The sequence below is a fragment of the Xyrauchen texanus genome, chromosome 2 (genome assembly GCF_025860055.1).
Source record: "Xyrauchen texanus isolate HMW12.3.18 chromosome 2, RBS_HiC_50CHRs, whole genome shotgun sequence".
Taxonomy (NCBI): Eukaryota; Metazoa; Chordata; class Actinopteri; order Cypriniformes; family Catostomidae; genus Xyrauchen; species Xyrauchen texanus.
In genome coordinates, this window is record NC_068277.1 from 32,159,921 (window position 1) to 32,283,093 (window position 123,173).

Genomic DNA, 123,173 nt, shown 5'->3' on the forward strand with positions numbered 1-123,173 from the left:
GGGTGTCACTAAATTTACACTTGTTGTGGTTATTTTCTTCTTTGCCTCAATATAATCGATTTTCTTTAGACATAGACTATTGGTAACACTTTACAAGAAGGTTCCATTTGTTAACATTAGTTGACGTGAACTAACAATGAACAATACTTTTACATTATTTGTTATTATTTGTTCATGTTCATTTCAACATTATTATATTTTTTAAATCAAAAGTTGTAAGTTAACATTCTAAGAACTAACATTAACTAATAATGAACAAATGTATTTGTATTAACTAACTTTAACAAAGATCAATAAATAATGTAAAAATATATTGATCATTGTTTGTTCATGATACCTAATGCATAAACTAATGTTAACGAATGGAACCTTATCGTATAAAGTGTTACCGACGTATAATTATGTGAAAATAGTGCACCACAAGAACGACACTATGAATACAGAGGCACAAAGACATGAATTATGTTATTTCACCCAGTTAAGATGTGTTGAATACCGCTGAATTACCGCATTTGACGGTACATTTCAAGAAAAGGAAACAGTCTCTGAGGCGCGCGGAATACGCGGGAAAAAGGGGCTCTCAGACTCGAAGAAACAGTTCCTTTAGTTTTTTCCTGAACTCTTTTCGCATTAGACAGTAAATAAGCGGGTTTAAACAGCTATTTGCGTGCGCAAGGCACACAGTCACTGGAAACACGTAGGTATGAACGATATAGTAAGACTTATCCCAGTACACTGCGTTGAATTTAACCAGTACGCCCCAAAATGTTATGGCGTGATTAGGCATCCAGCAGAGGAAAAACGATAAAACCACGATTGTGACAGACTTGGTGATTTGCATTCTTCGTTTTGAATTGCTCTTCATGCTGCGCAGTCGGATGAGTCTCAACAGCAATATGTAACTAATGGAGACTATTGTCATGGGTAGAATAAAGGCAATCAATATTTTCTGGAGATGATAGACGGCCAACCAATACTGTCCGTCAGGGAATCTCAATAAACAAAGTTTCTCGCCGGCCACATTGGTGACTGTTGAGAAGATGGATGTTGGCGCCGTGGCGACAGTGGCCAGAGACCAGAGGATGACACTGACCCATCTGATGGAGCAGCTGGTCTGTCTGGTGCGGTCCTTGAGCGCTGAGGCCACTGACCAGTACCGTGTGATGCTCATTGCGGTCAGGAAGAAGACGCTGGCGTACATGTTCATCACAGTCACCGACAGGATGATCTTGCACATGGCGTCGCCAAACGGCCAGCTGAAGTCTAGTGCGGTGTCCACTGCCCAAAAGGGTAATGTCAACACAAACTGAAAATCCGTTACGGCCAAATTGAGGATGAAGAAGTTGATTTTGGATGTCCGTCTCTCTTGTCTCACGCGAATAAAGAAAAAAACCAACAGGTTCCCAATCAGACCTACTGCGCAAACTACGGAGTACGTTATGGAAATCATGCACCTCAACACCGGACTCCCATCAGCGGTGACATCGATGTCTTCCAAGCTCTTGAAGCGCTCCTGATATCCGATTGATCTGTTGATGGCACCACTCTGATTGCTGTTTTCCATTATATCCACCGATTTCACCACTTCAGCGTTGACCATGGCGAAAAAGAAAATAATGTAGGAATACGCATTTATATAGGCTACATATATATACTTGTATAGATATGTGCTTATATATTTTACTTTAGTTTAGGCTTTTTAAATTGATCATTAACAAAATATAGTCTATCTACCAAAATCACGACCTTTGAGAAAGCAGCACAAGTTGCTGAGACTGCACACATTGCGACGCGCTCTACGAATTTACGTCGAGCGCTTTTTAAATGTCCCGCCCCTCGAACGCATCGATTCGTCCTTCGGTTTGATTGACAGATCGACTAGTTAAGGGACGAGTTCACCCAAAATAAATAGCTTTCTCACCCTCATGCAATCCCAGTCATGAGTATGACTTTCTTTCTTCTGCTGAACACAAACGATGATTTTTATAGGAATATCTCAGCTCTGTAGCTCCATACAATGCAAGTGAAAACTTTGAAGGTCCAAAAGCACATAAAAGTAATCCATGAGACTCCAGTGGTTTAATCCGTCTTCTGAAGCGATCCGATCAATTTTGGGTGAGAACAGAACTAAATGTAACTCGTTTCCCCCTATAAATCCTGACAATCTGCAGTCTTTGATCATTATTTCAAGCTTGATTACACTTCCTAGCGCCATCTAGTTTTCTGTGCATGTGTCAAGCACTAGGACGTGTAATCAAGCTTGAAATCATGTCTAGAAACTGCAATGACAAGATGAACAGTGAAAAAGGAGGTACATTTTAGTCTGTTGTCACCAAAAGCCAATTTGATCGCTTCAGAAGACATTGACTAAACCACTTATGGATTATTTTATGCAACATTTAAGTGCTTCAAAGTTCTGCCACCATTCACTTGCATTATATGGACCTACCGTGCTGAGATTTTCTTCGAAAAAAATCTTCATTTGTGATCTGCAGAAGAAAGTCATGTCCATCTCAATACCAAATTTCACAATTTATAATTTTCACCTAATCTAATCTTGATTGAAGTTTTAAACTATCCATTATACATGTAGTAATACTACTTCATATTAAGATTTTAGAACATTTGAACAATATCTTGAACAAATATATAGTCTTCAAAAGTGTTGAGGCTAAGTTTCAAGAAAGCGGGTGGACCTTGGCAACTTGGTAAGCTTTCACTGCCATCTGGTGTTTACTAAGTGGCACATGTAAAAGGAATCAAAAGACCACCAGTAAAAAATGTACTATGGTAATCATAGTTTATGCCAAAATGTCAATGTGGTTACTAGGTCACCAGTTATACCGCTGTAATATAAAATGTAATGCTAGATTAACTCTTTCATACCCAAATTATTTTTCAGTGGCAGAGACACACAAATATGGCCATGCTTTATTTAAAATCTAAATGCAGCTATATAATCAGTACAACATGAATGATAATTAAAAAAATATATATTTTAACGGACATTGGTTCTGAACAGGGGTAACATCTAGATAATTAGCCTATATAGATTGGTTGTTTGTTATTCCAGGACACATTATGTTTATGCAAATGTTTTATAGATTCTTTTTTTTTTTTTTTAAATCAAGTGGTTTTCTATAGGAATATGAATTATTTGTAGACTAATTGCTGGAATTCATGTAAGCAGCAGATACAATTAAAAGAAGCCAACTGTAATAGGTAATAACACTATAAGATCATTAGAACGTAACAGCAAACAAAGAAACAAATAATAAATGGGGCAAAGCATGTGCACTTACTAAATCACCATCACTATCAGTGAGGTTCAAACCTGCAATCTTTCAGTGACTACCTCAGGTTACTGACAGCTTTTCATTGTGCCACACCACACATAAAGTCATGTTTCCAAAGAGACACTACGTTGAAGGTCAATGTATAATGTATTTGTATATGATGCTACTCTGTTGCTGTTACTGGCAAACGTTTTTAAATACAAAATATCCATTTGCTTGCTGTTATCAGGCTTGGTCTGAAGATAATCAGTCTACTTTTTAGCAAAGATTGGATAAATCTGTCAGTTTTGCACTACTACAGTATACTGTACCTTTTTTGCTAACATTGAGACACACTGCCCATTACAATGGATCTCAGATATTAAAGGGTAGTTCACCCCAAAATTAAAATCATCTCATCATTTACTTATTCTCATGCCATCCCAGATGAGCATGACTTTCTTTCTTCTGCTGAACACAAAGATTTTTAGAAGAATATCTCAGCTTTTCAGGTGAATGGTGGTCATGCCTTTGAAGCTCCAAAAAGGCGATAAAGTCAGCATAAAAGTAATCCAGAGCCCTAAATGTCGTTATTGAGCTTGAATTCATGATTGTGTCTAGAGACTGCAATGGCATTTTTGTCCGTTCTCTCCCAAAACCTACTGGATCACTTAAGAAGACATTTATTAAACCACATGTTAATGCTGCCTATGTGTTTATTGGAACTTCAAAGTTCTGGCCACCACTCACTTGCATTGTATGGACCTAAAGAACATTCTTATTCTAAAAATCTGTGCTTGTGTTCAGCAGAAGAAAAAAAAGTCATACACATCTTAGATGGCATGAGGATGAGTAAATGATGAGAGAATTTGTATTTTTGGGTGAACTATCCCTTTAAGAAGCTCTCAGTGTACATAAGTGGCTTATATTGTATCTGTGTCCCAGCATGAGTTGTAAATATATGAAACTAATGAATATACATATAGCATCCCTCAAAACAATGTATAACCATCCAAAACATTTCAATCTAAGTGACACAACACTATCAATAAAAAAAGAAGACATGGTTGACAATGTATTTTATTACATCTAAATGTCTCTACATAAACATGTAACATTTAACAGGTAAACCATTTCTTTCAATGCATGTAATAAATATTTTCAATTAGTACTTTATACAAACTGACATTGGTCTACTGTACAATATGTCTTCCACATTTAAAAAAAATCTTTTTTTTTCATAAAACATGCCACAGACACAGACTGGATGAATTTTAAGGCAGTGAGCATAGATGTCAGCTTAATTAAATGGAAAATAAAATAAACTTGGACTTCAACACCAAGCCCACCCAGAGCACAGTGCAGCATCTAAAATATATAAATTAGTTTGTTCAGATGTTGCGGATCCCACTTGAACACATAACATCACTGGAACATCCAAGTTTGCACAATGTTGGCCTTACATCAAAAACATGCACACATACTTTCATACACACATTCATACACACACAACTTTTCCAAAAAAGTTATTAATAAACTTTTACAAAGTTTGACAAATTAATAAAAACGTCCAGCTTGTACGTCTTTAGTAACAAACTTTGTCAATAACATAGTATCATATCAAACAGACACATTGAACTAAATTTTAATATTTACTTTTTATAATATAAAACCATTAACACTGGTAGAGATCTAACAAATAGTCAATTTGGTAAAAAGCATTTTGCAATATCAGCATCCATATGTATGCCTCCATAACTTTTGTATTAATAAACCAATTACATTGCAAACCAATTTCACAGCCAAAGACAATCAACTGATAAACACACTGAGAATATTTAATAATTTGAAAAGAAATGTGGATTAAAAGGCGTTTTAGAGGGTAATGCAAACAGAGAGAGTCTCATCTGTCTATCAAACTATGTAAAGCTTGATAGCTAGATTCTGTCACATGCAATTACCCCAGTCACAAACCTAGTTAGGCTTTGAGAGGAGATCTGGTCAGCACACAGACTCAAAGAGCTTGATAGGGCCACAGCAGTAAAGGCTTAGTGCTAAACACACGCACATACGCATGCGTGTGCATACACACACACAAACACGTGCGTACACACACACGCACGCATACACAAACACGTGCATACACACACACACACACACACAAAATAAGATAGGCTTACTCGAACATAACTGATCTTTCTCAGCCCCAAGCAGCATCTGAATTATTTGTTTACAAACAGTCTTCCTCCACAACTCATGGCTAAGTACAAGAAAATACAGGTTGAGTCTTACAAACATAAAACATCCTTAAACTTACAAACAAGGCACACTTGACAAAACGGCAGAAGAAATGAAGAGTGGCTTTAGGATTTCTCAGTCTGAGATTAAACACAGTATCAAAAACAGATTACTCAATTGACAACATTTGAATAGGAAATTAATTGGGGCTGGAGAATACTGTGAACTCCTATGACAGTAAAGACACTAAGACAGACCTGTCCCTCTATGAGGTCAAACAAACATCTATGAACAAACATATGATACACGCCAACACCAAAGATACCACTGTCTACTCATCATCTAAGCCACTGTCAAACTCCAAATAATTCATTCTTCCTGAAAAATGGGAGGAGTGAAGGAGTGAAGGAAGGAAAGAACAATCAAGCATGGGAGCCACAAAGAAAGAGAAAATTCGACATATGGTGTATATTTAAGTTCACTGAACTCACAAGCTCTCACTCTAGAAACTTCAACACTAAACAGTGTTCTTTTGGCATCGAGCAAGAAAAATAGGAACAAAGTGGATGCGTTTAAAAAAAAAAAAGTAATATTACATTTCACGTAAGAATAATGAGGTCACATAATGGCGTAACAATGCTTCTACTTCCAGTTGGTAGCCTGAAGGTGAAGGAATGCTTCTTAACGGCCCATCTACCTCACATAACTTAAAGCAATTGTATACTGTAAGATAATCCTACATGTTTGAAGAAACAATGAAGGAAGGAACATGCAGCCATCAGTTATGGATGGTCAATGTGGTATGGATTGGCAAGTTTTACTGGGAAGAGAAAAGAACAGGAGTTAGGCAGACAGTCCAATCATAGCCATCGTGCCATGTGGAAACAGACGTAATATAGAAGAATACAGAATATGGCGGGGAAGGGATATAAAAGGTGTTCATATTTTGTTAAAGGGTTTGAAACAGAGCTATTAGGGAAAAATATCTTCATTTTCAAGGAGATAAACCCAAAACTAACTTAGCAAGCCTGGAAAACAACTCTTTCAAGTTTACATATACATTAGCTAGATAGACAAGTATACACAAAAGTCAAACAAAAAATATATTTGTTCTCTGTACACGTCAACGATTATCATCGTTTACAAAAACACCCTTCAGTCATCCTGTAGCCCCCCTTTTTTACCCCAATGTTTGAAAGTCTCTTCAGTCTATTTCCTATGTGAGGGTCTGGTCCTGGGTCAGTCTAATGATATGACGTCTGGGATGGGGCCATAGGTGTCAGACGTTGGGGTTGTTTCAGATGTGGACATTGGGGTGGGCGGGTGTCCGATGTTTTCCCGTAGGCTGCTGGAGGAGACCAGGCTGCTGCCAGTGCTCCCGTTAACGTTAATGGGAGGGAGAGTGCTGTTGACGGTGGTGGAAGGAGGGTCCAGGTACAGCTGAGACGAGCCATATGGGAGAAAACGACTCAGGAGGAGCTCGTGATCTTCAGATGCTGATGCAGCCGCTGCCATCACCATGTTGTAGTGCTGAGAGATGCAGACCAAGAGAGAAAGAGAGTCAGGCAAGGAGAGGGAGAATGAGAGGGTGAAAAAAATACTATTATCAAAGTACATCATGCAAAGAGTTTAAAGGTGCACTTAGTGAATTATGGCTAATAGATAGAATTTTAAACTGAAAAAAAATAAATAAATATGTGTATTTGTGAAACATGTTTACAATCTGTACATTTACATGAGATGAAGATTCAAGTCATATCAATCTTTAAAAATAATAATAATTGATTCTACATATGAGAGCCGCCATTTTGAGATCACATGACTTGCCGAATTTAATTGATAATTTGTGACTTTGAAATGCGCATTTCTACAATGGCATCTGAATCTACGCCACTAGGTGTCAACGTAACAAAATTATTATGGAGTGCATCTTTAAATAGTTAGACATAGCACCTTGAAAACATGTGTTACCTGATGATTCTCCCCTTGTAAAAAAGGGAAAAAGTTGATATCTGTAAAAAGAAACAGAGACAAATTAGCACAATCATTTTAGCTAAAATGTGGAATTTTTTACCTCTGATCATCTTTGTGTGTGCTGTACCTGACAGGTCGGTGGGTGTACTGTAGTAGTGGCGGTAGTCCTGAATTAGGGGTGGGGGTGGGGGAATGTAATTGGTGTCCACTTGAGGCATGCTTGGAGTTCGACTTAGAGGTGATGCTTGTCTATGCAGATTTAGCACTCTACAACACACACACACGCACACACACACACACACGCCAAGCGCGCACACACACACACGCCAAGCACGCAGACGCCAAGCACGCACACACACGCCAAGCACGCACACACACGCCAAGCACGCACACACACGCCAAGCACGCGCACACACGCCAAGCACGCGCGCACACACACCAATCACATATACACACACACACCAAGCACACACACGCAACAAGCACACACAAAAAAGAGAAGACAAAGCAAATATTTTAGAAGACAAACTTAAAAGAAAGATGAGGTTACTTCTGCATATGGACAGCAGGCGGATCTAAATTAATAATATAAATATGTTATCTAGCTTCATTTAAACATATTGCAAAAAGGAATCTATGGGGGCCATTCAGACCAAATGCATTCTTGAGTGAAAAAAAGATGCAGCACAACAAATGAAACAGAATGCAGGAATGCTTGAGACACTCTTGTTCTTAAAAGTTTAAGTAACATCAGCTTAACCCCACTGTCATAAAAACATGGTGCTCCTGTGCAAGATCTTGAGAAAACAGCAAGTCGTGGCACAAAGGTCAAAGATGTCCATCTAGCGCAGGGGTCAACAACCTTTTTGACATGAAGTGCAATTTTTTATTTTCCTTGTTAATCGCTGCGCTGATGACCCCCTCCAACAACAATGACTTTTCACACTACATGATCACATAAAACATGGTGCATGATTATAAAGAAAGATTACATCGAGGTAGAATGGCATTGTAGGTGCGAAGGACTTCATATAAATATAAATACTAGTTCCTATCTTTCGCTGTTGCTTGCGTGCCAACGATTACTCCTCGTGCCATAGGTTGCCAACCCCTGGTCTAGCACATGTTTAAATAGAAAAAACTATTAAAAAGAGTGCAGACTGATGCAAAAACATTTTGGGTCTAAATGAGGAAAAAGTGCAACTCATGCAGTTGAAAAATAATTGACAAATCTGGGCCTAAAGGTTTAACTCTAATCATCATTTACCCTTTATCGATCATAGGAGAAATGCTGGACAGCGAGTGGCAACTTAGTTTCTGAGGAGGCTCTTCATCCTCCTCATCTTCAGACGAGCTGTCAAGAGTCAAATCGATCACCTCCACTTTTTTGCTCCTGCCTCCACTGCTGCCATTTGTTTGAGAGTTCTGCTCCTGCAACGCTGTGCGACACCCACCTGATTATACACACAAAAGACACAGAAGAACACACTGGTGAACAAAGACACAAGTTCATTACAAAAAAGCAAAGGAATTACCGCTGGTCTTGTGATTTACAAATCAATAATATTGGAATTTATTAAGGTAACCAAAATGTTTAAATGATTCACAACAAAGGGCAGCAAAAATGGTAGGTAGTTTTGAAATACGTGACTGAGTGCATAATAAAGCGAAAAAATCGTTTTGGAGTGTATATGTGGTTTAAATAAAATGGCAAGTAAAAGTATGTGCACCCTTTGGAATTAGCTGGTTTTCTGCATTAATTGGTCATACCATGTGATCTCATCTTCATCCAAGCCACAAATACAGACAAACACAATGTACTTAAGCTAACAACACACAAACAATTATAATCTTTCATGTCTTTATTGAACATCCCATTAAACTTTCACAGGGTTGAGGAAAAAGTGAATGCTTGGATTTAATAATCGTTCCTCCTTTGGCAGCAATAACCTCAACCAAGCTTTTCCAGTATCTGCGGAGTAGACCTGCACAACTTTCAGAAGGAACTTTGGACCATTTTTGCTAACAGAACTGCTTCACCTCAGCCATATTCTTAGGATGTCTGGTGTGAACGGCTCTCTTGAGGTCATTCCACGGCATCTCTATTGGGCAAAGGTCTGGTCTCTGACTGGGCCACTCCAAAAGGTGGATTTTCTTTTTTTTTTAAGCCATTCTGTAGTGGATTTACTTCTATATTTAGGGTAAATCTCCTGCTGCATCACCCAAATTCAACTGAGCTTCAGCTGGCACACACACAACCTGACCTGTAGGATATCTTGATAAACTTAGGAATTCATTTTTCCCTCGATTATGGCAAGTGGTCAAAGCCCTCAAGTAGCAAAGCAGCCACAAATCATGATGCACCCTCCACCACACTTCACCATTAGGATGATAATTCATGTTGGAATGTGATCCCCTTTTTAGGAAATACGTAGTGCTGTGTTCTTCCCAAACAAATAAATCTTAGATTCATCAGTCCACAGTTTCCCAGTAGCATTGTGGAGTGTCAAGATGGCCTTTGTCAAACTTGTGCAATGTATTTGTTGGAAAGCAGCGGCATCCTTCATGGTGTCCTGCCATGGACACCATGTCTTTTAAATGTTTTCCGCATATTAGACTCATGAACAAAGATGCTAACCAGCTCTAATGATTCCTTCAAGTCTTTAGCTGTCACTCTAGGATTCTTTTTTACCTCATTGAGCATTCTGCATTATGCCCTTTGAGTCATCTTGGCTGGACGGCCACTTCTAGGGAGAGTAGCCACAGTACTAAATCATCTCCATTTATAGACAATTTGTCTAACTGTGGACAGAAGACTATCTAAGCTCTTCGAGATAACTTTGTAACTCTTTCCAGCTTTATGCAAAGCAACTATTCTTGATTGTAGGTCTTCGGAGCAAACTCAAATTGTTTGAGTGCTTTATATAAGTCAAAGTAGCTTTAACCCACACCTACAATCTTGTTTCATTAATTGGATGCTAGGTTTGTCAACTTCTGACTCTAATTAGCTTTTGTTGACGTCATTAGCATATGGGGTTCACAAACTTTTTACAATCTACACTGAGAATGTTTAAATTATGAATTCAGTATGTACAATAACAACACAAAAATGTGTGTGTTATAAGTTAAAACAGATTGTGTTTGTTCATTATTGTAACCAGATTTTAAGACAAATTTATACATAAATGGATTCACACATTTTTTTCTTGCTACTTAAGCGTAAATTTGTATCAGCGTGTGCGAATGCAATTTCTCAGCAGGAGATATGGGTGAGTGCTGTCACACACATTGATTTTTCTTTCTGGATTTATTGTTTAACTGCTGTTTGTAATTATGACTGGGATTAATAAACATCACATGTCCTTGAACTACATATGCTTACTATACCACCAAACAGATAAAGAAAAAAGAAAAGTGGATTAAGAGAGTGGATTCAATAGAGTGGAAATCTATTACAAATAGGGATGCACCGAAATTAAAATTCTGGGCCGAAACCGAAAATCCAGGATGCACTTGGCCGAAAACCGAAACGTACTCGTACTCTGAATTGAAAAACTACAAACCAATAAATTAAATCACACTTTTATTGAAAGTAACACACCAAAATTGGACAAACAATATGTTACAGCTATATTAAATATTATTCTTCATTCAGTTCTGTAAAAATCTAATTTTACAGATTTTATTAACAATTATCCAAATAATGTAAAGTTTTAGAAAACTATTATATGTAAAACAACATAATGAACTTAGCTAGCATCTTTCAAAAAGTTTAAATATGCAACAGTAATTTTAATTAAAACAAAAGGCAGAACACAGAATGGCAGAGGGCCTCTATTCCACTGATCTATATATAACTATAATATATAATTATATATATAGATCAGTGCTCTATTCTGTTTATGTAAACGTGTGTACACTTTAAGTGAAAATTATTGTGCAAAACAACAGTGCAAAACAGCAGTAATTGAACTAAATCCAACCTCAACTGTAAACGACAGATGTATCCTCGAGTGAAGAACAAGTGTAATGTAATTGCTATACACATCATATTGGACCGCTTTCTATTTAAGTACAAGTGACAGGTTTCTCTTCAAGAACAAAAGCTGCTAAACTTTCTGACAGTCTCTCCTGTCAGAAAGCTCATCAAGAACATGAGATGCTGCACTGAACAGTGTCTCACTCTCTGTGCTGGTGCTTGGGCAGATAAATACCTGTGCGCAATCCGCGCAAGCAAAGGAAAGCGGTCTTTGTTTATGCGACCGTAGTCAAGGGGATTAGTTCAGCTAGATACGCCTCAAGTTGTGGTGTAGCTGCGCTAGTTGTGGCACTGCTGTGGATCGGGGCGCTTTCCTGAAGAATCTCTTGCTGTACTCTGTATATATATCTCTTGAAAGTTCTGCTGAACAAACACTGCAGATCGCAAATGTGATGTCCTTATCAGAAACTTTGAAGAATTTGCACACCGCTGACATGATCGGCCTTTGTTTGGTAGCGCCGTGATAAGGGCTAGATCGATCCAGAGTGAAATCTGAGCACTGAGGGGTGGGGCGAGGAGGTATATATTTTCGGCCTTTTTTCTCTTTCGGCCAAAAACCGAAAGTGCCATTTTCGGCCGAAAATTTTCGGCAGCCGAAATTTCGGTGCATCCCTAATTACAAACCAAACCTATTAGGGGATTTATGATGCCTTTGACTGATACTGAGATACCAAGATAGGAAAAACCTGAATGCAACCAAAAATTCTCCTGCAGCAGTTCCTCTACAATATGAGGAGATGATCATCTGTAAATGACACTTACCATCTATGCCATTGTATGAAGCAGGCACTTCCTGCACTTCCTTTTTTGACCTCATGGGGGCCCAGCTGCCATCCTCTTTGAATTGGATTTCATCACAATCTAAACAGCTGTTCAGAATCTCCATAAACAACCTAAGGAAGGATATGAAAGGGATTGAGAAATGTATGGAAATAGGGAGAAAGGGAAATATAAAGAAAGGAAGGGAGGGATATTTGAAAGAAGTGAGTTCAGGGATCATCTACTCAATGCATAGTTGGATGCAATTTCATGAAAATGTCAAACTTATATGGATAAAGTGTGTGCTTATATTTTGTTCAGGTCTAAATATTACTGCATTTAACATCCATGGTCAAATGTTTTAGTTAATGAAATGGTTTAATTATTTATGAGGAATGAACTCCGAAAAAACTAAATGTTGTTTGAGAGTAATCAAGGGACACAGATTTCTTATTATAATATCATCGAATATTATCAATAAACCTTTCTCTGGAAGGCAAAAGGACAACTGACAAAAACGTAAAATCGCTTAATTTGTCATAACAAACTGCCAAGTGCTTAATTTATAAATAATGAGGACCCATAATAAAGACTGGTGATGGATCCGGAACAAAAAATAAATTTAAAAAAGGGTATTTAACACCGCATCGGTAAAAATTTATAAAAAAAACTGCATCAATTATTAATATTGGTTATATTTATTAGTCATCACATTACATAATAAATACATTAAGTCAGGCTCACATTTATACCATATGAGATAACTTTACAATATATTATTTATACAAATGGAGCATCATCTTGTTCTGTTCTGTAATTATATACATGTACTGTATTTTGTTATGCATACCCGTCAATGATGAGGTGTTCATAGGGTGCTTTCTTGTCACAGACAGGACACACCCATGTGGGCTTCTTTTCGTTCATTTGGATGTACAGCGTTGCATCGAAACACTGCAGGTGCGAACACGTCAACGCCCGGCACGGAATCATCAGCCGCATCTTTCCCAGCTGCGTAATACACGCAACAGTACAGACAATCATGGAAAAATTCACGCATATGTAAACATGAGATGTGCATGCAAAGACATACACACGGACAACAATAAAGGGATTCACAAGCAGACAGAGATGCAGGCGTAACACATCCCGCATGTAAAAAAATTAAGTGGGTTTGGAAACCGACCAGGGAATGAAAAGGAACAGGAGAAACTTGAGCAACACATATAAAATTATGGCAATATTCGACTGACATTAAACAGCAGGACTTCTGTAGACAGATAGATTTATGATGTGTAAGCAACATTGCAATATATTAAACTCCCTGAATCTGTTTCAAATAAAAAAATAACATCTGTGTTTGTTCTGTGAGATCTGTAAAATAACCGTTCGGAAACATAAGAAATCAAAATAATGTATTTTAAATCTTTAGTTCTTGCAAGGTTTTTTTTAAGGTCCCAGGCTTAAACTAACAATGTCTATAAATACAAAAACATATACGTTTATGTTTGACTGAGTGATCTGAAAAACAAGGTGCTTACCGGACATAATAATGAAACTCTAAGACTGGTGGTTGCGATTTCACTGTCAGGGTCTGCTGTTAACTTTTCCTTTACTGCAGGAAAAAGCACACATGTAACACACAGCACAAAGACATTCAGAGATATTTACAACTACACTGCTATTCAAAAAAGATTGTGAGTTATTCATAAAACTGTAGGCATGTATGTAGAATCTGGTCAACAATATATTCACATACTGTATATTCATGGCATGTGTTATCAACAGACAAACACAATATTCACAACAACAAAAAAAAGAAAAGAAAAGAAAAGAAAAAAAATAGTACCGACCATGCACTGACATGACACTACAAAATAAAAATCAACCATAAGAGAACATCAGCATTTTCCTAAAAAAAAGTGCCGCTATGCCGAATAATTTGTTTAAGAAGAATTCAGCTGCCTCAGGCTGGTGTACTGTTAGCCTTTTAACAACAGGGGTGATGGGGCATTCTTTCAGCATTAGCAAGCCTCTTTAGACAGTTTACAGGTTGTTGGATAAAGTCTGAAAGTATCATGGAAAATTTGAGGGGCATACTGGAACAATATGTACAAAGTAATCCTGTTGAATCTCTGTCAGTGATTAGCAAGATCAAACCTAGAAAAAGTCTGTTCTATCACATTATGTACTGAAATACAAGCTACAAAAACCTTACTAATTTTGTTAAGAAAAGGACAGACTATATCTATTTAAGCACTATTTGGTCTTAATAGGTTTAAGAAAATTGTATTGATTGAAGTTCATTAGGCATGGTTTTTAGTGGATTCTTTTTGTTTTTATAAAGCCACAATATTGTTTTTCTTTGCCTTGAGGAAGGGAGAAAAGACAGTCCTAGTTCTGTTTGAATTGATAATACAAAAGGTCTCCATAAAAATACACATTAATGAGGAAAGCCAACTTTAGATTAGACATAAGAAAAAACTATTAAACAGTTCTATGGATAGCTTGTATGCTTACTGAGTGCTCGAGAGTGATCTGGGTTTCTGATGCCTTTGGCCCGTAGTCTCTGCAGCAGCACTGTAGATGAAAGCTGTTTGACCAGGTACACAGCCATAGAGTAACTCTGAGAACACAAACACTAGACATTACTAAAGAAGACACATTCCAAGCAACATTGAAATAATATACTCAAAAACAGTATGCAATGTACACATTTTGCAATTCAATATTTGGTGCATTCAAGAAAATTCAAAAGACATTTCTGTGAACCGTTGACTCACAAATCTTTTTTCCTTTCACAATTGTTTCATTGTCTTTCTACTCTGTTCCAGGCGGCACATTCCAGAGCAATCTTGAAACTAATGTTACTTTCTCTCTAGGACGAATTTCTTATATGGTTGTATTCTTCATTTGTTAGTCACTTTGAATAAAAGTAATGGACTACTTGAACAACTGCTTCCACATTGTATAGTGCGGCTTAAGATGCAGTCACACTACACTTTGCACTCCATTTACTCCCATTCAAACGCATCTAAACGTGGGAGACCGGAAACGTAACCTCATGCAAAGAAATTTTAAGCTTGGTGAACTCAGAACCACAAATTTGCATAATGAAAGCATGCACTAGCAGTAGAAGATCAAAACATCACACACTGACCTCTTGGCTCAATTCAAATAATAAATATTTTAAAGTTGTGCATTTTATTTTTGTAGGAAAGTGAGTATCATTATTTATTATGTATAATTTACTGACATCAGATGCCCTGCCGCATGACATGTCCTGGTCTGTTGCGTTGTATGAAAATAAATTAAATGCTCAAAACCAAGTGTGACCGCCACTTTAGGCGTATCCAGTTACAGCGTTCAGAGCACCTACATGAAGATATTTATTCATGGGAAGGCAGATTATTTGTACATTTTATGGCTTTCAGTTGATTGAAACAATAAACCATGTTTTTGACATTAATGCGAGTGATCTCAAATTTGCTATTAACTGAAAATTGCCTCTAAATATATATATTTTTCCTTTCCAAATGTAGATAAATTTAGCTACTGAATAATACATGAATCATATACTGCAGCAGTCTGGCTGTCTCATTAACACGTTTCATTCATTGATGATATTTAATACCTGTTGAGCTTCAACGATAAATTCCACCATTGCAACATTACAAATGACTTTACAGTAAGGTTAGATTTCCTAGATTGAATGATTTATAAAAACATTAGTCATTCTCTTACTCTGAGCAGGCTTTAAAAACCACAGAATGTGTTTAAATGTCAAATTGAATAAATACACCAACTGTGCTAAAATATATAAATGGCACTACACATATTTAAATCAACATTTAGCAATAAACTTATCAATGAAACAATGACAAAAAATAAAGATTAAAAAATAAATTATATAAAAACAGGGTGATGTATGGATTCATGAGGTCTCTCTTTCCTCCCTCACACATGGAGCATCGCTGTGTTTGAAGCGTGTAGTTGTTTCATTCAAAGAGCGCTGGTGCCTTTACCTGTCTCCTTCAACCTGCAAACCTGTCATTTGCAGTTCAAGCCTATCTGTGGTTATATGTCTGCTACAGACCACCATGTGAGGAGAAATGGTGAAATGCGCTTGGGAGTGTTTACCAGCAATTGCTTTCTCAGATCGGCCTGGGCTAAATTAAAACGTTACAAACTGTTCTTTCTCTGAATTTTTAATATGCTTTACACTGAAATTTTATTCATTAATTCTTCTCTCTCTGAAAATGTCTGAACCTTAAAATCTTCACCCGAACACTCATTTTAAGTGGAGTTTCGTGAACTAGGCAACTACAGCACATTGTAAACACACATACACACCTGGAAACTAACGAGCCAGACTATTTCAAAGCACAAGTACATCATAAGGCTCAGTTCAAGTAGTCCATTATTTTGGTTCTGTAGAGTTGTACTTCAAGGCATTTTTATATATATTTTCAGGTCAGTTGTTTCACCATGGTTTCATCAGGCCCATATGAACAGGTTCTAAAATAAAAAGCCCAGGAGCTTCAGCGAGGAGGTTTAATTCTCTCACGTTTCATGGGCTAGAGTGAAAAATGTAAGGAATCTACCACAGAGAGTGCCAAGGATTGCTTTTTGCTTGCTGAGTCATATAACTTGAAATTACATCATTCTTGTGGGTGAATTTTATATGGAGGTGCAGTGATGTTTTATGAGTAAGAAGATAAGTTAGTTCATAAGACATAGGGGAATTGTAGAATAAGTAATGAACTCCTGTCTGCCTATTTAATATGGATTCAACGCTAATGGACAAACCATTCATCCATCACAAATGCATTACTGCACATATCGAAGGTAAATTAGTTTTTCATAAAGATATTTGACTCTTTTTCACTATAAAGAATGAATCTGCAGGAAAACGTACGTAGTGCAAAACAGAGCAGACATAAAAGATTTCAACTACTGAATTGCCAGTTCTTACTGAAATATATGCAAGATCTTTTTATTGAACGGTTATCAAAATGGTTCCTCATTCTGAACTACGGCTATACCTTAAATCTTTAGTTTCAGCTGAAGATACGCTAGGGGTTGTACAGACTAGTCGACTACAAATAACGTAGTCAACACCGTCAGCCTGAAGTCGACTAGTCGCTCACAATGTGATCATTTAAGGCACAGTGGCACAAATGTAGACGGTGATGTTCTTTCAGACTTACAATAAAATACACACACAATATACACTCAGAACTAGCTTTTGTTTACTATGTCACTGCTCAATAACACAATGCATCAACTTATCAATGAAAAACTTTCTCTGTACCTGTATTGCACATGTACATTGCATTGTATCAATACTGATAATGTTTAGAATATTCCAATTGCAACTCTAATAAAGATGACACAAATGCCACGGTAACCTGCAAAGTATGCCAATTGGCTGCAAACTGGCCTTCAAATATAACCCATATACTAGTGTTATGCTGACCTGGATGTTTTTTGCTCCTTCAAGAACATGATTTGCAGATAGTTAGAAAAGGGCTTCAAGTTGGAGTCCACCGATATGGCGGAATGCATCCCCTTGTCGCTTGAACACTAGATCCCATGGCCAACCGAATCTAAGCAATTGGATGCAAAAAGACTGGGAACTGCCTTCAGCTACAGGTAGTCCAGGCTAAGCTAAATATTCTAAGACACTTATGTTAACTTTTAGCTATGTTACAGCTTGAAGTATGTCTACCTATTGTGGCACACATAATTACAAGATTATTATTTGGAGATAACGTTATGGTTGATGTTTATTTCATCCAATCCATTCACATAAAAAACAATGCTCAGACAGTCACTCAGAAATCTCCCATCAGGTGTCAAACTACATCGTGCATTTCTAGAGTGCGGAGGTTTGGGGGTATAACGACGTCACGACTAGTTGAATTTACTAATGGGTGTGATTAGTAGACTATTAAAAATCAGTAGTCATGCAACTCCTAAGATACGCTATCCCTCACCTTGTTGTTTATAGAATCTAAATGTTGAACTTTCACATAATTTCCATAAGAAATAAATAAAAATTCTATACAAACTAAAATCCTTCATGATAACCTCGCATTTCACACCTGAATTCTCAAACATCATCAATGCATTGAAATGAAATATTATCCTACCCGTCCAATTTCCGAGGTCCAGGACACTACAATGGTGTTGGGGACTGTTGTGGACAGTCTGATCAGTGAGGTAATGTTGATAGGTCTGCTGGGCCTCTTTGGTTCCACGCCATTTTTTGTAGGAGGGAGATATCCCTGATAAGAAACAAAAACATGTCAGGGAGGGACATTTGGACCAAAAAATGACTACCAAGTTTAAAATATTTAACAAACATATGGGAATTTTTTTTTTTTAAAGGTCGTATCATAAAATATCAATAAATATATTTAACTAAGAAGACAACAGTTTGAAGGATTGCATCATTATAAAAAAAAAAAGAGAGAACCTTTTCCACCATTAGGTAGAACAGCTAAAGTTGCTGAATTCTTTTCATTCTGTACCAATCTGGGCTCATTGACACGGTTACAGTTTCTGTTTTAACTGTGCTACTGGAAAATCAGGATTAGAATGGAATGATAGGTCAAGTGACCAATCGTTAGTTGCCACTTCTCTAAAGGCGTTCCACCAGCTTGGTTCTCTGCCCTGAGTGCAGTTAGTTAACCATGCTGAGAAATCTGGGCCAGGAACACTTTGTGATCATACTGCACTGAATTGTGTTTAAATGGAAATACAACTGGAGCCGTTACTCACCTGGCTCAGAACCATTCGGCCCATGGTGGACAAGTAGCTAAAGTCAAATGGATCAATACTGTATGTCTCAGTTAAGAGTGATAGTTAGATGAAAAATTTACTGTTTACTTACTGGGAGATTACATGGTTTCCCGTTGACTTTAACACAGAGATTAGGGGGAAAGTGGTCCTCCTGAGGGCAGCTCGTCTCTGATAGACAAAACCTGGAAAAGTGCATATTTACAATATAAAAATAGCAGATTAGTGCTCTGGAGCCCTTCAGCTGTCTATGATACTTACAACAATGTTTCACTTTATAAGAATATAAATATCTTACCGTAACTGTACTTGCACTGTAAAGTCACATGTGGTCCCTGATATGTCCCTGTAAAGACAGAAAGTCACAATAAGCTCTATTATTTATTATTTAAGACAATAAATGAGCTTGACTCCCAAGCATACAAGCAATGCTTTATGGGAACCTCTCTTCTTATTTTGTGCATTTGCTTTGCTCATCTTTCCTGGTGAATATATTATGAATAAACTGACTTACATTGAGCTGCTGACTTGTTGGACCTGCTGTGGCGTCAATGCAAATGCAAAACACGTTTCCTGAAACCTCTGGCTGTTATCTGAAGCTGCGGTGACACAAATAAAAAGATTGAGAAAAAAATAACTACACTGAAATAAGCTTAATGAAAATGTACAAAACAGAACTTGTTATTGCCCATAAATATCACTATCAAAATATAAGAAAAATAGAGATTACAATAAAAGCTCAGAGAGTAATGTTATACTCCCCCCATCCATGTCCATCTTAAATAACATTAATATTCCTTAAAAAAACCCCACACTTTTCTGGGAACTGTATCTCAAGTGCTCAATTCATTTCTATTGTCACTGAAAGGAGAGGCTCATGCTGTTATGTTGTATAAAGTTCTTAGAGTTCAATGACAAGATAAACAAATATCTGCCATAAACTGTTAGAGTCTGCAATCTGCATTATGTGAGCATTGTTATTGACTGAAACATTTTGTTGTTGAGCTACCAAATTAAGCCTGCATCCAGTCACGCAAGTAATATCAAACTGCGCTTTAAATTACTCTCAGCTATAATATCTGACTGCAAATCACAATGACAGGCCAGCGTCTTTTGATCTTTGAAATGCTATTGGCTAACTGGGTCTGAGTTACATCCAACAGCATTACATAATGAATGCAAGAGAGAGAACCTTATTGCCTTTACTGAGCACTAACGTCTTGTGACACTTTCTAATTAATTCCCCTTTCCAGGGAAAAGTTAAATCATAAACTTTGCATACTTATCCCTGCTTAATACAGTTCCTGTGAAAATGATTCTTCTATTAATCTGATTTGCAGTGTATTTAGTTCCTCCCTACTGAATAATTTACACATATCTGTGTGACCTTCCCAAGTGGACAGTGGATGACAGAAAAAAAATCCAGTTTGTCAAAAGTAATGTGGTGATCATAAATGATTATTGCTTATCATCTTACGTATTATCAGACTAGGAGGTTCCTGAGAGAACTGATAGCCTTCCCTGAGTCTCCAGGACAAGCTAATCATATTACGTGGCATATGCACATTCAAGCAAAGGAGAAAAAACACACACAACATGGATCCACTCTCACTTGCTACTCATCGCCAAAGCTCTCATCTAGAGAAATCTTTCCATTAATGGGACCTAAACGAATCTGTCACACACACAGACACACACAACAGAGCCATATATCTTGACAACACTCATTTAAATGTCTCAGAGGTTCAGCTTTACATGCCGTGTTAAATGAACACAAACCACTAACAAACACTCTCACACCCCATTTGCCTTCTGCTCAGTAGGACTTTGTGTACTTTAATCATACCAAATGGTATTATCATCAGTTATAACTCTGACTTTAAAAAACAAACAATACAGGGACTGGCATTAAGCTTTTCCAGATACTTGTCATTTGAACTGATGGTTAACTTGTCCAAAGCTTAAGTCACATATTTTTCTCAATACAGCTTCAATACTTTAAATTCATTAGCAAAATGGAATGAGGCATCATACAGTGATTCCGAAATCATGCATGATTCATACTCCATGACTTCTAAGATTACTACTGAATTTGATAGTGTTTTTACACTTGGGTTATCTTATAGTTTAATAAAATACACAAAACACAAAGAAAAACAACCAATCTATCAGCATGATAATGGTAATTAATTGTATATTAAATATTAGAATCTTATTTTACAAAATAATATATACAGTGAGGAAAATAAGTATTTGAACACCCTGCTATTTTGCAAGTTCTCCCACTTGGAAATCATGGAGGGGTCTGAAATTGTCATCGTAGGTGCATGTCCACTGTGAGAGACATAATCTAAAAAAAAAAATCCAGAAATCACAATGTATGATTTTTTAACTATTTATTTGTATGATACAGCTGCAAATAAGTATTTGAACACCTGTCTATCAGCTAGAATTCTGACCCTCAAAGACCTGTTAGTCTGCCTTTAAAATGTCCACCTCCACTCCATTTATTATCCTAAATTAGATGCACCTGTTTGAGGTCGTTAGCTGCATAAAGACACCTGTCCACCCCATACAATCAGTAAGAATCCAACTACTAACATGGCCAAGACCAAAGCGCTGTCCAAAGACACTAGAGACAAAATTGTACACCTCCACAAGGCTGGAAAGGGCTACGGGGAAATTGCCAAGCAGCTTGGTGAAAAAAGGTCCTCTGTTGGAGCAATCATTAGAAAATGGAAGAAGCTAAACATGACCGTCAATCTCCCTCGGACTGGGGCTCCATGCAAGATCTCACCTCGTGGGGTCTCAATGATCCTAAGAAAGGTGAGAAATCAGCCCAGAACTACACGGGAGGAGCTGGTCAATGAACTGAAAAGAGCTCGGACCACCGTTTCCAAGGTTACTGTTGGTAATACACTAAGACGTCATGGTTTTAAATCATGCATGGCACGGAAGGTTCCCCTGCTTAAACCAGCACATGTCAAGGCCCGTCTTAAATTTGCCAATGACCATTTGGATGATCCAGAGGAGTCATGGGAGAAAGTCATGTGGTCAGATGAGACCAAAATAGAACTTTTTGGTCATAATTCCACTAAGCATGTTTGGAGGAAGAAGAAAGATGAGTACCATCCCAAGAACACCATCCCTACTGTGAAGTATGGGGGTGGTAGCATCATGCTTTGGGGGTGTTTTTCTGCACATGGGACAGGGCTGACTGCACTGTATTAAGGAGAGGATGACCGGGGCCATGTATTGCGAGATTTTGGGGAACAACCTCCTTCCCTCAGTTAGAGCATTGAAGATGGGTCGAGGCTGGGTCTTCCAACATGACAATGACCCGAAGCACACAGCCAGGATAACCAAGGAGTGGCTCTGTAAGAAGCATATCAAGGTTCTGGCGTGGCCTAGCCAGTCTCCAGACCTAAACCCAATAGAGAATCTTTGGAGGGAGCTCAAACTCCGTGTTTCTCAGCGACAGCCCAGAAACCTGACTGATCTAGAGAAGATCTGTGTGGAGGAGTGGGCCAAAATCCCTCCTGCAGTGTGTGCAAACCTGGTGAAAAACTACAGGAAACGTTTAATTGCAAACAAAGGCTACTGTACCAAATATTAACATTGATTTTCTCAGGTGTTCAAATACTTATTTGCAGCTGTATCATACAAATAAATAGTTAAAAAATCATACATTGTGATTTCTGGATTTTTTTTTTTAGATTATGTCTCTCACAGTGGACATGCACCTACGATGACAATTTCAGACCCCTCCATGATTTCTAAGTGGGAGAACTTGCAAAATAGCAGGGTGTTCAAATACTTATTTTCCTCACTGTATCTCTCCTCATTTCATCACTTTATTTACGTGGCATTGCAAGCTTGTTAAACCCCTTGAGTCTAAATTAATTTGATAGAATGAAGAGCTTGTAGATGTGCAGTCATCTTGCATACATTCACTTTACAGGTGAAACTCGAAAAATTAGAATATCTTGCAAAAGTTCATTAATTTCAGTAACTCAACTTAAAAGGTGAAACTAATATATTATATAGACTCATTACAAGCAAAGTAAGATATTTCAAGCCTTTATTTGATATAATTTTTATGATTATGGCTTACAGCTTATGAAAACCCCAAATTCAGAATCTCAGAAAATTAGAATATTACATGAAATCAATAAAAAAAGGATTTTAAATACAGAAATGTCGGCCCTCTGAAAAGTATAATCATGCATATGTACTCAGTTCTTGGTTTGGGCCCCTTTTGCATTAATTACTGCCTCAATGCGGCGTGGCATGGATGCTATCAGCCTGTGGCACTGCTGAGGTGTTATGGAAGACCAAGATGCTTCAATAGCGGCCTTCAGCTCTTCTGCATTGTTTGGTCTCATGTCTCTCATCTTTCTCTTAGCAATGCCCCATAGATTCTCTATGGGGTTCAGGTCAGGCGAGTTTGCTGGCCAATCAAGCACAGTAATACCATGGTCATTGAACCAGGTTTTGGTACTTTTGGCAGTGTGGGCAGGTGCCAAGTCCTGCTGGAAAATGAAGTCAGCATCTTCATAAAGCTTGTCTGCTGAAGGAAGCATGAAGTGCTCTAAAATGTCCCGGTAGACGGCTGCGTTGACTCTGGACTTAATAAAGCACAGTGGACCAACACCAGCCGATGACATGGCTCCCCAAACCAACACAGACTGTGGAAACTTCACACTGGACTTCAAGCATCTTGGATTGTGGGCCTCTCCATTCTTCCTCCAGTCTCTGGGACCTTGGTTTCCAAATGAGATGCAAAATTTGCTCTCATCAGAAAAGAGGACTTTGGACCACTGAGCAACAGACCAGTTCTTTTTTTCTTTAGCCCAGGTAAGACGTTTGACATTTGAAGCCCATGTCCAGGACCCGTCTGTGTGTGGTGGCTCTTGATGCAGTAACTCCAGCCTCAGTCCACTCCTTGTGAAGCTCCCCACACATTTGAATGGCCTTTTCCTGACAATCCTCTCCAGGCTACGGTCATCCCTGCTGCTTGTGCACCTTTTTCTTCCACACTTTTCCCTTCCACTTAACTTTCTATTAATGTGCTTTGATACAGCACTTTGAGAACATCCAACTTCTTTTGCAATTACCTTTTGAGGCTTTCCCTCCTTGTGGAGGGTGTCAATGATGGTTTTCTGCACAACTGTCAGGTCAGCAGTCTTCCCCATGATTGTGAATTCAACTGAACCAGACTGAGAGACCATTTAAAGGCTCAGGAACCCTTTGCAGGTGTTTTGGATTAATTAGCTGATTAGAGTGTGACACTTTGAGCCTACAATACTGAACCTTTTCACAATATTCTAATTTTCTGAGATTCTGAATTTGGGGTTTTCATAAGCTGTAAGCCATAATCATCAAAATTATATCAAATAAAGGCTTGAAATATCTTACTTTGCTTGTAATGATTCTATATAATATATTAGTTTCACCTTTTAAGTTGAATTACTGAAATTAATGAACTTTTGCACGATATTCAAATTTTTCGAGTTTCACCTGTATATTTGGAATTATAATAATATGAAAATAAAGTGAACTTGAAGTGAGCAGTGCGAGCTAAAAGACCACAAACTAAAAGGAAAACTAATCACAGCCGCCCTTTTATTCTTTATGATTAACGCAATTGCTCTGGCATGAACCACTGCAAAAAGTGTGCTCACCTCATCTAACGTTTGCCGCTGTCAAGCAATCAGGGCACGACTTCTTCCGACTATGAATGAAATCATCTGCCACTATCAGCAATCAACATTTGAGCATGTGTTACACTGTTTCCAGCGATTGTGATTCCTTTATAAATACATTAACACTCTGGGGTTGACGGACGCGCCGGCGTGTCCTGCTGGATATCTATTGGGGGTACTCTGTAATATGTAAAAGAAACACAAATTTCTAACTATACATTATTTCAATATAAATGTATAGCTTGTTAAAAAAACTTTATTGTTAACTACTACTGGAAAGTGTAGCAGCAAAATGAACAGAAATTCCAGTCTTTCAAGTCCAAGTGTTCAATAGAAAAGCCACCAGTTTTTTGATGTCGGGAGAGGAAGAACGGTAAGAATTGACACCTGTGGGAACTTATTTCTAACAGCTGTTCTATGTTGCAGTGAGAGCTGGAGAGGGATAAAAGAGGCGATCAAGACCACCGGAGGAGAGAGAGAGTTGCACGCAGCAGTGTGGATGTGTGCATTATTTATGTGTATTACGCTGAAAAGCCATCCTGTGTTAAAAATAAAAATAATCTACATTGACCGTTCACCTGGACCTTGCTACCTCCTAAAAAGAGAGTTTGTGACTTGTCACATTGGTGCCGAAACCTGGGATTAGGAGGAAGAAATGCCATCATGGAGTCCTCACCATAAGCCAAAGTCATCAAGACTCTTGCCGGCATCCACCAGATCCAACATCAAGCCCTCCTAGACTTGCGTGTGGAGGATCGACAGGTATTGCAGAGCTTGATGGCACAGGGGTGTACTCCAGTCGTGACATGGCCGCAGCCATATCCCAGTGCCACATCGCGCTCGTGAAATGATCCAGTTCTTTGAGCGGGTGGCTGAAGCGTAGGGCTGGCCCAACACCCAGTGGGCTGCTTGATTGCTGTCTGGGGAAGCCCAGCTCACAGCCCCACAACTTCCGTTCACGAACATTGGAGTGCATGGACCTTAAAGCGGGCCATCTTGCAAAATATGTTGGCCATAACCCCAAACAACACATCCAGTACTTCCGTACAGCAAATGCGGTTGCCCGTTTGTCTTCGTCCAATAGCTCTGCGAAGCCTGTCTGAGGTGGCTGTTGGCAGAGAATCGTGATGCCGAAGCTGTCATCGATCTCGTGGTACTGGAGCAATTTGCGGCTAGTTACCGAAAGGAACGGCTAAGTGGGTCAGTGCCACCTCCCAGTGTCGATGACGGAGGCAATCTAGCTGGCTGAGGACCATCTGGTGGCGTATTTGGGGAGCCAGAGAGCCCTCTTATTCTCTCTCTCCTCCCTCCCCCTCTCATCCCAGTCCTGTTCCTATTCCCGGGAAACTGGAGAATTCTGACCACAACCCGCCAGGTTTTTATAACCTTCTCCACTCTATCCCACAAGTTGTTCAATCTGCTGCTGTGGGTGTTCAATACAGGAATTTACACCTGGAGATAAAAGTTCTTGTATTGCTCCCCCACATCAAGCTCTAAATTCTATAAGTGGCAAGGACCATTTGAGGTCTCACTACGGGTTGGGGAAATCGGTTATGAGGTTAAATGAATTAATAGAGGCAGAGCACATCAGATTTACCACCTCAACCCCTAAAACTGGTGGTTCCAGAGAGGGAGGAGCTTGGACTGGAGGTGAACTTACGTCACCAATCGAGTCAACCTGGTAACTTGTGGAGACCACCTCTCACCATCCCAAATCACGGAGGTTGCCGTGAAAATGTCTTAATTCCTTTCTTATTGGTGAACCTCTTGTTTTTGCACTCTGAGTTGTTGCAATTTTACTTTCACTCTCGCAACTGCTTTCATTTTCATTCAGCTTTCTTTTACATGTGCAATACAGGTCTATAGACTTTCCTCCATTTCATCTCTAAGTATATGTGTATGCTTGGTGTCTCTGAGGCATCGTTATGAAGCTGACTACTTTCCATTTAACTATGAACATTACTTTCCATTTTACTATGAACATTGACCAGGGCTGGGATGATGAAAGGCCAAACAGGTACCCCAATGCATCCATCTACCCGCTTTTACTTGCTGTACATTTCTCAGACTGAATATAAGCAAAACAGGAAAGAAAGGGACTGTCTCTTGTTATCTCTTTGCCTTCATCAAATCTCCCCTTTTCCTTAACACAAAACAGCAAGGGTGCAATTAGACCTGGAGAATCGACTTGACGACACATAATTAGCCTGATCACTACTCTCACAAACAACACAAGGGATGTAAGAGACATGAAAGAGAGAGAGAGAGAGAGAGAGAGAGAGAGAGAGAGAGAGAGAGAAGAATGATTTTGAAATGGACAAAGGGAGACTTGCAGGGAGAGGTGGACAGGGTATAACAGAGAGATAGAGACAGACAAGGAGAGAGAGAGAGAGAGAGAGAGAGAGAGAGAGAGAGAGAGAGAGAGAGGGAGAGATAGAGACAGACAAGGAGAGAGACAGGGAAAGGGAGAGAGAGAGAGAGAGAGAGAGAGAGAGAGAGGAAAGGGAGAGACATGGAAATGGAGAGAGAGAGAGAGAGAGAGAGAGAGAGAGAGAGAGAGAGAGAGAGAAAGCACAAGCTCCCTCCCCTGTGTCCATTCTAAAAATAGCACTACAGTCTTTATCATCTGATTTGCTTCAACACTTGGATGCAAAGGGGACATGAAGGCCTGAGAGTTTCGGTTTATTTCTGACTAGCTACAAATCTCCCTTTTAATCTCAATGCACATAATTATCAACAGAGACACAAATTCTGCTCTGTAATCGGGTATAGAGGTTTCTATCAGATTATAAAAACATGCGATTATCTAAAGGTTATAATAGTTTAAAAATTTAAATTTTTAACTCCAATTTAGTTTAGTTTTGTTTGTTCTTTGTTAGTTTTAGTTTAAATTTAGTTCTGTTTATTAGATAATTGGTAGTTTTAGTTTCTTTTTCAGCAAATTTAGTTTTTATTTTAAGTTTTTATATTAAGGGATATTGGAGAATGGAGAAAACAGGTATTTGTGTAATGTGGGTAGTATACTGAGGCTGGACTCACCAATGTCCAATTTATAAATAATATTATTGCAGGGCGCCTCCAAGTAGGATTTAGCTTAGGACCCCCACATGCTTAGAATTGGCCCAGCTGAAAGTACACTTATCCAATCAACTCGATTCTCCGGGACAGAAATGTAAACTTTGCTGGGTAGGGGAGGAGGCTTTTGTCATAATGCATGGTAGTTATATAATTTTACGTATGGCAGTCAAAGAAAAGCCTCCATCTCCATCATTTACAGCAAGGGTGCTCAAACTTCCATGGAATGAGATCTACTTTTTCATGTTATGGAAGCAAGGTCTACCTTGCACAATGTATATACGCTGTCTGTTGTTGTTAGTAAAATTGTAAATTCTTGATACCAAGATGGGCATTTAGGCGGAATTTTGGAATACATTTAATCATTCAGGTGCATATCTGCATTATGAGCGTTCTCGGAGCACGCACGCAAGCGTACAAAAAGGCGCCTGTCAATCAAAGCGCACAGCTATTCTTAGATCGATAGAATTATAAAAATACGTGTTCTGTATTATTATCAACAGCAGAATAAGAATAAGAAATTTGTAATCAGGCCTTCATGGTTTCATGTTCTTTTTGTTATTGACATTCAGGATACTTTTCTCTTATACTTGCCCCTTCAAAAACTTTTCCAGGATAAGCGTTAATGCCGAGCCATGCTGAACTTCAAATCAAACTCTTTACCAGTTCCAAATTAAATGTTAAACAAATCACAGATTGACAGGGTAACACAGAATGTGGATTTGATCCTTCATTGTGTTAACTTTTGAGATAAGTTTTTTCAATTCGAAAGGTCATGATTATGGATAGTTAAATTATAGTTATCCTGACTGTGACTACAGATCTAAAAGTGCAGACTCTTTGTGCAGAATTTTCTGGGGAAAGCAACATCTGTAAACATCTTTTGATATGACAGAAAGTTAACGCACGTCAATCAGGGCTGGATTGGTAATCTGGCATACTGGGCATTTTCCCAGTGTGCCGACGCACATTGGGGACGGTCAGGGGTGGCCTGGCCATCGGGAGCCACAGTGTTATGCAGAACGGGCCACAAAATGTAGCAGTGATATGTCGATGTGGCCGCTCATAAAATTTTGGGCCAGTTTCTAAGTAAAATCCCAGGCCAATTTCTCTTTCCAGTCCACCCATGCACGTCATCCATGTTGATTTTTGAGTTGAGTCAAAGAAATTTATATTTTACATTAGTGAATCTCCAGACCAAGCAATGCATTATTATCACTACTGAAATATATCAAGTTGGCTAGAAAGGGATGTATGAGAAAGAGAGAGATTATTCATACTGTTGAGCTGATGCAGTCCCAACAAGGTAAGTAACTTCATTCGGCAGCCATATTTGTATTGCCCTCAATTTTTTATTTTATTTTTCAGGAAAATGTATCTAATTAGCATGCACATTCTTGGGAAAACAAATCCTGGCTACTGTAGTTACTTATTCATTTCCATGCGGAAAATTTAAAGAAATGTCAAAAAGATTTGGCCATTTTTATAGATGGTTTGTTTAGGTGTGTACTACATATTGAATGTTAATTATTCCAAAGAAAATTTTAACGTAATCTTTGTCTCAGCTTATATCTTCAGAATGGCTGATAAGTGTTAAGCCATTCCTATTGACGTGAAGCTCTGCGTAGAGCATCAATTTGACCAACACCGGCCGAAATCCGCATAGAGATATTATGTCTCCTCTTCCAACCAGTGGTCATTTAAACGGCACTCCAGCATGCAAGTAGGAGATGCAGGTATAATTTTTTTTTGCCTGTCTTCAATCTACCATAGTGGAGACGTGCCGAACTTCAGTGTGTGCGCGACATCAAAGCAAGATGCGGAGCGACTAACGTGTGCTCCCGTGCTCACGGAACACCACAAACATAACTGTTTAATATCTATTTCAAATTCGAAATTATTTTAAATCTTTTAGAATGTTCAACAACATAAGGAAAAATAAAGCATTTTCAAGGAATATATTCCAAAATCAAACATTTTTCAAACTTTCAAGACTCTCTACGAACCCTGTCAATGGCAATTGGCCCATTTAGGAAATTCTTCTGGTGGACTTCCCAACATGAATTTCATGTGGAGTTCAAGTTTGGTAAACTTGATATGTCAATTTGCAGGTTGACCAATAGGAATTTGCTTGGTTTGGCAGTAACCTCTGTGTGGGCAGTGCTTCATAAATGAATACACTGAATATTCACAATGAATGAGGAAATCGTTTTAGCTGTGAATTCTTTGGAACTTCGCTATAAAATGCAGAATAAAAAAAAGAGCTGTTTGATAAGTAGTTTTTGTGGGATTTATGATCGCTTAACATCCACCTGTAGAATTTCGCCTTGCAGAGTTGAATGTGCCCGAGTCTTAAACGGGACCTATTATGCAAAAATCACTTTAACATGGTGTTTGAACATAAATGTGTGTTGGCAGTGTGTGTACACAACCACCCTATAGTGATAACAATCCACCCAGTTCTTTTTTTTTAATCCCCATTAATCTTAAGCACTGTCTCAGAACAAGCCGTTCGCAGATTCTGTACAAAGTGACATCAGTTTGAACAGGCCCTGCCCATGACTGTTGACGGACATGTTTGTTTATGTGTGTTGTATCGTTATAGCACTTCGCAAACGTTGTAACAGTATTTGTGTGTGTGTGTTGCTCATCCATAGTTGCAAAACTGCTGAAAAAACTCTACAACAAATGAATGAATAAGCATTCGGAAACTTCCTGGTTCATTCTCAAAGTTGTTATTTCACCACTATTTTCGCTGTCAGTCATATTGCTTATGATGTCTAGTTATCAGAAGCAGAGATGTCAAAACTCTGCACTATTCTGGATAGGGTGCGAGGAGAACCAGCTCATTTGTATTTAAAGACACGCACACAAAACCAGCTTGTTTTTATTCCCACCCAAAAATGTGCATTTCCAGCTGAAACTTCAGACACATTCTGGGGACACCAAATATTTAAATTATATCTTGTGAAAAGGGGTATAATAAGTGCCCTTTAAGGCAGAAATAGCATTTCTACAGTCGCTATATTGAACGCTTCAATGCCTCGATCAAAAAGGTGATTGGCTCTTTACCTAAATGGCAGGACTGCAGCTGCCACATTTAGCATCACGGTTTCTCCCATTTAAACATATGCCCCATCTCCTCTTCTTATAATGTATTTAAATGATGTGCCTCCTTAGACTTGAAATTGTAGGTCTCCCTTTGTTGGTCATAACACACATTACCAAGTCACTTCCTTTGCATATAGCTCTAACATTTTCAATACTATTTAACCCATTAAAACATTCTGCCCACTTATGAAACAGAACATGCATGTTGCAGTCTTAATTCACGGAGTGGGAAATTGTTTGGCTCGTAACTAAGGGATACACACAGCACTGATGATTTTGTGTGGGAGTACATTCATTCTGGCTCTGAGTGAGCAGCAGCAAGACATCTAATCAATAAAAGGCATCCTTTATTTAAAAAATGCCTCTAAATGCCCCTATATGCCAGCATACAAGAGAGTGATTGAGATAATGACTAATGTATGAATAGTGCATGGATTGCTCCAATGAGAGCAGAATAATGATGAACATGACTATAATGTGATTATGACAAATTAAATAACTTATTTCTGTGCTGTAAGAGGAGGGAAATGCTCTGTCACAACATTCAGGGGTAAATGTGCATTAAATCCTGTACACAAGATAACAACTGGACCATGGAAGGCCTTAGAATAAAATTTTTGAGGTTTGCTTTAAGATCAAACCAGCATATTGTCAATGGTGTGTTACACTCTTATCAAATCAATATGGTAATGTGGATGTGGGTATGGTGAGAAAACAGATGGAGAGATAAAAGGTAGAGGAAAAAGAAGAGAATTCGTTTTTAATATGTCATCTTGGACTTAAACTGGCACCTATACAGTGAGGAAAATAAGTATTTGAACACCCTGCTATTTTGCAAGTTCTCCCACTTAGAAAACATGGAGGGGTCTAAAATTGTCATCGTAGGTGCATGTCCACTGTGAGAGACATAATCTAAAAAAAAAAAATCCAGAAATCACAATGTATGATTTTTTAACTATTTATTTGTATGATACAGCTGCAAATAAGTATTTGAACACCTGTCTATCAGCTAGAATTCTGACCCTCAAAGACCTGTTAGTCTGCCTTTAAAATGTCCACCTCCACTCCATTTATTATCCTAAATTAGATGCACCTGTTTGAGGTCGTTAGCTGCATAAAGACACCTGTCCACCCCATATAATCAGTAAGAATCTAACTACTAACATGGCCAAGACCAAAGAGCTGTCCAAAGACACTAGAGACAAAATTGTACACCTCCACAAGGCTGGAAAGGGCTACGGGGAAATTGCCAAGCAGCTTGGTGAAAAAAGGTCCACTGTTGGAGCAATCATTAGAAAATGGAAGAAGCTAAACATGACTGTCAATCTCCCTCAGACTGGGGCTCCATGCAAGATCTCACCTCGTGGGGTCTCAATGATCCTAAGAAAGGTGAGAAATCAGCCCAGAACTACACGGGAGGAGCTGGTCAATGACCTGAAAAGAGCTGTGACCACCGTTTCCAAGGTTACTGTTGGTAATACACTAAGACGTCATGGTTTGAAATCATGCATGGCACGGAAGGTTCCCCTGCTTAAACCAGCACATGTCAAGGCCCGTCTTAAGTTTGCCAATGACCATTTGGATGATCCAGAGGAGTCATGGGAGAAAGTCATGTGGTCAGATGAGACCAAAATAGAACTTTTTGGTCATAATTCCACTAACCGTGTTTGGAGGAAGAAGAATGATGAGTACCATTCCAAGAACACCATCCCTACTGTGAAGCATGGGGGTGGTAGCATCATGCTTTGGGGGTGTTTTTCTGCATATGGGACAGGGCTGACTGCACTGTATTAAGGAGAGGATGACCGGGGCCATGTATTGCGAGATTTTGGGGAACAACCTCCTTCCCTCAGTTAGAGCATTGAAGATGGGTCGAGGCTGGGTCTTCCAACATGACAATGACCCGAAGCACACAGCCAGGATAACCAAGGAGTGGCTCTGTAAGAAGCATATCAAGGTTCTGGCGTGGCCTAGCCAGTCTCCAGACCTATACCCAATAGAGAATCTTTGGAGGGAGCTCAAACTCCATGTTTCTCAGCGACAGCCCAGAAACCTGACTGATCTAGAGAAGATCTGTGTGGAAGAGTGGGCCAAAATCCCTCCTGCAGTGTGTGCAAACCTGGTGAAAAACTACAGGAAACGTTTGACCTCTGTAATTGCAAACAAAGGCTACTGTACCAAATATTAACATTGATTTTCTCAGGTGTTCAAATACTTATTTGCAGCTGTATCATACAAATAAATAGTTAAAAAAATCATACATTGTGATTTCTGGATTTTTTTTTTAGATTATGTCTCTCACAGTGGACATGCACCTACGATGACAATTTCAGACCCCTCCATGATTTCTAAGTGTGAGAACTTGCAAAATAGCAGGGTGTTCAAATACTTATTTTCCTCACTGTATGTGTGGATGCAGCATCTAGATTAAAAATCTAGATGCTGCATAAAAATCTAGATTAAATTGTTTTGACATATTGCCCAGCCCTATCTCCATGAAGAATAAAAATGCTTTTATAAGGTTACTGATATGACTGAGGTCTTCATTATATCTGAGAGGTTATGATTTTATGCATATGTTTTAAAATTTTTTATATTTTTTTAGAACTTTTTAAATGAGGAAAAACTTACTGAGTGCACATTTAATAATAACCATTAGGGTCTGCTATGACCCTACAACTTTGTCGGGGTGTGTTTAAGCACCATTAATAAACCAAACAAAAGCATGTTCCATGTAAAAAAAAACACAAAAAAAACAACTAGATGAAAGAAAACACTGTACAGTCGTACACATACTAAACCATTTAATTCATCACCCTACAGGCCAAATGTAATCAGACCGTAATCTATAATTCAATAAAGATGACACTGATGTTACTAAATTATAACTTAATATGTACACAGCTGATCAAATACTACGCTGAAGGTGTAGTTTAGTTAGCGCTTACTGACGAACCACATATCAGACTCGTCTGAATATCAATTCAAAATAGCTAAATTACACTTTAAAACTACATCATAAAGCACTGCTGGTGGATTGCTCTTTTTAAAAGCTCATATGCTTTGGCATAACTGTCATGTGACCACTTGCAATCCATTTGTCAATCCAAAATGTCCCCCACCCACACTCAGCAATCAAAACATATCCCCCGCAGCACTCTGTTGTGCCGGCTCCTGCTCTAGTCCCGCAGGAGTGCAGGTCTCTAATGTAAATAATAAACATGTAACAAAAAAATATAATATATGTAATGATGGAATACACTGAATTTGAAAATTTTGCTGAAGCTAAAATGTGTGACCAATATGATGAAATACTATAATTTGTAAAATGCATATTTTTGAATTATGGCTAAAAGGTTTACCTAAAATGATAGAAGTTCCCTTCTAATAAACAGTATTATAGAGGGAATTTCTATCATTTGTAATCAAAATGGTCATTGTAACAGAAAATTGGCCATATAAATCAACACTGAATCAAATCAAGAGCTTGAGATTTGGAACTAAATTGAATTGTGAAATCTGTACTCAGACCTAGTACTGTGTATATCACCTTTCACATGTGCAATGCAAAACCTATGACTGTGAAACAAACTGTGAAATGTTTCAGTTGGCATGTGTGATCCAAGATTTATATATGTGAGCAAAATGCCACTGAGAGCAGTAAAACAATCTCAAGACATTGACAAGTAATTGTCTAAAATATAAATTAATATGTTCTTGATGCAAAACATTCATGGCCCTTAAAACGAGTAAACAGAGGGAATGTAAATGATTTTATTTTATTTTTAGAATACATAATTGATTATGGTCTAATTCAAGCAGGTATAAGCAGAATATACCATGCAGCATTACATTTAGGAATTGTGACATTTTACACTATATACCATTAGCTTAGATATTTGCCATAGTTTAAAATACACAACAACACAAAAGCACATACTTTTTGTCACCTTAAAGAAATCTCAAGATCAGTCTTCTTGGCCTGACTTTAGACATATTAGCACAATAAACACTGAACAGCCTCTATCTGCAGGCTGTTTTTTTGCAAGTGTTTGGGGAGGATGTATTTATGAAGCTTTGCAGTTTTGTGAGGTAAATAATTTGACCGTATTTGTTTGTGCAACAGAACTGTGACTATACTCATATATTTAGCTTGCTAGTATAACTGAGTTCTAGCAGAGACTATTTAGCAGAGACGGACCACTTCTATTAAAATGAATGGGAGATATTGGAACATCCAACGGTCAACGGATGTAGAAAAGTAAGTCCTGCATTACAGGTAAAAGAACCTTATAGATACATACAGTTGAAGTCAGAAGATTACATACACTTAGGCTGAAGTCATTAAAATTCATTTTTAACCACTCCACAGATTTCATATTAGCAAACTAGTAGAAGTCATTTAGGACAACTACTTTGTGCATGACAAGTAATTTTTCCAACAATTGTTTACAGACACATTGTTTCACTTTTAATTGACTATCACACAATTCCAGTGTGTCAGATGTTTACATACACTAAGTTAACTGTGTCTTTAAGCAGCTTGGAAAATTCCAGAAAATGATTTCAAGACTCTAGCCAATTAGCTTCTGATAGGCTAATTAAAGTCAATTGGAGGTGTACCTGTGGATGTATTATAAGGCCTACCTTCAAACTCAGGGCCTCTTTGCTTGACATCATGGGAAAATCATAAGAAATCAGCCAAGACCCCACAAATGTTTTTTGGGAGCATGCTGTTAACCTATGTTACGTTGGAGTGTACAGCCACACATATTTTCACACATGTTCAGTTTATCAGATTGAGGGTGGCATCAAGCCAAGTGCTGTGAACAGTACCATGTGCATCTGTACAAATAATAGTACGCAAGTACAAACACCAGGAGACCACGCAGGCATCATACTTCTCAGAAAGGAGACACATTCCATCTCCTAGAGATGAATATAGTTTGGTGCGAGAAGTGCAAATCAATCCCAGAACAACAGAAAAGGACCTTGTGAAGATGCTGGAGGAAACAGGTAGACAAGTATCTATTTCCACAAAATGTGTCCTATATCGACATAACCTGAAAGGCAGCTCAGCAAGGAAGAAGCCACTACTCCAAAACCACCATAAAAAAGCCAGACTACAGTTTGCAAGTGCCGATGGGGACAAAGATCTTAGGACAAATGTCCTCTTGTCTGATGAAATAAAAATTGTTTGGCCATAATGACCATTGTTATGTTTGGAGGAGGAAAAAGGGTGAGGCTTGCAAGCCGAAGAACACCATCCCAACAGGGAAGCATGGGAGTGGCAGCATCATGTTGTGGGGGTGCTTTGCTGCAGGAGGGACTGGTGCACTGCACAAAATAAAAGACATCATGAGGAAGAAAAATTATGTGGATATATTGAATCAACATCTCAAGACATCAGCCAGGAAGTTAAAGCTTGGTTGCAAATGGGTCTTCCAAATGGACTATGACCCCAAGCATACCTCCAATGTTGTGGCAAAATGGCTTAAGGACAACAAAGTCAGGGTATTTGAGTGGCAATCACAAAGCCCTGACCTCAATCCAATAGAAAATTTGTGGGCAGAACTGAAAATGTGTTTGCGAGCAAGGAGGCCTACAAACCTAACTCACTGTGAGAAGCTTGTGGAAGGCTACCAAAATGTTTGATCCAAGATAAACAATTTAAAGGCAATGCTACCAAATACTAACAAAGTGCATGTACACTTCTGACGCACTGGGAATGTGATAAATTTGAAAAGCTGAAATAAATTCTTCTCTCTACTATTATCCAGACCTTTCATATTTTGTAAACAAATTAGTGATCCTAACTGACCTAAGACAGGGAATGTTTTCTACAATTAAATGTCAGGAATTGTGTAAAACTTTAAACGTATTTGACTAAGGTATATGTAAATTTATGACTTCAACTTTACATCGCCTTTTAGTAAACTCAAGAATGCGCATGCGCATAAGCTGAACCAGCCTGAAAAATAGTGTTTTAGTGTGATCAGAGCTAAAGAAGAACAATTTATGGTACCATTGTTGTCAGATTTTACTGCTGATTTTAAACATGTTCTTTGAACGCAATTCTTGTCCAACCATTTTGGAGATTTCGGTCTTTTCCCATTCAAGTAGATGGGACCGGTACTTTTATGGCAGTTGTTGAAATAGAAATTAGACTAGCTACCCGGGAGTGTTCCAAAAATGGCCGCCGAGTGGACTGACTTGCCTTGAAAGGGACTTTGGTTCAAGAACATACTAGAACTCATTCATGTGCAAATATGCCACTGTTCAGCAAAGACTATTATAGTACAGTCTGAAACTCATTCTTCAACTTTTTAGGATACATGGTTTAAAACACAATATTAGAATGATATTAAGACCCTTGCTGATGTAACAATGTTATCAATTCAAATTAAAGAAACACAAAAGCTGGCAAAAAGAAAATGAGGAATGAAACCATGGTGGGTCTCAGTGGTTATGTGCCAGTTTGCATTTCACTGAGATACTGTATATGATGCTGCAAGTGACACAGTTTGCCCCAAAAATATTCAAAAGGAAAAACATTTAGATGAAAAAAAACAACAACATTGCAGTGAAGGCAAAATGTTACCTTTGGACCTTGCCTGTTGATCAGCAGTGTATGCTTTATTTAAAGCTCATGTGTGTAATGTTTTTCCATCTGTTTGTAAAACCTTCAGAAAATTTGTGGAATCTGTTTAAATATCATTATTTTTGCAATTCCATTTAGTGATGCTAGTGGTGCAGACATGACATTTGAATGAATCAATACATAGGCTTAATTTTTCCCAATTGTTTCCCATTATTGCAATTATCACAAAGACATAATTGCATTTAAAAAACTGTTTCTACATATTCAAAATATTAAGGACAAAATCTTAAATAAAAAACAAACAAACAAAAAATCAACAACATTAATTTTAATAAGAAAATATATTAAGTCCCAGACTTCAGAAATTCTAAAAGACATAGTTCAAGACATGTAAACTTAGGCTGCTAAGGGTGCTGTAGAGTGATATACACTGTAGCTAATTAAACAGGGCTATAATTAATTTAACAGGGCTAGAACTCTGCACTAGGGTTGCAGCGGTATACTGGTAGCGAGCCGAGGGGGACTGACTCGTGTGTGTGAGAGTTAAAGCAGTGTTTCTCAACTGGTTTATTCGGACTGCAGGGAAAGAGCAATGCCATGGTTCTCCAATTGAAGATATTTTGGTGACCGCCAGATTGATAGACTATTTAAGACTGCTGAGGCAGATTTAATGATAATCTCGCAAACAGCTAAAGCAGACATGGGCAATTTACAGCCTCATTTATCGTAAAAGCGTTTTTATTTTTCATTGGATATTTCAGTTAACTTGCATTGTGACCTAACGCGTCTCCACAAGCATTTAACATGCTCATGGTTGCCAGATAAGAGACGAAACACCCCCAGTTTGAGATTTATACTTGCGCAAATTGGAAGTTTGCCCTCCCCTTTGATCAAACTTAGCAATCTGTAGTGCAATATTCTGCTCAAGGAAAAGTGTTATATGGCTACTCCGTGTTCATTCTTGTGCTTGTGATGTTTGGTGCTACTTATTTTGCAGGGAAACCTTCTCAGTGATAAAAGTAGATCTCGGCATCATTGACATGCGAGCAAAAGCAAGCCAGAGACGAATATGTATTTATTATTTGTGCAATTTAGAAATGTTGAAGTCCATTTGCACCTGTATGTTAATCTAACTCTTGCAGTATTCATTTATCATAGTCATGCAGTCCGTGTTATTCAGTTGTGAGATGAAAGTCAAAATTTGACATCAACAACAAATATAATGTCACTTGATGCATGTCCTTGTACTGGAAAACCATGAACAAAACTATGCAACATAAAAGGAAATGCGACCCAGGATACATTAAATACAGGTTATGTTTAATCTATGGCAGGTCGACACTTGATTTCCAATGTAAAATCTGTCCTGAAGCAAAACTAGTTGAGAACCACTGAGTTAAAGGTACAGACAGGAGCAGTCTGGCCTCACGGTTGCGCACCTACAGTATATATTAACTGTTAATAATCATAGGACATTACTTTAAAAGCTCACACAGCTGATGTTATTTTTAATTTAGTAGTTAATTTCACATATAAACTAACATGCTTTAGTTATATAACATGTTATAGTTACATGCTATTTTTTATCATGTTTATAATTCTGTTTATTATATTTCGGTTAGCTTTCTTATTTTTTCTATTTATTTTATTTTCAAAGGGAGACTTTTTTTACACATACTTCAATAAAATAGATGGTTTCAAGTTTCAATAATAATAAAGTGTTTGCTCAAAAAAAAAAAAAAAAAATAACCCTTCTGTTTTCACTGATAATAGTAATTGTGTAATACAGTGATATTTTCTGAGACAGTTATCGTACCGTGAAAATCTCATACCGTTGCAACCCTACTCTGCACTGACCAATTCAGCATCCATCCAGCATTCTGTTTTTATAAAACAGTTTATAACTCATTTGTGTTCAGCAGTGTGTGCTCCAGAACAGCCTGAACTCATTTGTGCATGAGTATGATATTTGCTCTAGAACAGTGTGTATCTGTGTGTATTAAGGGTGTCTCTGGCCTTACATTTTAAATGGGAATGTGTCTGGGTAACTGAGGTATATGTACTCAATATTTCAACACTCTGCATGCAAATCATCTGGGTTCTGTTTCAACAACTCTCCTCCTCCTCATGAACACTGATGCCAAACTAGACAAAACCATTCAAATGCTAATGTAGGGAAATATGGCTCTATGCATCGCTACAATACAAAATCTCTCAAAACGCAAGCTCATCTTCAGCAAAAAAAAAAATTAAATTAAATAAAAATAAATAAATGAATATACACTGTCTGGCCAAAAAAAGCAGCAAATTCTAATATTTTGTTGGACCACCTTTAGCTTTGATTATGGGGCACATTTGTCGTAGCATTGTTTCGACAACCTTACGCAACGTGACAAAATTTATTTCAGTCCAGTGTTGCATTTATTTTTTTTCGAGATCTTGTATTGATGACGGGAGAGTCGAATCACTCCGTAAAGTCTTCTCTAGCACATCCCGAAGACTTTCAAAGAGTTTAAAGTCAGGACTCTGTAGTGGCCGATTAATGTGTGAAAATGATTCCTCATGCTCCCTGAACCACTATTTCACAATTTGAGCCCAATGAATCTTGGCATTGTTGTCCTGGAATATGCCCATGCCATCAGGAAAGAAAAAATCAATTGATGGGATAACCTGGTCATTCAGTACATTCAGGTAGTCAGCCGGTAGTCATAATTTTATTGCCGCATAATGATGTTGAGCATAGACCTGACCAATTGAAGCAACCCCAGATCATAACACAGCCTCCAGAGGCTTGTACAGTGGGCATTATGCATGACAGGTGCATCGCTTCATGCTCTTCCCTTCTTACCCTGACGCACCCATGGCTTTGGAATAGGGAAAATCTGGATGCATCAGACAGACCACATGACATTTTTTCAATGCTCCACAGTCCAATCTTTATGATCCTTAGCAAATTGAAGGTGTTTTTCCTAGGGCTGCCCCCTAATAGTAAACCAAAGTTTAGTCGATGAAAAGAGTCTTGGTCGACCAAGTTTTGATTGGTTGGAGAAAAAAAAACTCCACAGGAAACATACGAACACGGGGTATTACCGCTGGTTGGACGCTTAAGTGGTACTATGGGGTAATTTTCGTTAAGCAGGTTTAGGGTTAAGCTTAATAAATAAAGCAAGACACCTTGATTTCAAACTTAGAACTTTATTTTTTATTTATATAAAATAAAAATTAAAATGAAACTGAAAAAAAGAATAAGTGCAATTAAAATGGGTGTTGTTCATCTTTTGACTTTACAACATCTCTTTGGAAACGAACCTACTTCAACTGCGCATTCTCTAAACGGTTGGGTATTTCGTTATCTGGAAAAATACACAGGGATTGGTGAATATTTTTGCTTTAGTGATTTTGCATTGATAATTAAATTAATTTATTTAAAAAACAAAAAAGTTTAAATCAAATACATTTCTAAATTGAAACTGCACTTCAGACTAAACGAAAAAGCATTTAAAATTATGAAGTCATCAAAAAAAAAAAAAAAAAAATATATATATATATATATATATATATATATATATATATATATATATATATATATATATATATATATATATATATATATATATATATATATATATATATACACAACCATTAAAAAATTTGGTGGCACTTGCTTGAAATGTTTCTCATGATTTTAAAAACCCTTTGATCTGAAGGCGTATGCTTAAATGTTTGAAATTAGTTTTGTAGACAAAAATATAATTATGCCAACATATTAATTTATTTAATTACAAAACAAATATTGTATTTAAAAAAGTTTTTTGAAATGAATTACTTGGACTGAATCATTTAGAAAAGCAGCCAATAAGTGCCCAACATAAATGGGAACTCCTTCAATAATGTTTAAAAAGCATCCCAGGGTGATACCTCAAGAAGTTGGTTGAGGAAATGTCAAGAGTACATGTCTGCAAAATATAGGCAAAGGGTGACTACTTTGAAGATGGTAAAATATAACATAATTTTGTATTTATTTTGGATTTTTTTAGTCACAAAATAATTCCCATATTTCCAGTTCTATTATTCCATAGTTGTGATGACTTTACTATTATTCAAAAAATTTGAAACAATTAAATAAAAAGTAAGCGACCCTAAACTTTTGAACAGTAATTTATATCAGTAACCACCTTTCCATTTACGGTCAAGCTAAACATGCAGTCGGAAAATTGAAGACATAAAAATAATTATAAATGTAAAAATAATAATTATAATGATGATAATAATCACTCAAATATAAATCATGGTTCGAGGTGAACATGCTTTTGTATTATTTTATGTTTTAATCACAGATGTATATAGGCTGCAGAGTTGTGGTCACAATGAACTGCTCTTTGGAAATAAAGCAAACTGAACTCAAAGCACCTCCTGAGCTGAGGTGTCCAAGGTCATTTGCAGCACTAATAGACGATACTGTTCTTGCAAAAAAAAAAAAAAATCATAAGACAGAAACAAAGAAAGAGTGAGAACCTTTTACATGCGTGTTCCACGAGACTGCACGTCTCCGTACAAACAGAGTGTCATTCCTGCACATAAACGGCTTTTCTGTCATCTGTCCTTAATAATATAATAAAGAGTGTTTCTTCAAGCGCGTATCTGTGTGTCTATGGACAAATTATTTGTAACATTTAATAATAATAATTGAATACATGGGAAAACAAGCCAAAAATCCTCTTGACATCGTCAAAGGCATCAGCTATTGGCGATCACTCTGACCATCGTCGATCCCTGAGCTCATCGTCTGTCGGCACTACTGGTTCTACTGTCAATTATTTATAATGTGACTTGACCAAACGTTTTATTGATCTCCGATCATGGTCATTCAAGATGCTTTTTCGACCACATTTCTTCTGCAAATCTGAGAGTTCATGACAAGCCTACCACAATAATTTATTTGTTATATTTGAGTAGCGTTTTTAATATTCGACTAGCTGGTGCAGAATGATTAGGCGATTACCCGTACACAACCCTAATGCACACTTCTCTATACAACATGATCTCACTCTTCAAGATCTCAGACATAAAACAGCTTATATAGACACATCACACACAAATATGCTCACACTCACCGAGACTTGTTGGTTTAATTAGCTCATCCATCATGTCATAAAATGGCAGCCGATGCAGTTTGACATCAGGGTGTACAGGATGCAGGTTGGTAGGGAGGTGGGGCAGGCCCAGCTCATGTTTGGGCCCGAGGAGGGAAATGGGTAGAAGAGGGGAAGGAGGTGCTCCGTGCCCATCAAAACGCAAATGAGTGAGACCAGAGGGCAAGGAGGCCGTATTGGGGTGGACTCCAGGCAGGGCTAGATCCACAGGGGACACCAGCTTGGTGGGGAAGCGCCGCCTGTAGAGTTCCTTGATCTTCATCAGGACAGCGGGGCTGCAGCCAGCTTTAAGAAGATGTAAGGCTTTCGTCAAGAGCTCGTGCTTTCGTCCATGTTTGTTTTTGCCAGCGTAGCCCAAAAGAACCTGCAGCTCTGACACCCGCAGGCTCATGACCATTTGCTAGAGTAGAGAAAGAAAGAGAAATTGACATGCACATTCTGAGCCAACTCAATTACAACATCACATTTCCAGCATTTGCATAGGCCAGACTGACTGGGCAAACACACACACACATACTCAGACAGTGATACACATCTGAAGACACACACAACGAACAAACAGACTCAAATACAAACACACACCAACAAAACACATCTTCATTTAATTTCTCTTTCCAACTTCGAACTAATTCATTTTCTCTCTTTCCCTCTCTCTCTCTGTCACACATGCACACACATTTTCCCCTCAGGCCAAGATAGTTCTGTAATGGTCTAAGCTATGAAATACGCAGAAGCACAAGTCTAAAACACAGTCCCAAACACACACTAGGCTGAAACGATTAGTCTACGTTATTGACAAGGTCGACAATAAAAAATTGTCAAAAAATGTCATTGTCGAATAGTCGTTTGATCTCATTTAGTGTAACATGAGATCATATGAAACTCTAATGATGACGCGAGAGAAGAGCACAGCAGCTCACGCCTGACTGAAAAGAGGAAGAAAACACATGTCCAGATGCACTCTAAACTTTCCAAACAGCTTCAGGTGATGTAGATAACAAAATATAACAGAATTATAATGGAAAAATGCAAAATAGGGAAATACAAAAGCACTGTCATCGTGAAATAAAGCAGAGCCAGATCTGGCATTCCACTTAAGCAAAAGTCAGAGCATCTAAAAAACCAAAAACCTGGCATTTTATCTTTAATGCATCCTTTATTAAAGTTCAAATAATAAGGAAGTGCATCAAAAACAAACTACGAAAATGGCATTTCTCTGTGCTTTCGGCTCTTGATCACACTATCCTAGAATGAGCACAAATTCAATCAGACCAATTTATGAAACAAAAACAACCTTTAATTTCACTTTCTGGTTGACATTAGTTATAACAAGTTATTTTCTGAAAAATAACATTCAAAAACCTTTGACTGCTAACTAATCAATGAAAAGATTGTTTCAGTACATTGCCCAACAAAATTATTTGAGTGGTTTTAGCCTGATAAACAAAAACTTACTCAATGAGATTATTTTCATGGCCCAATAAAAAATATTTTTCTGATAAATAAAAAAAAATACATCAAGTGTAAATGCAAAAACAAGTGAAATAAATAAATTATGTTATTAAAATAAATACAAACATAAATAGGGCTATCTTTCACCTTGTGTATTTCTCATACAGAATAAAACATTACAGTGTTTCAGAACTTACAGGCTGGATCATGGGGCATCTTATAAAACAAAAACAGTACCTCCACTTCTGATCATTAATTAAATAAGTCACCTGCTGTATCTCTGGCCTACTTCTTAATAAGATGCATGTTTTTCTTTACAAAGATAAGCATCTCTGCCTTGTCACAGCAAAGCCTATTTCGCTTTTCATCCAAGACATGAGACACAGAGCTGAATAACCGCTCACTCTCGGTGCTGGTGCATGGCGCACTAAGGTATTTGCGTGCCATTTGTGCGAGTTCTGGAAAACGCAGGTGGTTATTTCTCCAATAGCAGAGTGCTCTCTCACCTCTGGGAATAGTGGTCTCTGCCAGGAAAATACCCAGTTGTTGGGATACAGAGGTACTTGTCCTCTCTGGTCCATTTTCTTCCAGAATCTCCTCAAACACATCATGCAGGGAGGGCCCTGCTCTGTCGGATCGTTGCCTCTTGCGCTCTGTGTGATGTGCGCGCTCTCCATCGCGCGTCCCATCCTCTGCACCGGCAGCAGGCAACAGGTGTGCCTCAAGTATTTCTCGAGCGCGTTGTATAACATCCTCAAAGTAACGATCCTTGTATCTGGGATCCAAATAGGTGGCAATGCAGAACATGGAATCGTACTGGATTTGATCGAAGCGTCTATTTACAGCCTCTAATAATGAGGTCTTTGTTGTTTTAACGCCGTGGTCTGTGTCAGCCTGCTTACTCAGAAGACGTCTCAGGGCTGTCACAGAGGGGATGACATCTGCAGCTGATGCTTCTAACTTCTCTCATCAATTGTTCAAATGGGGAGAGGAGTGTTATAAAGTTTTCAATTAATTGCCACTGGTGCGCACTGAGAGTGGCCGGGAGGTCGTAGTCTGCGGCATATGTAGCAAGAGCGCTTTTGTTCCAGCAAGCTCTCCATCATATAAAATGTACTATTCCAGCGAGTGGAAACATCTTGCTGTAGCCTTTTTGGTTTCATTCCCAACTGGATCTGCACAGCCTGGAGACGTGAATAGGCGAGGGGTGAGTGTTTAAAGTGGCCGCCGATTTTTCGGCAAATAGCCACAACATCCGTGAGGCTGCGCTGGCTAAAAACACCGTCATGAATTGCCAGTTGCAGTGTGTGCGCCATGCAGCCAAAACTAGCCAGACCACTGTCCATCATAGCTTTCGTCATATTCCTAGCATTATCTCTCACGACAGCATGCACTCTAGTTTTGTCGATTTTCCACGTCTGGAACATTTTCTCAAATGCCTCCGAGATGGCAGATGCTGAGTGGGTACCTGCGAACTCCTGGGAGTGCAACACTGCCTTCACCAGGTTGAAGTCCTTATCAATCCACTGTGCCGTGAGGCTAAGCATGCTCACAGGGCTTACATCTGAACTCCATATATCTGTGGTGAAACTGATTGCAGCGATGTCGCAAGCCAGTAGCTCATGAATGTGCGTGGCCACAATGTTGTGGATTTCGGGGAGACAGACCTCGGCAAAGTGACGCCGGCTCGGCAGCGTGTAGCATGGCTCCACAAACTTCATCAGACTCCGAAAACCCCAACCTCCACTACAGCCTCATGCCTGCTTCTCAAATGTCCAATGAGATTTGTTGTGTTAAATGACTTTCTAACAGCCCCCCCCCCCTTTGAAATTTCAATGGAACACATATTGCAAACTGCAAAACGCTGATCTTTCTCTGAAACTGTAAAATATTGCCACACGACCGCCATCTTCTTTGTTTAATCTAAGTTACTGAGGAGAGGGCGCCCGTCTCGGTATCTCCCCCCGCCCAAATAAAAAGAGAGAAAAAAAGTTTCTCCTGAGCACAGCGTTCATGACACATATAATCATCGGCGAATGTCATTTTTATTTCCCGATGGCCGATGGCAGTTAACGAGGCAAATATCGCCCGTTACCGATGTTCAGCCAATGCATCGGTGCATCCCTAGTTATTGGGGAATGTTGAATACAATATTTAATATTTAAATATTAAAAAATATCTAAAAACACCCTACTTAAAACAAGATACATTTACCTGAGAACAACATATACAATATTTAGACTTGTTTTATAGAATATGTGGAAAACAAGACAAAACCTCTTGATTACAATAGGTTTTTTTTGCAGTGAAGTTTTACTAAATTAAACTTAAAAGTTTTTTTTCCCTTGGAATTCAGTGAATGTCATTTAGAGATATTTTATAAAGATGATTTTGTCCTCTTTATTGTTAGTAAGCATGTTTAATACAACCTTTTAAGTCTAGGCATAAGCTGATTAGTCGGTTAAGAGCTAATGATTAATCGTTGCAATAATCAACCAAATAGTCGAATAATCGTTCTAATAACCTTTATATTAGTTGATTGTCAAAATAATCGTTAGTTGCAGCCCTACAGTGCTATAAGTGTATTTTGATTCTCGAACAAATTACTCTTATGAGCCAGCTTTTTTGAATCTACAGTGTGAAGCATATGCCGCTTCCAGTATAGTCCGGTAAAGTATTAATCTTATACTAATATGCAAGTTATGAATGTCCAAATCCAAATTAAATAAGAACTGCTTAAATTTTTCAAGCCTGAAGTAAAACAATAGGATAAATTACAGCGATATACAATAAAAACTATAGGTAGGATTGATTATTGGATTGTATTAATGTCTCAAATTATGCAAGTATGCCTTGTATAAGTATTTTATTAAATTTATCTGTTCTGTAGTATTATAAAATTATCAGCATTTGCAACAGATTGAAGAGGACAGTAAATACAATAAGAATTGCATTTCTCATTCAATAAGTGTAATATTAGAAATCTCATAAAAAAATTTCTCTCTCAAAAGTAACAAAACAATTACTGGAATCATTACTGGAACCGTAAAGGAAATGGAATTGGATCTGGAAACGTTACATTTCTTACGAATCCCATCCCCATTTATTATGCAATTTCTCTGCATGTAGCCTTGAAGAAGTTTCATTAAAGCTGTCAAACCACAACAAGACATACTTGTAACTGAAAATACATTGTGTGGGCTATATAAAAGATAAATATCCACACAATATATCCAGTGATGGCTAGATATGCAGAATTTTGAGCAGTCTCTGTGCGTAACTTCATAGAAAATTATGTTTCGAATTTTAGAACAAGCCATGTCGTTCACTAGGCATGTTTGGTGTGTGACCCTCTTTAATCTACCCTACTGCTCACACTTCCCAAATATGTTCATTTCTACAGAGAAACAGTATATACAAAGAATTTCAGTCAGGATTTAGGCCTCATCACAGTACAGAGACTGCACTTATCTGAGTTACAAATGACTTGCTCTTATCATCTGATCGCGGCTGCATTTCTCTTCTAGTGCTTTTAGATCTTAGTGCTGCATTTGACATGACAGATCACGACATTCTCTTGAATAGGCTAGAGAATTGTGTTGGCGTTTGTGGAGTTGCATTAGCATGGTTTAGGTCATATTTAGCAGACCGCTACCACTTTGTCTATGTAAATGAGGAATTGTCAAACCAAACAAAATTAAAGTTTGGAGTGCCACAGGGATCAGTTTTAGGGCCTCTGCTTTTCTCTTTGTATATGCTTCCCCTGGGAGATATTATCAGGAATCGTGGAATACGTTTCCACTGCTATGCCGATGATACCCAACATACTTCTTCAAAACCTGATGAGATTTCACAATTCTCCAAATTAGCAGAGTGTATTAATGAAATAAAAGATTGGATGGCCGGAAATGTCCTTCTACTCAATTCTGACAAAACAGAGGTACTAATTATTGGACCAAAAAACTTGATGGATGTACTGTTATATCATCTTCAACAGCGAAGAACTTAGGTGTTATATTTCATACCAATCTGTCCTTTGAAAATCAAATTACCAATGTTTGTAGAACAGCATTCTTCCACCTAAGAAATATTTCTAAATTACGGCACATGCTCTCCGTTGCTGATGACGAAAAACAAATTCATGCGTTCATGACCTCAAGACTATATTATTGTAATGCATTACTGGGAGGATGTCCAGCAAGATTGGTTCAAAATGCAACAGCCAGAGTGCTAACGAGAACCAAGTAATATGATCATAGAAGCCCCATTTTATCATCGTTACATTGACAACCTGTTAAATTCCGTATCAATTTTAAAATTCTGTTAACTACATACAAAGCTTTAAATGGTCTAGCTCCACAGTACTTAAGTGACCTTCTGCCATGCTATATTCCATCACGTTCATTACGATCGCAAAATTCTGGCCTGTGAATAGTTCCTAGAATATCAAAATCCACAAAAGGAGGAAGATCCTTTTCATATTTGGCTCCTAAACTATGGAATAGTTTCCCTAATACTGTTCGAGATGCAGACACAGTCACTCAGTTTAAGTCTCGACTAAAGACTCATCTATTTAGCCAGGCATACACCTAATTTATCCTTCAACCCACAATTAGGCTGCTTTAGTTAGGTCTGCCAGAACCAGAAACATTGATCATGATATATAACTCTGCAATAAATTGAATGGCATCTATGCTTATATTATTTAATTTGTTTCCCTGTCTCAACCTCAGGACTCCTATTCTGAGGTCACCAGAACCAGCTGGATCCAGCACCATTTCTGCTTTGTGCTGGACTCCACTGCTACGTGTCGCTGAATGATGATGACTAAATGCAGCCGGTGCCAGCCAAACATCACTTCAGTCTATTATGATGGACTTCAGAGGATGAACTGATGCCAACTCCAACCATAAGACAATGGATACTTCATATGCCATTGTCTGAACCTTGGATTTAGGATGGACCACACCGAACCTCACTGAAATTACCGGCCAGGTTGAACTGCGATGCACCTCACTGATCTCTGCCAGCATCACCTCGGTCTATTGATGGACTACACTATTGAAATGGAATACATAGACTATCATTTGCCAACAAAAGCCTTCCTCAGCCAATTTAAAAAGACAATTGCATCTATGTGAACTTCTGCAGTTAATCCAGGCTGGACTTCAAAGACATTAGTCATTAATCTTACAGTTCATACACAATCTATTTTTAAACACTGACCCTTAACACTTACTTAGTATAATAATTTTAAACCATGACTTTAACTATACATAAGTAATATTTACATTATATTCATGATGTTAGCCAGAGTATCTGGCCCCCACAGTGAGTCTGGTTTCTCCCAAGGTTATTTTTCTCCATTAATCAACATCTTATGGAGTTTTGTGTTCCTTGCCACAGTCACCTTCAGCTTGCTCACTGGGGTTATTAATACAATTATTATTTAAATACTTTTTAAACATGATTAACAATCGTATTTTATCTAATTACTAGGGCTGTCAATCGATTAAATTTGTAATCGAATTAATTACGTTATCCAGATTAATTAATCGCGATTAATCGGATTTACAAATATTTGCAGAGAAAGCCCCTCATATAAAAATAATTCAATATATAATAATGAAATAATGATACATAGTTATCTTTAAATATTTAACAAGTGTATATATATATATATATATATATGTGTGTATATATAAATTAAATATTCAGATAATTAAAATGTATTACATTCTTGTGGCAGAAGAGTTAATCATTAATAAAAGAATACAAAAAGCGGCTTTAGAATACAGTGTATTCTGTGTGTTTACTACCATATTATTGATCATAAGTCAATCATTGGCACAGTTCACAGCAATCCATTTCACAAGTGAATTTGTCAATCAGATCGAGATTTATTATGAGGGCTTGTTTAAGAGCCCATCAATCTACACCTGCATCAGACATGCTTGTGTAGCGTCTCGAGTGCATTGCATCATAAACATAATATTTTTAGTTAAATATAGTTTAATACTTAACACAACTTGAGATCACTTAGTTCGGATTTGCGCTACATCAAGTGTTTTGAATGCAAGAATGTTACACATCTTTGTGTTGTTCTGCCTGCTGATGGGTTAATTTCTTCACTGTATAAACTGGGTGTTGCTCACACAGCTGAAGTTTCACTTACTGCCCTCTGGAATATACAGGTGGTATTACAAGCATGCATTTCTCAGGAAGGAATCTTCATTATTACGGTCGGGGGGTGATTAATTGCGTTAATTTTTTTTAACGTGTTATTTTTGATCAAATTAAATCGCACTGAACCACAGCCCTACTAATTACACAATGTGACATTATAGACATTACAGTTTTTATCGTCTGTTAATGCCTGATCTTCTGTAAAGCTGCTTTGAAATTATGTGTGTTGTGAAAGGTGCTATACAAATAAAATTGACTTGACTTTAGATTTGAAATATGTTGAAAAGACAAAGACTATTGTGCAACAAGCAATATTTATAACTGAAAAAAAAAGAAATTAAATCACGATATATATAATCATCTGGAAAATCTTCAGATTTCTATAGAGAGATATTAACTTATTAACCAAACAATAAAAATCTCAATCCTAAAAACAAGGGAGAAAATAAACCATAACTGATGCTATTACAGCTAACAACCTGCCAAACACAGAACTCATACATTCCTGCATAAAATACAAGATGCATTTCTATTTTTAAAATAACAACAGGAAACAGGAGAGGAGATGAGCTTGGCTCAGGAGAGAATAGCAGTGGGAATGAGAGAAAGAGCAAGATAGAGAGCGAGGAAAAAAAGAGCAATAGAAGAAATAGAGAGAGGGCGAGAGAGAGAGAGAGAGAGAGAGAGAGAGAGATATGGGCAGCGATTGAGCCACTCAGTATTACAATGATCCATGACAATCAGTCAATGATTAACTTCCTGATGATCAGTCAATTCTATATGCCAACAAGTGTAAGGAACAAATGCAAAAATTATGAAGGCTTTATAGGTGAAGAGATGCAGTTTTGCGCAACATGCATAAATAAATACACAAAATATATGAAATTTTCTGAAACATCTCACAAATATTATATAGATGTACATGATATAGGTTTATATTTTTCATTAAAAAGACCATTAGTACATTTTACAATTAATTTCAGTATAACTGCTATTCAAATTGTTTAGTTGATTGTCAAAATGCTCATAAAATGTGGCTTTCAAAAAACAAACTTATGTGCTATCATTTTTAAGTTAAAATGTAAAAACAAATAAGGCCATTAATTAAATTAATTATGATTGAATTAAGGTCCAATCTTAATATAGATCTTGGTTGTAGAGGTTGACGTTATATCGCAAAGGCCGATAAATTTTTATTTACTTTTAACTGTCTTGTCTAATGACAAAATAGCAAATATCAATAAAACTAATATAATATATTGTCTGCAAATATGTGGATATCTTGTTAAACAGATTTCAGAAAATCCAGCATTCTGTGAAGTGCTCATATTTCTTTAAAGCATGTGTTCTATCAGCCTCTTTTCAACAGTTCCCTGTGACTTTTAACATACTTGTCTAATGACAGAAAGGTTATTACATGTAAACTGCAAATATGTGGATATCTTGTTTAAACAGACGTAATTCACAAACCTCACAGAAATCCAGCATTTTCTTTCTGTCGATCTCTCATATAATATCTTCCTCTGAAGCGTGTATTCTATAAGTCTGAATCAAAACTCGCAACTGAATCTTGCAACTGAATGAGATTTTCACGGTATGATAACAGTCTCAGAAAATATCACGGAATTACAAAATTATTATCATCAGTTACAATGACCCTTAACTCTTTCCCCGCCAAACACAGAATTTTCCGGGTTTTATGAAAAAACGCTTCCCCACCAAACACAGAATTTTCCGGGTATCCGTGTTTTTAGGTGGTATACGGTAAGGAAGACCCGCGCGCATGTTTTGAAAGAGTACGCAACTCTTTGATCAAAGAAACAGACAGCGATCATCTCAAACGTGAAGTGGAACACCATACTAATACTAAAGCACTTGTTTGATAAAAATGCCTTTTTCTCAGCTTTTTGTCCGAAATGTAGTTTTTGACAAAACCTACCTCTGTTCAAGTGGCAATAAAAAAAGAACAAATGAAGATAAAATAAAATCGTTTTTTTGCCTAAAAGCAGAGGCTCAGATCTTTATTTTGATATATAGCATCTTCATATATTCATGGAAGAAAATATTCTGCAGGCCATTAAAATTTAGTGAAAATCGTCAAAAACCCTGGTGGTGGCTGGCAACTTTTTTTAAAAACGCTGGCGGGGAAAGAGTTAAAAGAGTGAAAACAGAAGTTTTTTTTTTTGGTTGAGCAAACACTTTATTATAATTGAAATTTAAAAAAAAAAAAAACTATTTGAAGTATGTGTAAAAAAAAAGTCTCTATTTTGAAAATAAAATAAATAGAATAAATAAGAAAGCTAACAGAATTATAATAAACCAAATTATAAACATGATAAAAAATAGCATGTAACTATAACATGTTATATAACTAAAGCATGTTAGTTTACATGTTAGCATAGCATGTTCAATTAACTACTAAGCAGTTTTCTCATGAAAATCTTGTCTGTGTTAAACCGCTTCCTCTTAATTCCTTAAGTGGCCTAAGGAAATTTCCGTTCTCGTTTTCTGCAAAAACCCTGGAATAAACCGCATTCTTAAGTGCATGTAAACATGGTCAATGTGTGCAGTGTGGCAGGGTGCATTATTCTGTTGAAAGAGGCCACCTCAATCAGGGAATACCATTGCCATGGTAGGTGGCACATGTCAAACTGACGTCCACATGAATGACAGGACCCAGGATTTCCCAACAGAAAATTTCCGAGAGCATCACACTCACTCTACCAGCTTGTCGTCTTCCCAGAGTGCATCCTGTTGCCAACACTTCCCCAGGTAAATGGCAAATGACTCATCGGACCAGGTGACCTTCTTCAACTGATCCAAGGTACAGTTCTGACGCTCGAGATAATTATTCGTTTCAGCTTTTATATCGTTCATCACATTCCCAGCGGGTCAGAAGTTAACATATACTTTGTTAGTATTTGGTAGCATTGCCTTTAAATTGTTTAACTTGGGTCAAACGTTTTGGGTAGCCTTCCACAAGCTTCTCACTATAAGTTGTTCCCATTTCTCCAAACAGAACTGGTGTAACCGAGTCAGGTTTGTAGGCCGTCTTGCTCACACATGATTTTCAGTTCCGCCCACACATTTTATATCGGATTGAGGTCAGGGCTTTGTGATGGACAAAATAATACCTTGACTTTGTTGTCCTTAAGCCATTTTGCCACTATGCTAGGGGTCATTGTCCATTTGGAAGACCCATTTGCAACAGAGCTTTAACTTCCTGGCTGATGTCTTGACATGTTGCTTCAATTTATCCCAATAATTTTCCTTCCTCATGATGCCTTCTATTTTGTGAAGTGCACAAGTCCCTCCTGCGGAGTAGTGGCTTCTTCCTGGCTGAGCAGCTTTTCAGGTTATGTCGATATAGGACTTGTTTAAATGTGGATATAGATACTTGTCTACCTGTTTCCACTAGCACCTTCAAAAGGTCCTTTGTTGTTGTTCTGGGATTGATTTGCACTTTTCGCACCAAACTACGTTCATCTCTAGGAGACAGAATGCGTCTCCTTTCTGAGTGGTATCATGGCTGCATGATCCCATTGTATTTATATTACTTGCATACTATTGTTTGTACAGATGAATGAGGTAACTTCAGGCATTTGGAAATTGCTCCCAAGATGAACCAGTTTTGTGGAGGTCAACAATTTGGCCGATGTTTTTTGATTTTCCCATGATGTCAAACAAAGAGGGAATAAGTTTGAAGGTACAGCCATGGCCAAAAGTATTGGCAGTGACATACATTTTGTGTTTTGCAAAGTTTGCAGCTTCAGTATTTGTAGATAATTTTTTTTTAATGTTTCTATAGTATAGTGAAAAACAACGATACGAATTTCATGAGTTTGAAAGGCTTTTATTGGCAAAAACATTAAATATACACTCACCTAAAGGATTATTAGGAACACCTGTTCAATTTCTCATTAATGCAATTATCTAATCAACCAATCACATGGCAGTTGCTTCAATGCATTTAGGGGTGTGGTCCTGGTCAAGACAATCTCCTGAACTCCAAACTGAATGTCAGAATTGGAAAGAAAGGTGATTTAAGCAATTTTGAGCGCGGCATGGTTGTTGGTGCCAGACGGGCCGGTCTGAGTATTTCACAGTCTGCTCAGTTACTGGGATTTTCACGCACAACCATTTCTAGGGTTTACAAAGAATGATGTGAAAACGGAAAAACATCCAGTATGCGGCAGTCCTGTGGGCGAAAATGCCTTGTTGATGCTAGAGGTCAGAGGAGAATGGGCCGACTGATTCAAGCTGATAGAAGAGCAACTTTGCTTGAAATAACCACTCATTACAACCGAGGTATGCAGCAAAGCATTTGTGAAGCCACAACACGCACAACCTTGAGGTGGATGGGCTACAACAGCAGAAGACCCCACCGGGTACCACTCATCTCCACTACAAATAGGAAAAAGAGGCTACAATTTGCAAGAGCTCACCAAAATTGGACAGTTGAAGACTAGAAAAATGTTGCCTGGTCTGATGAGTCTCGATTTCTGTTGAGACATTCAGATGGTAGAGTCAGAATTTGGTGTAAACAGAATGAGAACATGGATCCATCATGCCTTGTTACCACTGTGCAGGCTGGTGGTGGTGGTGTAATGGTGTGGGGTAGTGTTGTCACGGTACCAAAATTTCAGTATTCGGTACCGATACCAGTGAAAATCCACGGTTCTCGGTACCAATTTCGGTACCAAACCAAAATTTAATTTAGACTAAATTTACAAGAAAAAATCCATGGTTCTCGGTACCAAAGCAAAACACAAAAACATGCTAATTGAACAACACACTATTTTTATTAATAAAGGTAAACAATGCCATTCTTTATACTTATTTAAAATTGTGTTTCAAGTTTTTCCACAACTAATAAATGAAAATAAATTACACACCTAAAAAAAACACAACAATAAGCCATGACTGAATAAACACTCAGTGTTATATTTATAAACTTAAACATTTTTATAAATTAAAAGGTCATTTAAAAAAACCTCTGGTGTGTCATTTAAAAAAAACCTTCATGTCCTCCTGTTTTTTTTTTAACCCTAATAAAACGTAGGCCTATAGTAGCATTAAATAGTTAATAAAGAAGCTTAATTCTAACACTCATTATATTTGCGTTAGCTGCACCACGTAACGTTATGCTAATGATTTACCACACGGCTAACATTGTGTTTATTTCAATCCGACATTCAAATTAAAATATGGTATATAACTCAAAACAGAACCTCTAAATTTGAAATTAATTTGAAACTTACCTGCTTGAACTCTTTCATTAGATCCGGGTGTCGGTCTTTAAGGTGTTTTATCAAGTTTGATGTGTTTCCTGCTTTTGAGAGAAAACTTCGATGACATCGTTTGCAAATTGTTTTTTGATGATCTATGATGTTCCCCTCGTCATCAGCCGCAAATCCGAAATATTTCCACACATGGCTCTTTCCTCCTTTCTTATCAACAAGAGCAGTCACCACAGCAGCGCCGGCGGTCGCCATGTCTCAGCGCTTTCATGAGGAGGACGCAACTTCACGCGCTTCGTGCGTGCATGCGCGAACTTTGACCGGGTAATCGGTACCACTGGTACTTGGTACCGAGATTTTTTTTTTTTTTAGTACCGACTTGGTAGCGAAGTACCGAATATTTTGACAACACTAGTGTGGGGGATGTTTTCTTGGCACACTTTAGAACCCTTAGTGCCAATTGGGCATCGTTTAAATGCCACGGCCTACCTGAGCATTGTTTCTGACCATGTCCATCCCTTTATGGCCACCATGTACCCATTCTCTGATGGCTACTTCCAGCAGGATAATACACCATGTCACAAAGCTCGAATCATTTCAAATTGGTTTCTTGAACATGACAATGAGTTCACTGTACTAAAATGGCCCCCACAGTCACCAGATCTCAACCCAATAGAGCATCTTTGGGATGTGGTGGAACGGGAGCTTCGTGCCCTGGATGTGCATCCCACAAATCTCCATCAACTGCAAGATGCTATCCTATCAATATGGGCCAACATTTCTAAAGAATGCTTTCAGCACCTTGTTGAATCAATGCCACGTAGAATTAAGGCAGTTCTGAAGGCAAAGGGGGGTCAAACACAGTATTAGTATGGTGTTCCTAATAATCCTTTAGGTGAGTGTATGCAAAGAGTCAATATTTACAGTGTTGACCCTTGTTCTTCATAACCTCTGAAATTCGCTCTGGCATGCTGGATATCAGCTTCTGGGCCAAATCCTGACTGATGGCGATCCATTCTTGCCTTATTAGTGCTCGGAGTTGATCACAATTTGTGGGCTTCTGCTTGTCCACTCGCCTTTTGAGGATTGACCACAGGTTCTCAATGGGATTAAGATCCGGGGAGTTGCCTGGACACGGATCCAAAATGTCAATGTAATGATCTCCGAGCCACTTCATTATAACTCTTGCCTTGTGACATGGTGCTCCATCATGCTGGAAAATGCACGGATCATCAACAAATTGCTCCTGGATCATTGGGAAAAGTTTTTGATACCATTCTTTATTCATGGCAGTGTTTTTGGTCAGAACTGTGAGAGGACCCACTCCCTTGGATAAAAGCAACCCCACACATGGATGGTCTCAGGGTGCCTCACTTTTGGCACGACACAATACTCATGGTAGCGTTCACCTTTTCTTCTCCAGACTATCGATTTTCCAGATGTCCCAAACAGTCAGAAGGGGGCTTCATCAGAGAAAATAACTTTACACCAGTCTTCTGCAGTCCAATCCTTGTACATTGCAGAATTTCAGTCTGTCCTTTATGTTTTTCTTGGAGAGAAGTGGCTTCTTTGCTGCCCATCTTGACACCAGGCCATTGTCCAAAATTCTTTGCTTCACTTTGCATACAGATACACTCAAACCAACCTGCTACCAATATTGCGCAAGCTCTGCACTGGTGGTGACACGATACCATAGCTGACTCCTCAGGAGGAGATGGTCCTAGTGCTTGCTGGATACTCTGGGACATCCTGAAGTCTTCTTCACTGCAGTTGAACCTCTCTCCTTGAAGTTCTTGATGATCCGGTAGATGGTTCTTTCAGGTGCAATATTCTTTGCAGCAATTTCCTTGCATGTGAGGCCATTTTGATGCAAAGCAATGATGGCTGAACAACTTTCTTTAGAGGTAACAAGAACAAACAAGAACACAATGATTGGAAGCACTTCTTCCCTCCTTTTATAGCAACCAGTCTGCTCTTATGATCCAATCAGAATGATAGAGTGATTTCACTTGATAAGTAGCTACTCGTTCACACTTTCCCAGGTGCTGCTGATATGATTAGTGAAATGATGTTAGCTGGTCATTTTGTGCCAGGGCCAAAAAAAAACAGTAAAATTGGGTTTTTGTGATAAAGTACATTTCTTTGGCCAATGAAGCTTTTTCCAATTATTTAAAATGCATCAGACCACTCTGCACAATAATCTAGAAACAATCAACACCACAACAACTGAAGCCGAAAACATTGCAAAACACAAAATGTATGTCACTGCCAATACTTTTGGCCACAGCTGTAGGCCTCAATATACATCCACAGGTACACCTCCAATTGACTCCAATTAGCTCCAATTTGACTCCAATTAGCAATCAGAAGCTAATTGGCTAATTGCCTAAAGGCTTGACATAATTTTCTGGAATTTTGCAAGCTGCTTCAAGGCACAGTTAACTTAGTGTATGTAAACTTCAGGCCCACTGGAATTGTGATATAGTCAATTAAAAGTGAAACAATCTGTCTGTAAACAATTGTAGCAAAAATTACTTGTGTCATGCACAAAGTAGATGTCCTAAATGACTTGCCAAAACTTTAGTTTGCTAATATTAAATCTGTAGATTGGTTAAAAAAATGTGTTCAATGACAACCTCTGACTTCAACTGTACACTCTGGCACAGGACGCTCATCCCTCACGTGCACTTGCTGAAGCTACATAATAACGTGATGGCTCGCAACATATTGAATCATAATATATTTGTCAAGGTGTATATCTTATCATGAAGAAATCTGTGATACGCAGCTTATTTCATGAAGAAATCGGTGATACGCAGCTCTTTTAAGAAGAGAAAGTTTGTTTTTTGTGAGTTAAAGATGGGTGAGTTTTTATTTGTTTTTGATTGTTTTCTAATATAAATATCTAAAACTGATTTAAAACAACGCAAATTTACTTTAGGAGCTATACAGCAGAAGAAAAATGTGTTATATGAGAATGTTGAATATAATATGAAATATTTAATCTAAAAATCCTTATAACAAGATACATTTACCTGAGAATCAATATATAAGATATTTAGACTTGCTTTCAGATAATACTGTATATCTTGAATACAAGTATATTTTGTCTTTACTGCAATGGCAGAAGTCTGAACAAGTGAAAAATACACTTATATACATAATATATTTACATTAAAGATAGAGATGCACCGATCGACCGGCCAGGGACCGGAATTAGCCGATTTTCCGCATGCTCGGCCCGGACCGGTAACCGGCCGGTCAGCCTCACGTCTTTCCGATTCCAAGCCAGTCCGTTTTGTTGCCAGCGGCGCAGGCAATAACGTCACAGCTGCATGTAAACATGTCATTGGCGTGGAAGATCTTCACTGTGAGTGAAGAATACATAAAGTTCGAAATGTGTAATAATTGTAAGGCCAAAGTAAACCGTGGGGGAACCACCACAATAACTTTCGGCTCAACAAACCTAATTAGACATTTAAAACACCATCACCCAGCTGAAAATGCCCATTTAAAAAAGAAGCTAAAAAGTGAAAGCGGCTAAAGCTAGCCAGAGCTCAGAGCCAGCCACAAGTCAGCAGCCTCTCCTATCATTCCTTGGTATGAGCAGCGAAAAGACCAAAGCAATTACGAGGAAAATTATGGAATTCATGGCCCTGGATGACCAGCCGTTCTCCATAGTTGAGGACAGAGGGATCAGAAATCGGATAAATTTCCTCGATACAGATTAGGAGGTACTCTCCGACGTTGCGTTGCCCGAGTTGTTTAATCTCGTGTCATGTCACACACGCAGCCTGTTATCTGTCAACATTTGGGTACACACATCCGGGAGAGGGGAAGCGGGGTGCTGGATGGCAGAGGCAGGCTAAATACTTTACAAATTGTGCCGTTGTGATTTAATGTGCGGAGTAACGTAATTTTTCCCACCGTGTCCGATATTAAAATCAGTGCGACACACATTGCAAGAGGCGTGGGTATTGTCGATATGGCTTCGGGATATGAAATTAAATTCTTCCATCCAGCTGTTGTTAAATGTACATGGATATTTAGTTTTTTTCACCGGAGCACCAGCTGAGTCTTCTCCTCCCATCTACCAGTGATGTTTGATTTAACATCCCGCGTCTACTACCTGCGCGGATATCAACAGCGCAAATGGGTTTCGGTTGCCAGATTGTGGTCATAAATTATTTGTAATTTGTATGATGTGTTGATTGTGTGAGTAGGATGCGTTTCATTCAAGATCTGGCAACCGGACCACCTTGGAATAATATATAGATTTTTCGGGAGAAATTTTTGGGAGAAATAACAAAACGGGAGACTCCCAGGCAAAAAAAAAATCTGAGAGACCTAAAATAAAAAAATTATTTGTAGTAGTGCAGCAACTAACGATTATTTTGATAATCAATTAACCTAACGATTATTAGAACGACTATTCTACGATTATTGCAACGATTAATCATTAGCTCTTAGCGATTATTCAGCTTGTGCCTGACTTAAAAGGTTGTATTAAACGTGCTTACTAACAATAAAGAGGACAAAATAATCTTTTAAAAATACCTCTAAATGACATTCACTGCAAAACATTTTTTATTGTTATCAAGTGTTTTTGTCTTGTTTTCCATTTAAAAATGTCTAAAAATCCTTAACAAGATACATTTTTTTAAATAATAAATTAATCTAATTTAATTGAGAAGCAACATATAAGATATTTAGACTTGCTTTAAGAGAATGTAAATATACACTAAGTGCATTTTGTATACAAGTGTATTTTTCACTTGTTCATACTTCTGTGAGTGCAGTAAAGACAAAATATACTTATATTCAAGATCTATTCTCTAAAATCAAGTCTAAATATCTTATATGCTGCTTCTCATGTGAATGCATCTTTTTTTAAAGGATTTTTAGACATTTTAAAATATTTTTATTTTTAATATTATATTCAACATTCTCAGATAACAATTTTTTCTTCTGCAGTATAGCTGCTAAAAAAAAGTACATTGTTTTAAAATTGTTTTCCATATTTTTATAGGAAAACAAGCCAAAACAAAAACAAATCAAAAACATATTTTGTTGCCATGTATAATGTGGCAGACTACACTCTCTCCCCTTTCTGTTCACTTCAATCCATCTTTAACTCACCAAAAAAAAAAAAAAAAAATTGTGAGCCGCTCGAGGGACAGTGCGTGCAGTTTCAGTCTCTCCTCCTCAGATCGGGACATTCGTGCAACTCATAGAAGAGGTGCTGACCGCACAGAAAAATGCCAGTTTCAGAATTTGTAGTTATTTACATGACCTGCTTCCATATTATTTGAACTTTAATAAAGCTATAACGCATTAAATATAAATGAATTTATGATGCACCTTTGGGGTGTTTCCTTTAAAGACGCTAGACAGGCAAGTTTTCCTTCAGCGGAGCGGCAGCTCCAGCTTCACTAATTCCGCAATGAGAGTGCTTCTGTATTTACTTTGTATTTTTACATTATAATTCCTTCATACTTTGCGATCTACATCACCTAAAGCTGTTTGGAAAGTTTAGAGTGCATCTGGACTGTGATCGATGTAATTCTTCCTCTCCTCAGTCAGGCATGAACTGCAGTGCTGCTTTCGCGCATCATCATTACAGTTTAATGTGATCTCATGTTACGTTAAATGAGAGCAAACGACTATTCGACAATGAACATTTTGCTCGTAATGTTTTATTGTCGATAATGTCGACTAATCGTTTCAGCCCTACTTTGTAGTGCCAGTGTCAACATCAGATACGGCTGCCCTGCTGAGATTTTCTTGCACAATGTGTCATACGATTTCAACTAATCTTTCACTCTAAAACTGGCAAGATAGAGAAGAGAATACACAGACAGAGGTGCCCTCAATTTCTGCAAGATTAATTCAAAAGAAGTAACTGCTAAATTGTAAATTATTTACTTATCTAATGCAAACTTACGGGTTGGTGCAATTGCCTGGGTGGCGCAGAACAAAAGACAGGTGCTTGTTTCACATTTCTGCTGAAAGCAAAATTAAAATGCAACGGGTGAGACTGAGGTTAACACTTCACCCCAGCATACGCACATGTATGTGTATTTCAGCTTCTGTATTCAGGGTAAATCTGTGTCAGTTACATGCTCTAATGTTGCTTGACATGCGTGATCCAACATTCTTCAAGGTCATGCAGATTTTCTTTGCAAAAAATTTTTAAATAAAAATCTGGAAGGAAGAGGTAACATGAAACATGTATCAAATACACCAGGACAAAAGTTCAAAGTGTAGTCTATGTGATTGGGTGTATGAATTTGGCTTTAGCTCGGTTGCTAAAACAGAGAGGCCATATTCCAGGCTCAGGTGTGTAATGCGTGTTCATTTAAGCATTTGTGTAGGTGTGTTTGCTCACAGTCTTTGGGGCTCAGGTGTGTATGAGCTGAAGATAAAGTGTAATTTCAAAGGATGAGAGAGACTGAAAGTGCAAAGAGAGAAACATTGTCCCTGAATCTCCTCTTAAATGCATCTGCTGCTGTGACTAAAGGCCCAGTTGTACTATATTTCTGCATTCCATATCGGATCCATTGACCGAGAGCGAATACGAACGCATTCAACACATGCGCACTCTGACTGCTTTGTGATGATATTTCAGTACAGACAGTAGAGCCCTATGGTTTCCGTGTTGTGGAAAACACAGACGGAATCTATACATAAAAACAGAATTTACTTATAAACACGGAATCTTGCGGAATTTGCAAATTTTTCTGTGTTGGTATTCCAAACCTAAGTGTTTCACATAACTCACAATAATGTAAAATACTCGCAACATAACCAGTCAGAGACTTTTGAATTCTGCTAAAATATGGCCAAATGAGTCAATGTTACCTTGTAACCTTGTCTCGAATATTTACATTCACACGTGAATTGCCATCATTGATAAGAATCATGTCTAAACGACTTGCCTCTGGTAAAACAACCACATCTAAAAAATTAAGAAACACACAGTTAACTGCCAAGTACTGGTTAGAACAATATCCAAATGACTTCTATGAGTCTGGCCAACAGCTTTTCTGTAAGTTTTGCCAACACACTATTGACTGTACTCGTAAAGATACGTGCAATGGCCATCTAAAATTGAGAGTCCACCTCAAGAGCAAGGCGAAATCAACTACCGGTAGCTCTAGACATGAGTTTGTAGAGGATTTTGTTGCAATGTGTGCAGAGACGGACATACCACTTGAGAAAATGAAGATGCGTCCCTTTCTTGTGAAGCATAGGGAGGCACACTCCCAGAAAACGAACACATGCAAAAAGTGCTGCAAGAGATCCGTGGAAGGAAAATCTTCGTTGTTGTCGATGAAACCTCAGACAACAGAGATCGGAGTGTCCTCAACATTGTAATAGGTGAGTGTTTATTAAATTAGCATTTGCTTTTATTGTAGTAACTCGATAGGTTTAACAATGGCTAGGTATTCTATAACTTTGATTCAGCTCACTGCTGCTCGTAATACATGTACATATCTAATATTAACACCTAAGGCACATTAGTCTATTTGGAAGAAGTATTATAAATAATAAGTAATTTAGTTGACTTTTTACAAGTAAAAATGTATTACAAATGAAAAGTCCAAAACAGATGAAATTAAATCAGAAAAAAATGAATTTCGAAAACAATAAAACAGAATTTTAGAAAAAAATATAATGGATTTCATAGGGTCCTAAGACAGTCAGCGCAGACCATGCTGATGATGTAATTTGCGTCACGCATACGATCCATGTTTCGATGAGGCAACGTGGACAACCGAAGTATACCTTCAGCTTCGCCAGCACAGATTTGAGAGGTCATAATCTTACACATAATTCTCTACCCTCAATTTCACTTGCAAACACTCTTTCGCTTTCTCTCTTTTAGAGCCTAGAATAAAATTACTGTGCCAGCTTCCCTTCCAACTCTCTCTCTCTCTCTCTGTGGTCTGCCCCTCCCCCACCATCTCCAGCCTGCAGCTTACAGACAGAAGACCAACACTCACATACCTCAGTGCTTTGTGTTCCAGTGTTGATAACACACACAGACACACACACGGACAGATCTGTAAAATCATACAATTATCCAATGATCTAAAGGCACCAGGTGTAAAGAGTAGTGGTCGACCAATATGGTTTTTTTAATGGCTGATGCCGATTTCTAGAAAGCAGGGTGGCCGAAACAATGCAGATATATCACACAATTTGAAATAGTAAATAACAAACATAAAATTGCAAAAAAAATTATAAATCTTATTTAGCACTATATTTACTCAGTTTCACACAAAACCTTTACTAATAGGTTATATTCATAAAGTTTTATTATATTTAATTATCTTAAAAAAATAAGATTGTATTTTAAACGGTAGATAGTAGTTTCTTCTGATTTCTGTTTAACATAACAAATTTTACATTTATATCTGCATGAAGAAATTCTTCATATATAAGAAAGGAAATAACAGTACACACAGTAGTCCAGCAACAATGGATGGCATTTGCGCATTACCGATCGCATTCTCATAAAAGACCCAATCAAACCAATTGTACATACAGTGCACAGTGAATATGGCAAAGTAAAAGTGTGAAGCGCTTTTACTTTGAAGCTTTATTAATATGACAGTTTATTTTTGTGAGTTAAAGATGGATTGAAGTGAACAAAAAGGTGAGAGGGTAGTCTTCGCCCCATTAAACACTGCAACAAAATACTGTACATTTATGATTTGTTTTGGCTAATTTTCCAATAAAAATACCTAAAACTCATTTAAAACAATGTACTTTTTTTAGCAGCTATACTGCAGAAGAAAAAATTGTTATCTGAGAATGTTGAATATAATATTAAAAATACAAATATTTTTAAATGTCTATAAATTCTTTAAAAAAAGATGCATTCACCTGAGAAGCAGCATATAAGATATTTAGACTTGCTTTTAGAGAATAGATCTTGAATATAAGTAGATTTTGTCTTTACTGCACTCACAGAAGTATGAACAAGTGAAAAATACACTTGTATACAAAATGCACTTAGTGTATATTTAAGAAACATTCTCTTAAAGTCTAAATGTCTTATATGTTGCTTCTCAAGTAAATGTATCTTATTTTAAGGATTTTTAGACAATGTTAAATGGAAAACAAGACAAAAACCCTTGATAACAATAGGATTGCAGTGATTTTCTTTACTTAATTAAACTTTAAAAAAAGTATTTTTTTCTCTTTAATTCTGTGAATGTCATATAGAGGTATTTTTAAAAGACTACTTTGTCCTCTTTATTGTTTAAGTCGGGGCACAAGCAGAATAATTGGTTAAGAGCTAATGATCGTCGTATAATCGTTCTAATAATCGTTAGATTAATCGATTATCAAAATAATCATTAGTTGCTGCACTAGTCGTTAACATGTCTCAGACGCTCCTTCACATGCAAGCAGGCAATTCTCTGTGCCCTCGTGGCATTAAAAAAAAACAAATGGCCAAATGGGAAAATGTATCGGCCGATGTGATGATTCTGAATATCAGCCGATTTATCGGCCTTGGCGAAATATCCGTCGACCACTAGTAAAGAAAAAAACAGCAAAATGTCCCCAGCAGAGCAGTCTACAAACACAGAGCTACTGAGGGTTTGCGGTTGTGAGTGTATGTGCTAAATATTTTGAGCTCTCAGAAAAGAAGTGACAGATCATAGAAATGGACCTCAAAAACCCCAAAATGGGTGATAAACAGGTGTCTTTTTTGCAGCAATATTAGTCACATAAGCAAAATATTCCGTTTTTAATACTGTATCAAATCAATTTCAAAATGTTCGCAGTTTTTTCTGTTACTGTCCAATCAGGCAGGTGTTTATAGTAGACTATGCTTCTGTTTGGTTGTGGACAGAATGGCAGCTGGATTCAGTGAGTCATTTTATTTTACTTTTTTTATTTAAAAGGGATCCTATCACACATTTTTTTATTTTATTTTTCGCTGCAAAAATAGTCACTATTTTTTGCAGCTGTGCCTTTAAAACCCTATGTAAATGGCCTCTTCATGTGTGAAGTGAGAAAGAGCGCTTTGCTGTAAGTGATTTCTGTCAAGTTGAATATCATTTTTAACTTCCTCATTCGCCAATAATAGCCTTTTTCCAAGCAGCAATTACATTGTGACAGATTTACAAAACACTCAGCACTGAAATGTACAGCTAAAACGGTTTATATCAGACAGAAACGATCAAGGACCTTGAGCACGTTTACATGACTAATCTTTCACCGATTATGCTTAAGCTGACAATATGTAAACAGTTTTCCTTTATCATGTTAAAGTCATAAACTGTTTAAGCATAAACCGAGTGGCACACATAGATTTTTGCCTGTTGCATGAATAGAAAATGCTCATGTAGAATTCAAATGGATAGCATCAATTTTGAGGTCTGCACCACGATATCAAGGGAAAGCATGAGATCAGCTCAGCCCAGGACTTTCAGTTCTTACGGGCATTTCAAATGTACGACTGTGTTGTGTGCATGACTGTTTACGTTTTGACATCACAAGCAGAGAATAATCTGATGATTTTAAAAAATTCTAAATCCTGTTTTGGTGCAAATTTTGGGTAATTAGCAGTGTATTGGTGTGCATGTAAACACACTCCTTAACCTTCAGCCACTTGTTTTTAATGTTCCCTTTAATGCTGCTATCATTAGTACATCTGGTGTAGAGCTGCACAATTAATCAAAATAAAATTCAAATTGCAATGTGATCTTGTGAGAGTATTAAACAGCAAAGGTCTGCGATTTAATTCAATAAATAGTTTCACACCGCTTGCTTGAAAGTTTGTGCACTGCTCAGTCTGTTTTGTATTGTGTTTGCACAATAGTTTATTCTTTTTATAATTTTTTTGTCTTCCCTTTTTCTCCCAATTTGGAATTCCCAATGCACTCTAAGTCCTCGAGGTGGTGTAGTGACTTGCATCAATCCGGGTGGCAGAGGGCGAATCTCAGTAGCCTCCGTGTCTGAGACAGTCAATCCACACATCTTATCATGTGGCATGTTGAGTGCGTTACTGCGGAGACATAGCTCCTGTTTATTATATTTGTGTGTCTGTGGGCATTTCAAACAATAAAACTCACTGCAGTTTGGCCTCTGAGTGAAACTAATTTGCTCATTGCATTCTACAAATTGAGACCCTTCCAAAAATATATAACATATGGCTATCTCTATGGCTATTTTTTTTATGGTTTTACCAACTCTGAATATAATTGATGAGATCGAAACAGTTCTTATTTGTCAGCAAATTAAAAAGCAATATTTAAGAATTGGTAGGATAAGCTATATGCATTGAAAAGTCCTGATTCTAAGCTTTGAAATTACACATTTTGTTCAGATCAAGCATTTCTTAGTTCCACTGTTTTATTTATTTGCGAAAAGATCCAATTTGGTTCTTTTTAAGAGGACTCATGTGTAAACCCTAAAAGAGGGGCTTCTAAGAAAAGCCTAAGAACATGGGCAAAAAATTACCAAATTTGGTTCAAAAGGAATCACTTACTAGTTTTTTGTTTATCACATTGCAGTTCAAATTGCAAGATTTTTCAAAATAATCACAATATGATTTTTAAAGCTTTCTTTAATTATTATTCTTTTTCCACTTTAGAGGATGTTTGAGTTCTGCGAGTTACACTATGTTCTCACGGTATGTTCAAGAAATACCTGATTCTTCAAGATATTTTAAAGTATTATAGTTGAAAGATTTGTCTGCAGATTAAATCTTTTGTTAACATTATCCACAATCAGACACAAAGAGAAAATTATTTGGTCCTGGAGTCCCTGAGACAATTAGGTTAGATTGAACATTTCAAAACCTTCTTTTTAAATTTAAAATTACTTTTAAACAGGAAGATGGAGTAGGTGGCCTTTAACATTTGCCAGAGTGAAGGCTTGCTGTTAATCGTGTTCCGTTTGCAAACTCAGTAACAAGCAAATACATAAAACCAATGATATGCCAGCCTTCAAATCCAATCAAAGTGGTCAAGCGAGAAATTTGTCGTTTGCACCTGGTAAAATGCATCTTAAACGTGTTTCCTGTGACCACTTGAGTTTGGATTCTGAAGGGATGGTCTTTGGTTTGATTACTAAATACATTCACTACATCAGTAAAAAGTAATAAGGGACAAAACGCAAAAAAAAAATATGTTTTTCCCAGATAAACCAAAAATATAATTTAAGCAAAAATATGCCATTTCAAACAGAATTCATAGTACCAGTAGTAACTGAGCTTTAGATGTGCTTGCTTCTTATCTGTGGCACTGCATGTTTATATCAGACACACTGCAGATCTATGAAGTTTTACAATAGTGGATGTTATTTAGTTTTAAAGCCACATTTGATTTTAAAACATTGTTTTAGCACAGCGGTTGATTGACAGGTGAGGGGTGGTGATTCACTTCTGTATGGGACACATCAGGAGGGATGCAATTTTTATCATCTCAGTATGTTTTCATTGATCCAATCACAAAATATTTTGGACCCTTTTTACAATTGTCTTTTTTCTGTCTCACAAACACAAAATACTTAAGGAGTCCCTTCAGCTGCTTTATGCACTATGCCTGTACCCAAACAGACCACCGAAGACTTTCTGCAAGAGACACAATGAAGAATTTAGACTAAGGCTGCCCCCCCCAATAGTCGACCAAACGTTAGTCGATGAGAAGTGTTTTGGCCTACCAAGTTTTGGTTGGTTGGTCGCAGAAAAATAAAAACTCCACAGAAAGTGGCGAAGTCACGCAGTCAGTGATGGAAAGACATGATAGTTTACACAGCTGGTCCATGCGGTAATTATTTAATTATGTGCGAATGTGCATGGGGCAACTGAAGCATGGTTTTGTGTACAAGTCACGTGATACACCAAGAATAATTTGTGCAAGAGATGCACCATTGCTATATCCTCCTGTATCTCTGGATTAAACAGGGCTTCCCTTCAAAAACGTCTGTGATCCATTTGAATTCTACAATAGAAATTTCCATTTTAAAACACTATGGAGCATTTCAAGCCTTTCAATCTGCTAGACAGCAATGACATTGTGAACAGAACCGAAAAAGGAAAGAGAAAACACCTGCCCTGCACCAGCATCAATTACAAAGACTTTTCACATCTACACCATTACTAACATTTATCACAGTAAACTGTAACAGAAGTTTTCATTACAACTGTGGCAGTTGTAGTTCAAAGTTAAGTTTCTTAATGTGTTTAGGCTATTATTTTTTTTTCCCATAACAAACAGTTTATTTTTAAGAAAGACTAACTACCTAACTAACCACTGCAATGAGGAGCCACAGATGCTCTTTCTTGTGCTTACGGAATTACAAATGCTACTGTTAAACAATAAAAGAACTAAGTAAGCATAAGGGCAAATACAATGTAGATTAAAAATCATGAACAAAATCAAGTGTAATATTGTAATATATTCCTGTTCTAAAGATGTTTTACATCAGGAAACAAACTGGCCAGGTTTGCTTTCAGATATTCCTAGATCTGCATGTCATTGATCCAGTGTCTTGTCTAATCATTATTATAGGCTGTTATAACGTAATCTGTAACATAGTGTGTTACAATAAATACAAAAGATGGCATAATCAAAATATATTACCTCATATTTTGTAATTATGTGAAGACTTGCTGGCCAACTCAATGAAAGAATGCTCAGAAAGCTCTTCCTTCAGGTTACCATAATTACCTTAGTAAGCGTGCCCCATTGTTTTCATCACGGCTGTCATAATCATTACATTTTTAAAATGCTGTGTTAATTTGAAAATAGTTTTAAAGACTTTGCCTTCAGATAGGGCTGGGTGATATGGCCAAAATGTATATCATGATATATTTCTTAATTTCGGTCAATACGATATAATTCCGATATCGATATGAACAATATAAAAGCCTCAGAAAAACGGCCAAGAATGCCCACAACAGTTGTCTGAACCTTCAAACTTCTGAAAAATGAATTTGCCAAGTATATGAAACCTCCTCCTGTAAAACTATATAATATTTAAGAAATAAAAACTGTAAAAATAAATTAATTAATTAATGTTAGCCTTCATACAACCAAGAAATGTCAAATAAGCATAAAACTCACCTTTGTCAATATTCATATTTTTATCTTGAAACTACAGCATAGGCTGATTATCGTTATAGATTGAAACAAAGGTTCTTCAGCTAGGATAAAGAATATTAAAGTGCTCAGAGTTGCTGCAGAAAAGAGAAAAAACAGAGTGAGCAACAACAAAAACTTGCTGGGGCATTAAAAACCACGCTGTGTATTGTAAAAAATATAATGATATATACTTAAAATAATAATAGTAAAACAATACAACCGGGCCAAAAAATTTTCAGTCAAGTTCAGTCCCCCCTCCCTTGCACCACAGTGGTTTGGTCCACTGCCTGCTTTACCCCTTTACACACACAAGCCAGCTGGAGTTCGAATTGCTTCGTTATTTGTGGAACTCCAGAAAGTAGGCTGACAGTGGCAATGCTATTTCATTCAATTTAAGCATCATCGGAGGAAGTGATTATTTTCTCTTAAATACAGATGATGCAGAGTCATTAATAAATTAGTCATGACAAAAAATTATGATAACTGATGTATTTTTTCATGAGGCCGCAACGTTAGCGATTATAACATTACCTAGCTTGTTTGGTAGCTTGTTTGTGAACTGATTTTAGCCTAATGTTGTAGATCTACCGTTGTTTTGGGTTTGGCTCAATATGATGTTACGTGGCAGATCAGTGGGATGGCTGCAGTTGAATATCTAAGAGACCCCTCTGTCAACGACGAAACCTAAAATATTATGGAGGACGCAAGATAATTTTATAATTATAATATGACCGCGTGGTGAAATAAGTCTTCTGTGTACACACATCCTATAGACCAGGGGTGCCCAAACATTTTTGTGTGATGATCTACTTTTAAATGACCAACTCAATAAGATCTACCAAATAAAAAAACAGTTTCATTTAAAATAAGAAAATGCTTGTTGGGACTACTGCATGTATCCCTACATGGAATTCATCTTCTAATATATAATAATGTTCAATGTTGATATCATTCAGTTTTAAAACTAAACCAAAACACCTACAGCACAATAGATTACAATAGCCAGGGCATTTACCTTATTCTGATGACACTGAATGAAATCAGACAGTTTTGCCTAATCAGGGCAGTAGCATCGCAATTTCGCACTCTGTTCTCAGAAGTCCTTGGAAGGCGCATATGCGCAAACCTAGTTGTCATGGCAACTGAATAAACAAAACCTCGCCTGGTCAACATTTACTCGTCAAGTGCAAGTCAGACAGAAACTAAAAGAAGGAAAGACATTATATTTATTTTTATAAAAATTTAACTAAAGTACATTTAAATTTTGTGCGATCTACCAGCATTGCCTTTGCGATGGACTGGTAGATCGTGATCGACGTATTGGGCACCCCTGCTATAGACGTACAATTTTGGCTCTATTATTTGTGTCCCTTTCAAAAATTGCCATGTCACGCACATAGCCAATTTTGTTCTGATATTTCTGCTCGGCTTGAATACAATGAACTGACGGCTGCGCCCTGAACGTTAGTCAGTGACAAATGCTGTAATATAAAAATCATATCAGCGTTATTGAAAAAAATTATATCGCGATAAATATTGATATTGAATTATTGTCCAGCCCTACCTTCAGTCCTATTCAGCTGCTCTCCATCTAGCTGTTCGAAAGGAAGAACTTGCCTGGTGTGTTGAGCGCTGTCTCTGCCCTGAACAGAAAGTCACACTGTTGGAGTTTGTTGCTTTGATGGTTTTTTTATGCTGCTTTCAAATAAACTTGGAACTTTCAACTTCTTACTGGAAAAAGTGCAATGGAACGTAATTTTATGCTGGACTTCAAACCTGTAAACTCGTGCAGAAGTCTACAACTTTGATTTCGCCGAGGTGTGAGATGGCACGAATCAAGTCAACACCATGAGTGCCAGGGTTCACCCTCGGGTTTTGAATTATTAAAACTTCTCTGCGATTTTTTCCCATGCAGGAAAAATTACAGCATGTTTAACCAACCATAAAACAACCAGTAAAAATTATCCCTGGTAACAGTAATCCCATGCAAATTGACTTAATGGTAAAAAGCTAGTAAATCTGCACTTTCCAGCTCGTGAGCCCTTTAAATATCGCTGTTTTTTTTTTGTTTTGTTTTTTAAGTTCTCCAAATGTCTGAAGTGCATGCTAATCAATGACAGGAAAATGTAAGATGTCCTTCACAACTTCAGATAATGCTGGCTGTTGCATTTGGGCTGATGCATGTTTACTGACCCATGTAAAAAAAAAAGAAACTCACTTTTAAGCCCCGTGTTTCAGAACATAACTTCCGGAGGGACGAATTAAATTACAAAATGGGAAGAGATTGTCCATATTTTTAATTTAAGAGTGTACAATTATAGGCTCGCTATGTCACCAATTTTGTTTTTCTAATAATCACAGATACAGTATATGATCATGTTTAATACTTCCTGCATAATAAATCAGCTCAGTATACATTTTCTAATAGGTCAGTTTTACAGATTTCGCTTAACCCGTGCAAATCGACGGGAAACATTTCAGACATCCGCAGTAATAATTACTTTACAGACATATGTCGGGAAAACTAATCCCGTCCAAATAGGGCTTAAGACCTATAAGTCAGAAGTGGTGGGACTAAGTTCACACGATTGACGACAGGGAGTGGGTACAAAATATCCGCCTCAACAAGAGAAGCTTTGAGTTTTTGTGTTAGCGCCTAAAGGCACATCTGCCTCGTAAGGACACACCATTAAGAAAAGCCACAAGGAATCGATTATATGTGTTTAGATGTAGGTCAGATGTCCCGATACTGGACATGTATTTGATTTAAAACCATATTTGGAAGTGGCTCAGATCAGATGGAGGAAAAATAAGATCTTGTGCAGATTTTTCTGTTTACACATGTGCAACAATTTCCAATCTATGTCAGATGTGAAAAAAAAAGATTCTTTGCGACAGTGTAAACAGCGTTATACAGTTAATATATAGCATTATATATCTTTTGGTTTTGTAAACATGTAGAACAAACACTAGCATTAAAGCATTGTTTATCAGTTTGTGTATAGTTTTCACTGAATTTCGAATTTAGTGAAAAGTCCCATCACGCATATTCATTACCGATCATCGTTTTCAGATCAATCGTTGCTGTCACTTCTGAGTACTCAAGTACTCGTGCCCATTCCTAATACATACAGATATAAAACAAATTGAATGCTTAAGTATAATTTGCTAAAGTTTAAAATCTCAAAACTTTTAATTTCTCCTTTTGCTGTTCAGTTTCTATCACAAGCATGCCGAATCTCTCTATTGCGCTTTTTCTGTTTTTGGTTCAGCTTGCCCATATCTCCCACACTTGGCTCATCACTTGCGGGTGAAATCTCTATTTTTCATTCTGTAAATTCACTCCTGTGTTTATTATGCTTAGGCAATGCGAAATTAATAAGCGTGCACTTATCCACACAATCAGATTCAGTGCTAGGATGTGCAGTTGAGTCTAGCCTTTACCTCATGGAAATTTATGAATGCCAAATTTTTAGCCACATAAAGTGGGGAAAAACATTAGTGCAGTTTTAAGTGGGAAAAAAAATGGATAGTGCCTTAATTAAATTTTTTAAAAATGGTATGCGTTAAACAGTCAACTAATCGCAGAAATTAACATGCTAAATTTCCAAGTCCTACAGAGGGGGTTAGAGGTTTGTGGTTTTTTTTACACATAAAAGCGTACTCCAATCAATTCCATACAGTGTTAGCAGATATTCTAAACTGATAAAGGAAACTACAACACTGATATCAGATAGGAAAAGGCAGATATTGAGAATTCAGCTAACAGCATCGGATCGGGAGAAAAAAATTTTTTTGGTGCATCCATACAACACATATTATTTATTAGCATATTAACAGCAAATATCCCACCCAAGATCAGCTGAATAATTCCACCATGTTCTGTTATAAAGACAAAACATCCATTTCAGTTTTTTTGTTATGTGCTGTATTTTTTGTGAGGTTATGAGCTAAACCGCTTGAAAATGAGTACAGGAGCTAGTGCCAGGTATGAGAACATCTGCTGAAGGGAGATATGTGTAGCACACCCCCACACAAAACCCCCACCTTAATCACCTCTATGTTGATGGAGGCTATTTGTGTGGCCAAAGATAGCTGGCTACAGCCCGAGAGGGAATGTGCACATCAGTAAGAGAGAAATAGGAGTGTGTGAGAGGGAGAGAAAACATGGCTTTAAATGGATCTCATCAAATGGATAAAAACATGAAACTAGGACTGTGTGTGTAAACTCAGTTATTGTTCCTTTGGGTTGATGTACAACAAAAAAACAAGAAAACATCTGGATTTCCACAAGCCTAATTCCTGCAGGTAGACAACAAGCACTGAACAATATTAAAATGACAAGCATTCAAAACAGCTTTGGTTCCAACTCTGTTGTCTAATCACGTCTATCAGTACTGGATATGAATATTCCAAATATTTATTCTTTTATTCTAATCTTAATATACACTTACACTGCAAATCCACTGACTAACATACATCACTGAGTATTAATCTGAGAAATTCGTAGGCCTAAGCTAAACAGATAAGTAATTTGAGTCAAATTTCCCCTTTGGGATTAGTTCACTTTATCTAAATGAAAACATAGCTGAAGCCATTACTTACAACTATTAAGGATAGTTCTTTTTGGATAGTCTTAACCATTTCCCAGCATATCTTTCCTGAAGAAATTCAATTGGAACCCAGGAACATAATTAGAATCTTCGCAAAATGCACAAACATCACCCTGTTATATGAGAAAAAGAACAAGGAACTACAGATGGGCATCGATACAGAGTTCCAGATTCATTTCTGATTCAAAAGCTTTCGATTCTTTTCAGTATATTTCAGTTATAATGTCCCTTTTGCTTACATATGAAATAAATTCTCTCTCAGCTAATGCTGTTAACCATTTCGCACTTACGATCAAACTGGTGTGATTACACTAGACTGGGCTCAAATGTGTATGATCAAACTGGTGCCATCTGCATTCATGCTGCTGAACAATCTGTTGTCATAATGACAGAAGCAGTTGTCATAATGAACCAGCTGCACAAATAGTCTTTTCAACATCACAATATCTTTATTTTTTTATGTTACAAACTTTCAAACAATCACTAAATAGAAGTATAAAGCTGTTAAAGTCAGAGTGCACTGTTTTGATGCAGCACTGCGGCCATGCTTTCTGACGTCAAAGAATACACAAACCAGTCAGTCCACTCGAGCCTTCTACTATTCTGTCCATCACAACCACTTCTGGGGCTGGGAGAGTGGAAGTGCTAGGTTTTTAGAACCTTCTAGGCTCCTCCTTTTGTATGCTTCTTTGATGATACAAACTAACAATCCCATCTTGCATTGCAACAAAAATATGGTGGAGTGCATAGCCAGCAAAGGCATTCGTGATTGCATCTTATCTATCATAATCAAATAGGAATGTTCTGATAAAATTTTTTGGAGAACGAGTACGAGTAGGCCTACAGACATTTTTTTTTTTTTAATACTTGCCAATACTGGATCCAATACCCCTTTAACTCAATAACAGCAGTGCTTTTTTTTTTTTTATTTTATCATCAAAATTATAATTAAATTAATAAATTCATTAATTAAAACTTGAATCCAATGAAAGAATAACAATTAATTTTCAACATTAAATTGTATTATTTTTTTGTATCAAATTAAGTGCTTTTATACAGAACTTCAAAGCACAACCCTAAATACAACATTGGAGATATCTTTGTCAAATAAAGTGCTGCATAATAGCGCATCACAGAAGTGAGATATTTCTTGAATATAATACAGATACTATTGATTTATTATTAGTGGTAGTAGTATATCAGTGAATATTACATAACTATATAGTAGTGATCTATTTCTGACAATTTAACTTTTATTTTGAAGTGTTGATATACACCAAGGAGCTTTGATGAAATGACGGCAGATTCCCAATCTGGAAAAGCCGGACGCTACGTGAATCACTGTAATTATTAAACCACAAAAGGCTACTATATAAATAAAAATGTAGTCTGTATATGAATGGTGGTAAAAAGTGAATTAGCATCTGCCTGCAGTCATCTGCTACAAACAGAACTTGCGATGCTCATAATAGCTCATAATGTTTTCCGTGTATGAGTCAAGGTTCTCGAACGGTATGAGCAGTTTGTGTCTATGTCAGCACAACACCGGCTGTACACATTCACAAGCACTCACATTTAAAACGATGCACATGCAAACAATCAATTTATCTCATTAAATCACAGCTTTTGCTGTTAAATAATCTCACGAGGACATGACATGATTTTAATGTGTGTGCTGAATGTTTACGTAATGACATTCTTATGTCAGATGGTATTGGTTAATGTATCAGAGCATTTTTATGAGTACGAGTACATGAGCATGTATCGGACCCGGTTCTGATACCAGTATCAGTGCATCCCTAATAATCAATCATCATAAACCTCTAAAACCCACATTATATGCTTGATAATATATAATCTGACCTTTAGAGCACCCGCTGTGATATAATCTGTCCTCCAGTGCATCTGCTGTGAAGTGTAATGTAAGATTTATTTTAATTGCAGCACGCATTTATAGCTCCATCGATACAGGAGAAACTCACATGCAAAAAGGTTAAGTGTAGAGGGGACATTCTAACTACGTATATTATGAAAATACTAATTTTACTAATAATATTTTATTAGTTTTTCATCATTTTGGTGAATCTATACATTTACAAGCCAGTTGACAACAGTTGTGATTTCCTCTCATTGTACTGGAGTGTTGCACAGAGAAAAAGACTGTTCTTTGGATTTAAAAATCGATATCAAGATCGTTCAAATGAAGTTCATGATCAATATTTTTACCCACACCTACAAGAAACTAAATGAATATCCAAATAAAATATTTTGTGTAATGTCTGCACCAATAGCTCTATTGAACAGAATTGCAAAAATAAACAATTAAGCAATATAGTGATTATAGTATATTGCAATGATTTTAATGTGCCTTTTATTAAAACAGTATGCCAATGGAGTAGTATGTCCGAATCCAGAGTATTCATGAAGCAGTAAGCGAGAAATACCCAGAAGACCTAATATTTCTGGCAAGATTATGAAGTGTGGATGGACTGGACACTTAACTAACCCATAATAGGGTTGCCTAACCGAGCCAGGCAGGTCAGTTAGCTGGTTTCAGTGGGTGTTTCAACTCTTTTTGCTGTTCAGGCTGGGAGCCCAGCTAAGACCAACCTGACCAGCTAAGACCAACCTGATCAGCATGACCAGCTAGACCAGCTAAAAAAGGGTTCAAAACCCCTTAAAAAACAACCTGACCACCTAAAACCAGCCAACTAGCTTATGCTGGTTTTAGCTGGTCTTTTCAGCAGGGTTTAATGATTATTTCAATAGATCATGAAGTATGCACACAATAATATGGTAGCCACGTTTTTATAGTCATAAAATGCAACACACAATTTAAACAATATGTAATGTGGGTCCCGGCTCCGTCTCTCTACCCACCAAGGGGTCCTTGGCCTGAAAATGGTTGAAGATCCCTGCACAACAAACTGCAACAGTATGCAGTTTCGGACGCAGCCATGGTCTGTGTGCACTTCAGAATAAAGTGCCGACGTGCTGTTCTTTGCACGTGAATGGGCTCATGGGCTTGTGTATTTAGCGCTTTTAAATCGTTCATATGCATTTTAAAAGAAAAGTCTGATTCCAAAAGGGGCAGAGTCGGACTCTAGATCGAGTCCATGACAAGTGCGAATTAATCTGTTCAAGAATCTGAATTAAAATTGTAACAGTAAACTCAACATCAATATTTTTATCTTATTTTAACCTTCACAACTAAGAAACGTAATTTGTCAATATAAATGCAAAAAACAAATTATTAGTATCCTGCTAAACAAATTTCAAAGTGGTTTCAGAATGAAAGCATGCTTTAGGTGTATGAAGACAAAACTGTCCTTCAACACACCTTCAAATTGCGTTTTGTTGACATTTCAATTATCTGTTGCTTTTCCTCTCCACTCAAACATATACCAAAAAAGTGAAAGCCGCGTTAGTCATTACAACAAGAGTTATTATTAGGGATGCACCGAAATGAAAATTCTGGGCCGAAACCGAAACTCCAGGATGCACTTGGCCGAAAAACGAAACCGAAATGTTGTGTATAATTGTATTAATTTTATACTTTTTCATTAATTTCATGAATTTAATGAATCTGAATTGAAAAACTACAAACCAATAAAATAAATCACACTTTTATTGAAAGTAACACACCAAAATTGGACAAAAAATATATTAAAACATTATTAAATATTATTCTTCTTTCAGTTCTGTAAAAATCTAATTTTACAGATTTTATTAACAATTATCCAAATATATGCAAAACAACAGTCAAGTAATGAACTTGGCTAACGTCTTTCAAAAAGTTTAATATGCAACAGTAATTTTAATTAAAACAAAAGGCAGAACACAGAATGGCAGAGGGCCTCTATTCCACTGATCTATATATAACTATAATATATAATTATATATATATATAGATCAGTGCTCTATTCTGTTTATGTAAACGTATGTACACTTTAAGTGAAAATTATTGTGCAAAACAACAGTGCAAAACAGCAGTAATTGAACTAAATCCAACCTCAACTGTAAACACTATGTATCCTCGAGTGAAGAACAAGTGTAATGTAATTGCTATACACATCATATTGGACCGCTTTCTATTTAAGTACAAGTGACAGGTTTCTCTTCAAGAACAAAAGTTGCTAAACTTTCTGACAGTCTCTCCTGTCAGAAAGCTCATCAAGAACATGAGATGCTGCACTGAACAGTGTCTCACTCTCTGTGCTGGTGCTTGGGCAGATAAATACCTGTGCGCAATCCGCGCAAGCAAAGGAAAGCGGTCTTTGTTTATGCGACCGTAGTTAAGGGGATTGTCGCTTCTGGTGTAGTTCAGCTAGATACGTCTCAAGTTGTGGTGTAGCTGCGCTAGTTGTGGCACTGCTGTGGTGTAGCTGCGCTAGTTGTGGCACTGCTGTTGATCGGGGCGCTTTCCTGAAGAATCTCTTGCTGTACTCTGTATATATATATATATCTCTTGAAAGTTCTGCTGAACAAACACTGCAGATCGCAAATGTGATGTCCTTATCAGAAATTTTGAAGAATTTCCACACTGCTGACATGATCGGCCTTTGTTGGGTAGCGCCGTGATAAGGGCTAGATCGATCCAGATTGAAATCAGAGCACTGAGGTGCGGGGCGAGGCGGTATATATTTTCGGCTCATATTTTCGGCCTTCTTTCTCATTCGGCCGAAAACCGAAAGTGCAATTTTTGGCCAAAAATTTTCGGAGGCCAAAATTACGGTGCATCCCTAGTTATTAATATTGATTTAGTCTCGATAGTCAACATTTTCAGTTAGAAATGGCTTTGCGCAGAAGCGTGCAAACCCATGATAAAAAAAAAGTCTGATAAAACGTGTTCTATTTAATAATTTGCAGAGTTGGGGAACATGCTTTTAAAAGTGGACTTACATTATTGATATTTCTGGATGAGAGCGGCAGAGCACATCTGGCAAATGGCGATCTCTTTGCCGCACACACATACAGCACAGGCGCGCAGGTGAAAGCGCACGCTGCTGCTCTCAGCCAGAATAATCCCATGTAAGGACATATACACGTGAAAACTGATGCGCAGTATATCAAATCCAAAGAATGTATCATAGTACTAACTGTAGAGAACACATCAATATGAAGAAAAAGCCAAATCCTGGATATTTAGAGGCAATTTTGAAATCCCGGCCGAATGCTTTTTTCAGGTCTGAAAAAGAGGACATGTCTGGGGAGAAGAGGACATATGGACACCCTATGTTGTTATTTTTTGTTTGTTTGTTTTTCATTGCATCACAATTGCCATGGACACGGCTGGACTGGGGGGAAAAATTCCAAGTCCGAAAGGCTCAAGTCCAAGTCAAGTCTGAGTAAAAATGCATCGGAGTCCGTGACAAGTCCAAGTCCATTAAACTGCACTCGTGACTCGGACTTGAGTACCACAACTTTACAACAAACATCCTCAGACAATCTGGAATGTGGTCTTAATTCCAACCCATTTGAAAAATTAAAAGGAGGCTCTGTAAAATATCAGGTTCTATGCAAACCAACTCTACAGTAATTATGGCTTTGATTTTCCTCTCTACACTGGTACAAACGTGGACTTGTCATTGACACATATCAAAATGAGAATCAACGACAAACAGTAGGTCAATATGCAAGACATTTAGAATGACAAAAAAGGAAGAGATCAAGCATTGAAGAAAGAATGGCAATTAAATTATTTCTCAATATAACTTCCACTGTAAGCACATGCATTCACAAACATTTAAAACAGTGTTTAACTTTCTCTTGTGAACAAGTCAACAATCTGTCATTCTGCAGTGAGTTTTAGCTTCTATTGACACAAATCAAAAAGAGCTTTCATGGACACTCAAAATAGCGCAAAAATAAACACAAAATACCACAAAAGTTAAATGCCGCTCCAGCGTGCTCTGTGTGTGTGCGTTAACAGATTAGTATTTTCCATTTTTATACAGTAATACATCAGACAGTCGCGCTTCATTACCTACATTAACACACCACATGCATGCTCGCTGAGTCTCACGTCTACAAGACAAATAAAACCGTAACTTTAAGCTAACTGACAGCAATTAAATATGCGAATGCTGGACAGCAGCCAAAGCTTATCCGTGTACCTACAAAACGCTGCTGTTGCAGTACAAGTATGGTTAATTAAATTGTTAGGTCGGTGTTTAAGTAATGACATCGAAACATAGCTGGTTATGGATTGAAGTGGTCAAACGCTGTTTTTCAGTGCTGAAATGGGAGTAAAGGTGCTCGTGCACTTCCTCCACTTGATTGACAGCACGTCAACAGCGCTCGCGCCCAGCACGCGACGCCATGGAGCTTTCTAGCAACATCACACATTTACCATCATAATACACATTTAAGATCTAACTACTGATGCTAAATTAGAACGAGTCTGTAACTGGTCTCCAGCAGATTGCCTGAACGTGACTTATCAGCGGGAAAAGAGTTAAACTTAGTAATTCCCCTGAGGAGAGCGGTGCACAGACAGCTCTCTCTACATCAACAATAACACGCTGAAATCTTTCTACAAGAGCTCCACAGCAAAACTCACTTCACGTGCAACTTTAGCTACGGAAACAGGGGTTAAAAACACCATAACGCTCTCTTAATACAGCAGGTAAGAAGTGCGCGCACTTCTAACGGCACAATAAAATCTCCCTGCTCACTATCCGACTGGAAATCAAGCGCAGCGTTTTACCTTTAGTTCCGCACTCTCCGCCATCTTGTGACTGCTAGCGCAGGCGTGACGTAGCCGGGTCATGTGGTGTGTGCACGCGCAGCTCTGTTTTGGCGCTCAAACGTTTTTCAAATAGTGACAACATAAAGTGCTAAAGTTTGACTGTAGAGTTGTGTTTTCAATTGGTCGAACCGGTTGTTTCAAATCTAACTCGACCCAAAATAAATCCTGCTATTAGCGACCACAGATGCCTGAATCCCATTTATTCAGTAAATAAAGTTTTATTTATATACCGCATTTTTACCCATAAACGCATACCTAGTGGCCCGGGACCTCATTCGACCCTCTGTACCCTGTAACTTTTTTGGAGTTGTGCCGACACCTCTTTGGTATTCATCAATCTATCTCTTATAAATAGTGTAGAATAGTGTTGGTTTTTCAGCACTTCCATAAATTATAATTTTATGCTTTTTTCTTATATATATATATATAACTTATATATAAGTTTACTATCACATTATATCTATTTCTTTAATTACAAGAGCAATTAGTACTATATACATACAAATAAATACTGTATTATGTTGATTTTCTGTGCAACAATGAATTAACAACAATGGTGATTTATCACTACCATATAATAAGCCATGTGTACACATACATAATAGACATGATATTTGTTACTCAAGGTGGCGCTGTTGTTTCAGTGATTGACTTGATTTACATTTGACATTGCTATTTGATGAAGAAACAATGTGCAAGTACAACACGTTAACAGCATGATATGACCATAGGTGTAATTTTAGGTAGGGATGATAGGGAAATGTCCTGACCAACATTTGGACAATTTTACCAAGGGTGCAATTGGTCAGGGTGCACCAATCACACAGTGCACCGTCGTTTGAAACAATTTTATGCTGGCACATTTCCACTGGTATTTTTTGTCCAGTCCTTGAAATTAGATTTTACTGTACAAAATGTCCTGAGTTTTGCATGCAGCCGAAAGGATGATTCTGCATTTTCGGCTGGTAAGCGCCCTTTTGAGGAGGACCTTAAAATTAGAATGATTGTGTCAGAGGTGCAGGATTTTAAGATGTTAATATAACTCCTAATAAATATTTTATTTTGCACATTGGAGAAGAGCATCGGGTAGACAATAATGTTTTGTCAATACAATAAGTAATTTGTGATTAAAAAAAGTAATTAATTGTAGGCCAAACCTAAAACATACATTGTTTAGGAGACTTACTTTTTCAGATAAAAATGTATGTACATATAAGCAATATGAGAAAAAATTATGTGGGAGTGAGGGGAGTTGGAAAGCAGAACGTGAGGAAAATTATAATTACATATCAATTCATAATATCCAAGGTTATCCATATAACTCTATATGTTATCCTCTAAAGCCCTAGTGGTCAGTTCATAATTTGTTTATTCTTTTAGACATTTTTTTAATTATTATTTTTTATGGCTAATATTTAACATGGTGGGACAGAGAAAATAAGAAATGAGACTACACTGCCTGGCCAAAAAAATTAAAAAGTTGCAGTTTGGATTTTCATACGCAGATACTTAAGAGCCTATGATTGGATGATTATTGCAGTCATTAATATGTTTCAGCTGGCAACAATTCTTTTAACTCTTACTGATGCAGTGTGTAGCTTCTTATTTCTTAAACAACCATGTCGGAAGACGTATCCCATTGTCATGGAAAAGATGTTACTGTGTTTCAGAAGGGGCAGATTATTGGCCTGCATCAAGCAAAGAAAACATCTAAGGAGATTGCTGAAATCACTGGAATTAGGATAAGAACTGTTTAATACATTATTATAACCTGGAAGGATCGTGAACCCATGCACAATGTAATGAGAACTTACAGGATTGGGAATAAGAAGCTGTGTGGCCACAAGAAAGCCCCTTGTTTTTAAGGGTAATTGGGGGAAAAACGACTTCAATTTGCATAAAGATTGGACTGTGGAGCAATGGAAAAAGGCCATGTGGTCTGATGAGTCCAGATTTGCCCTATTCCAAAGCGATGGGTGCGTCAGGGTAAGAAGGGAAGCGCATGAAGCCATGTGCCCGTCATAGTGCCCACTGTTCAAGCTTCTGGAGGTAGTGATATGATCTGGGGTTGCTTCAGTTGGTCAGGTCTATGCTCAGCAGCATTATGATGTACTACTGGCTGACTACCTGAATGTACCGAATGACCAGGTTATCCCATCAAAATAATTTTTTCTACCCTGACGGCATGGGCATATTCCAGGACAACAATGCCAAGGTTTATCGAGCTCATATTGTGAAAGAGTGATTCAGGGAGCATGAGGAATCATTTTCACACATTAATTGGCCACCACAGGGTCTTGACCTTAACCCCATTTAAAGTCTTTGGGAGGTGCTGGAGAAGACTTTATGGAGTGGTTACACACTCCCGTCATCAATCAAGATCTTGACCAAAAATGTATGCAACTCTGGATGGAATAAATGTTGTGATGTTGATAAGGTTGTTGAAACAATGTCACAATGAATGTGAGCTGTAGTCAAAACTAAAGGCAGTCCAATGAAATATTAGTGTATGCAACATTTTTTGCTTTGGCCAGGCAGTGTATAAGGAAATAAAGTTATTTTGCCTATATTACCAGACTGAATTTCTTACTTGTTATAAGTCCCAACCAACTTTCAAACCAAACCTACGCCCTATGACTATTGTAATTTGGGTGTACTACTGACTAATATTATGTAAGTTGTCCATCTATTTAGACTCAATAAGTGCCTTAGAAAATACTTACGTGTATCTTGTGTAATGTGTAGATCAATATTTGAAAGCCAGTTGCGTTTCATGAAATTTCAGTGTGAAAGTAATGAGTCCAGTTCTAGATTTGACAGATTTTTTGCATTATCTCTTAAAATATCTTTAATTCTATTATTTTCTTATTGTTTTAAAAATATGACACTATCTAAGCATTTATAGATCTATTTGTGATAGATATACGTGCCGTGCCTCTAAAGATTCAAATATGTAAGAGTGTTTGGTGAAATTCCCATGCATTTAAGGGTTAAAACAGTGAAGTGCTTCATTTTCACATATGTAGAATGGAATTAAAATAGAGAATACAATTTTGTTAACGAATAATAAGAAATAAAATGCATAGAGTACACAGAATAGTAACAAAAAACAATTAGGGAGAGAAGACAATTATATTGTTGGGGGAAATTACAGAGAATGTTTCCATAAAAGGTGAAGAATGGGTCCATGACAGACAGTGTAAATATCCCATGGTCCCAATGATGGGATCAAATTAGTGAATTTCATTCTCCAAACTCATGTGCTATTCTAGTAGAAAGATCTTTGTACGTGGTGTGCACATGCTAGACTGCACTAGACTGCTTGCACTGACTAAATAGAGAGTAAAATTAAATGTTACCCTCTACTTTGTCTGCAACATTGAAAGCTCTCATGATGAAAGTTAACAAAGAAACGAAATTTGATACGTTGTGATGGACGTTGGAAAACAATGCTCTGATGTTATTATTTACGAATGGAACTTTTTTTAATCTAAAGCAGAAGAATGATTTTGCGAAGAACGCTCGATTCTAGAACATGTTTTGGAAAACATTGTAGTGAATAGCAGCGGCGCAAAATGTAGTGCATGTTTTCACCACTAGATAGAAGTGTTGCATTCGACAAACTTGGACGTCGAGGCTCTTTGAACACTCAAAGATTAGGGCTTTTATAATACCTAAAGGTGCCTTGGTTTGTTCCTGGAAGGCAGGAAATGCCCTAACACCCGCCCCCATTCCCAATCCTAACCATATGGAGCCTTAGAGTACCCTACCAGGAACAAACTGAAGCACCTTTCTCTCATCGTGTTTTCATGTGTGGTTTTGTATGTTTTCTCTCTCTCTCTCTCTCTCTCTCTCTCTCTCTCTCTCTCTATATATATATATATGCCCCAGTGACGAATAAGGTTTTCAATTGACCAAATATTTAAATAGGTTAAAACTGCACATCAAAGTAGTTTTTGCCTGTATGAGGATGTTATTGCCTTATTACTAAAGTCTTTTTTTCAAACAATATAGTTTAAGTGTTTTAATTGAGAATCATGTGATGACACCAGTCAAAATGTCATAGGAGATAACGTGAATCCAACAATGAATCAGCAATAGTATAGTTGATAGAATAACCCTGATTTTCAATCCCAGCTTTCATGTGTCTTTGTACGCTTTCCACCAGTCTTTCACATTGCTGACTTTATGCCACTGGCAAAAAGATTCATGCTGGAATTCATCAAACATTGGAATGGAAAATCGCACCGTTTTGCTGCCCTCTTCAAGTCAAGTCAAGTCAAGTCAAGTGGTTTTTATTGTCGTTTCAACCATATACAGTTAGTACAGTACACAGCAAAACGAGACAATGTTCCTCCAGGACCATGGTGCTACATAAAAACAACAAAGGACCAACATAAGACCACATGAGACTACACAACGAAATAAAATACCTATATAAACTACCTATATATACCTATATAAAGTGCACGTGCAAACATGTGCAAAAAGTACAGGACAGTACAACAAATTACTGACAATGAACAGGACAATAGACAGTGCAGCGCCGACCAGTACTCAGTAGTGCAAAAAGATGACAGTTTCTAAAAACGTAAACATAACATACTATGAGATAGTGTTCTATGCACATAGCAGTTATTGAGGTAGCAGACAGTTATAAAGTGACAGTAATTAAAGTGCAACTCAGGACACGTGTGTGTCAAACCAGTCTCTGAGTATTGAGGAGTCTGATGGCTTGGGGAAGAAGCTGTTACACAGTCTGGCCGTGAGGGCCCGAATGCTTCGGTACCTCTTGCCAGAAGGGAGGAGGGTAAAGAGTTTGTGTGAGGGGTGTGTGGGGTCGTCCACAATGCTGGTTGCTTTGCGGATACAGTGTTTTTTGTAAATGTCTTTGATGGAGGGAAGAGAGACCCCAATGATCTTCTCAGCTGTCCTCACTATCCTCTGCAGGGCTTTGCGGTCTGAAACGGTGCAAGTCCCAAACCAGGCAGTGATGCAGCTGCTCAGGATGCTCTCAATAGTCTGTCAGTCTGTCACGACCTGTTCAGCAGATTGCGGCCCGTTTGCCCCATTCTCGGCCGGCCGGGAAAGGTTCCAGTTCTCCCTATGGACAGTCCGCCCCTGTGTAGAGATACTGATTTAAGAAGCATTTGGAGTGGTCTCTTAATTTATCCACAGCTGTATATATATATATATGTATATATATATATATATATATATATATATATATATATATATATATATATGTGTGTGTGCATATATTTGATTTTCTGAAGTTTGAGTCCACTTGTGAAAATGTTTCTATTTAGCATTTTCCTAATTTAATCGTTTATTATAATAATTATTATTATTTTTACAAATTATATTACCACATTTTGAGCTTCAGTTAGCATATTAGCTTACATCAAACTAAGACTAGCTAACTAGCTATATTATAACAAGCTAGTGAATTTAGTATAGTTAAACTTACATATTTTACAAACATTTTATTCTAATCACTTCTGGCATATTTTATGCCGACAGGTTTAACATGTTAAGCTTGGGCAGAGCAAACAAGCAAGCAAACCTATGGAAAATGTGTCAGTTGGAAAGTAAGCTACTCACTCACCTCTGAGTAGAATTTTCCACCACTGAAGAGAGAAAGAAACTGCATGTGATGTCACTGTTGATGGCCTTTTCTTAAAGGGGCAGATTCCCCAATATGACAGGTTGGACAATCATTTAATTTGATTATAATTTAATAATTAAATATTATTATTAATATATAATTTGTTATTATTTAACTAAACAATGTTCACAATAACGCGTCAAGGTCTTGAGGCCCATCTACTTTGAAAACAAATATTTCATATAAGCTTCAAAAGGGTGTCCCCACAGCTTATACATGGAACCTCAATAGGCCACTGTGACCCTTTTACCTTACTGTTTCTAATTACATTTTTTAAAACCATTCTTTAAACTTTTGTATCATGTTTGATACATGACTTTCTAGAGCCTATACATCATCAACATGATGAAAACGTGCTTGATGAAGTAGTAGACCTTGTAATTTATTTTCCAAAATGGCTACCTTCACATTGTAATGTCTTAGAATGTAACTTTTTTTCAAACATCAATATACTGTAGTGTTTGGTATATAAAACATAATAATTGATTAAAAAAATTATATTGCATTTGAGGTACTGAATTGTAATATCATACATTTCTATAGAGCAAGAAGAGGAAGTTGTCATGGCCAAACTCCGAAACATTTGGTATCTCTGAAAAGCCCAGGGTGTCCTCTTAAGATACATAAACTATATACTATTCATTACTATAACTGCATGTTTTCCCTACATTATAAAAAATAACTTTGCTCTGGTGGTTAGGAAAAATATGTTTTTGATTTTTGTTTTTGTTTGGTAGGAAAGTGTAGAAAAGTGTAGTTTGGTAGAAAAGTGTACTGATTGAAATGTGTATAGTTTGTCGAGACAAAATAAAATGTTAGTTTGACTAAACCATGTCTTAAAGTTTTAAATTGTTTTAAATAGGGTATAAATATGGTACAGGGATGATCACTTCAGAATGGAACTCTGATCAGTCAGAAAAGATATGGCAGCGCAAGCCAGAACTGCCTGAGCTCTTTGCCGAGTTTCACCAAACTCATGTATAGATGCTGTAAGAGCCTATTTTTTAAATTCTTCAATATTTGAAGTGATCAATCAATTCACATACTACTGTCAAGATGGCCAGCGTTCAGTGCAATTCGATTGTCTCTTTGAAAGAAGTTCCTTTTAGTCTGCAAAATAATCAAGATAAATTGTCAACGAAACAATTAGGACCTCCCAGACCAAATTTAATCATTCAACAGGTTTCTACTAAAGGGGGAAAGTCCTACACCGAGGATTTTCCAAAAATTGGTACGAATGAAAAACCTGGCTAGCAGGCTGCGATGTAGCCAATGCAGTCTTCTGCTACCCCTGCCTACTCTTTCACCCTGAAGGTGGCACGGCAGACAGCACTGCTTGAGTGTTTGAGTTAGCTTTGCGAGGCAAAGATGAAACTGAGGGCTCCACCAACCCTGGTATTTTTCTTGGACTGGTCAACTTTGTGGCACAGTTAGATGAGGTGTTTGATGAGCATCTTAAAAATGCTAAAGTTTTCAAGGGCACATCTAAGACCATTAAAAACGAGCTACTGGAGTGTATGCTAGTGGTCGTGAGGGAACATATTGTGGAGGAGGTGAAGTCAGCGAACTTCGTAGCCATCCAAGCTGACGAGACAGACGTTTCTACACAGACACAGCTGGTGCTTGTGCTGAGGTACATCGATAGCAACCATAAAGTGCAGGAACGCTTTTTTGAGTTTCTTCCCATCTCGGAATCAACCTCAATCTCAATTGCCAGTGTGCTTTCAGAGAGACTGAACGGTATTTTTGCCGACGACGAAAAAGTTAAACTCATTGCGCAAGCTTATGATGGAGCCAGTGTGATGAGGGGAGAGAAGGCTGGTGTGCAGCAAAAGGTGCGTGAGCATTTTAAGAATGCCCATTATGTGCATTGCTATGCGCATCAGCTGAATTTGATCATGCAGCAAGCTACTTCTCGCATCAAAAAAGTAAATTTTCTTTTCCGATCTGAGCAGGATTGCAACTTTTTTTTTTTCCCGGTCACCCAAACGGACCAGCATTCTTGACCAGACTGTTGCATTAAGACTGCCCAGTACTTCATCCACACGGTGGAAGTTCAACAGCAGAGTCGTGAACACTGTCTACGAGAATCGAGACGACCTCATACAATGTTTTGAAGCCATCAGGACGGGTTCATTGGGTTCATTTAACCAGCCCACCGTGAGAGAGGCATCTGGCTACGTGAGGATGCTACACGATGAAGATTTCATTTTTTTCCCGTGGCTTTTTCACAAAATCATGCCCCACATCGATACTCTGTATCGGAAGCTCCAGAAGAAAGACATCGATGCTGTCTTCATCAAACGTGCCCTCGACAGCTTCACAAACAGTGTGCAGGCCATAAGGTAAGATTAAACAATATTCTATCATTCTCAAAGCGGAGCTTTGTCATTTGAAAATGTAGGCATGAAAGGAGACTGCATTTGTGTTAGAAATTACATTATTCTCATTATATATGGCCAGTGGTGTAATCTAGCTTACTTTATATACTGTATACTGTGCTGAACATCCAGGCTAGGTGAGACACAAAGGCTAACTTAAACACTAAAGACTTTATGCATCCCTGCCCATTTTAAGTGGAACTGAAATCTTTGTAGGCCTACTATACGTGGATAAATTGCATATACCTGTGTATCACATAGACTACAGTACTGTACATAGCCTAACAAACACATTGGTCTGTTTGCCTTCAGGGACTCCTCTCAACAGCAGCTGCAAGTAGCAACAGGAGCCAAAAGACCCAGAATGGCTTTGAGAGAAGAGGAGAAGCAGAGGCTGTCTGAAGAGGTCTGCGACACCATCCTGGATCACACCAAAGCAATGTTCTCTTTCACAGGCCACCTTTTGAGTGCTACCTTACTGCAAGCAGATATGTTTGAAAGGTACTGCCATTAATTTCCTGATGAGGCTCTGAATGCCACTGTGAATGCATACACCATGCTGAACAAGGCAAAACGCAAGACAGAACTCTCTCTGATCTATGAGAATCCTGAATTCAAGGGCTGCTGTTGTGCACTGGCACTTTACCAGGTTCTCATGAGCTACAACCTCCAGGAGACATTCTCTGAGACTGTGACTCTGTTGAACATCCTCATAACTACTCCCATGACAACAGCTGTGAGGCTGAGAGATGTTTCTCAACTTTGACACGAGTTAAGACATTTCTGCGAAATTCAATGGGACAGGAACGTCTGAATGCACTGGCCATGCTTTCCATGGAGAGGGAACTCGTCCTCAACATGCCTGATTTCAGTGAGAAAGTAATTGACCGCTTTGCTGCATTGAAAGAGAGAAGAGCACAGTTTCAGTACAAATAATGTAGCCTCTCTCTCTCTCTAGTTATTTTTCATTCATTCAAAAAAAAGTTAAAGAAAATCTGTTCATGTTCATTTTTACAAATCTATACAAATGGCCAGAATATGGTTGTTCATATTTACAAAGCCAAATAGCTGTGTTTAACTTTCTAGATATTATATTCAAATGCTGTTTTCAGGCCAAATGTCGATCACTGTTCATGTTCATTTTCACAAATCTATACAAGAGGGCAGAAGTTACTTTGCTTTTATTAAGAAGCAATTTGGTGATATCCTACATTACAGAAAATGTAGTTCTAAAGATCCACTTCTCTCAACAATTTGTCTACTTGTATTTTAAGCTGATATTTTATTTGTTTATGGAAATGCAGATTGTTTATGTGTTGAGGAATGTGAAAGAACACCCTTGATTATTTGTACTGTGATAACTTACATTGCTTTTGTAAGCCAATACTTTTGAGATCAGTCAATAAATGCTTCTGGTATTAACTTATATGCTGCCCCCGTCTTTATGTTGTTGCTGGACATATCTTTTTGAAAATGTGTCCTGTTTAGCTATTTTACATCACACAACATTGGATTAATGTAATGAATAAGTGGAATATTTAATTGTGGAGCCATGTCATTTTTGCTTATGAAGGCTCCTGGATGCTAATTCCTTACATAGCTTTCCACCTGTAACTTATGTAGCTAGAGGGGAAAGCTGTACCCATTGAATGGGTCACCTTAATCATTATCGGAAAAATTGCCCCCCCTGAGAATTTTTTCAGGAGCCGCCACTGTTATAACATTAATGTGAAGAGGAGAAAAAACTAAACCAGAAAGCTAAACTGTTAAACAGACAAACCTAAGGATAAGTACGGTTTAACAAGATAACTAGTTTAATGCACGTTAAACGTGATCAGTTACTGTCAACCAGGGCCGGACTGTGACACAATTTCAGGCTAGGATATCCTACACCCATCCAGGCCATCCTATGCACCCAAATAAAATTTAGAAACACAGACAACCTTGTCTTGTTGCAAACATTGTATCACGTGCTGTTGGCATCGAGCCTGGTGAATTGTAGCCACACTTTTGATCTTTTCCACATCTTTTACATCTATGGGGGTTGGGACGCATACACAGCCAAATCACCGGCACTTTTATATTTGGGCTCAGCATGCTACATGCTTGTCACTGACGAGATTAACCCCTTAGGTATCGAAATTTGTTATGTAGACATTTTTTATAATCAATAGTTTAGAGGCGGTCGGTCGGTGCCTAAAATGTATCGAACTCAATACCCAGCCCAGACTTTGCCTTCAAAGCAGCACCAATTCTCCTAGGTACACCTGAACACAGTTTTTCTTGGTTGTTGGTAGATAGGAAGTTCCAAGCTTCTTGGAGAATTTGCCACAGTTCTTCTGTTTCAGCTCTCTCAATGGTATCTGTCTCTTATAATCCCAGACTGACTCAATATTCAGTGGGGGGCTTTGTGGTGGTCATGCCATCTGTTGCAGGGCTCCCTGTTCTTCTAATCTATTCTATTGTATTTGCCAAAAAAATGTTTGGGAGTCTAAAATGTATATTTCCTATTGACACACTAAAGCTGAAAATATAAATAACCATCTTAAGACAAATGTTTTTGTGAATATTTTTGCACAGTACTGTGTAACACACACACACACACACACACACACACTACTGGTCAAAAGTTTTGAAATGCTTATTTACATGCATTCTTTAAAAAAAAAAAAAAAAAAAAAATCACATTTTAGAATAATAGTAAAGTCATCAAAACTATGGAATAACATAAAACGGAACTATGGGAATTATGTCCATAATAAATCCTACCTAAATCCTTGCCTAGAAATTGCAGACATGTACTCTTGACATTTTCTCGACCAACTTTTTGAGCTTTCACCCTGGGATGCTTTTTAACAGTAGTTATGCATCTATGCTGGACACTTATTGGCTGCCTTTATTATTTGGTCCAAGTCATCAATTTAAAAAATTTTTTTTTATTACATTTTAGTTTTATAATGAAATAAATGTATGTGTAACAGAACCACAGACTCGAAGATAGTGTTAAACCCGGAGGTGTAGTTTATTGAGGGATTAAGGGGAGCTGGTGAACCTGAATGCACACCACAGTAGTGCAATGGAGTGGAGATCACGGGAACTTGATGGAGCACTGGAGTTAGGAGCTTGAACACGCCGGAGCGTTGGAGACGAGAATCTCGTAGAACGTTGCTGGAACGAAGGCGCGTGGACGAAGACCAAGAACCGTCTAGGCGTGGAAGCAGGTAAGTGAGTCTATGTTCAACGTGTGAGACCAGACAAAGAGTGAATGGAGAGTGGAGCTTATATAGTGTGAGGCAGATTGATGTGGGAACAGGTTTCAGGTGCGGGTGATTAGTACTCTGGAGAGAGGGAACGTGGAGTGTAAGTGCTGGGAGTGTCAGGCGGAACTGTTACAATATGGTTATATTTTTGATTACCAAACTAATTTCAAATATTTAAGCTTTTTTTTTTTATCATGAAAAACATTTCAGTCAAGTGTTTCATTATATATAAATGCTTTATATACATATATATTTATATTAGAGCTGTCAGTAAATAAAATATTTTAATTGTGATTGATCCCATGATTTTTTAAAAATGTTAATCGTGATTAATCTCAGATTTTAAAAGTGCTGAAATTTTACTACCTGTATATTCTTCTTTCCTTATCAAAATGCATTTATTTCCTTCTTTAAAAAAACAAAAACAAGGTAGAACAAAATAATATGTAACAATAATACTTTATTAAAATGCTCCAAACCCCACAATACAAAGACAGAAATTCACTAAAATAGCACCAATTCAAGTAATATTTACCAAAGTCTAAGTGGGATGTTGACTGACTGATAAAACTAGTATTCAATGCATTGCACATTAAATCTCTTAACCCTCATTCTCCACAATATTCATCGTCATCAGGCAGTCTTTTCACTTTGAAGATGGAATGCACATGATTTGTTTAATTGCAGCAAGCGCCACTTTGAACTCATCTATGAAAAGCTCATCTTATACCTCTTTTAGCACTGGCACTGCTGATGGAAATATAATTCATCCAATTTGGTAATCTGGTAATCATTAGCTGAAGCTTCAGAAGCTCAGCAGCATTGTGTTCAAAGTTAAAATAATGTTAAATTTGAGCAAAACTTCAACAGACACTCCATGGGAGAACAAGCTGCACAGCAGGCTTGTAAGAATTTACATGCTTATGTGGTAAAATGCTGACTTGCAAAAGACGCAAAGAACTTAAAGTGCTAGTTCACCCAAAAATGAAAATGATCCCACAATTTACTCACCCTCAAGCCATCCTAGGTGTATATGACTTTCTTTCAGCCAAACACAATCAGAGATATATAAAAAAATATCCTGGCTCTTCCAAGCTTTATAATGTGAGTGAATGATACCTTAGATTTTGAAGCCCAAAAAAGCACATCCATCCATCGCTACGCTACGTACGCTACACCTACGTCTACGTTATATGCTGGAACTCGACTCTTTTGTGAATGCACGGATGGCCATTACCGGAAGCCGGTGATTATAGTTTATAAAGTTATAAATATGGATATTTTTCTTACAAAAATGCTTCGGTTCAGAAGGCCTTTATTAACCCCCTGGAGCCGTATGTATGACTCTTTTGATGGATTGATGCACTTTTTGGGCTTCAAAATCTAAGGTACCATTCACTCGAATTATAAAGCTTGGAAGAGCCAGGATATGTTTTAATATAAATCAGATAGTGATTGGCTGAGAGAAGAAAGTCATATACACCTAGGATGGCTTGAGGGTGATAAATTATGGGATCATTTAAATATTTGGGTGAACTAACCCTTTAACTTTTGTCACAAGTCCATCTACATTTGTTTTACAAAAGGTCCTTTCTCCAGAACGGACTCACTGTTGTGTGTTTGTTTGTAGTTTGTAACTGAGTGTAATGACCCCCTGGACTTATTGCAAGGGTTCCGCCCTCTAACAAAAATGTTCAGAACTCACACAGAGCTAAATAAAATGTCAGAATCCAGGGGCGGACTGGCCATCGGGAGAACCGGGACTTTTCCCGATGGGCCGGCTGCAAAACAGGGCTGAATGGGACACGATAAGCTGAAATGGGTCACCGCAGAACAGGCCACAAAACGGCGCCGCAATATGCCGAAGGGGCAGCGATATGCAGAAAATGACATTGACTCCCCAACCACCTCTGTGCATTCAGAAAGTATTGAGACCCCTTCATTTTTTTCACATTGTGTTATGTTGCAGTCTTATGCTAAAATGCTTTAAATTATTAGTTTTTTCACACCAATCTACAATACATATCCCATAATGACAAAGAAAAAAACAGATTTTTGATAACTTTGTAAATGTATTAAAATGTTCAGTTATTATTATTCAAATATGTTCAGTTCAGCTTTCCTTAAACCCTGACCAATCACCCAGTCCCTGCCGCTGAAAAACACTCCCACAGCATGATACTACTACCAAGCTTCACCGTTAGGATAGTATTGCGCAGGTGATGGGCAGTGCCTGGTTTCCTCCAGATATGATGCTTAAAGGGCACCTATTATGGAATTTTGAAAATTACCTTTCATGTAGTGTGTAACATAGATTTAAGTGAACAAAAACATCCTGCAAAGTCTTATATATGAAAGTTCACCGTAAAAAAAAGTTACTGTCTCTCAAAAGTAGGAGTCGACTCTGAGTCAATGAAATGAATCGATTTTCCAACGAGTCATTTTCCTTTTCGTTGTGACGTCAAGACGAAAAATTATCAAATTGGCCGCGCCCACTCATTGCGCGCGCAGACACCAGGGAAAACTTGAAAACATCATGTCGACAACAAGACGCTGTGTTCTGAAGTGCATATCAAAAACGACCTTTTTTTCACTGCCCAGGGACGAGCATGTGAAGAATCTGTGGCTAGAGTTTATATTTACAACTATACCACACAAGTATAGCCCGAACCTTGTGCTGTGGTCACGTCATTTTAATGACGATTGCTTTACGAACATGAATGCCTTCAAGTGTGGATTCGCGAGCCAGCTGATACTGAAGGAAGATTCAGTACCAAGTTTATTTGGATCAGCTTCCTCCTCCGAATCACAACCTGTGAGTATTATTAATAATTGTTGCTTTTATGTGTTTTTTAGCATGCTTAATAAGTATTTGTGTGTGTTGTGTAAGTTACGCTCAGCGCAGCTTCTAGGTCTCCAATGTCAATTTTTTTGAAATATGTGAAATGTTTGTCGATGTTATTGGAGTTGTCATAAAGAATAGAGCAATAACTTGTAGTAATGCAGTGCTTTACTAATATGTTTATGCGTTGGGCTAATGCAAACAATAACTGATTGGGTGTTTACCACCGAACTTTGGGCTATGATCGCTAACATAAATCAACTCAAATTCCTTCTCTGATTTTGATTTTTTTTACTACAATGTGGTGATGGGCGTTCCGTTTCCGACAATCTCTGCACAGAGTATACCAATCACAACTGACTGGGTCATCTGAACAATCACCGCAGATTAGCGTGGAGGGGTTTGGAAAAATGAGTCGTTGAACGAATCATATGGGAGTCGGTGAGCAAATCAGGTAAACATAAATGCATATTATAAGACAACAAAAGTGTTTTTTGTCATTGCATGCATGTAAAACTGTTGTTGGGGACTCCCAAAACAATATTAGGAACATTTTAAATGCCATAATAGATGCCCTTTAAAATTGAGGCCAAAAAGTTCAATATTCATTTCATCAGACCATAGAATCTTGTTTCTCACAGTCTAAGAGTCTTTAGGTGCTTTAGGAGAGGCTTCTGTCTGGTCACTCTGCCATAAAGCCCAGATCTGTGGAGTGTTGCAGTGATGGTTGTCCTTCTACAAGTTTCTCCATCTCCACACATGATCTCTGGAGCTCAGCCAGAGTGACAAGTGTGACAGTTTTAGGAAGTGTCCTGGTTGTTTCAAGGGCCATGATTGAAAGGTGTCAGAACACACAGTGCATCACAGCTTGCAGCATATGGGGCTGCGTAGCCAAAGACCATTCAGAGTGCCCATGCTGACCCCTGTCCACTGCTCAAAAAGTGCCTACAATGGGTACACCAGCATCAGAACTGGATGATGAAGCAATGGAAGAAGGTGGCCTGGTCTGATGAATCATGTTTTTTTTGTTTTTTTAATTATGTGGATGGCTGGGTACGTGTGCGCGTCGTTTACCTGTAAAAAAGCTGGCAGCAGGATGCACTATGGGAAGAATCACTCATGTGTGAGTGGTGGTGGTGTAGTTGTCTAAAGCACATAACTGTTAATCAGAAGGTTGCTGGTTCGATCCCCACTGCCACCACCATTGTTTTCTTGAGCAAGGCACTTAACTCCAGGTTGCTCCGGGGGGATTGTCCCTGTAATAAGTGCACTGTAAGTCGCTTTGAATAAAAAGTGTCTGCCAAATGCATAAATATAAATATAAATGTAAATGTAAGAAGGCAGAATGGCGGAGGCAGTGTGATGCTCTGATAAATGTTCTGCTGGGAAACCTTGGGTCCTGGCATTCATGTGGATTTTACTTTAACTCAAACCTAAAGATTGTTACAGACTAAGTAAACCCCTTCATGGCAACAGAAATCCCTGCTGGCAGTGGCCTCTTTCAGCAGTTTAATGCTGATTTTTTTTTAATTAAGTACTGACAACATTTCGCCCAAATTCCAAGTAAAAATATTGTCATTTAGAGCATTTATTTGCAGAAATTGCCACTCCTTGCACTAAAATTCCAGCAGCTCGTCTTTGTTTGATGGCTTGTGGCCCCAGATCATCACAGATCCTCCACCTGGTCATCTAATGGTTAGACTGAGACCTGGAGAGGCCTTCAAGCCACAGTGTCTCTCACCCACTGTGAAATCTGGTGGAGGATCGGTGATGATCTGGGGGTGCTTTAGCAAGGCTTGAATCGGGCAGTTTCGTCTTTGTAAGGGACGCATGAATTAAGCCATATACAAGGTTATCCTGGAAGAAAACTTGCTTCCTTCTGCTCTGACAATGTTCGCCAACTCTGAGGATTGTTTTTTCCAGCAGGACAATTCTCTATTCCACACAGAAAGGTCAATCAATGTGTGGATGGAGGACCACCGGATCAAGACCCTGTCATGGTCAGAACAATCTCCAGACCTGAACCTCATTGAAAACCTTTGGAATGTGATCAAGAGGAAGATGGATGGCCACAAGCCATCAAACAAAGCCAAGCTGATTGAATTTTTGTGCTAGGAATGACATAAAGTCACCCGTCTATGTGAAAGACTGGTAGAGAGCATGCCAAGACATGTGAAAGCTGTGACTTAAAATCAGGGTTATTCCACAAAATATTGATTTCTGAACTCTTCCTAAATAAACATAAGTATTGTGTTGTTTAAAAATGAAAATGAACTTGTTTTCTTTGCATTATTTGAGGTTATTTTGACCAGTTGTCATTGTCTGCAAATTAATGCTCTAAATGACAATATTTTTATTTGGAATTTGGGAGAAATGTTGTCAGTATTTAATAGAATAAAACAAAAATGTTCATTTTACTCAAACACTTACCTATAAATAGTAAATCCAGAGAAACTGATAATTGAGAAATCTGTGTCCCATTTCTACTGCAAAAAAAAGGGGGTTTTGCAGTCAATTTTCTTGTTTTATTATTTCATTTTGGTAAGCATTGACTGTGTGGAACATACAAACTCTGCTGGTTGATAGCAGTAATAAAACCCTTGCATGAATGCAATCTACACTTAAACACTTTTTCGATGTAATAAATTCAGTCTTCAATCTAATATTGTATGACAGCCTGCCAGTTGCCCATCCCTGCTATATATCCCTGCTATATACACAGATCAGCCATAACATTAAAACTACCTGCCTAATATTGTGTAGGTCCTCCTTTTGCCACCAAAACAGTGCCAACCCGCATCTCAGAATAGCATTCAGAGATTATATTCTTCTCGCCAGATTCAATTGTACAGAGCAGTTATCAGAGTTACCGTAGACTTTGTCAGTTCAAGCTAGTCTGACCATTTTCTGTTAAATTCGCTCAGCAACAAGGCATTACCATCCACAGAACTGCCATTCTGGATGTGTGTTTTATTTATTTATTTAATTTTTTATTTTATGGGGAAACATTTTGATCTCTGTGATTTGGACCGTGGCGTAATTGTTGGTGCCAGATGGGCTGGATTGAGTATTTTTGTGACTGCTGATCTCTTGGGATTTTCACATACAACAATCTCTAATTTACACCAAATGGTGCCAGAAACATCCAGTGAGCAGCAGTTCTGTGGACAGAAAAGCCTTGTTGATGAGAGAGGTCAACAGAGAATGGCTAGACTATTTCGAACTGAAAGAGTCTACGGTAACTAAGATAACCGCTCTGTACAACTGTGGTTAGAAGTATATATTCTCTGAATGCTATTCTGAGATGCGGGTTGCCGCTGTTTTAGCGGCACAAGGGGGACCTACACAATATTAGGCAGGTGGTTTTAATGTTTTGGCTGATCAGTGTGTGTAAATGTATGTGTATATATATTTGTGTGTGTGTGGAGCCCCTTTAAATCAGTGCATTTGAAAATATTATATATATATATATATATATATATATATATATATATATATATATATATATATATATATATATATATATATATATATATAAAAGATGTATAAATTTGTAATAAAATAAATACAGGTATAATGAAAGCATATGAACCTGCGTATAATTCAAAGTTTAGTTAAAATTAACAAAGGCCTTAGGAATATGTATATGATAACTCTAAAATTGGTTGGTGCAAGTGTAGCATCATCTGTCCTCATTCATGGCCTATATGCAAGCTGGAATAGATCTAAAACTTGAGTAACTGATGACATCAGGTGTTTACTCCATTCTTTCCATACATTAAGCCAAGACTGATTTAAGAAAAACAGGTCCAAAGTCTTCAAGTTATCTAGTCCCTGATTTTTTTTATTTTTTATTACTGCATTACTGTAGATACTTTCCACATATGGTCCAGTATGTATGTCAATGAAAGAGCTTAGTAGTAGCTGATGCATACTGTGTCAATAGGTTTAACATCTTTAAATGTTTCACCATTTTTAACCAGTGAAGGCAAAACCCTTTCATTTTAACGCCTTCCTCTTTAACCCATCAGTGCCAGGTGCTTTATTAGTCCAGGTGTGGGCTAAACACACAGTAACCTCCTGTTCTGATACACTGGACAAATAGGACATTTTAAAAGGATCTCTTCACTTTTCCTTACATTGGCAAAATCAAATCTAAATCTATTTGTGAACTCTATCTTCCTAACTAAAATTCCAATATCATCATCTTTTTGCTCCAGCTGTTTGTTAAAAAAGTGAACACAATAAAACCACAAACAAACAGGCAAGAGTTAAATATAGTTTATAATGAATGTACATTTTAAATACTGGTTTAAAATATTGAACTGTGTTCTCAGGACAAAGGATTTTTTTTTTTATGTCAGGTCGGCAAGCTGTCACATCTTTATAGGGGCAAGTTGTCATGTGTTTTGAGTTGTTACATTTAAATTGCAATATTTGTTGTGCAAAACAATCAATTTTTTATTTTTTTTTGTCATAACCTTTTACAATTTTGCTGTCTCAGGTATTGTAATATTTATACTTGGGTTTCAAGCTTGTTTGAATAAATTGGGCTGTTAAGCCTACAATAGGCTCATTGATGGCATTGGTCCATTATAACAACATACCCCATATAGTTAGACCATTTTTCCCACCAACGTTTGATATGTGAATTATATCAAGTGTAAGTGATATACGCGGGTTCAACAGTCTGTTATTGAATCTTAAAAGAGCTTTAAAAGTTTTAGGATCTAGAAAAATATCAAACAAAGAAAAAGTGAGTGTTATGCAATTTATTTTTTTAGAAAATGAATGAGAAATATTTAAGATTAAAAACTATTTCTACTGATCAATCAATTGTTGAAAAAAATATGTTATAAATACAATTATAAAAATAATAATTGATCTATTGTCACACATTATACATAAATATTTTGCATATACCCTGTATACAGTGAAATTATTTTTCTCACATATCCCAGCTAAACTGTGGTCAGCGTGCAAGGTCAGCCATGATACGGCACCCCTGGAGCAGATAGGGTGGTATCTTGGCAGTGCTGGGGCTTGAACCCCCAACCTTCTGGTCAGTAACCCAGACAGAGCCTTAACCGCTCAGCCACCACTGCCTCCCTATATAAGAATAAGAATAAGAATACTAGTGACTCTTTTGAACTTTTATTCAAGAATGAGGCAAGAGATCATTTTATTTTTGAAAATTCACTCCAGAAGTCACATGACATTTTAGTTTACGCAATTGATTTGGAATAACAACATTTTTAAGTATTCTGAATTATTTATTTTGGGTAATATGGGCTAAGTGCTTGTTCAAATTTGTGTTTGTTATACAGTAATATGATATTAAACAAAATGTTAGGTTTGGATAGGTCAGTCTGAGATGTTGCTTTTTTAAAGTGCATAATATTGACGATACACAATTAATTTGCATGAGCAAATCAGTGAATTTAGAGAACAGATATACATGTAAAAACACATAAATAAACATAAATAATGTGGATAATCAACTATTTCAGTTTATGAAATTTCCCATTATACAATTAATTGCACATTGCCACATTTTAAGAATTTGTATTGTTTTTAAAAAATTATATTTACATAAATAACAGGATAGATATTTGACCATTCTTTGTCATCTGGCTTGTTTAAATGAGTTTTGGTGTCCTAAAGTCTTCCTAGACACTGTCCTCCACTGTACAAGGCAAAGCCCACAGTGCCAGTGAATACTTTGGATGGATTGTTGTTAAGCAGTCCTTGAACAGAATTCATTGTGCATAATTTGAGAGAACTCAGAGTGCAATTGGAGAATTCCTTTAGGGGATTTCTACAGTTTTCTTTGTTTTGCACTATAGTGCCTTCCTGGGACGCAACTTGAAGTTAAGGTGGTAAGAGGGGTGGCTTGAATGTGCAGGTCCCTGTGCAGTGCCGTGGAGTTAGCATTTTGCAGGAGAAATGGTGAAGAGCGTCGTGAGCTTCTAGGAAAAAGTTTGGTTTAGTTCCATAAATAACAGCACAAGGGGAGTCAATTGGTAAACCTTTACAATCCTTTACTGAAACATACCAAATATGACACACAATTGTGTATGATACATCATAGCCCTGTTTCCTATTTCATGTCTAATGCATGAAGATGGGAAAGTATCTCACTCCTCTAATCACGACCACTTCATTGACTAACAGTCAAACATAAATCATGTTTTAATGTATTTTAAGTATATTATTTGATATATTAATAGTATATATCCTTAATTGAAAAAGTAGCACTTGCATATTTCTCTTTTGCAGAAAGGGTGGTAATTCTGTTATAGAACAATATGAAATACTCTTTGTTCCACTTTTTGGGCAATACTGCATGCATACTGAATGCATGAAGATATTTTCTAAATTACCTTTAAGCTTCTGTTGAATTGCATAACGAGCCTTTCTCTCCTGATCCAACTCATTGCACAATGTGTCTAAATAAATACAAAGAAACATGAATAAATCATTTGGGAAGGGGTCACAAACATGAAATGTTTTTCTGTTTTGTGTGACCTTGAAAATCAGCTGAAAATATGCAAGTGTCACTTTTTGTAAATTTGCCTTTTCCTTTCACTAGTGCAAAACATGGGTATATGCATTACCTCTTACAATTTGCAGCTGCTGGACCATCTCCTCTCGATAAGACAGTTCCCTCTTCATTTGATCCTGAAAATTATCTGTTAGAGTTTACACACAGTAAGTTATAAAAAGAAAGAGTTAAAGTATGGATAAATGCATAGGTTAATACATCTCTCGTTTTACCTTTCAAGCTTTGAAATTCCCGTTCCAGTTTTTTTCTTAGCTCCACTTGCTCCAAGAGCTGCTTTCGGAGCTCTTCTGTGAAAACCAAAAGAAATCATATCACTGTAACTTAATCACCACGAATATCCAGAAGGTTTTGAGTAAGCTATTGACTTTTTAAAGAAAACTATGCCAAGTAAATCAGAATGTTTTTTTATTAAGAAACATACCATATATTTTCACTCTCTGTTTGGGTTTATTGTGTAATAGCTCTATTTAGGTTACTAAGACTAAACACTCGGTCCCCGTGTTCTCAAGCATGACATTGCAAAATAATTAGGACAGTTGCCTGAGGGGTGTGTGGAAAACGAGTGTGGCAATGTAGATCATATGCAGTTCAAGGACAATTCTCAATAAAACACAGAATTGTGTTGAGATTGCCTGTATTTGCATAATGTATGTGTAAAGGGGGGAACATATAGGCAGATGACAATTTGCCTTAAAAATATGTAGGGCCTATGCTTTGTTGAACCTGCTTTAAAAGAATATTACGGGTTCAATACAAGTTAAGCTCAATCGACAGAATTTGTGGCACAATATTGATTACCACAAACATTTATTTGGACCTGCCCCTCCTTTTCTTTTAAAAATGCACAATTCTATTTTACAGTGAGGCACTTACGTGAATGGGGTCAATCTGTAAACGTTCAAGTACTCACTGTTTCAAAAGTATAGCCTCAAGACTTAAACAATATGCTTGTTAACATGATTTTTATGTTTATGTATAAAATCCACTTAAAAACCTTTTCTGTGTAAAGTTATAGCCAACTTCATTGCCATGACAACACATCTCTGTAACCTAAAACGACTGTAAAACATTGATTTATCAACTTTACAGCTCAAATAATACATGAGTTTTAACAGAAGAATTTATGCAAGTCCTTTTATAAAATTATAAGCTTTATATTTCTCGCTTTTAAACCCTCCAAAAATTGGCCCCATTCACTTCCATTGCACGTGTCACAGTAAGCTTGATTTTTATTGTATTTTATTTTTTAAGAAAATGAGGGACAAGTCGAAATAACACATTGTATTTGAACCTGGAAAATTCCTTTAAATGATCATACAAAGAAAATTGTAGTTTATATTTGAGTTTTTTTTTTTTATCATCTGTTAATTCCTTTACATAAACATCGAAATCGTTTGCTAACAATGGTACAACATTGCTAAAAATAATAATAATAAAATGTAAAGGGTAGGCTAACTCTTTTGTACCTTTCGCCATATTCTCGATGTCTTTCTCGAAAAGATGACATCTTTTATCAGTACTTCTCAATGAAGCGTCATCTGCCAGAAAGAAAAAGAGAATATCATTCAATAATTTCAACGGCAGCAGCTCGGGATTTTTGTATTGATAATCTACTCACTTGGATTCTCTTTGCTAACGTTAATTTGGGCCGAACAGGATTTCTGTAAATCACAATCGTCCTCTGTTGGGCTGTTGGTTGAAATGCGTGAATCTAAAAAGCGAAATGTTCCATTTAGAAGGTGACTGATTCAAAGTGCATAATTAAATGTTGAAAAAAATACAATTTAAAATCGAAGAAATTAAAGTGGCTACATTATATAGGCTACAGTCTTGTTCGTATAATAATTTGTAAATGGGTTACCGTTTGATTCCGGGGCGCTGCGACGAAGTTTATATGCTGAACAAGGCGGTGTGCTCTGCAGAGATGCTCCTTCTTTTTCATGTTGGTACACCTGCAAAAATTAACCAACCATTTAAAAATAAATACAAGGCCAATTATGCACAGTTTTCTTATTTTCTTACATAACCATGCCACAGACAACAGACTGACATTAATAGTAACCTTTTTTAATGATCTGCAAATATTTGCACATCAAGGCAAATAATCCACATTATAAAGTAAATTCTATCAAATGGACGGACAAAGAGAATAATTTGCACTGAAACGGGGGCAGTAACCACAGGGGAGCCCTTTCACCAATGCATATAGCCCGCGGGCGAAATCGGACCTGACCATTCGTTCTAAACATTTCATTTAGTACAATTACGCTTCTTTTATTTAGAGCCTTGCACATTAATAAACGTGGTCTTTAAACGAGCTATATAGCCTTTATAAATTGCAAATTGTTGAGAAATAGAAAACTTGGAATATAGAATCCCTGGGCTCATAATTAAGCGTAATTACTCGCTATTAGAGCTGAAAGACTGCTGTATCAGACAAGTGCTATTCTGAGCAATAAGTGCCCTTATTCAGTGTGCCATTTTGTTGCTTGCGTGGATCGAAATTGTTTATACACCAGGCTGTAATTTAAAAATATTGAAGCTTCAAAATAAGTGATACCGATTCAAATAATGTGTGTGTGTGTGTGTGTGTGTCCTCACATTATAAAAACTACCATCGTTTTTCTTTGCCCCATGCTTTTTGTGCTTGTTATCAGAGGAGTCTGTGTCACTGAAATTGGACATCTGGTCACCGTCCGGCTGCGGTGTGTGTCCGTGCTCGTCGTGATTGTTCAAAGAGATTTCCCCATGCACGGGACTTTGACGATCATCCACGGAAAGTTGTATGGACTCCTCATCATCTGGCATTCTGTGAGATTCCACGTCCACATCTGGATCTTCCCCACTGTCCTGGCATGGAGAGGCAGATCTGTAGCTGGAGCTCTCACTTACTAAATCCGGTGATATATGGCCAGAATGGGCTCCGCTGTATGCATCCCTGTTTCCATAGAGCTTAGCTATACTCTCTGCGTCTTTAACGACTGGTCTGAAGGCCGAAATATAGCTCCTCTTTCTGGGGGTGGCTGGTTGACCCTCAGTTGACCTTGCCTCGTCCCCAGATCTGTCCTCGTCGTTCCTGAGGGACTGCGAGCTGGAACAGCGCTCGTTATCAAACAGACTGTCTCTAGGTGTGTTTGCCCCCCTCACGCTCTCTGAAATCTCTGTTTCGGCTTGTCTGCCACCCAGAGAGTCCGTGTGTGGTTTTGGTTGTGCTGGTTGATAGGATGCGAGCGGCAGGCTTCCTGTGGTGGGCCAAAAAACGGGGAACGACGGATAGAGACTGTCCTTTGCCCCGGGCCAAAACATACCTGGTACACTAGTCTTATTCTGTTCACCAACGCCATCATCCTTTTTTTGACACAGTCCAAACGCCGAGAAAGTATACGGATGCGGAAAGATGGGAGGCGGGATCTTCTGGAGCATGCCAAAACTCTTACTAGGCACCGGAATGACCGGATAGTTCCGCACACTGTTGGTTAAACTGAGGTTACCACGGTCGTCATCGCAGCGCAAAGATTTGTGAGGAACTTCAGAGGAACTGGTCTGAGTGATGTTGCCGGAAGCGTGCTGTTTAAGTGGAGATGACATTTCCGATCCACTCCCTGACATTACCCGCTTTCGGCTCCCGCCGTTAAACATGGCCTTAACGTCCTCCCACGCGTGACAAAGATCGTCAGACAAGCTTTTATCGGTCAATTTTAGATGGCGTCTCCACGAATTAAAATTGGCCGCGTCCGGCTGTGTGTACTTGGACTCGGGTGTGCGATGAGAATGAAATATGAATTTGTTGGGTGAAAAATACATATTGCAATAGGTGCACTTGATGCATTTCGCCCTGGAGCTGTTGTACCTCGCAGGTATGAAGCTTCCCCTGCTCCCCCAGGCGCACTCGTGTAAAACATCGAATGCAAAATTCTCGGGTAGTTTGGGAGGATTGTGAGCCCCGAGGAAAGACTTGCAGAGGCGCTCGGCCTCGCGTTTGGTGATCATGCCACAGCGGCGCGAGGAGATGGGCATGGCCCCCGCGCGCCTCAGGATCTCCAGCTGCACCGGTGTGCACTGCACACACGTAATTCCAAGAGCCACGCGTCTATTGTGGATTTCGTTGTAGCTGTAGTTCTTCAACAAAGTGTTGGAAATTTGCGCCAGACACAGTCTCTCCTGACCGTCTATGACCAACGAGACGATGGGCACTCCGTACAGCGCAGTCTCACTCACTTGATTTGGCTTCAGCGAGCTGGTGCTAGAATAAGGCTGCAGTTCTTGCTTTGAGTTGGGAGAAGAGCTGACATCTCGTCCCGTAGACAGCTGACTGGGTATCGACTCCATTCCTTGAAGTCTGTGGAGGACGAGTCAGAGGTTTAAAATTATACTCGATTTCAGTTGTAGCCTATTAGTGCAGCCTCTAACCCTATCCTCAGTAATTAGGCTATGTGCTGTAATCATCACAAACACGACTCTCCTGTAGGCTATTCCCTCAAATAAATAAATAATAATAAACAATACATCACAAAATTATCTCCGAGGAAATCATTTAAGTTTCAAAAGTCACCTTTCCATTTTGTGTTCATTTTCATATAACGTTTTTTTTTTTAGTTTATTTCAGCCTAGATAGCATTAGAAATGCAGTTGTGGCTTAAATAATTTTTAGCATTTCAGTACAGACTACCTTGTTAATATTTGTAATTAACGCATCAATGCTTGTATTTGAAAGTCATATAGCCTACTCATTTTTTACTAAATGAATTCTTCAGGTTGACAGTATAGCTACTGACTGCTCTAAAAGTATCCTCAAAAGCTCGCACTCTGACCTGAGAGCCTGCTTCATCGCTTAATGTTTCCAAATCGGCTCAGAAGCCGGAGCGATTACTTAAAGGCCTCTTACGGCGCTAATACGCAAAAGGGCAGAAGGGAAGAATTTTTTATCTACGCCAATGAGCTTAGCAACAAGGAGAAGAAGCAGTAATCCGCTTTCTGTGTAATTACACAGCCTGTTTTCCGACTTCGATCTGTTAATAAAAGTCTTACTAATAATTAAGGCATGGCGAGAGGAGCTTATGATAGCTATTCCAGTCTTATTCATAGCCTACTATCTTTTCCACACATGTAAGTCATGTTTACATTTTATTTATGATGTTCAAATATTATTTAGATTCTGTAAAGTCTCTTTCGTAATCAAGGACAATTAGAAACATTATTAGTCGGGTAGTCTTTCTCTTAAGTTCTACACATTTTGTGAAATGTAGACAAAAATTGAGAACAATCAATTATGCGCGTAAATTCAAGAAAGTCATGTAAATATGGCACGAAACCTACCGTTTTTTTCTTCAGGAAACGGGCTCAGATGAGTGAATGTATTCGCGTCAAATGAATAGGCCTAAAAAAAGATTAAACGTCCGTTGAACGTCTACAGTTCGCTAGATATTGTACTTTTTATTCTTCCCCTCTCAAAACAGCTCTCGGCTTTCCATCCCACTCAGCTCTGGTGTGTTGTGGTGGGAGCGCGAGCGGAGTGACCACATGGCAGTCTCGGAGCTCGTGCCTCTTCTTAATAGGTTGTGCGCGACGTACTTCAAGAGTGGGGACGCCAAAATGAATAGCAAGGCACACCCACTGAGATCAAATCCGATTCTGGTATTAACCGTTTACTTCCACAACCGCAAAACAATGATCACTGTCGATTTTAGCCACTTGTGAGAAAGATAGATAGATAGATAGACAGATAGACAGATAGATAGATAGACAGATAGACAGATAGATAGATAGACAGATAGACAGATAGATAGATAGACAGATAGATAGATAGATAGACAAAAATATGGCATCAAAATTACACTTTGCTGATAACAAAAGCGGAGTTTAAGTGCAATATAAACGGTTTTGCGCATGAACTACAATGGCGATAGAAGAGAGAAGAACAATGCACAAGGTTAAATAATGCTTTGTTATTTCCACCCAAGTGATATGAGGCACACCCGCAGCTTTCGCTCAGAATAAGTTTCCCATGAATTTAGGAACTTATTCATGTATATATTTGAGTGGCACGTCGGAAATCAGACAATTTATCATTATGCTTGTGCATTGAACAGTTGCTCGAGGCAACATATCCAGAGGCCATGTCGTCTACTGTTATTAAAGGCTCGTGGCCATTGCTTTTTACTCTGTCACATGTCTACCGGTGAATGATACATTTGTTAAACACACCAGCCAGTGAGAGCGTCTAGTGTGTACAAACAGTGATATATCAGAGCAATGGGCTGAGGTAGGCCTAAGTGGTGCAACCTTATATGGCCGTATGAACTATTTAAAACCTGATCAATGCCCTTCAGTTAACCCCACTCTGTCTTGACGTAAAGATATTAATATTGAGCTGGACAAAGTTGTGCTCTCCACTTTTAAATATACGACAGTGGTCTCTCTCTCACACACAAAAGTGTATTGATGTGTCCAGCGCAACGCAGATGAAAATGTTCAGTATTTGTCAGTTCTTAAGCTTGGCAAAGATGGGCATTGGTAAATTTGAGCGTTTGTTTTGATCAAAGTCTTAGGTGGTAATTTCTTTTCTTATTCAGTTTTGCACAGATACATATGTTGGATTTGGACAACCTTTCAAAAATACTGTTTCCAAGAATAGCCTAGTAGTTATTTCAGCCATTGTGCATTTATTATGCATAGTGTCATAAACAGGCATTTGATTAAACGGTAGTTAATTATATAAAACGACAACAATTACCGGAATCAAATAAGAGTTAATAATGTCCAAAAATAATGTCCATGCCTTAGAGGGATGGTTCATCTTAGCAGAGCCATTACACCAGAACAATGACTGTCTTAAAAGCTTAAGTTATTTTGCATTAATAGAACATGAATCTGTATCCGATTAACTGTCTACATTACATAATTTGACACTGGTAAATAGAGGAGTTTTCCAAACTGAACTAAATCATTTCTGTTCATAGCTGTGCAACACTTTAAGATAAACTCATTTTTTTTAAAGGAGAGGGGGATTTATTTGCTTCGATATGTAATTACAGAGTTTAAAAAAATGAAAAGGTTTAAAAATCTGTCAAGCGCCGTGTGCCCTGTGACCGAGAGGACACCGGCTTAACCTAATTCAATATTAATGGGCAGGGAAACTTTAACCAGATCTGCCTGGTCGTCTCCCCTTTCACAAACAAGAAGCTTCGTTCTGGCCCAACAATAATTACAATTTTATTCTGTAATTATTCCTCTCTTGTTAATTATTTAGAGCTCAGACTCAATGCGGCATTGTTAGCGTTTAAGGCGGGGAGACAGGGGCTCACATGTCCTACAAGATTGTCATTAAAGACAGGATCCTCCCACGAGCAGGTTCAGCTACAACACCCATCTTTAAACAAGCCATCCTGTCAAACTTTTCAAAACGGTTAAATATTGTTAAATATGTCCCGAGTAGAATTTGAAGACCATTTCATATAGTTGGGCCCCTCTTTAAATAATAATCTCTGTAGCAAAATAAACCCTTTTGCAGTTATTTGAATTTAACATTTACAGGCATCACAATTAATAACCAACCAGATTACTTTGAAAGGCTGAATTTAATGTACTTATAATATATCTGACATGCTATTAAATAATCAACACTGTAAAAAATGTCCGTAAAATTAACTTTGAAATGCTGTAAAATAGCTACATGGAAATACCGTAAACGAGAATACAATTGAACATTGTTAACTTAACAATAATATCTTGTAAATTAAAGGAAACATTGTTAACTTAACAGTAATATTTTGTAAACAAGTAAATCAAATATATCTGTTAATTTTACAGTAAAACTATGATTATAAAAACATATATTTTGGTAGAAATGATCTATTTCTGTAAATTGTACAGACTTAAATTGTATATTCAATTACATTTAAAAGACAAGAGCATAATGTTAAAATGACATTTTAATTGTTTTTAACTTAACAATAATATGTTGTAAATTAAATGAAACATAGTTAACTTAACAGTAATATTTTGTAAACAAGTAAATCAATTATATCTGTTAATTTTACAGTAAAACTATGATTATAAAACTATATATTTTTGCAGAAATGATCTATTGAACCATCTAGCAGGCCGCATCCGGCCCGCGGATGACTTACCCTAACCAATATTTTCTATGTCTATGAAAACTATTTTATAAAACTTGGTACAAAGTAAATTTTCATGTTGAATAAAGTCAATTAATTTAAATTCTATTTTTGATTTAAACAAAAATATATAGATTTAATCAAAACAAAACTTCTCGTTTAAGAAATATGTATTAGAAATTATTTGTTTTCTCCAATCAAATATATAAAAGTTAAATAGAAATTATTAATTTTAAACAAACAAAAATATATGGATTTAATAAAACATGTTTCCCATCAAGGAACATTGCTTCCCATCAGGGAACATTGCTTAATATTTGATCTGATCCAAAATCTAATAAATAAAAAAGACAAATAATTTACATTGCATAAAGATTTTACTTATTTCCACACATCCACAATTTCAGTGCTCAAGTGTCATATTTTAACTTCAAGGGCTGGCAAATATTGACCTTGTAAAACAACAGCCTTTTCAAGAATTTCACTATCTCCAGCTAGTCCATGACCGAACCGAACCGTCCAAACCGTCCTTGCGGCGTAGGAGCGCGGACTATTACTACTGTAAACTTTGCAAATAGGACATCAGCCCCTTCAAGTCTTAAATGAACAATAACAAAGTGGGCTGCAATGAATGTCTGCAAAACAGCTTTTAGTGAAACATTTCTATACAAGAACAGTATCACAAAAGAACATTTTGATAGATAACAAAACATTTTTAAAGTATTAGACTTTATAAATTAGACTGTATATAAAATTACAATAAATAAATGTCCACTATTACTACCGGTACTATAACTACTGTAAACTTGGCACTGAGACAGAAGCACTTGCAAGGGTTTTTTTGTTTTCTTTTGTTAGTTTTTTAACTGGAGTTAGCATGTGACGGCAGCGTGCACAAGTCATGCCTCCGCTCCTACCCAATGACAGAGGCACGCAGGGTTTTTTCCACTGGAGTACTCACGTGAAGGATGCGTGCACAACTGCGTGATCAGCGTTATCTCATGCTAACACCATGTGCAAAGCTCGTGGTCGAAACTCTGGTTGCTGATTGGTGCAGTGGCTGTACGAACGCTAACGGTTTTCAAACTTTTTCCACAGTCAAACTTTTCTAGAAAGAAGAAGAAACTTTGCTGGAAGAAACATGATTGCCTGCACTTATGGCGGATGAAGTAAGTGGAAAAACACATAGCGAGCGATACAAAATAAGTGTGTCTTTGATATATAGCGTGTAGAAGTTATTTTAGGTCGGTGGGCGTCCACTATGTCGTGTTGAATTCCGGATTTTCTTAGTCCGGATTTTTCAACGCCATGATGTAGCTGAAGTGGTTAATTAAGTTATGTGTAGAGTCTAACGTTAATGTCTTCAAGCATAAGTTATTTCCAACCTCAGCTAAAATGATTGCCTGACGCTATTACTGCAAAACAACCAATTGTGCATGGTAAAATTGTGTGGATTGATGATTTGTTTAAAGTAGCGTTACGTTTGTTCCGTTGGCCTGGTCCTTGTGCTGGGTAATTAGCATCAGTGGTAGTTAGCAAGTGGTCTAACTTATGGCAAGAAATTGTTTGTAACCTGGACAAAAAATGATTTCTTGTCGTTTTTGTAGTAAAACGTGTGCAACATTAAAGGGTTATGTGTTGCACTGCAAAGTTCATAGGACTGAACCACGCTGCGTGTATAAATGTGAGGGTACTGGTTGCAGGCAGACATTTTGCACATACTCCGCTTTTAAGGCTCATTTCTATCGAAAGCACAATGTGTGTACATTTGCTAGATCCAGCAATGCGGCCATTGTCACACATTTTTGTTGTGCTATGTCATTGTGTAGGCACCAGTTTCAGACTGTGAAAGAACTGATAATGCATTTAAATGAGCATATAGCAGAGGGAAGATCTGTGGCATGTCCAGTGACTGGCTGTCATAGTGCATTCACGTTGAAATCATCATTTAAGGCACACATGTCCAGAAAACATAGAGAATGTTCAGTCAATAACATCAGTGACGCGTTCAAAGAAAATACACCACAGTCTCCTCTCACAACACATGAGGATTCTTTTAACAGCTCTGGCCTAGATGATGCAGATGAAAACACTGACTTGCCACCGAATTTCAGTGAAATCTTTCTTAGAAATGTTTGTTTGTTGTATCTGAAATTGCAAGGGAGCTCCTCATTCCAGCTTCAACAATACAGCTTATTGTTGAAGAGATGCAAAATGTTCACGAATTAGGCCTGGATTACACTTTGAGCAAACTGCAGTTACTTTTGAAAAATGACTTGAATCTAACAGATGATGCTGTTAGTAAAATCTGTGATTGTGTGAAGGAGTCTGATCTGTTTTCTGCTTCTCACAAGGGCCCATTGAGAACAACCTACTCAAGAGCTCAGACATTCCATTCCATGTTTAAATATGTTCAACCTAAAAGAATTTCATTAGGAAATGATGAAAATATGTTAGAAAGGTTTGCTTATTACATACCTGTGCAGCAAACATTGACCAGTTTACTTGATTCAGAATTATGGAACAACTCAGTGTTGCCTCAGTCTTGTGAAACAGACCCGTGTGTCTTTAGTGACATAAGCGATGGGCAGGTTTTTAAGACGAACCAATTCTTTATTGACAATCCAGAATGTCTGAAGCTGATTTTATACCAGGATGCCTTTGAAATTGTAAATCCACTAGGCTCAGCTAAGAAAAAGCACAAAATTCTTGCTGTTTACTTTTCGGTGGCAAATTTACCTGTTCATGTACGGTCTAACACCGACCACATGTCCCTTGTGTTACTGTGCATAGAAAACGACTTCAAACGTTTTGGAACAGCTAGTGTTTTCTCAGATATGTTGTCGGATTTGAAAGACCTGGAAATAAACGGAATTACTGTAGGTGCAGAAACTGTCAAGGCGGCTTTGTTCTGTATTGCAGGGGATAATTTAGGCTCTCATAACATTGGTGGCTTTACTGAAAACTTCAGTACTTCAAAATACTTCTGCAGGTACTGTGAGGTCACGAAAGGGGAGTTTCTGATTAATCCAAATGTTTGCGGGCAACAACGTAACCCAGATAATTACAACTCTGCTGTTGCTGATCTCACTGAAGACAGACCAATTGTTAGAGGAATAAAGCTGAATTCTGATTTCAATGGTTTGCAGGCGTTTCATGTATGCCAACCTGGTCTACCACCATGCTTAGGCCATGACATTTTTGAGGGTGTCTTATCCTATGATGTTTCCCTCTTCTTGAAGTATTTCATAAAGAGCAAAAAATGGTTTACATATTCACTTTTCAACCGCCGCATTAAACAATTCAAATACAAGGGATCCGATACGCTTACTAAGCCATGCTGTGTCAAACCTGGCTGCAAAAAACTGTCTGGTCAAGCTGTCCAGAATTGGAATTTCTTGAGGTTGTTACCGGTGTTAATTGGAGACAAAGTGTCAAATGCTGAAGATGATGTGTGGCAATTAGTTTTGCAGCTAAAAGACATTGTTGATCTTGTTTGCGCACAAAAGATTTCATTGTGCCAGGTGGCTTACTTGGATATCATGATCCAAGAATATCTGGAGTCAAGGAAGAGTTTGTTTCCAGGCACTCCTCTAAAACCTAAACATCATTACTTGAGACACTACCCGTCTCTGATTTTGAAATTTGGTCCCCTGATCAGACTATGGACGATGCGTTTCGAGAGTAAACATGGCTATTTTAAAAGATGTGCAAGGCATTTGAAAAATTTCAAAAACATCTGCTCAACTCTGTCTGAAAGACATCAGTTGTTACAAGCATATCTTTCAGCAGGATCAGCATGTAGTCAGTTTCTGCAAGTTAAAAATAGCTGTGCTTTTTTCCCCAACCTCTACAGTGAAGCCATTAAAAATGCAGTTTGTGACTTTCACTTTTCAGGAAATGATACCAGTGTTTCCACAGAAATTCAGTACAAAGGAACAACATATAAGAAGGGCAATTTCCTGGTCTCAAAAAATGAGTGCTTGGAGCTTGCAGAGCTTGTCATCATTTTAATTCGAGAAAATGCAGCTGTGTATTTTGTGGTGAACGCACACAATTCTGACTATCTTGCCAAATACCACCTGTACTCAGTAGTGGCACCAAGTACAGGAATGATGTGTGTTCACATCAATGACTTGGTAGATTTCTATCCGTTGACTTCATACATTATCAATGGGCACAGAGTCATTCCTCTGAAACACAGTGTTTTGTCAGTGTGATCTCATGTTTGCATTTAATGTACCACTGCTCAAAAGTTTGGCATGTTTATTTGGTCATATGAGAAACGCATGAAATTTAAAATTCACATGCCTTGGATCAGAATTAAAAAGATGGGCCTTAAAAAGTCTAAAGTCAAATGAAAATTAGGAGAACTAGGCTATGGCTTTAACTTGTTATTTTCCTTCACTATAAGCCACACAGAAATAATTCTTAAATTATCGTAAAGCTCTTTTCAACTCTATATTTTTCATAAATATTATAGACTACTAACCCTACAATGTAGCTTAACCTGATTTTAATAATAAAAAGTGATAATAAAATAGAATATAGATAGAATAAAATGAACCACATTTAATCTCCTTCAATATTGATCCAAGACATACAAAATGTCAGTTTCATGGGTTTTTCACATGACCAAATCAGCATGCTAACTTTCAGGAAAATCTGTCAATGTCCGAAAATGTCCTGTTGCTGTGTTGAATATTTATTTCTCCCCCAGACTAGAGACATGGAGACATTTTTGCGAGGTGCCATTAATGAGGTCTGCCCAGACCTACAGGAGGTGTCCAAAAATATGCTTGAAGAGAGACTGCAGACCCTGGGTATAGAAACAGCAGAAGACTTCAAGTTTATTCAAGAAGAAGATGTATCGTCTGTCTTAAGACCGATTCAAGCTCGCAAGGCGGTGGCTTTCTGGAAGTTTAAATGTGAGTTGCAGTATATGCAGTGCACATAGATTCAAGTGGGAATTATCTATTAAAAGCTCAAGCATTGTGAGTGTCAATGAAAAATAATCTTGTAAAAAAAAAAAACACCTCATGAATGCCTCGAACGTATTTTTTGATCAAACCACTACAGAGCTTGCTCCGGTAACTTCTAAATAAACTCCAATAGCTATGTTGTTGGTGCTTCATTTTATGTGTAGGGACACTGAGCAAGCTACTGACGAGGTTTGGTGCTGTTTTGAACAATATTACTGGTTAAAAAATGCTATATGGGGAGCGTTTTATTTACCTCCCTTAGCCAATCCACTGTTTGCGATTTGGGGCTATAGCGTATACCGGAGCAAGCTCTGTAGTGGTTGATCAGCGAAAAATACCGTCTCCACAGTAAAACACGGTGTTTTAATGCAGACAAAAACCCGGTGGATAATTTTCTCTGTAGTTACACTTTAACTGTTGTTGCTGTGTGTTTTGTTTTTAAAGACCAGGATGATTGTTCTGCTGATTCACCTGGACCCTCCCAATCTCCTCAGTCGCCTTCTACCACCTCATCCTTCAACACTGCCCATCATGGCGCAGGACCAGACTGGACAGACAAATTTAAAATCCCATGGAGCTCCTTTCCTGAGGCGTTAGTGCAGTGCCTGGAGAGGGGCCAAAGACCAAGGCCAGCTTTAAGAAGAGAAATGGTCAGGATTGTGGTGAGGCAAATGCTGAAAGACTCTGCTTTGATTAGTAAAAGAAACGCCATAGATGTAGCCCAAAAGATAGTGGCACGATACCCCAAATCCTTACAGGATGTCATTGAGGGAGATGTCATTGGCGCTGGATACCATTCCCTCGCCAAACAAATTCAATATCGCGTTGAAAACAAAAGAAGAGAAACAACACCAAAAATCACAAAGAGAAAATCCACACTGGAAGACTCAGAGATGGTACAGACAAAAAGAGCTGCAATTCAAGATACGTACGGATGTATAAAATGGGAAGTGAAGTTCTTGCCTCTCGGGGAAACAACACAGAGCCAACAAGACAAAAAAGATGAGCTGAAAAATCTGTTTCTGCAACAAACTGAGGACCTGGAAATGGTGAGATCAATCATGAAAGCGACATATTTCACTCAACGAAAAGAAGTAAATGAAGGACGAGCAATTAAAGAAATGAGAGAAGACTGGCCATGGTGGTTTATGGAAACTGGAATGACCACACACTTTCAGGAACTGACAGGAATACACCTGAAAGAAGATTTTCTGAAGAATGTTGACCAGAAGGGGAAAAGGCTCCTAAACTATATGAAAACAATAGCCGCCAACAAGAACAAAAAGCTGTGCCAAGCCACGGCCAAGCTTGAATTCATCAGGGAGAACACACAGGGTCTTCTGCAGATGTCATCGAGATGGTCTTGCTTCTCCTGGCCTACTTTGATGAGAAGGAGGAGGTCATGTTTTGCTACGTAGATGAAACCTGTCTGGCCGAAGACGTGGAATTCGCAGAAGTTGCCTTAACTCCCACGATAGTTGTATGTGGTAAGTTTTTATCTCTCCACCCTTGTCACACTTTCTCTCTCTCTTTCCCCTTTCTCTCTCTCTTCCCTCCTTTCTCTCTACCTATCTTGCTCTATCCTCAGCCTTTCCATCTTAGCCTGGATACCAGACTCTTCTGACTTTGCAGAGAGTCTGGCCTAGATCCATTGGCAAACGTTTATTTCCTGATTGGTGGACGCTTGTCTGAAGTTTGAAATCATTGGAGTTTCATTAATGTTTGGTAATGACATATGTTAACCACGGGGACACAACTAGAACGATAAGCTTGCAACTTAAGGAGAACTCGGTCAATTTAACATTGAGCTAATTTTTTGTAAATTTGAGTGCTGTCAATACAGAGAACAACGACAAAATGGTGTTGCCTACACTGTGTTATTCTCTTTTAAAATTTGCACCCTGTTGACTTCAATGGGGCACGTTTAAACCTGCTTTAGCCTCTTTACATCCGTGATGTGTCATTACAGTGCTCAGCCATGTGAGTGATTCTTTTAGAGTTAACACGGTGAATCTGACTGCAGTAGATGTGAAGATATGAATAAAATGATGTTATTTCAGCCAGCGCAATACCTGTATTTACTTCCTGTATTTGGTCGAAGTCCAAAGTAGTCGATTGTTGAGATCACGCGCATAGGTTTAGTTACCTATGATCACGCGCACGAACTCGACAATCGACTACTTTGGACTTCGACCAAATACAGGAAGTAAATACAGGTATTTGCGCTGGCTGAAATAACATCATTTTTATTCATATCTTTCACATCTACTGCAGTCAGATTCACCCATGTTAACTCTAAAAGAATCACTCACATGGCTGGGCACTTGTAATGACACATCACGGATGTAAAGAGGCTAAAAGCAGGTTTAGAACTTGCCCCATTGAAGTCAACAGGGTGCAAATTTTAAAAAGAGAATAACACAGTGTAGGCAACACCATTTTTGTCGTTGTTCTCTGTATTGACAGCACTCCAAATTTACAAAAAAATTAGCTCAATGTTAAAATTGACCGAGTTCTCCTTTAAAACCTAAATGAGCGGAAGAATGTAGACAGGCAGAGCCAGGCTATTTCCACCTGCCCTCCCCACACACATGCTCTTTCTCTCCCTCCTCACTCTCTCTATGCTTTGGTTCCTTCTTGCTCTCACTCTCCATCCCCTTACTCTTATCTCTGCCTCTCCCCCAGTCATTCACTTTCTCTTGCTCCTTTCTTCTCTCACTCTCCCTCACTTTCCTCTCATTCTGTCTTCTCCCTTCTCTCTCCCCTTCTGTCACAGACACACTGCACACTTTCTCCCCCTTTCCCTTGCTCTCTTTCCCTCTCTTCTCACTTGTTCCCCTCATACCCCCCACCACCACACACACTTTCTCTCCCTCCTTTCCTCCCCTCTATTGCACTCACTGTATCCCTCACTCCTATCCTCTTACTCTCTCCCTTTCTCAGACATACTTTGTCCCTTCTCGTTCCTCACTCTATCTCCCTCCCTCTCACTCTCCATCCTCTCCCTTTCTCTCACTCCTTTGCTTACCCTCTCTTTCCTTCTCTCTTACACACCCATCCCATCTCTCTTTGTAGACCCCTCCCTGTCTCTTACCCCATAATTTCATGTTAAATGTTAACAATATTGTTTTTGTGTGTTCTTGTAGGACAGTCCAGTTTTTCTGCCAGAAGAATGATGCTTAGTATTGACCAAGTTATTGTAAATGACCAAATGACAACCTTCATCCAGTCATTATGCATGATGTTTGGAAGTTATTACTCCTATAACATTCATTACCCATCAAAGCTCGCATCCACCCTGGAGTTTCTTCAGAGGTACACCCTGTTTGTTTTTTAAAGTGGATACCCAACAGTTTTTCTTTATTGAATAACTAACTCCTCCTGACTTTGGTCTGAGGGAAATATTTATATTTTGTTTTCTTTTATGATGTGAATGATTTTATGATTATATTATTCTGTTAAATCTGTTTGTCTCTTTCCTCAAACCCTCTTCCCTAGATGTTTCTTCTCCATTAACCCTGATAAGGGATCAAAAGTGGAGAAGACCAGTACAGCCCACATGCAGGTCAACCCTCGCGTACTCACTCTGATCCAAGACCTGGCAGACTACGAGTGGCGGGACGTTTAATAATGTAAGAGTTGTAGTTCAACTTTTAAAAAGTGGATGCCCAACAGTTTTGCTTTATTGAATAACTAACTCCTCCTGACTTTGGTCTGAGGGAAATATTTATATTTTGTTTTCTTTTATGATGTGAATGATTTTATGATTATATTATTCTGTTAAATCTGTTTCTCTTTCCTCAAACCCTCTTCCCTAGATGTTTCTTCTCCATTAACCCTGTTAAGGGATCAAAAGTGGAGAAGACCAGTACAGCCCACATGCAGGTCAACCCTCGCGTACTCACTCTGATCCCAGACCTGGCAGACTACGAGTGGCGGGACGTTTAACAATGTAAGAGTTCTTGTTCAACTTTTAAAAAGTATGGAATTTTGAAAAGGAAAACGTGTAGGAACCCTGAAATTAGTACATTATTAGAGATAATGCCCAATTTACATATTTTAAAGGCCCCCTGTGTAAGAATTTCTCCTATCTAGTGGTTAGGTGTTGTATTGCAACCAACCTCTCAAGCTGGCCTCTTTTAGAACTACGGGAACTGTCGCATATCAAAAACTGGCACTAGTTCCGATTCCTAGGCTCGTCAAAACATAAACTTTTCTCTGAATAAGCAATAACAAAATATTAATATAATGTTGTGTATAGGGATGTCAATTTTCACAAATTCCCATGATCGATCGTTGTTTAAATTAACGATCAATTAATCGATTAATCGTTAACCTTAATACTGCAATATGCGTCTGCTGCAGTGGCATATAGCCAACAGCATGACGGGTCTGCAAATGCTGCTCAAAACGCTGTTCCTCACCAAATTAATGAGAATGGTTTTAATCTAGATAAAGGGCTAGTAAGGATGTTTCGATGTGATTGATAATTAAATTAAATTATTTAATAATCAAACGACTAATACAACGTGTCATCAACGCCACCTCGGATGCGTGCTTGTCAGAATGTGTGACTGTTGTGGACGTGCTCTTCCTGGAACAACGCGCTGAAAACGACAACTAAACCCAATAAACGAACAGCTGTATTTTTATTAACAAAGAATAATAAATACAGTAACAAATGTATTGCTCATCATGGTTCATTTATATTTTACTGCTTTTTTCTCCTTTGCCAATCCTATGATAATTATATATACAGTATAGTGTTCATCCAGAACAACATGTAACTGTGTAACCACACCCTAGCAACCGCTTAAAGCTACCTAGCAACCACATTGCAACATATAGAAGCCATATTGCAGCTCCACAACATCGTTAAGATATTGTTGTTGGCTCAGTATGCAATCATGTACAACATTGTAGCAACTATCCTAGTTTTGCCACTGCAAGCACCCTCCACTCCCCAGATTATTTTGTTGGAAAATACAATTCAATGTCGGAATGTTAGGAAGATATGTGGCTTGTAGAAAATGAGTTCAGTAACTTACCTTTGCTGAATGTAGGGAAATTCTGCAGACACCAAAGACCGAGCTGTATTTCAGCATTGGCGCACGTACATCGAGAGTCAGCCCCTGCGCTATGTAGATGTAAATAAAGGGTTTCTAAGCCAATATGTATGCTTCAAATTAGTGGTGGTGGTAATTAAACATGAATGGGGCCACATTTATGAATGGGAAATGTTGATTTTGTTAACAAACAACTGAAAATGTTACACAGGGACCTTTAACATTAAATTTAACATCTTGTAATAATAAAAAAAATTACTTAATGTCGGCCAGACAAGTTTCATGGAGATATCGCAGGGCTGTTAGAGTCAACGCATCAGTACGCAGCTAAGTTTCAGCTACCCAAAAATATTGACAGTACTTAGCTGGTTGAGCGAATTTGTGAAGCATAGGATTACGGAGTCAAAATTTTCAATAGGCTATAATCAACGTCGCGTGTGTGTGAAGTCAATGCTGTGTGCCCTTCTCAAGAGGCTGAAATAGCCTATGGCAGGAGAGGGAGAGAAAGACTAATGTATTTCCATCTTTTTAAAACCTGCTAAACCATGTTTCAATGTGTTTTTCAAAATGTATCTGTAGTCTAAAAGCACTTTGCGAATACTGACTTGGTCAGGATGTTTGAAACCGGTGTAGGCCTAAAAAGTTTTTTTTCTGTCTACGCAGGTGAGGGCTACGATGATGATGAGTCCAGGGAGATCAGGCACCATCTACCCCCAACCCTTCCTCAAGAAGCTCCCATCCAAATAATGTTTGTTTAAACATTTACTATGTTAATGTTATTTTCAAGGGGTGCTATATTGTTAACCTAACTTGCTGTTCTTAATAATACTTGATGTATCTCAAACACCAAAAGCAAAAGTTTGTAAAGGCTCAACATATAAGCCATTGCTTCAAATTTTCTAAACTACTTATTTTAAAGGGTTAGTTCACCCAAAAATGAAAATTCTGTCAGTAATTACTCACCTCATGTTGTTCAACCATGCAAGTCTTTTGTTCATCTTCAGATCACAAATTAAGATATTTTGATGAAATCTGAAGCAGTTCACTCCTCCATAGGCTTCAGAGGACCCAAACTGCTGGCCCAGAATAGTTATTAAGCATCGTTACAATAGTCAGTGACTAGTGGCTCTGCATTAGTTTATCAAGCACGAGAATACTTTATGTGCGAAAAACAACAACTTTATTCCACTATTCATTTCCTCTCTCTGGGCCTCGAGTGAGTTCACGTAGTGTAACAGCGCCGCGCTTCTGTGTTGCGCGTCACCACGCATCACACACATGACCAGCATCAGCCATTAGTGAGTCTATGTGGTGACGCGCAACACAAAGCGCTGCACTGAAACACTACGTGAACTCACTCGAGGCCCAGAGAGAAGGAAATGAATAGTGGAATAAAGTTGTTGTTTTTCCGCACATAAAGTATTCTCGTCGCTTGATAAACTAATGCAGAGCCACTGTAGTCACTCGGACTATTGTAACGATGCTTTAATAACTATTCTGGGCCGGCGAGTTTGGGTCCCTCTGAAAGCCTATGGAGGAGTGAGACTGCCTTCAGATTTCATCAAAAATATCTTAATTTGTGATCCGAAGATGAACGAAAGACTTGCATGGTTGGAACAACATGAGGGTGAGTAATTACTGACAGAATTTTCATTTTTGGGTGAACTATCCCTTTAAATATATTTCTGATTTCAACAGTTCAAAAGGCATTTGTTCAACCACCTGTTCCTCTTGAGCAAGTTACTGTACATGCTTGACATGTTAATTAATATTTAAAATGTTAATAAACATTTAATAAAAATAAAAAACTTTGTCTTTTTCCCCAAAATGATACTGTGCCTACTTCAGAGGGCACTGTTCCCACCTCTTTTGGGGCCTACCTTCAAAATGCTTTATGTCAGCTGAGACCCTGTAGTTTCTTAGGAAACAATCAGAATAGTTGTGTGAAGTACTGGCACAGACTTACAGAGGCTAGAATATTGTTTTTCCTTTCTGCCGGATTACAAGCAACTCTGAACTGACCACATTTCAACCTTCTAGGTCACTTGATGATTTTAGAAGCATTTACATTACATTTGGCTGACACATTTTTTTAACCAATTCAATTCAACAGTTTAAGCTTTCTGAGCCCTAGCACCAGTCTTGTGAAGCCGTGTGGAAAAGTATATCAATATAGAATGAAAAATGAGTACTTTAGACCATTATTTGCCAAAGTATGCTCGTGCGTTTTGTAAAATCCCTTATGGAAAAACTCTCCATATGACTTTTGGTTACACAAAATGCATACTGACAATAAAAAGCCTTGAAGCATAATCCTGGTGTCAAATGAAAGGTAATACTCTGAGGTTTCTTGTAGACTATTTGGATTGTATGTCAGAGGTTCTGATATAGAATGACTACACAAAATATGGAAAAATGGAAGAATTACACAATAGTCTATATGTTTGCATTTTCTTTGTTGGTTCAATGGGTGTGAATAAGAATGGACTATACATCTGCAACTAATATTGGATAAAACATGAATTACATTTCTATGGATTCCTGTGAATATTTCAATACCCAATATGCTGCATCTCCTACTGCCAAGGAAACACTGCAGCTAGCAGGTAGGGAAGCAGCAAAGGTGGCGGAGGAGGGGTCCAATGATGGAACATTGTTCATTAACCATTAATTCATATTTCACAAATTCAGTGAAATTAAATGGGTTTTTATGTTAAAAAACAGCAGCTGAATGTAATTCTTACTGAAGGAATGTGTTCATTAACTTTATGGGCATGTCAATGTTGCTGAAATCCATTGTTAAATATACCAGTTTAAAATGTAAAACTTACATGCTGCTCTGTAAAGGTGGTTACAGTTTTAATGTATTTTTTACAGAATTGTTCTGGCAACCACATTTTTGGAGTGGAATCTACATACAAATTCAGCAAAAAAATGGTTACACAATGAATATTTCACAGTGAAATAACGTAAATATCTTTTTTTTTTTTGTGAAATCAAATGGGATTTTATGTTAAAAAACAGTGGTTGAATGTAATTCTTACTGCAGGAATTTGTTCAATAACTTTATGGCCATGTCAATATTGCTGAAATCAATTGTTAAATATACCAGTTTAAAATGTAAAACTTACATGCTGCTCTGTAAAGGTGATTACAGTTTTAATGTATTTTTTACAGAATTGTTTGGCAACCAAAGTTGCCAGCATTA

At 37.7% G+C, this 123,173-nt stretch overlaps 3 protein-coding genes across 9 annotated transcripts; all 3 read right to left on the reverse strand.

The window, feature by feature from the left end:
- Positions 1 to 580: 580 nt before the first annotated feature.
- LOC127617178 (relaxin-3 receptor 1-like) lies at positions 581 to 1,610 on the reverse strand. Its single transcript, XM_052089104.1, has one exon. The coding sequence runs from the start codon at positions 1,598 to 1,600 to the stop codon at positions 581 to 583; it is 1,020 nt and encodes a 339-aa protein (XP_051945064.1). The 5' UTR covers positions 1,601 to 1,610.
- Positions 1,611 to 4,346: 2,736 nt separating this feature from the next.
- pias1a (protein inhibitor of activated STAT, 1a) lies at positions 4,347 to 81,066 on the reverse strand. 2 transcript variants are annotated; one of them, XM_052089063.1, is made up of 14 exons: positions 81,043 to 81,066; positions 42,696 to 43,134; positions 19,604 to 19,688; positions 19,388 to 19,435; positions 19,184 to 19,274; positions 18,441 to 18,575; positions 14,806 to 14,911; positions 13,827 to 13,900; positions 13,136 to 13,296; positions 12,289 to 12,419; positions 8,755 to 8,941; positions 7,615 to 7,754; positions 7,485 to 7,525; positions 4,347 to 7,043 (listed from the first exon to the last, which is right to left on the reverse strand). In XM_052089063.1, the coding sequence occupies exons 1-14, from the start codon at positions 81,064 to 81,066 to the stop codon at positions 6,753 to 6,755; spliced, it is 1,953 nt and encodes a 650-aa protein (XP_051945023.1). In that variant the 3' UTR covers positions 4,347 to 6,752. The 2 variants fall into 2 exon arrangements, with proteins under 2 accessions (XP_051945023.1, XP_051945015.1); XM_052089055.1 differs by lacking the exon at positions 81,043 to 81,066 and adding an exon at positions 55,634 to 55,897.
- Positions 81,067 to 100,382: 19,316 nt separating this feature from the next.
- On the reverse strand, positions 100,383 to 107,333 carry LOC127617109 (SKI family transcriptional corepressor 1 homolog-B-like). 6 transcript variants are annotated; one of them, XM_052089012.1, is made up of 9 exons: positions 107,117 to 107,333; positions 104,402 to 106,139; positions 103,662 to 103,752; positions 103,419 to 103,511; positions 103,267 to 103,338; positions 102,013 to 102,087; positions 101,853 to 101,927; positions 101,619 to 101,684; positions 100,383 to 101,201 (listed from the first exon to the last, which is right to left on the reverse strand). In XM_052089012.1, the coding sequence occupies exons 2-9, from the start codon at positions 106,127 to 106,129 to the stop codon at positions 101,107 to 101,109; spliced, it is 2,295 nt and encodes a 764-aa protein (XP_051944972.1). In that variant the 5' UTR covers positions 106,130 to 106,139; positions 107,117 to 107,333; the 3' UTR covers positions 100,383 to 101,106. The 6 variants fall into 6 exon arrangements, with proteins under 6 accessions (XP_051944972.1, XP_051944963.1, XP_051945003.1 ...); XM_052089003.1 differs by having other exon boundaries at positions 100,383 to 101,204; XM_052089043.1 differs by lacking the exon at positions 101,619 to 101,684 and having other exon boundaries at positions 101,860 to 101,927.
- Between the last annotated feature and the right edge of the window lie 15,840 nt (positions 107,334 to 123,173).

Excerpts from the sequence above, each read along its gene's own strand:
- pias1a (XM_052089055.1), bottom strand. The coding sequence starts at position 55,867 with ATGGCGACCGCCGGCGCTGCTGTGGTGACTGCTCTTGTTGATAAGAAA. Across the intron at positions 14,912-18,440 it reads GGACCTCGGAAATTGGACGG|AGTTACTCTATGGCTGTGTA; the intron begins GTAGGATAATAT and ends TTGTGTTCTCAG. Across the intron at positions 8,942-12,288 it reads TTCATACAATGGCATAGATG|GTGGGTGTCGCACAGCGTTG; the intron begins GTAAGTGTCATT and ends GTGTATAATCAG.
- LOC127617178 (XM_052089104.1), bottom strand. The coding sequence starts at position 1,600 with ATGGTCAACGCTGAAGTGGTGAAATCGGTGGATATAATGGAAAACAGC.
- LOC127617109 (XM_052089003.1), bottom strand. The coding sequence starts at position 106,129 with ATGGAGTCGATACCCAGTCAGCTGTCTACGGGACGAGATGTCAGCTCT. Across the intron at positions 102,088-103,266 it reads CATCGAGAATATGGCGAAAG|AAGAGCTCCGAAAGCAGCTC; the intron begins GTACAAAAGAGT and ends TGGTTTTCACAG. Across the intron at positions 101,685-101,852 it reads GCAGCTGCAAATTGTAAGAG|ACACATTGTGCAATGAGTTG; the intron begins GTAATGCATATA and ends GTATTTATTTAG.